Raw genomic sequence first — 139,479 nt, 5'->3', positions numbered from 1 at the left:
ACACATATGCAGGTTAAGCTATGGTACTATGCATCTTTGGGTCAATTGGACTCCATCTCGGAGCTGTGAGTCATGTGAAGTTGAATAGTTATAAAATGAAAGGCCTATCTACCCCTTTCCCGCCAACAGCTGTTGGTAGGTTCACCTCACACTATTCCTGTTCAGGAAGGGTAATTCTCATTATTTACAGTTATCTGTGGCCCAGCTCCCTTTGGACCCAGGGAGGAAAGAGAGAAAATCTACCTGTTATTTACAAAGGCAACTAGTGCAGCAGGATGCTTAAATTTATCCCTAAAAGCTATCCCTGTGGTGGGCAATCATTAAAGGATTATCATCTTCAGTGTTCATCTTCAGTTGAGTGAACAATCGCTTTGTCTGCAATAAAAATAATATTCACACGATAAACCCACCTCCAGGGATAGTTTTTCCAATGCAAAATACAAGTTTCAGCAATAAGAATCTAGATAACGATTGTCAGAATGGAAATCAGAAAGACTTCGACAAGTACTTTTGTTCAAGGCAAATATGAGACCATTTAGATTCAATACCTAAAATATCCTCATTAGCATTCTTAGCATAGTAAAAAAAACATGTTGGATTTAAGGGAGAAGAAAAGATTTAGAATCAGGACAAAGGGATGGGAGATACAAAGGGGGATTTGGTAATAGCTATGAATCCTTTATACCTCAGACAGGAAGGAGGTCCTGGCAGTTCTGTCATGCAACATTCAGTCTAAATACTGTTGTATGAGTCAGGAAGCTCAGGCCGACACACTCAAATGAGTTGTGTCTGGTGCTTTATTATATGTTGAGTTTCAGTGGTTAGTCATCAATGTTTGCTATATTTAGCTAAAGTCCATTTTTTCACTAGGCCATAACTTGGCTAATGTTCAAGATGCTTCCAACTGGTTAAAATAAACAATAGTTTTATGTAAAACAATTCACTTACAAAATCCTGAATAAATTCTAGTATTTAGGCCAATAAATTGTTCAAAAAGCGGCACCGTTTGCCATGAAGTGAAGTCTGAAGTGCTGGCAATGCATCACATTGCAAGAGATGAATTGTATTGCAAATATTCTAACTGTGCTCTTTTGCAATCATCTTAATCTTTGAAGAGAAGTTGTATTATCAAGAGTGTTCACTGACATGACAATATTCCTCCCTGTTACCACTCTGTATGGGACTGTGACACGGTATAATAACTTAACCAACCCATCTTTTAACATCTCACTGAATGTTTAAAGGGTTCATTTATATTTCCTCATTCTTTGACATGTCTGATAGAGGGGTCAGAAAGCAAGCCTTTTCCAACACTCCTGTTTATCCGGCTCTAGGAGTGGTGCAATGTGCAAAAGCAGCCCATGGTGCTGTCCACATTTTTAGACCACATATCTAAAGTGGTATTCCACCTCTTCATGGCACAGCACATTAATGTCACTTTTAAAAGATATTTAATTGTATCATTCTTAAATAAGGAGAACAAACATGATTTTTTTACCTTGTACCTGCAACTGAAACTTTGAACAAACTCTGGATTTGATGAGAAACTGACATCAATGATTGAAATTGAAGCTGCATATGCAACACATAATCATCCACGCTTGTCTGGAGTCCACTAATATTTTCAATACCATACCATGATATAAAAATAATTCCCAGCAAAAATATATGGGTTAAATGACAAGACAGTAATTCAATTGAATGATTTGAATGATCTCAGAAACCTCAGGAACAAAGCAGGTCACAAAGCTTAAACCTCAAGACAGAGCAGTTCACATTCATCGGCAAAACTCACAATTAAATTGCTGCTTTGGCCTAATTACCATCTGTGTTATATGTGTTTGTTTTCAAAAAACACATGTTTTTGGAGGCATTTTATTTTTCTCTCTTGCCTCTCTCTGGTTTGATCATGCAACATTCACGCAACATTCATGGCACTGGAACTATACAACCAAGTACGAGGAGGTCAACAAGAGCCTTAAGTTTGATCTAAGTCTCTCTCACTTTCTTTCTTAAAACTTCTGACTTCTGTCTGTTGCCTCACCTCTACAGACAGGATAACAGCAATCACCGCTCAGGAAATCATAGGTTTAAACCCATCTCCAACCAACCTGAAGTATGGCACATTTTAGCCTTTGTGCATGGCTTTCTGCTCCCCTGGATGTTTATAAAACAGTATATTTATTTTAATTTATAATTAACAGTGGCACATGTTTAGACAGTGCATTATTGTTTTAAGCATTGGGAATTTGTTAAGGTTCCAGTGTTCTTATCACCAGCTATATCACCAGACTATCCTTTGTTGAAAATCAGATCTGGGAAAGGAATTCCCAAGAACTCCCAATCTCCTGAATTCCCCAGGACTTTGAGCACAAAGGAAACACTGCAAAATTCTTAGACTACATGCTTATACAAAGGTTAAAATGTGAAAAGAATGAGAGGGAATAAGACAGCCAGAGGGAGAGAGAATGTAAAGATACATATGAACAAAATTAAAAAGTGCAGCAATGGTAAGGAGAATACAAACAGGATAGGAACTAAAGAGCACATTACAAATATCACATGAGATTTTTTAAATTAAAATCAAATACAAAGGAGAATTTATCCAAATTAATTGGTATATGAAAAAAATCTTAGTATCGTCACACTTAAGTAGACAGGATAACAGACAGTGGAAAGTGTGATACACAGGAAAAATATAATCAGAATATAAGCGTTTGTTCTTAAGCTATTGTATTAAGACATACGCACTGCATTAAAATAGTCAGAATACCCTGGATCTCTTAATTCTGTCTTTTAATTTCTCAAGGTGAAAATCAGAATTTTTGAGTGTTTGTCTCTTTAAGATGCCTTTCTTATTGATTTTACTGCCTGTTATGAAACAGTAAACCATCTGGCATGTTGCTCAGCATCAACAATATCATATTGTCTGCTGCATGTCCATGCCTGCCTGGCTAGAACTGCAAGCAATGTAAACAAAGAGGTTGTCACTGTTGAAATAGCCTTGTCTCTTTAATCGTCCTGTCCTGTACTGTAGATTTGTGAGCATTGAATGGTTATAATCCTCAGCCCACAAGTAGCAAAGAAGCAGATTTCCATGGCTATGGATGATGAGCAAGAGAAGGGTAGAAAAAGGTTTGGAGATCAAGCACAAATTCCAACATATGATAATGAGTTTGGGGGCACTGTGAAATGGCGTTTAGTTCCTCTTAACCATTAAAACTAGTGAACTTCAAAAATGCCTCAGTGAAACAAAAACAGAGATCGCTAGGAACACTCAGCAGGTCAGGCAGCAACTATATTAGAATGCCTCAGTGAGAAGGTGACTTAGCCCAACTGAGTTCTCAGAGAACTCAGTGTCTTATTCACTTGGTCACAATTTACAAGCAACTTAGTATAAATTATTAGTACTGTCTACATTCACCGTACATTTTGCTTATTGTAGAAATCAGTAGCTAAATTATAACGACTTGAAAAGAAATTCTTCACTTTACAAACTACATCTACAAGACTTTCAGAAGAATCTGCACAAAGCTTTAACAGGATAAAAGGAAAACTATCTCTCAATCTAATGTCAGAGTGTTAATACTGTGCATACAATGAAATGTGTTAACCTTGTGATATTAAGCATCTGCTGCTACACTGTTCCTGTTTTCACAGAATATAAAAAGAAATCCTTGACCCTTTGAATACCCTCAAGACTACTGGCGCCATTTATGCCTTCTTCCCTTTGTGAAATGAGTGGGTTGGAAGGCACTGACTTTCATCGTAACTATGTGAACTGAGCGAGGCAGACAGCAGTGGGTGGAGAGACTCAGCTATTCCTTTTCTGTGGCTCAAAACTCCTAAAAACAGCTCAAATGATAGTGCCAAACAGCTCCCACATAACACTTCAGCCCACCTATAAACGTGCAACCAAAAAAAGGCTTAGCTATGTGATATGAATTAAGTTTCACGGTTTCAGATCATATCAGAAGTACTGACTCCTTACAAAGAGGTGGGAAACATTAGTGAACTGGTAGTACATTATATTTAACTCTCCTTGGGTTCCAACTTATTGCATAAACAAACCAGCGAACCATGTGAAGCATTTTGATCAGTACAGGAACTTTGTATCAAAAATCATAAGGAAAGTCTCCTCAGGTTAGATTCCTTGTGCCCTGGCAAACAGTCCTTCAGAATAATTGACCTCATTTTTTGTGGGGACATATTGGCTGCCACTTAACAATAATTACTATAAAGCACTTTGAGATGTTTTAATATTTTAGGGGCCATAAAATACAAGTTCTATCTTTTTGTGAAGCAAAGTAAAATAAAATAAAACTTAATAATATTAATTATAGAATAGAGGATTTAACAAGTTACTCAACACATTATGTTTTTAATTAAAAGGATGAGTTGCCACAATCTACAATCCGCAGTGAATACTCTGGTCTGAAAAGGCATGTCATAGCTCCCTTGTAATTACATTTTTGCTACAGATTTCCAAACAATCCTTTGAAACAAGAAACCATTAGAGGGAAAAAGTGGCAAGTTGAAGGGATTTGTTTTTAGAAAACTGACATAGGCAGAATGAGGTGAACACTTGACGTTACTTTAAAATATAATTTACAACGTGGCACATAGGCAACTTGGTATTCTATTCAGTTACTAGAAAGAGAAGTATCCACTTCACGGGACTCACCTTTTGAACAATGTCCATTAAAAACAATTAAGCTTTTCCACTATATCCCAAATGGTAATGGAAAAGCTGATATTTGAAAATGGGCATTTCCTTCTGGGTAAGTATTTAGCGGAGTGTGGCCAAGAAGGCCAATTATAATCCACAATTTATCCTTTCCCTAAGTGTCCATCACAATTATATAAAAAAATGTGTATTAGCATTACGCTGCAATACATACAGTCTTGAAAAACACAAACGACTCTAAATGTCCACTACATCAGTCGGCATTTATCCTCTACTTATGAGTGAATTATCCATCAACTTCTTAAAGGAACACCTTCATGAAAGGAATACTGCAAACTTTTCCATGTGTGCACAAATGTGCTAGTGTATAAATAATATCTAACCATCTCACATTGATGAAAATGACATATGCCTTTTCTTCTTGAATTACCTCAAAACATTGCCAAAAACATGTTTCAGGAAATTACTAATGTAAACCTTTCAAAACATTACATTTCATGCCTCAGGAGCAGAATTATCAATGGTTCACAGTATCTTCCTCAAATAGATCTTTGGTTCCAGAGAGCTTACTTTTCAGTGAGTTTTTAATTTTTCTTACCACCACCATTGGCTCAGACTGAGATAGAACCAGCTCTTCTACTTACTGGCAGAGTTACAGTGTATATGAATACAATGAGTCTTGAGATGAACAAAATACGATCAGCTTGACTATCATTTAAACAATCTTGCTTAAAGCAGATGCACCAATAAAAATCCTATCCTTGGAAGAATTATTCCTGAATAGAAGATAATGGGAACTGGATCGGTGCCCACATTTTTCTCCTTTTACTGTCCTTATTGAAGGGTTGAAAATGAGATAACAACACCAACTTGCATTTATATAGCACCCCTCAAGCAGGATAGCTTCCCAGAGCACTTGATATTGGCAAATATTGGAGATATTGGCAAACCATATGCAATCTACACTTTGTAGTTTAATTTGCTACATTTGTTGATTGAATCCCAATCGTTTTTTTAGAGCCAATAGTACTTTAGGGCATAGAAAACTCCCAAAAGTTAAAAAGAAAAACATCAAAAGTTAACTTTTACAATGTGAGCTTCACCTCCACTGGGAATCATTTGGGACACACAAGCAAACTGTTTAAAGTTAGCTTTTTAAGAAGAAAAGGTTAAAATGCAGTATATTAGTTGAAAATGAAGTAAAATGTATTTAAGTATTAAAGACAAAAAAAAGAGTAAATGCAGGGAAAGCTCAGCAAAAAGTAGCGTTTCTGGCCACTAGGAAGCCTATCAAGCCATGTGTTTTGCCCTGTGTGTGATTGCCCATGATTTTATCTAGTGAGGAGAAAGCAGCTTGAGATGCACGCTTGTGGAGGGAGGATCTCACTGGATCCAATGCAAAAAATGCTGGGAGGGTCTCTCTGAACACAATGCAGAATGATGCATTTCCTGACTAGGCAAAGAAGTCCATTGTTCAGTTTCCTGCTGATCACAAGACATCCTCACAATGAACCAGCAAAACAGAACAATGTACAAGTGTGTTTGTTACTTGCTACATAGCATCCAGCACAGTTTTCAAAGAAAGGTTCCATCTGCGGTTGGTTCCTGAAAAATGTCCAGGTGCGTGTATTTGTCTAAACATCCCTCCAGCAAACAGATGCCTTGAGGATTCCATCATGTAATTTATGCTGTGTACATTTGGATTTTTGTTTTAAAGTTTGTTATGTTAATTTGATAAATCATATCATATTTTCAAAAGCATGCTTATTTATTTATTTGCATCTTTTCTCCTTTAGACCAATATGTTGGTGCACTCATTTACCTGTTATGGGATGCGGGTTTGTAACCATGACTCCATACACATCGTTTGTATTTTGCACTGGAAGAAATGAAATAAATTCTTTAATTGCTGACCAGCAAAAGATTCCAAAGCCAGCTTCACGTGGTAGTGAGATGTGTCAGTGTTGAAAAGCCCTATGAAATTGGACGTCGATTCGCACCAGCGATTGTCACGTGTAACAGCACCAGGTCCCTTTCCACGAGGAGCAAGGAATAATTCCAGCTCACAAGAGACCAGGCAATTTGACAATAGCAAACTAGAGTTGACTCACTTACCCTCCTAACACCTGGACCAAGAACAGCATTGACCTAAGTGTACACGTAGGTCGTCTATCTCACTTTCCTGACCAGGGAACTGAGTGTCTTAGGTAGAACTGGAAAATAGAGGGAAGAGAAACAAAATAATTTACAGTACAACCCTCGCTTTTGTAATTAAGAAAGTTCCTTTGTTGATTGCCATTTGATACAGATCACAACCAACCTGATGATATAATTCACACCATGAAAATAATAATAATCCTTGCATTTGATATAGAGCCTTATCTCGTCTTCAAGATATCTCAAAGCGCTTCACAGAATATATTGTAAAGTGAATTGACTGTATATTTTGTGGGTGAATGCGGCAGCTAATTGCGCATGGCAGTGTCCCACAAACAGTCATGGATTGAGTGAGCAAATTATTATTATTATTTTTTTACCAAAAAGTCCTTATTAGATTACTTCCACATGACATAATCAGAATTCTTTCAGATACGTTCTTTTCCTAAAGATAGAAAATACCCTTAAAAATGAGGAAGAGATAGTATCATTTACAAAGGACTATTTTGTATTGTACGGTACTCTAATTTTAGCCCGGTATCTGATTCTGTGTGAAGTTAGTAAGGCCTTGCTCCATTTCATAATTGCTATTCCACATATTAAAGCACTGACCATAATGATCACATTAAATGTACATTAGCAGCTCGTTTTGCATTACCGTTGGAGAGATTTCAGACAGGTTCTGGAAACTGCCAGGAACAAGCTGTTCTGAAACTCTCCTGCAGAGTCACCAATTTAACAAATGCTGTAGTACAAACATTTTTCACCCCTTGTTTTAATTATGTCTCCGATTACTTTTTCCACCCATTTTCCTCACTCTTTAAGGTGATGGATTATGTTGTAGAGCAGGTGCACAGATGCCAGCATCCCTCCAATACCTTCCTCGAGTAACTAGTTTCATGTTTGAGCCTCGATCTTTTTGACTGGAGTAAGTAAAACTTTTCGACTGGAGAGAATCACAGCCAAGTGCAATTCTACGTTCGTCCCAGGCCCAAACATGCACTTAACAGAAGAAATACCTACCTATCAATCAAGAAGGAGAACGTTGGCCAACTTTTTTTCCAACACGTTATTTTTATTCTACCCCAGTGAATGCAAGTCTAATTGTAATACCCCTGTCACCCCATTGTGCATAATCTGTTCAACTCAATACCGCACTGAGTTTTCCCGTCAAATACTGGAAAAATAAACTTTACACAATATATAATTGCGTAACTTAGCTTTAACAGTTATTATTCAAAGAATATTATTTACAAATTAGATTATCTCTTCATCAAAGATCAGGTACCTAAAATAATAATAGAATTTAGTGAATATATTGTACCTTACAGTGAAATTAAAGTAGTTTGAAAATATACACCTGAGAAGAAAACGCAGATGTCATCCGATGTTCAAAGATACTCCTATTTAATTAAGTTAATCTAGCCAGTCAATCTTACTGAAGGTTTAATGTACCTATACTAGCCTATACTAACACTGTAGTTAATTTCTACTACTGTCTAACAAAATAAATATTTATTTTATCACCAAAACTTTATTTTAATATTATTAACTTTTGTCACATAATTTAAAAATAATACCTATTTTACTTCACTGTGATGTTGATTGGATTTAGTGGGAAATTGCCTTGAAGATCAGATTTTGAAATACTCCAGATGAAATGAGAAGATTAAACACACACATATTAAATATTATAATCATTAAGGTTTGATGATTATTGGTAGGTAGGGAAGAACACAGCTGTTCCAAACTCCTACTGATGACCTGGAAATCTCCATTAACTTTGCTAAACAATAAAAAATGGTGCTGAAATCTACTCCTCTGCATTCTGGTAATCATGCTTACAGTGTTGTCCCTGATCATGTCAATGACCAATATCAGACCTCTTAGCCAGTAAGTGATGACACAGCCAATGAGGTAAGGAAGGGATTAGCAAGAGTGGATAATTAAATTGATATCTGTGCTTTATAAAGAAACTGATCATCAGAATACACACAGGATTGCACAGAAATCCACAAAAGGAAACTGCTTAAGCAGCAAGGGTACCATTTGTTGTTATGATGTACTTTATAAATGGCTTTTTCTTTAGGTCCCTTGTTGCCTTGTCTGGCTAAGACACTTTCCCCTGTAGCGAGAATAATGGACAGCCCGGACGCAAGCCCTCTCTATGACCATGGTTCTGGCAGGTTTTTCTCCTTTTTATGATGGATGTTCTCCACTGCTTTGTGCAGTGCTCCATCTAGTGACCCACACAAGAACCAGATAGGTTCACCCAAAGTGGCCAAGAAACCTCAAATGCTAAAAGCTGCTGGGAATGGAACTCATTTAAGACTCTTAACTGCTGGAGCTGCAGGACTACTGCTGTGAACAGTTCTCTGCCAACTAGTGTTTCCACATCTCTTTCTCTTTCTACCACTACCTCTATATTCTTCCCCAGCCCACTCGACACAGCGGTTTTCAATCATGAAGGCAGGTGGACAGTCTGTGCTCAAAACTCTGCTGCCGCTGCTCTTTAATGAGGTAGGCATGTCAATCAGGAAAGGGATTTAGGGGGTTGCTGTGTGGATATCATTCAAATGGTCCAATACGTCTTAGTGAAACAGGGCTGACAGTATCTTATACAGTAGAAAGTGAAGAAGTAGAAAATTCAGCCCAAAATATTTCACACTGCAGGTTTTTAAAAGTTAAATCTTTTATCACAGGGCTATTATTTGGTTCAATTTTATCCTCTTCTACTGTTTTTACTATGGAATTTAGCCCTTATTGCAGATGAATCAGTAAAAATGTGTAGGTTGGTGAACATATGTAAAATGTTATCTTGAAGGAAATACTATAAATGTGTTCAAATGAACAATGTTGTTTGTGTATGTGTGTCCCCCTCCGCGCCCCCCCGAATAGCCACATAACCTTCCAAGACTCAATGTCTAGGCTAATATGTGAAGGACAGCCATTTGCACAAGGTACTGGAGGACATCTGGAACCCATAGAATTGTATCCCAGTAGCAGTTACTGCTTTCAGAAATGGTTGGGAAAAAAATTGGGAGAAAAAAAATTGCTATTATTTCTTTAACCCTCAATTTGGGTGACTGTCATAAATGTGCAGTCTGCTCCAGGTTTCTGCTAATACTAGACGTAATTGGCTCCTAGGTATTGACAGAGCTCATCCTTGAATGATTTGGCTGTTGAATATTTTCCCTGCCTATGGAGAGGTAACTGGCTTCTGCTCAACAGTGTCTGCCAGTCCAGGCACTGGAAATTTGACATATTGGAAATACGGCTGCATATGTTATTGTATCACTCAAAAGAACACTGCTTTGAAATTTGGCTTCGGAACAGCATTGATTTTACTGTAAAAGAGTGTATTGCAGGAAATTTACACATTTGGTTTAGTCATTGTACATTTTAGTTCGCACTTGGTTTGCTGGAGCATGTATTGCGATATTAAAGCAGTTGCTCATATTTAAACAATGACACTACACCAGGAGGAATAAGTTCCACTTACCTCATTCATCAATGTTACCGAAATCTAGATGGAATACCACTGACAGTTGGAATGTGTGGGGGTCTGGATAAAATGATATTACGGTTCGGTTCTCATCTATAAGACGTCATTTGGGAGGCCCTGATGTAAGATATCCATTCTTAAGCTTAATGCTATGGTTTATTTTCTTCCTGTTCACCTACTTTTTTCTGATGGTTAGATTCCTGCTCTTATACTGTTGCTTCCATCCCCTTCTTCTCACTATGATCCATTCCTTAAATGAACTTCACATTCTCTGCTCCCTTTGACCCTCCTGTTTGAAACTGTTAATGAATCTCTTTTCTCCCTGCTCTGGCCATTTCCTCCTTACGTGAGCCCCTCTTAATTCCTACTGTCCATAATTACTCTCAGTCACTCTTACACTCAGCCCTCTTTCTCTGCCCACCTATGTCCATCTGAACCCCACCCTCCCTTGCCCACTCCATCCTCTCCTTGTTTATATCCATTCCTCCTTCTTAGCACTATGACTCTCCTTACTCATTATTCACAACTAGTTCATCCTCTTTGTCTTTGGGAAACTTAAATGTTTGCAGGCATTTTCTCATACCAGCATGACCCCCATCTCATTGGCATGGAAACAGCTATGGCAAACTGTAAGGTAGAAACTCCATCTTAGCTGACAACACACCTACCGATTGGAACCCTCTCACAAAATATTACCCATTTTAACCAACTGGAGCACAGTGCATGAGCATGCAACTATTTACGAAAGGCTGTACTCTATGCATACAAGATAATAACAATAATAATAATCCTTGCATCTGATATAGGGCCTTACCACGTCGTTGAAAAGTCTCAAAGCTATTTTAGAGATATTTAAAATAAAACTAAAATATTTGTTTTAAAGATTTGAAAGATCTGCCATTTAGCAACAACTGCACCACACGTAGAATGATTCTAGGCAGTTTTGTTTTGGAAGAAGCTGTTTTGGGGCTCAAGCAGGTGTGAGTGGGGGTCTATAGGAAGGCAGAGGCACATTGTGCATTTACCACAGGTCTAACCGCAGCCAGTTGTGGGTTTTTGCTCTGAGCAGCTTAAGATCTAGATCAAAATCAATGGTTTTCCATCTATAATACAAATATTTAAAAAATAAATTGTGTGTAATAATTGACTGTATATTTTATAAAATTTTGTGCAACTACAACAACTTACGCTTCTATAACTCTTTCACATAGGATCAACATATCAATGTGCTTTCACGTGTTATGATGATAAAACAGACTTCTGATTGCCATTGAACTATTGAAGAACTCAGAGCACACAAGTTAGTTAGTTTCTTTGCTCCGTAGCAGGGCTCTTGTTCCCAAAAGCAAGAGAATAATCAGACTAAAAAAAGGTTTGGAAGTAAACATTAAACATACACAATTCAATAGCAGCAATGAACTGAACACTGTCTCAGTTGTAGTGCACCAATATCTATCTCATCACTTTTTTAAAAACTTTTTGCCAATACAGTCTGTGGTATGTTCAAACCCACAATTATAACATACACCTTCTTGTTCTGGCTGACCTAATTCAGCAATCGTGGGCCTTGATGTATTTTGAATTGTGCACCTTTTTAATGCATCTGTGGTATTTTCTACATTTCATTGTTTGGCATTTTGTTTGATTTAGCAATTATGCCAATGAGGATTTGTTTTGTTGAAGAACACAATTCTACTCACGAGAGCTGAGTCTTCAAGTTCCCAATTTTATTGTCTTTATTCCACTACACAGCAGCGGGCTTAAATTGTTGATTTTTCTAAATAGTTATCTGTTTCTGTGCCTTTTTTGTGGGAAACTGTTGTAATACACAGAGGCTTAATTTCTTCCTTATATAGTATATTCAGGTTGGGGGTTTGTGGGGGGTGGGGGGGAGCATCATTGTTATGTACAACTAGGTTTGCTCCACAAATGGGCTGTACAGTTTTGAATTGATCAATCAATTCATAAGTTAAGTGACCGTTAATTGCCATGTTAAAATTACCATTTATTATAGTTCAGCATTTGCTGTGTTATGTGGTTTTCACAACACTGCTCTGAGTCCAGAACAGAATGCAGTAACCTTAATGACATAATCAAAGAAAATACAGGGTAGACAACAACTACCATTTGTTAAGTTTACAAATGTTTTGTTATCATAAATGTTAACTTTTAAATGAGTCATCCTTCCAGAGTAATCAAGAACTATCACTTACAGAAAAGCACAGTCACTACACTTTATAATATATCCTGTGGAGATCTTTGAGATAACCTCCTGATGTGAAAGGTGTATTATCAAATGTAATGCTTTCTATTCATTATTTCTGCAAGATGTTTCACTGCTGAACTGTATAATCTAAACTGGAGCAGTTGCAGGAATATTAAAATTGGCTGCAGGCTAGGGTGAAGAATATCAGACAGATAGCCATTACTGAGGACTGAGATTTTGTGGGTAATTCATGTACTGTGGGTGCTCTCTGTTGCAACATTAACAATATCAGCCTCAAGTGGGATTTTCCTCATTATAACTGTGAATCACCAAGGTCCCTACGCAGAATGGCAAATGGAACTTTAATTCTCTGATCATTATTCAGTGACCCCTGCTGGAAGCCCAAATGCACTGAGAAATGTTAGTGCACTCAATCAGCAGAGATGAGGGAGGTAAACCCTGTTACCATCATGGTCTGTGTGGCTCAGTGGGGGTATTATTTTTGATATTGCCCGCAACAGTGACAAAATCTACATTCCATGAATGGATTGGTGAAATGGATTGGCATACACAGAGGTGATATACTTTCATCAAATTATTTTTCACATTAGGTTTGTATTGGAAATGGTAGCATATTGTCACACAGAACCTAAATGACTCCAAAATACACTATGCTCTCCAGCTTTAAATCTGAAGATGTAAGACAGCCCAAGAAGGAACACCTAGTGACTCAGGGCAAATACATATGTTGGCAAGTAGGTGACAAGCGCATAAAATTTCATGCCAAATGCTTAAGAAAAATTGACTGTAACTGATATTAACTGGAGTATTGACTGAAATGAAAAGAGTTTCAGAAGCCAAAACTATAGTCTCTGTAGAATGGAAGCTGAGCCTCTGGTTAAAGTATGTAATAGTTCTAGCAGACATATTAAGACTGGCTATTACTTCAACCAGTGACATCTGTAATGCATAACATGGCATACAGAAATGTTCAGGAAATAATTTATGTATAGAATTTTGAATTTTTATTAATATTCAAGACAACATTATAGTGTTAATCCACAGAGGAAGGATTTAGCCACATGACCGCAAAGGCCATTAATTATTGATTAGTTTCACACATGGGCTAGTAAGTACCAAAGAAGCACAACTCGGAGAGTAACCCTTGAGACAGCTCAGCACTGGAGCGCAACAACACACATCGTAATCCAAAAGGCCAAGGCTAAATATTGAAGTACTGAAACAGTAGTCAAAATCTCAAATACGCCAACCATGGAAGAGATGAACTTGATCAAGCCTAAGATATGATACTTGGTGGAGCTCACAATAGTACAAAAAAATAAAAATAATAATAATTTGGTCACTCAATCCACGACTGTTTGTGGGACACAGCTGTACGCAATTAGCTGCTGCGTTTTGCCCCCAAATATAGAATCAATTCACTTTACATATATTCGGTGTAGAGCTTTGAGACATCTAGAAGACATGAAAAGCACTATATCAAATGCAAGGATTATTATTATATTATTACAAATCAATGGGCAGCACAAGTAGTATTTTTATACAGCACAATTTCTGAAACCTGTTTCGTGTCCCTAAACCATCCTATACTTGCATCAACGCTTCTATTTTAACAGAACAACTGTGTCTTTCCATAGCCATTTCCCTCATTTAAAAAAAACTATTCTCTAAAGGAAAATTGCAATACAGTAATAGCATTCTTCAATTTTCCAGTGTTGGGGCTGTGTTCAAAAGTAATTTTATTACATGAGACAAGTTGAAAGCCTTTAAAGGGCACTGTCTTCAAAGAAGAAGTATTTGCCAAATACTGTATGTATTTAGGGGAGAAAAGAGACATATCATTCATATCACATTACTTGTTAATAATATAATATATTTGAATATGATTTACATCACTGCAAATAAATGTCATGATTGCTCCCTGTGTACACATTCTACAGTTTATGGTTAACGTATGTTATTCATTGTGAGCTTTCATTCTAAGGTAGAATTAGAAAGCTCTGGCTCTGAGATCAACTGCATACACGTGCATTGTAGTGATGTCAAACTCCTGTGTTACTTAATGTTGGATCCTTTCGATTGAATTTTTAAATAATGTCAAGCTTCCCCAATGGCCATAGTTAAACAGATTGCCTAGCGTATAACTGAGCAGTACAGATCAAGAACAACAACAAACAAACAACTAATTGTGTATTAGTTAATGGCATATTCATGGAGTTACAGTCTGTTTCGCAAGGTTTCAGTTCTATATAATAATAATCCTTGTATTTGATATAGCACTTTTCACGTCTTCTAGATGTCTTAAAGCACTTCACAGAATATACTGTAAAGTGAATTGACTGTATATTTTGTGGGCGAAATGCGGCAGCCAATTGCACACAGAGGTGTCCCACAAGCAACTGTGGATTGAGTGACCAAATTATTATTGTTTTTTTTTCTTGAGGGATTATTATCAGGCGTGTGGAGTAAGGAAACTTGCCCAAGGTTTTGCCCTGCTGGGCATTGAACCCAGTTCTTTCGCTCGCTCTTGTTCTTGCTGCACTCCAGTTCCCTTTTTGTCTCCTAGAGCATCGACTGTTTTTATTTCAATGCGTTTTACCTCAGAGCAACCCCAATCCAGCACTAAATATGTAATATTGTTAAACAACTTCCAGTGAATTATTTTGAACATTTACAAGAGTATGATTTTTTAAAGTTTAATACGAAGTAACTCAGTAGCATTAGTGGGCACACAGTAGCAGCTGCTGATTTGACAGCACTACAGTGCACGTGTATGCAGTTGACCTCAGAGACACAGCTTTGTTTTTGGCACGTAGCAGGATACTGGTCAGATCACATGCATATGGAAGTGAAAGTATCAAGAGGCAGCTGCAGGGAATTACAGAAAATGAGACAGAGTGACAACAGGGCAATGTAAATAGGCCTCAGAGATACCGGTCTCACGATGGAAGGGCATTGGGCCAACTCACTTGCGACAGTTCACAGACGTTGATATGGGTTTAACCCTTTCTCTGCCACCTCCCCTTTGAAAATTGAGTGCTTTGGCTCATTTGTTAGAGCACTTACGTCGCAAGTTTCCTTACTCCCCACGCCTCTGTTTACCAAGCAGCAAGTAGGAACGTGGTTGTTAGTCGATTGGCAGATCACTTTTCTGGGGGTAATAATTCCCTCAGAAAAATAATAATAATAAATTGGTCACTTATCCCACGACTGTTTGTGGGACACTGCTGTGCACAATTGGTTGCCATGTTTCCCCACAAAATGTACAGTCAATTCACCTTACGGCATATTCTATGAAGCGCTTTGAGATGGCTCGAAGATGTGATAAGGCGCTATATCAAATGCAAGGATTATTATTATTATTATTAAAATAACCTCGGACCCACATAAGTTAAACGTCCATCCCTGACAGGCTTAAAGCTGGTTCCATAGGTTGTTTTCTTCAGCAATCAGGAAAATTAATTTTGTGTCTTGACTTTGTCACATCCGTTGAATGACCACAGCAAATTATAAGATTTCCAGGCTTTGAAATTTGCCCAAGTATCCAATGAGATAAGTCACCAGCAGTTAAATTAACCAATTTAACATTGGTACCTGGACATTTACTATTCGCTCTTACCAGTACCTATTCCTGTATTAATAATTTCATTCTATGACATTAAAAGCAAGACAATAAACAATTTATAATCTGCACCTACCTTTGAGGCTTCAGGAAATTAGAAGGGTTATTATAATCTCCGTAGAACTCTTTTGCATTAGAGAAGGCAGTTGTTTGCTTCCATGTCCAAGCCAAAATTACAGAGGTGATTGTAACTCAAGAACAACATCACATCTCTCACTAATTTTACAGGCGAGCTAGCTACAAGCAGCTCTCTTCTGGCAGTTAGTTTTTGGTGTAATAAAAATTAAGTAGACGTCAATGGCATCTGGAATTTCAACAAAATAACTACAAAAGGGTGATTTGTGAGCATTGCAGCCACCTCGTTAAACATTTGTTTTTCTCTCAGCAACCTGCAACACTCGCTGGTTATAAATGTAATTGCAATTACAAGAGTGTAACTTTTTACATTTAGACTTTCTTCAATTCTTCACCTGGTCAGAGTTCCCACTGCGACATTTCCTCTTTCGAGTGAGAGGGCAGAAATGGACCTCTTCACGTTTGCCAACAAAATTGCAAAGCAATCAGGGAACCTTGGTGGGGAAGGTGCTATTTGTGGACAGTGCTCCTCACAGGCATCAGAATCAAAATCACTGAGGAGCCTAAATAACTGAACAATCATGCCTCAATTGAAACTCAAAAGCTTGTGAGCCAAACACTATAGACTGACCTAACACAGCACTGCTTTTGTCCAAGGGGGGTGGGGTGAGAGGGGATATGAACAGTTTAATCATAGATTTCAACCAAGTTCTAACCCATTTTTCTGAATGAATAGGAGTGTTTGTAACGTGTCTTTGACCTTGCGAAGCTGCAATGATGCAGTGGGTATTACGTGGACTCTTTCAATTATGTGTCATTCATGAGCTATCAATAGATTCTGTGATATCCCTATTGTGAACAATTAATTTCCTCTCATGTGCCTGCGAAGTGTGTCACTCAAGCTCTTTCTATCAAGAGAGTCTGGTACCTCTGCAGCAGGAAACTCCTGTTGTTCTACTTTCAGATTTGACTCTGCTCACTAGTGATTTGCATAAATTAGTATTCTGTGTAGAATGCTTGCCAGTGGCAAACTGCTAATAAACAAAATCCCATTCACATAGAAACAGATAAGGAAACTTATAACAGGAATACTAACGCCAGAGGTCATTTCTGACAAGAGCTCTTTTTCATGACGTATTCAGTTTCAAGCCTCTGAGGCAGTAAACCTCGAAGCAACAAGGTTTTTGCTGCTTTATACAGCAGCGCTTTTATAGTCACTTTGAACGTGTTACTGGCATTGACAAGTCTAATACAAGTTTTGCAATGAGCTTTGTCTTAAAGGCTCAGCTGTCATAACAGTTACTGCAGATCATAAGAAGGCTGTGCAATTTCAATTGCCCCAAAACATGGTTTTATAATTAAAAGCAACCCCATTGTCATGTTTGAAATGATTGTACTTGCTGCTCTGTGAGCAGCCGACAACCCTCATCCTCGGTGTTTACTTTGATAGAACCAATATTTTTATCTAATTGGCTGAATTTATGGTTATCTTTTAGCAACATCATTTCAGGGTCACATGCACTGGCTAGTATTGTGAGGTACATTAGAGACGCCATATGCATCTTGATAAATATCTTCATGTGAACACTTCTGAGGGCATGAATTCCTGCCACTTCTACAGATCAAAGACCAAAATCCAAAATGAAGTGAAAGTGGCTTTTAACATTGCCACAAATATGGTTCCGCTTTGGGCTTTGAGATCTCAGTGAACAGTACAATCTTCTCTAATAAGTGCATACCTATTTAGGTTAGCTAAACACTCTTATAGTGTGACTTGTAATTGTAGCTAAACTGTTAATAATTGATTTTACATAGTATTAAGAGCACTATGAGTGCTGTCTGGATAATTATTTGCTGTGATTTGAGACAACCTCCTTCAGATGTAAATTGTGTTGTATTGGGGTCCAGCCTGGCTCAATTGATAACATTCTTACCTCTGAGTCAGAGGATTGTGGGTGCTTTCAGCTCATATTCTGGTTGTCATTATATTTTTAGGTACTATCCCCAATGATAAGATTTTGTTCTCTTAATAAACATTCTGCTTCATACAATTCACAAAATTTTGTCTGTATTTCTGGCTTGCAGCCAACATCGCCTACAGATTAAACTGCGCAGTTTAAAATGTTCGGTTGAGACCAGCAAAGAAACTCCCTTCTTCAAGGCAGAATTATACCTATGTGACTCAACAACAACAACAACAAAATTACATTTATAGAGTGCCTTTCATGTCGGGAGGACGTCCAAGGCGCTGAGTCAACAACAGCACCTCGGGTTTATATAGCACCTCTTACGCAGAGTCATGTCTCAGAGTGCTTGGTCAGTAAATTGGAAACTTTGGGTTTGCTTTTAATTATAAAATTGGAAAACATTGTCCAGAAAGGCACTTGTGTCAACTGACTCCAACAGTATTCCAATTGTTGAGATCGGGCTAATCGATCTGGTACAGTTTCACTGGTGGTCACAAACATTGATTTCTGACTTTCCATCATGCATCTCATTACATAATGCTTTGAGATGTGCAATCACATGGCTCCAGCTCAGTGTCATACAAACTCTCAAGACCAAATTACCAGTCTGTAGAACACTAATGTGATTCAGTGGTTGTAGCTGTCACTTGTTTTCCTTTTGTAAGTCAAACGAGCAGTGGGAGGAAGCTTTACAACTGAATGTGCAAACAACCAACTGTGTGTAACATGTAAATCTTAATCAAATTCTCAGTTCCAGCAGTGTTATGACCTTTGAACTACTGTAGGAAAATACTTGGCAGCTAAACAGTGATGCGCTTGGCTACATATTGGAGCTGAGCTCAGACTTCATTGGTTCTGGATATGGTTGTATTTGCCCTCCATAGCATCGTGCCTGGTCAGCTTAATCCTTCAGTTCCAAGACTTGCCTAGAGGTAAATACAGCAATTCTTAGTTCCAAATATAAAAAGGAGCAAAAATATTAAAGAAAGGCAAAATAATCAGAGGGCTAACTGGAAAGTAAACAGGAAGATATTCTAGAAAATAAACTATATTTGAAAAAAATAACCAGGGATCTCATTAATGTGGAAATACAGTAATAATACTGTAGCAGGCTTTTAAATATTTCAGGACTCTTGATCATTTTCAAATGAGTTGAAGAATATTTATCAATTTGTATTCATTATTTCTAAAAATGAAACATGCTGAAGAATTTATTTTTAATGTTTGTATGTCAATACACTAGAAGCTGTAACGAAGAGGAAGGAAGTGGAGTGACTCAGTTTCCCTATGTAGATCTGGGGCACATTTTACTTTGTTGCATTGAGCAACATATTTCTCCTTTTTTAAATCTATAAACTGGACAAACTACGATTATCAATCTAAATACTGAGCAGTAACCCTGCATCACACAACTAAATATTGCAAGCTTACCATTTAGATAATGTGGTTATGGAATAAATGGGTTAAAACACACAATTAGCAACTTTTTAAATATTACTGCAATAGTTTCCATATTACGCACTGCATGAAGGAAAAACTTAAAAGTGTTATGGAACTGAAATCTAAAACTATTGACAATAACATCAGCAGAATCCACCCCAATAAGGAAGATACTCTTAACTGTGTGTTTCCACTCAAAGACCTAAGTAAATTGTAGCGTAAGATCATAGAAAATGTTCTAATTTGTTTTACATAATATTGCTAAAGTTTCTGCCAAATTATTTTGGATAAATAAACAAGAGAATGCTATACATAACAAAAATAGTTATTTGGACTTCCAAGCAAGAATCAAAAAGCAGATATGTTTTAATTACCTATCAAAATAAAATGGGATTTTGCGGTGTGGTCATTATTTCATTGACATATTATACCAATGAGTGGTAGACTGTGAGTGAGGTGATCGCCCACACATTACATTACCATCCTCGGCCTGTCTGTCAGGTAGGCCTCAATTGGGAAGCAAAGGATTTCCCTAAGGAGTATATGAAAAATTATAGGAGGGTGTGGCTGCTGAATTAATTCAAATTTTCAAGACTGATGTTGATAGATTTTTGTTAGGTATGGATATCAAGGGATATGGAGCAAAGGCGGGTAAATGGACTGAATTAAACAGATCAGCTTGAATCTAATAGAATGGCAGAATAGGCTTGAGGAGCTGAATGCTTACTCCTGTCCCTATGTTCCATACAAGACATTAAATGGGATTGAGAAAGTAAACCCCCAAAATGCTTTCAGATACACCAAGAGGGCACAAGTTTAGGGTTGCAAAAGATTATCTCAGGGCGGATCTCATGAAGTATTTCTTTATCCAGAGGGTAATTAATAATTGGAGCAAGGTTAGCAGGAAGGATCTTTAACGCCAGAATGCGGGATTCATTTAAGAAATAGTTTGGTGCTGTAAAAGGATTTCAGGAGGGTGTATTGTGGGAGGGTGTTGGACACACAGAATGCTTCTCCCTATATTGTATTCAAAAGAGGAAGTAGACATTTCACACAGTGGATTTGAATCTGCTTTCAGCTTGTCACTATTACGCAGAGTGTTGCATTTGTAACGGAATTATTTTGAACTTGGCATAAAAAATTCTTTCTTGAAGGAAGTGTGGTGGCACCACTGAGTGGCAGGACATGGGTTTGCATCTATTTAATCTCAACCGTGGAAAGCAGCAAAGATGTGACGAGTGCTTTTCACAGTATGGGAAAACTGATGGGAGACACACCTCAAATTGCTCTTGCGCACACATGAGGAGCCAGTTTCAGATCATCTTTAGTGTAAGAGTCAGGGTGGGATGGTACATTGCACAGGGAAATACCGGAAAGAGGTAGCAGAGAAAATACCTTCAAGAAGGCCTCTGATTTCCTGCCCCCACCCATGGCTCAATGGGGAAGTGAATTGTGTGCATTTATGGTTATCCAGATCAGGAGGGTCCCAGTCAGTAATCCTGTTCTCATCTGAGTAGGCTGATCTCAACCAAAACAGAGAACTAATGCAACTAGTCTTTGTGTGAAGCTACTAGGTTAATGGTTATTTTGGAATGTATTGGCACCTTGTATTTTTATCCTTTTAGGAAAACCTCATTCAATTTTGTTTCAGTCTTTCAAACTGAAAAACATTTCCAAGGAGGAATTAGTTTGATTCAAATCCAATCTCACTATAGCACAATATCAGGTATGTTTCCTGTTATGTAATTTCTTCCATTCCAGATACAGTTTAATTGTAAACTATACTGGCAATTTGTTTCATACTTTATAAGTTCTTCTGCAAAATTTGCATTCAAATGTTTTTCCACTGAAACGTTTTCTGCTCTGTTCACTAATCTGACAAGGAGGATATTTAGTAAACCTTCCTGACGGAATTCTCTGATGCCCTAGTGAATAAAAGCACCACTTAATGCAACACCAAGCCATGCACCTCAGAAATTTGCACATTTGATTCACGATGTGTGCTGATTAGCTTATCTCAGATGCGATGTTGTAATTGGCATTAGTGCTCCCTCATTTGGCGAGGGGGGAGAGAGGGGAGGGATTGTGACATCTCAGCAAAAGTCAGCAGTTTTAGGAGAGTAGGGGAAAATTATCAACCAAAAAAATGCCCTGAAAACTATTGGAGCAAAGAAGTTATTCACTTAAGAGCAGTCAATTGTATAAAATTGATAAAATCCAGACACTGAATTCTGTCTCTAAACTATGTGTTGTTTAGTTAGACATTCCAGCTGAGAACTGGAAATAACTTGATTGCTTCATAAATAAATTAAAATATTTCACTGCAACAAAAATATATCATTTGATATTGAATTATCCACACAAGAGATCAGCAAAGACAAAGATTTTATGTCAATTTATTTTTTAAAGCCTTATCTGTAATCTATTCATGTAGTTTGCCTGTAAAATACAGTCACTGCACTCCGCAGTAAATCTTGTGAAGCACTTTGAGACGTCCTGCCAACATGAAAGATGCTATAACAAATGCAAGGATTATTATTATTGTTGGGAAAGTGTTTTTTTTTTAAAAAGGGTAAAAATAAACTTGTCTTAATCACAAGCACTTTTGTATGAGAAAATTGCTTTGACTTTTGTTTCTCTATTTTCAGTTTCACTATTACACCATGAAACTGGTGCAATTGTATCATAATTCTGCCAAAGATTTTAATTTAACATCTAGGTAATTTCCCTACAAAGTACCCACATGCTACCGAAACGTGTGCCATAAACTTCTGTCAATGCTTAAACCACTTGAAGGTCTCTAAAGACCTGTTGCACACAGCAGCATAATTAAAACATTGATAGTTTCCTAATGAACTAAATACTGGGCCTTAAGGAGATTGCAGTATCATTTGTCTGCAACTCGTATTCATAAAAACAATCTAGATTAAATTAATAAATTTATTAATCTAAATGTATGGTTAGATCTATATGCACTCCAGAAACAATCATGTGAAATCACACATTTAATGTTACAATATTTTTTAGACGTTCACGTGGATTGTGCCTTGTAGAACATGCACTACTTGAACATAAAAATGCTATTTTGATGTTTATTTTTCTGCATTGAAATAATTCATACATAAATTCTCCCACCTGAACTAAAATATGCAACAGAAAAACTTTCATATAGAAACCAAAATATTGAAATAAAAGTCTAAGCCAGGCGATTATTTACAATTTATTGAAATCGTGACAAGTGCTCAAATAAATTTGCCTTGACAGCAGTTTTACAGTATTTAAATTGTCAGATCATTTGTTTTTATTGACAGGTTCTACTGCATACTGTACACAAATCAAATTTGTAGCACTGGAAACTTACCTTTATAATTGGGTTGGGGCAGATTCAGGAGAGAAGGGACAACATTGCAATGTGAGCAAAAGACCGCAATGACTGTCTTTCCATTTAATTTTGTCTCAAAATGAATGTACAAAGTGAAACAATTACAGAACTATATATAATAAGTGCAAGTGATTCAGTCACTCCAGGGCCCACCAAGTTATGAAGGCCCTACCCATTGGCAGTAGAACCATTCGTGTTCTCTCAATCCCTATTTCAGTACATCCGTATCACATGTGCACTTTGCCAGGGAGAGAGAAAACACAGTGGGACAGAGATGGTAACAGTAAGCTCCTAGCCTATCCTTGTTCCATCACTGAAAGGAAAATATCTTTTATGGGCACATTTTTTTAAAACGCAAATATATTTAATTGACATTTGTAAAAATTACACTTCTCTCTTTTGGACTCTCTAAATGTCGAGCTTTTTCTCTTCTCCCAGGTAATTCAGCACTTCTCTCGGATCTGTTTGTCTTCTAATAAATGGTTTCCATGTTAAAACTTAACTGGTTTGTTGATCGTTGTGAGTCCAGCCCAATCGTGGCGGAAACTCACAACAGGTGCTCTCCTGTTTAGGTTAATTCCCACAAACACAAGGCAAGGAGGTGGTCAGTTAAAACTAATATCCATGTGGCAAATGCAGTACACAAAATTTAAACATAATGTGTGTAGGAGCAATAGGTGGGCCATGATACATTTTGCAATGGCCACCAGTAACTTCCAAGGAATGATAGATAATGCACCAGTTCTAGTTTTGAAAACCTGACTTTTTTGTTGTGATAATAATTAAGTTCCAGGGAGCTGAAGTATCCAAAATATCCAAGTGGCAAATATTTTTGTTTACAAACTAATGGGACAAAGTGTTGCGTAAAGGATAATTTGAAACTCCAGTGGCTTGATGCATTGTTTGATGTGGTAGTGAGCCATACACACTGAGAAAGACCTGGACCTATGTTTGATATCCTATCCCAGGCTAGTGGTGGGACCGTCTAATAGGCCTCAGTGTCCCAGACTAGGGAAAAGGGGAAAAATCATAATCCTTGCATTTGATATCGCACCTTATCACTTCTTTGAGAAGTTTCAAAGTGCTTCACAGAATATGCTGTTAAGTGAATTGACTGCATATTTTGTGGGTGAACAGATACAGTCTGAATCTTGATCACTAATCAGTGCTCCTTGCTATGGGTCATCAAGCGAGACCAGCATTCAGCTTGGTTGTACTGCCCATCAGGAATGCACAGCTTGCCAACACCTACAGTGGAAGAAGAGCTATTTGGGCGTGGTACCAAAAGACTCCTTAGGTGACTTGGGAATACTACTCCATCATTGTCCACCCTTTTCAGAGGAAAGATGCAACCAGGGTTGGAAGAGAACCAGTCATTTGTCTTCTTTATTTTTCTACCTCATAAGGCTGCTCCCCACTGATCCTCTCTCCCCCCAGCCCTGTGAGCAGACTTTTGAAGCACTTTCTAATGGCTGCCATCACTGCTGCTGAATGACGAGCCAGTTGACATGGTAAAATCAAAACTAGATGGACAGAGTCTTGTTAGCTTCAATGGATCACCACGTTTTATTGTTTGCTCCTCTCCTCAAGTGGTGGACACTTGCTAAAATATGAATGCATAGACACTGCAAGCTTTGATATCTCACCCAAGTGAGCATGTGTGAACATAGACAGTGAATACTGTCAACCCAGACCTTATCCCTTCCTACATCCACACAAGTGCATTTTCCAGCAAGGTCATCAACCCCTGACCATGAAGATTCTCCTTCTACCTACCCCAGGGGCTCACAGGATGATCACAGTGTCCCATTTGTTTCCCCAGAAGACGTGAGCTCAGTGAACTGTGGATAAGTCAGGGTGTAGCAGATCAGACATGGAACATGCGGACTTAACACCTCAACTGTATCTGGCAAACCTCCTCCATCATTCGACTTTTAGTGAACTGCAGAAAGATCGTATAAAATCAGTAATCGTTTTTCACCAACAATACACGATACCTTACCTAGAAAGTGTGCATATGCACAAGACTGTGCATGATATCATTGAGCCCCTTTCTTTCCCTGCTTATTTTTTTTCAAATAAACTAAACGAAACACTGGATTTTATATAACGAACCTGCATTTGTGGGATCGTGTTGAAGCCGACTCACAGTTATCCCTGAGCCTCGCACTTCCTGGTCAACCTTAAGGACACAAATAATATCATATGTGACACTGGGTATGTACCAAAACTCACCTGAAACCCCTGTACCTGAGCAGACTCCTGATTATTGCCCTTTCTCATATTTTTGACCTGTCACCAACCACACACACACACACACACACACACGTCCGTCTTCTTAAAGACTGTAAACACTCAAAGCAACTGTTTGGTTAGAAACCCACGTTTTATTTTTAGGTTCACGTCCTCCCCCCCCATCCCCCCACAGGATAAGTTTCTCGACTTATGTCAAGATGGTTTGTTCAGATTTTTGCGCGGCCTCTTAGGACGATTGCGAATCCGTTGCATTCATTCTGTCGTCCATATCTTTTTGTTTCATATATACACACACACACATATATATATATATATATATATTGCACACACAAAAGAGAAATCGAACGAATTAAATACATGCAATGTTGTGCTTTTTGTCCCGAAGAGAACTTTTTGTCTTTGTTTTTTTACAGTATTTCAACCCAGACGGAATCTCATCTCATCTCATCATATCCCGAATGGCTGAGTGAATTAGCGATCCTCGGGCAATGTGCAAAAGATGTTCCGGAAAACAATTCATTTATATATAAACATTGCGATCATTTCGTTATATATTCTTCCAACTACATTGAACAACGATTGCTGTCAATCCAAATCATATCATACAGGGCAGGAGGAGAAGACACAACCAATTATGGGTTAAAGGCATTATTCAAAGGCATTTCTCTTTTTTTAAAAAAACATATTATCAACTGCATCTATTCCGCGTTAACAACGAGGCAAATGATAGGCTGAGAGAAAAAAAAACTTTTGCAAGGGGGGCGGGGGGGGTGGGGAGAGATATTTTGGAGGTTTCTTGAATTATCTTGGGTTAAAAGGCGACGCAGATATTTTTAATCTCACGGTCCCTTTGTATTCTGTTATCTGATGGGTACTTGTTAACTGCTAATCGAATAAGAAAACCTGCCCTCCTGTTACAGGTTTTGTTAGTTTTTATGTGAGTGGAGCTGGTGACTTCTGCTGTAAATCAATGATATAGATATGCCACTACAACTGAAAGTATCAGCTTCACTCATAGATGCACAGTTCTGCACTACCCACATCTGACAAAGAGCCTCTTCGGCTTTAGGTTTAGGCGCCTTTTATGTTCAATTTAATTCTGTATTTGTTTTAACCTCGGAATCCCTGCGCGCCACGAATTTATAGCTTGTTGTCTTCTGCACTCAGCTGATGGGCAGATGACCGACACGTCGGAATGGAATTAAATAATTCTGGTGTTTAAATGCTGGTGTTTAATAGTGGTTCTGTGTGGAACAAACCTTGTGCTGAACTGGACAGCTTTACTGTCGGACAAATTAGAGTTTGAGAGGAACCTGGAAATTCAGCATTCATATTTAATAAGCACTTTCCATCGTTGGACCTGATCGTACAGGAGGTGATATTGGCACCAAATGAATAACTATTGATTGCTTTGCATTTGTTTTGTGTGTGTGGTGGGGTGTTGCTGGTGGTTATAACAATCTCTGAACTCTGCAAAACAAGATACCGTAATTCTGGCATCGAGCGAGCGCTCTTGGTGTATTTCCTGGGTGTATCAAAGGTCTAGTAGCTGACACGCTGTTCATTTAATCTTCTGTAAAGTCTCCCTCTTTTGTAGAACATGTGTTCTCTTAACCCCTTGAACAACATTACAGTGTTTACTGCAGTTGTGCAAAACCGCCTCGTAACACGGGAGCAGATAAGGAGTGTAAAGCAGTTCCGAAATGTTGTACACGGTTAAGGGCGAATGCTTGTTTTTCTTTTCAAACCCAACAAGTAACTCTTAAGAGAGTCTGGAAAGAATAGAGGGTGTTTTCGAGTGCAGTTTCCCGGTTTTTATTATTTTGATTTGTAAAGGGTCTGCGGGGAGATAATTGGAATAAATTGCAGAGAGTAAGTAAGTGCACGTAAATAGATACAACACACATCGCTTGGGTGAGCTGCACAACAACGCTGTGGGAAAACTCAAATCTAAATCAAGCAGTTTACATTTATGTACTGAATACGGAAGAGTTAGGCCTGAAGGAGTCAGTTTGAGGAACATCATGTCCAGATATATTACAGCCAACACACAGTGACTTTATAGGGGGTGTTTTTTTTGCCACCCTGTGAAGTTAGTCTGTTTTCACTGTGATGGATGTAATTACATCTTACCAGTTTATACTCAAAGTAGGTGGATGCAGAAACCCGTGCAGCCGAGGGGGTTTGAGGGGTAAGTTTGCAACAGAGAAATCATCCCTATCATATGGACTGGATGCAATGGATACCGCGTAATACAGTATTAGATAATATTGTTTGTGTGGGAAAGTGCACAACGTTATCCGGACCTCAGATCCGCGTCAAGTAAGAAAAAGAAACCCTGGGGCTCAATTCAGGCAGATAGTCCAGTGCTGAACCCACATCTTTTGTACAGTGTAAAGCGGCCGCTGTCGTCCAAAAAAGCTTATCAGACCTGACAGCAACGGAAAACAAGTTGAGTGCTGCATTGAGGAGGTGGGGGGGTGGGTGGGGTCAATGCTATTTCGTGTGTTTTGGTGTTAGCCATTCAGTGCTCACATTTTTAAATTTCAGCAGCTCTCCTGTCTTTCAAATTTCATTTAATTTTGTGTGTGTGTGTGTGTGTGTGTTTGTGGGGAGGGAGGGAGGGATGGGAGGGAGTGGGGGAAGGTTGGATTGGAGAGAAAACAGAAAGAAAACGGGAGAACTTTTTGATCTCTGTGTATATATCATACACACATATGTATATTTTTAAAAAAAGCATCAAACGCCGGAATTTAGTTTTGCAATTCGCAACACAATCCATTGAATGTTTTTTTCTTCAAAATGCATTTCTTTATTTTAATGCCTTCGTTTTTTTTTCCTTTCCCCCCCCCCCCCCACCCCCACCCATTCGCATTTCACGATTAAGTCACAAGGTGCGTCGGGGATATGTGTGTGTGTGTGTGTGTGTTTGGTGGCGATGGGGTGCATTGAATGCATCGTTGCATTTTTTTGAATTAATTGCACCAAATTAGTAGGATAACGACGGACAAACAAACAGTGTGTGTGTGTGAGTGAGTGTGTGTGTTAAAAAAAAAGCTCTCAGGCCTTTTTCTTCTCCCCTCTCAGCTCTCGCTCTGCGCAGCTCCACGTTAGGCCTGGGTTCAAGTTAAGCTGCGACGCACCAGTGCAAGGGGAGAGGGTGGGTGGATGGGTGGGGAGTGGGGAGAGGATGGGTGGTGTGGGTGGGGAGAGGAGGCGGAGGGCGGGAGGATGAGAGTAGGTGCAATGCAAGTCGCTGGTAAAGAGAGTGAGACCAGGAGACCAGAGACCAGAGGGGAAGAAAAGATTTGCAACATAAAAGAATACAGTAACTCAGTCCCTGTAGCGCCACGTGGAAGCGATCGCTGAATCCATCCTGTGGGGACTCTCTCTCTCTCTCACTCACTCACTCACTCACTCTCTTTCTCTTTCACTGTCTGTCTGTCTGTCTGTCTGTCAATCTCTCCTTCCCTTCCCGGTACCGACATGGCTTAGAAAACGGGACGGGCAAGAGGTGCAACAGATAATAGAGAGAGGGAGGGAGCGAAGGAGGGGATGGATAGAGGGAAAGGGTCGGCGGCGAACGCGGCGTTGCAAAGCGCAGCTCTCAGCGGGAGCGGAGCTCTCTGCCCGGCGGCGGCTCTGCAACAAACCAACAACAGCCGCCGCCACCCCCCACCTCCCCTTCCCCACCTCCCCTTCCCCACCTCCCACTTCCCACCTCCCCTTCCCCACCTCCCACCTCTCTCTCTACTCTTCCCCACCTCCACTCTTCCCCTTCCCTACCACCCTCTCCCCTTCCCCATCTTCCCTTCCCCACCTCCCCTCTTCCTCTTTCCCACCTCCCTCTTTCCCACCTCCACTCTTCCCCTTCCCCACCAGCACCCTCTCCCCTTCCCCACCTCCCCCCTTCCCCACCTCCCCCCTCTCCCCCCTTCCCCACCTCCCTCTTCCCCACCTCCCTCGTCCCCACCTCCCCTCTTCCTCTTCCCCACCTCCCTCTTCCCCATCTCCCTCTCCCCCCACCTCCCTCTCCCCTCTTCCCCCCACCCACCCACCCACCCAGTCTGTCTCCCTCATCTCATCTCATCTCTCTCTCTTTTTCTTCCAAAAAAATAATAAATAAATGAAATTATTTTTCAAAAAAAAAGAACAGAGCAAATGGGGTGCAAATAAAAAAAAAGAACCCAAAAGCCCCCAATAACATCCCAAAACTCAAAAGGATTTTCACTGCTCAGCCTGAAGCACAAACCCTCCCTCCCTCTCTCTCTCACACACACACACACACACTCTCTCTCTCTCTCTGCTTTTTTTTCCCTCCCATTTGCTACAAACATTTTTTGTTACTGGCAGTGATACCCACAAGTCCTTGCAGTCACAATGAATTTAAGTAGAGTTTCAGTTTTCGGCGCCATTTTCGATTGGGTTGAGGTGAGTTAGGCATTTTTGGGGGAATTATTTTTTTTGCAGGATTTTTTTTTGGGGGGGGGAGTGGGGGGGCTTACTTTTTCCCCCCCCACCCCACCACTCCTTCCTTCCCTCCCTCCCTCCCTCCCTTCTCTCTCTCTTTAACACACACACACTCACTCTCTCTCTCTCTCTCTCTATGTGTGTGTGTGTGTACCCCTCCCTCTCCCTTCTCCCTCCCTCCTGGGTTTTGCATTAATGATGGTGGTGTATGTATGTGTGTGTGTGTGTGTATGTATGTATGTATGTGTGTGTGTGTGGTGCCTTATATACATACACACACACACACATATATATATATATATATAATTTGTGTGTATGTGCGTTAAAAAAAAATTACCCCCCGACGATGTGTTTTGGGTGAGAGATTTTTTTTGTGTGTGTGTTGTGTGTGTTGTGTGTGTGCGCCAAAGGGGCTGCGTTACAAACAGTTGCGCCCTCGGTGCGAAGTGAGCGGCTCCGAGCGCCTCTCGGATGGGTTTGTGCAATTAGGTGCGGCAGCAAAAAAAAAAATGAAGAGAGCGAGAGTGAAAGAGAGAGGGATAGATAGAGAGAGAGAGAGAGAGGGAGAGGAGAGATAGAAAGAAAATAAAAGAGAGAGTGAGAGGAGAAATGCATCACGTTATTTTTTTCGATACAAGGTTAATAAGGAAGTATCAATCAGGAGGCAATTTATCCCAGTGGCAAGTTGTCGAAAGCAGCGCGTATTCTCTCTCTCTCCCTCTCTTCCCTCCCTCCTTCCCTCCCTCCCTCTCTCTTCTCCTTCTTCCATTCCCTCCCTCCCTCCTCTTCCTCTCCCTCCCCTTTTTTTTTTCGATTGCAACTGCGAATCGATTTCTTTTGCAAACAAAATCGTTAGGGTGGGGGAGAGGGGTTTGAGGGGAGGAGGGGGGTGTGGGGAGGGGAGGGGGAGAAGAGAAAGAGAGAGACAGAAAGGAGGGTAGAGAGAGAGAGAGAGAGAAACATTCAGGATGAATTTGTTTTCGTGGAAAAGTGACTTGAAAGTGACAAGGAGTATTGAGTTTTTTTCTCTCTCTTTCTCCCCCCACACCCCCCCTCCAACCACTCTTTTTTTTCTGTCTCTTTTTTTCCTCTCTCCTTCCCTCCCTCCCTCCCTCTCTCTTTTTCTCTTGCTTGTGTGGGGTGTGTGTCGAACCCTGATCCTTTAAACTTTCCCACTCCTTTTTGCAATCAAAAGTCCCAAATTGCAATTGAAGAAAAAAAAACATCAAAATGTATTATTATTATTATTATTTTTTTTAAAAAATGCCCCCCCCTCCTCCTCTTCTCTCTCTCTCCCTCTCTCTCTCTCTTCTCTTCCCCCCTTCTCTCTCTCTCTCTCTTCTCTCTTTTTCTCCCTCCCTCTCACTCACACTCACTCCCCCTCTCTCATTCTCTCCTCTCCCCCTCCCTCCCTCCCTCAATCTCTTTCCCCGCCGTCACCAGCACCCCTGAAAATCTAGTCGGTTGTGTGTGTGTGTGTGTGTTTTTTGCCCGAGGGTCGCCCTGGTTTATTTCGTAAAAAAAAATTGTTTTGCAAAAAAGTTTTTTTTTGGGGGGTGGTGGGGGTGGGGTTTTTTTTGGGGGGGGGTTGTTTTGTTATTTACGATTGCGATCTGCTGGAAATAAATGACGCAGTGTGTGTGTGTGAGTGAGTGAGTGAGTGTGTGAGTGTAAGTGTAAGTGAGTGTGTGTGTGTGACTGTGACTAAAAGATTCTGTTACCTTTTGTTTGGTGGTGTGTGTGTGTGTGTGTGTGTGTCCCCCAAACCCCCCACACCCCACCCCCAACCCCCCCCCAAAAAAAAAGACGACGAATTGTTTATTTGGAGAAGGAGAAGGATTTTGAAGATGTCGCCGTTTGTTTAGTGGGTGATTTTTTTTTGGTTGTTTTTTTTATATATATATACAGAGAGAGAGAGAGAGAGAGAGAGAAAAAACAAGCCACCGTCTGCACACACTGGCCTGCGCTTAACGAGGTAATTTTCTTTCTCATCCAAAACCGAAGTCCTGGCAGTTGACATGATCAGGTTAGGATTTTCGTGTTGTTTTTTTTTCAGGACGATGGCAAAAAAAAAAAAGGGAGAGAGAAACGAAGTGTGGGGTAAAAAAATAATTGTGATTTTTTTTGGCTGCACAGTACTTTTCGATCGCATTTACGTCTTCAGATACCTGTGTTGGCCAAAGTGAAGTGTTTCCTCCTCCCCCCCCCCCCCAACCCCACACCCTCTTCCTTTTTTTTTGGGTGGGGTGGGGGGGGGGGAAGTTAAGACAGTTTGTCAAATCGTTTCTATCTTTTCTGTTGTCCCAGGAGTTGATAGAGGAGGGAGGGGTGGGGGGGGGGGGGGGGGGAGAGTGAAGGAAGCAAACTCCACCAACCTGGTTATATTAGGCTGAAGCAAGGAAAACCTTGAGTTCAAATCTGTTTTCAGTCTTGGAAAGGGATCCAACCAAATTAGATGTCGAGTTATGTTGTGCTTTGTGTCGGTTTTAAGTCAGCAAAATAAAAAAAAAGTTACTGTACAAAGCTTACAGAAACTAGTTTGAGAAGTCCAGGCACAAGGCAGAAATGTAGCTGTAAGCAATAAAGTGCTGTACATGCAACAAAGGGTTAAATTACTTTTTAATTTAGTTTCTATTTTTTAAATGTTGTGAACGTGTCATTATTTTGTCATTACAAATTAAGAGAGTTATCGATAATGGATGTACTTTCACTTGTCTTTTTTTTAAAAAAATCATAAACCTTACAAATGTTGCCTTTTCTAACTACTGTATTTTAAATGAATCAATTGCACCTCTATCTTTCGATACTTCAAATATGCGGCAAAAGCTGTTGACTATCTTAAAATCTCAATCCCATGTGTTAAATAATGTTGTTCTACTGGATCATATTTTATCCAGGAATTCTACTGGAGTATTTTCTAACCAGGTGTGTTGTATACTCGGTTGACCTTAATTTCACGTGGATTTTGGCGGGCAGGGAAAACCGAGATCTGAAATATGTGTACATGTATTTTAAATGCATTGAATATCCCAAAAGTTGATGAAACGTAACTCAGGGGCTCAATAAAATTTAATTCAAGAGATGAAGCGTTTTACCATGCTTTATTCATAAAACCTATTGAAATGAAACGAATTCTCAGAAGACTAAACCGTAAACCGACGTTATGATCGAGTCGGGGCAGTAAAATGGCCTCATTTGTTACATTTCCCTCCCTACCTGTTAAATTTACATGTCAGTTTATGTAGAGTGATGAAGTAGGAATAAATGCATCATCTACACCTCCTTTTTTGTAATTGTGCAGTGTCAGAGCTTCGATAGCCAAGCACAAGTTTCACTTTACAAAACCGTATATTTAATGTGCAAACTTTCACCAGTGTTAAAATTAGCACTTTAGGCCCAAGTAACTGCAGGCCTAAAGATAATAGATAATGCTGTCAAAAAAGGCTAAATATTAACATGTATTTGAGAATAAAGTGTTTCAATTATATTTCATTGAGTGTGGACTGCTGCATGTTCATGTTAATTTTAACTAATAGTTCAGTCATGAAGGGTTGCAAATCTAATTTTGGTTGGTAAGTTCAGTTTGATATCAACTTCTACCGGGAATCGTTTTTAAGGCCACAGTTTCAGTATTAAAATACTCATTCTAAATAGTTTCACAAGCCAACCTATTAAAAAGCTTCTGCTGAACCCCAATAACACTGCTTTGATTAGTGACTAGTTGGTTTGGAGGTTGTGAAAATAATAAGGAAGTTGAATTTAAAATATGGAGGTGACACGTAACGGTTTCCTTAAAGAAGCGAACGATTTGGGGACTGAAATTTTAATATTTAACAAATTATTTTGTATTTTGAGTCAAAAGTTCTGTCTTAAACTGCTTGAAACTTGTCACCTTTTTGGTTGCTATTTTTTCCTCTAACATTGTAGGCGTTAGATATTTTTTAAAACATATGCAAGAATTAAAATATTCTGCTTTTTTCAGTGCCGTCAGGTGGGAATAATGAAGGAACAACAATCACCCTGTAAGCAGTCACCTTCTTCCAGACAGGTATGGGCCTTCCTTTCTTCCCCTCCCCCTCCCCCGCCCCCACACATAATCTAACAAAAGATACAGTACATGCCATACTTTCCATTAAACCTGGTAGTTTTAATCGTACCTTTTTTTNAACATTTGAATAAGTGTATTTAATTTTTTTCAAAGTGAATCAGAAATATCTATTTGCAAATTTCACCTTACTTCCTGGACATTTAGCCAAATAATCATTTTTTTCCGAGAATGACGTTTGGCTTCAATGCGATTTGTTCTTATAACATTTATAACATGGTAAAATTTTGGACTCAATATCCATATCACTCCATTAAGAAGGTCATTTGCAGCATTGGGTCTTTGTCACTGCCCCCTCGTCCCAAGTGCAATGGAGTGAAAAGCACTGGTTTTATCAGTTTTTCTTTAATAGTTTTTGGGGGATTATCTTAACACCAACACATCAAACCCCCTTTGGCTTGAATCGGATCAAGTAGTTACTTTGGCTAACTATTATATTTGGGTAAGATTAACATTTTCTAACCACTGACACAACATATGAAACAAGGAGTGGGGAGAAATTTCAAAAAGACACTTGTTTTTTAACGCAGTTCTCACCCTCTGCTCAAGGGGGCAAGTAAGAGCCTGGGAAGGCTACTGTGTGTGGTGGGCCAGACCCAATCCTTTCTTACCCCAGTTCCACATAAGATCATTTTCCAGCAGGGGTCAGTGGACAGCCGTCAGAAACAGGAAATGTTGCACAGTGTTCAGTAGCCACATTTATCATGTATGTATGTGTGTATATATGTATATTTATAAAACATGCAAATAAGTCGAGAGAGTCGCATTACAGTGAGTGAGTGCGGAAGATCAGGAAGAGCCTTCCCTCGTTGACCGAGGATTCCCCTCCAGGTGTGAATGCGCCAAAGCCAGACTCCGGTTGAGAGGAGCACAGGTCGCACCTCTGGGGGTGGGGTTGGGTTTTGCCGGTGGAGTCCAGGCGGAGGAACCAACACTAATAATACGTGAGGTGGGTGATGGCCGCAACGCTGGAGCCCCCAAAAAGAGACTTGCCAGCATGGCAACTCGGGAAGGGTTGGACATGCTTTCCATAAACTAGACCTCTGACCAGGTAGTTTTGCTTTGCGCCTGTTGTTGTACTCGAATCAACAGTCTCTGGCGACCAACTGCTGCGCGCAGTGGTGGTGTGTATCTGTCGGGGTTCGGGAGGACTTGGAACTCGAAACTTGGGAGCAGCTGTTTCTGGATTTGGCGTTTAAATTCGTTCGTGTCATATCAAGAAAGAAACGCGAGGATTGTTTGACGCCGACGGCCATCCGCCCAGCCCGAGGTCAGCCTGGAAAGGGGATGCGTTGTTGTGGGTTTCCATCTTGGCGCTGAGAAGCGTTTGCACACCTCTGCTGTGTCTGTGTGTGTGTGTGTGTGTAGGTGTGTGTGTGTGTGTGTGTGTGTGACCATCTCTTTCAACTTCCTGGCAATCCCGACGCGACTGCAAAAAGAAACGAGGGAGAATTCTCTTGGAATTGTTTCACTCCCAACTTGCGGGGAGGAGGGGAGATCCGCATGGTTCCGCAATTACGCATTGAAATGGCAACGAACCCCCCCCCCCCCCCATCCCCCTCCCCCCCCTCCCGTTGATGTGAGTCCCCGCACCTGAAACGCGACTTCCATCGCCAGGGTCGAAAGAGAACTGTAAATCGGGTCCGAATCGATGCGGTGTGAGTTGGTTCGGTTTGGTTTGTTCGTGTGGGGGGGAAAAAAAACACTAATTGGGTTGGCTGTGAGTCTCTCGGGGTCGGGGGGTGTCTGCGCTTTGCGAAGCGCCGCGATCGCGAGTTGGAGCTGCGATGGGGTCATTTTTTTCCCACTCACTTTCCATCAGTTGTCGGTTCCGCCCGACATAACGCAACTGAAGTTGGGTCCCACCCAAATGCAGTGATGTCGAAAACGGGACGAGGTATCGATAGATGCGACCAGAAAAAAGCAATTGAGAAAAAGAAAACCAAATCCCTCTCCGCCCCCTCCCCAAATGCCTGAATTACCTGCCACCCCCCCCCCCACCACCTCCCCACCCACTCCCCTTCTCATACCCAGGTGATCGCGCTTTTTCTTTCCACCCCTTCCAGAAAACCATATCATTTGGGTGTCCAAAGCGTCCGAGTATTTTCCGGAGAATATTGAGCTTTCTTTCTCCTTTTGAAGCTCAGTTTCCCCCACACGCCGTCGGTCTGAATGTGAAACCCCTCTACACTTGTTCACATGTTCCACCATTTAAAAGGCACCTATTGAAGCCGTAACATACTGAAAGTTTCTCTCCCCCCCCCAGTTTCTATTAAAAGAAAACCTCTGCTGGGAGTTTATTTGTTAAATGGATCAAAAATATAAGGGCAAGTAATCTGTTCCCCGACCCCAATACTTCCAAATCAGGCATTTGGGCTGCAGTGAAAAATCTACTTTTTCACAACTCATTTTGAGTTTGATTCTTCTCCTTCTGAAGAAGAAGCCGAAGAAGAAGAAGGACGTGGGTGTAAAGATGCGAAAAAAGAGAAACGGCTCCGTTTGCATTCATCCATCCGCAGAATTAACGTGTTCGCAAAAATTCCGGGAATAGACGTCAAACCGAAGATGCTCCGGACCATTTGTGCGGAGCCGTTACCACACACACAAAAAAAAAGTCTCGCTTGGAGGTGATGTAGCAGCACATCATGGTTTGTAGGTATACTGGAAGATAACAGACCATACTGAGCTGCCGCATGACTGCTAAAGGTGTTCAAGCCGACCCAGACGGAAGAGTGTCGGGAATAACAGAATAACGAGCGCCCCCGCACTGCGCAGCGGAGATTCCTGCGGTCGCTCTGTCGGCAACGCTTTAGCAGCACGTAAATACTGGAGTTGAGATCCCTGTGTCTCCAGTATTGCCAATGCTGCTCTAGTGAGGCCGACGCTCATCTCCAGCACCTCCCAGACCAGGGGGACACGTCATTGCTGATATAAATCACAGGGGCTCATTCTTCCAGCCCGACATTGTGGTAAACTGATTGCGGAAAATCCCCCAGTCCACGCTATTGTGTCGCCTCATATTGGGCGGTTCCTGTTGGGTGGGGGGGGGGGGGGGTGGTCAAAGACCTCCGTAAATTACTCACAAGCCTCGTACAACGAGTGAAGGATGTCTACTCTGCTGTAAGTCCCATTATCATCATCATCATCATCATCACGAGGACTGCAAAGGGATTGCGATAACATTCATGATGCCTTGCGATCTAACTCAAGGTCTCTCTCACGGTCGGGCCCGTTACAACCTCAGTATCTCAGGCAGGAACAAAAAGGTGCAAAAGCAAAGCCCAGTAACCAGGATTCGCTCGGAGGACAGAGCAAAAGCAGCATAAATATTCAATGAATTAAAAAAAAGGAACGATGCTGTAAAGAGAGAGGTAGGTTGGTTTCAGTGTACAGAGGGCCAGTGGAGTCCCATCTACTGTCTACAAACCGTCAAACACTTCCGATGGGTTCTCTCAAAAACCTAAGCAAGGAATACGTTGATGTAGTGTGTGTTCGCCTTGTCTCACACTTCGACCCGACAAAGGGAAGAAGGAAGCCAAGTTCAGGCACTTGTCACGTAGTCGTGGTAAATGGCCAAGCAACTTCGAAAGTAAAGTGTGAACATCCTGATAGTCACAAGAAAAAAAGGTGCAGCCTTTTGGGGGGGAAGAGTCACTCAGTCATCAGTATAACATCAGCCTCTGGTAGTAGCGAGGACATGGGCCAGTGTGAGATGACACGGATTTTTTTTTTTTTTGGGGGGGGGGGGTGGGGAATGGGCTGCAATGTGAAAAAAAATGGGTTGCAGATCTCCCATTTCGCGGTGTTACATTGGTACACAGCTACAGCAAATCACCGTTCGAATTGTAAACAAAACGCAAAATACTGCAGATGCTGGAAATCTGAAAACAAAAGCAGAAGTCGCTGGGAAGACTCAGCAGATCAGGCAGCATCTGTGGAGGAACAAAGTGAGTCAACGTTTCGGGTCCACCGCCCTTCGTCAGAACTGGGACGTGCTTCCTTCCCAACGTGCTTCCCAACGCGGACCCCAAACGTTGACTCACTTTCCTTTCTCCCAACAGATGCTGCCGGACCTGCTGAGTGAGCATTCCCAGCGACTTCTGTTTTTGTTCTCACCCTTCTAATTGTGGTCTTTTATAATTTGTAGGTGTGCCCGTTTCAGATCTTCCAGAGCCCCACACGGAGAGCCGGTATGGCGGAAAGTAAGACCGCAAATGGTTTAAAACGGGGAGAGCAAGATTCGGAGGAAAATTACTACGTTGGTAAATCAGATCTCTGGATTCGATCTCTCCCTTTTACCGGTTGGATTTTCCCCACTGTTGCTTTGCTTGAGAACAAGCAAAGATTAGGTCCAGGCTGGAACTTAAAAAGAAGTACAGTATTTTAAATTTACATAGTAGACTCGAGAATAGACAAAAAAAATGCACAAAATAAATGTTTGGGAGAAATGTATGCTTTTTTTAAAAAGAGTCAACGATCGACATTGACAGTGGCAATGGTGTCACGTTCCGGTCGATTAACAGGTAGGATTGTTTAATTGGTAAATTGTAATCACTTCCATTCAAACACAAAAGCAAATCAAAGTGGATCTAATGGGAAGTATTTCGCCATGGTATACAGGAACAGCCAATCCCTACTAGATTCTTCTGTCTATTCTTTAAGAGACCCAACAAACTGGTAGATTGGCCACCAATCGAGCCAAATACTTATCACTTCCTCTCATGCTCCTTAAAATGCCAGACCAATCCAACGGGAGTTGTTTCCTCCAGTCACCAAATCAATTTGAGGGAGATAGACAAGCCCTCGTGAGATCGAAGCAAACAGCGTGATCCTTAGGTTCAAATCCTCAGTTAATACATCCCACTTCAGATCAACTATTATTTTACCAAGGTAAGATTTCGTTTAGAATTTGATGTGCGCACATTATTTTGATATAACCCTTGGATAAAATACCTTGCGTGGTTCAGTCCAGTCCAAGCGAGTGTGAGAGAGAGAAGTCGGGAAATGTCTGAACATGAATCAGATCCGTTCCCACACTAAAATGTGCAGCACAAGTTGTTGCTGCAGATTGGTCTCCTGTTTCTCAAGGGACTGAGTCTGTACATAGGTAAGGAAGGGTTCACGGGCGCTGGCTGGGGGTGTGAGCCTTAATAGCAATGTGGGCAGGATATTCAGTCCTGAAGAGCATAGTGGAGTAGCACAGCCCGATCCTAACCTCAACACGTCCATGTCCACCCCAGCAGTTTCTAAAAAAGGGGTTCACTGGCTAAAAGGCGAGTAAGTGGGAGTGTGAATCCTGTGTAATTCTTGTCACCCAGCCCAGAAAGCGCTGAACGCAGTTGTTAGCGACGCTTCGATCGTTTCCCCCGCAAGAGCCATTTATCAGCAGGTCATTGGGCAGTGATCAGGAGAAGATAACCACATGATAATCCAGCACTAGCACTGCGTGTGTGAAAGTCACTGGACAGGAGACTTTCCAATTGTGCCAGAGAGAGAGAGAGAGAGAGAGAGAGAGAAAAAATGTGCTGTAAAAGTTGCTAGGTAGAAACCCCGCTAAACGGGTTGGTTTCTGTAATAAATCTCTCTCGCTGGAGTATGGATACCTAACCGGGCTCTTTACTCTAGAAACGGGATTTCAGAAATGAGTTAAAAAGCATTCGGAAGCGGCCAGTGTGGAGGTTTGTGACTATTGTAGGGACCACAACGTCTGGTCGAGTTGTGGCCGGATCCGTGAAGGAATAGACCAGTTTTAAGACCTGGAACTGCTGGGAGAGAGACGGCATAGCTTTTCTCTCTTTTTTTAAAAAAAAAGTTCTGTACTTCAATACAGCTGTCCAGACGCTTCTCGGTGCTGTCTGCCATAAAGGCGTAATTACGCCTGCGTGACAAATGTGCTATAATTGCTGCCTAATAATGTGTAATATTTAGCCACGAATGCAGGCAGGGCAGGATAAGAGCTGTTTTACCTGATGATTCACGTTTGAAAACTTACAAACCATAGGGCGCAGGCAGCACTGGTAATAAAGTACAGCCCCGAGATGTTGTTGATGCCGAAATAATAGACACCCAGATACCAGCCTCACAGAGGATCGCGCTGACTTCAGAAAGCTAAACGCCAAGGTATGTATTTGCGTTTCAAAATAACTCGCCTTATGTGAGTCACACAGACCAAGATCCGATCTCTTTTTTTTTGCTTGGATGGTATTTTTGAGGCCAGTTTCCAGGGCTCCTTCCCCAACCACGAATTTTCAGCACAAATGCTAACCCTGATACAATAGGGTAACTAATACTCCTAATGTCTATCCTAGCACAACTAGGTATAACTAAATGTAACTAATACTACAAATGCAGCACACATCAGCAAAATGAAACGGCAAAAAAACACCAGCGGTACCAGATGCGCCTAAGCGTTCAAGGGACATGTAATAAAAATGAAATGGACCGATTTGTAAATTGAATTTCAAAGATGCAATAAAAGTGGAATAACTCTAGAAAATAATGGCCTCGTCTTTTCAGTCATCGATAGCCAAACGAGACGATATATTTTAGGTGTTACAGCTATGGAGTTTTTTTTTACATAACCGGGTATATTTTTTTTAAAAATCGAATGTAACCACGAATAAACTAGTTAGTCCCCCCCCACCCCCCTCCCCGCCCCGATAGACTGAAGTGCTCATTTGAAGTCATTTCAAATGGCTGTGATGTGAGTAACCAATTGCTCCATGTGGGTCATGATAACGTGAGGCGTTGTTCTATTTTTCCTGGTGAATAGCAAGTCTAACCTGTCAGCGACACCGAGAGACGAGTGTAGGAAACGATGCCTTGATAAACGCCAGGGACACAGGTTGGATCTCAATCACCGCAGTTATCACGAACCTGGCTGACCGATTGCAATGTGACCATCACGATCAACACGTTCATTATTTGCACACAGTTAGCCTTAGACCGCAAGATGCGTTTTTTTCTCTCTCTCCCAAAGTATGGGACGCTTACTTTAAACAGCAGAGACAAGAAATAGAGATAAACTGAGCAATCAATCTGCCAGGGAGGCTGGTACTGATAGTGATATCAGTAAAGCTTCCAAATAATCCTGTGGAGTAAGGTTAGTGCTGAATTTAAACTCATTAGCGAATTTAAAGGGCGTCTCTGGATTGTTAATATCATTGTCTGATGGCGATGTGATTACCAATGTAGGTGACAGAAAACACCTTCACTGCGAATTAATCCAAGCTTTTATTTCAATTTAATGTTATTTTGACTCATGCCGAAAGGGTTATACTATCTTGCAATAAGGAAGCGGGTATTACAGGAAGAAAACATTTAAAAAAAAAGAACCAACCGACAACCGACTGCAAATAGAGTACAGAGAAGAGACCGTGTATTTTAGTTTTTTGAGACACATTTGCTTCAGGTCTGAAATAGGTTACTTTATTGTACTCGCAATGTCCTGCTTTGCTCAAACCAGGTTAAGGGATGTGCACCCATTAGTACTATTAGAAAGCGTGCCATGTAAAAGGCAGATACAAGAGGAATTGATTGCACAAGTACAGTAATACAAGGTTTGTGTCTAACGGGACAAGATTCCCGAGGAATTCCTCTTTCCTCTTTATCTGAATTAGATACTTCGATTAACGCTGGATTCGCATTTCTTGAATCATTTCGAAGGATTTCTACACCTTTCTCCGAAAAAGGACCAGAACCTTTGCGTCTGCATCAATCGTGTCGTTTTGTGAACGGAATTTGTCACATTCGTCCAGAAGTCATTTGTGCGAATTAAAAACCGAGGGAAGAAAGACATTGAAGACATTTGGGTTTCACAAAGAGAGAGAGAGAGAGAGAACGAGAGAGAGAGAAAGACAGAGAGAGAGAGAGAGAAGGTTAAGCATCCAATCATCTTAGCAATGATGCTGCCGAACCCCACACACTAATAGCTCGGTACGTGTGCGAGTGAGATGTTTGGGTAAGACATGAATCTTGGGAGTGGCAGTAGGACTGGACCGTGTGGCATGCAACACACTCCAGTCGAACAATTGGGGGTTCAGTTCTGTGAATTTGCTTATCTAAACTACAGCAAATATAATGTAAACGTTCGTCTCGATGCTGGAGAAGGAATGCGGGTGAGATAAGATAAAGCAACTGTAGGAAATAGATGAAGATAGCCAGGCGGTACACTTGGACCGCTGGTGTCCTGACATCCAGGAGGCGAGCCCTGCCCTGATTTGTGCACGAAAAAGGAGACGAAACGACACAAAACTATTTGCGATCACAACTTAATATTCTTTCAGTGAGCCAACGCAATAATAACCCTTAAATTTGACACGGAGCCTATCAAATCTGGAGGGTCAGCGCTTCACAGGATGTACTGTGAAGTCCAGTGACTATGTTGTCAGCGACCGCCAATTTGAGCACAACGCTGATTGTTTCCCAATATCAGATGTGAGTGTCAAAAAAAATAAATCAAGTTTCTAACTTGGCACGATTTCCAAAATCAAATAGCTGGTTTGTAGATGGCAATGGAGTGATCAGGCGAGGCCGAAAGCTTCACTGCTGAAGGTGAAATAAGAGAGTTGTCCTTTTTAAAGTTTACTTTAATAATAATAATCCTTGCATTTTGATACAGCATCTTATCACGTCTTCGAGACGTCTCAAAGTGCTTCACATGATACACTGTACAGTGAATGGACTGTATAGTTTGTGGGCGAAACGTTCAGTAAGTTACTTTGAAGGAACCAGTTATGAAACACGTTTTCTTTTTAAAAAAAACTACGTAGTATCAACCTATATTTAAATATTGTCCCGTTAGACACAAACTTTTTATTACTGTACTTGTGCAATCAGTTCCTTTTGTATCTGCCTCAAGTACCTAAACCACGAGATGTGCAAAAACAACACGTTTTGTCCTTTGGTCATGAATTTACAGCTGAATACGACTTGCTCATTCCTGTCGTTTCGAAAGAACCGAACTACGTTGTATTATTAACAACACTAAAGTAAATCTCTATTCAAGACCTAGTTATCACTTTCTGTTTGAACAGGTAAGGATTTTGACATATCTTTAATGATCAGAGTCCATGAATTTGCTCTGACTGAGGCGTATGTTTTGGGTTGGAAAGGTGGCTGTTCAAACCGAATTAAATGCAACGCAACGATGCATATAACGTGTACTGTATAAACTTTCAGGAACACATACACACAACTTTGAATCTATTGCAGTCCTTTAACCAGAAGGTTAGTTTGAGGTCCGCACGGACCATATCTGAAACATTTACATTACGCAGGAAGTTTCCCTTTCTTACGTTCAGTAATTTAACCAATTTGAGATATATTTTGCAAATTTTTGCCGCCATTGACATTAATTGCAAGTGCAGTGACACAGAATGCATGGTATAACAGACAGCTAGCTATGCTTTGTTTTCGGAAAATGAGATTGCTAGATTATTTTGGACCAAAATGGACGTTTTTATTGGTGTGAAATCAGCAGAGGCAGAAGGCAAGGATGAGTTCCACTGGGAAGGTTCTAACAATGTGATGTTATCTGGTAAAATGGAATCGCTTTGCTGCAAATCTCTAAAAGCTGGAAAGAAATCTCGCGGAGAAATCAGTTAACGGTAGGTATATATTTCTGTCCTGCAGATGTGTTGTTTGTTAGCGAAGTGGTAACAGCTTTAAACAATCAGCTGAGCAGAACAGAAGTGCTCCGCCCAGTTTCCCTTTAAACTACAGACGACCACATGTTAATGTCATGTACATCTGAGATATTATTCTGCTTTTGTAGTCAATGTGAAATAATCTGTAGACCAAGCTAAATTCCCCGATAATTCATTCATTTAGAAGGACCCAAGTATACAATCAAATGTCATAATCAGAATTGAAATGCCATCAATTAAATTTCTAGAAATACTGATCACTTTCATTACGCGTGTTGCTATTTTGGGATGGAGCCGAGACTAACGCCTGGCGATTTAAGGTCATTTGTTTTGTGCGCATATTGCTTCTTGCTTTGAGTAGGTTATTTAAACTGTACATTAATTCACTGGAAAGATAACACTGCGGAACTGGCTTATTGTCAGTATAAAACCGTGTGTGGTTAGCAGGTTTTGGGAGGTGGAATGTGTGTCAATTTTTCAACGTGGTTTTCCAATGAAGGAATCACAACACAGTAAGAGGGTCAAAAGGCGTCTGAAGTACCTGAACCACGAGACGTGCAAAAACAACAGGTTTTGTCGCTTGGTCATGAATTTACAGCTGAATATGACTAGCTCATCCCTGTCGTTTCCAAAGACCCGATCTACGTTGTATCAACTAAAGTAAATCTCTACTCAAGACCTAGTTTACCAGATGGATCGAATGCACAGTTCACGAAACCTGAACAGCCTTTCAGTTTCTCGCTATTGCGATATAAATAGTACAAAACACTTTCATTTGAAGTATTGCATAGCTCTGACAGCCCGTTTGCAAACAGCTAATACGGCTAAAGAACTTTCAAAGTAACCACAAGATTGCCTGTATACCAGTTAATCATTTATGCTCGAATAATACAAAAGACATGCGTTTTAACATGCGTCTAATTCTAGCTCACGAACACGCTGGTAAACCGCGCTGTGCAGGCAAACTAAAGCTATCCTCCTTCTAGTGGCTGCTTGCAATTTTTACACTTTAATCATAAATATATAAATCATAAAATGGGCGCTCTAGCGATTGTATTAAAGTAAAGACCAGAAAGATTGAAGTGAAGAAAACTGGATTGAGGAAATAAATCTCTTGTTAAAAACGAATACCTGGATCCGATCTCCCTGTTACCTGTGAGAAACGCTTGAGCACAAGTACTCTGGAAACCCCCAAAAATGGACATGCCCTTTATCTTTAATTCTAATTAAGTCATAGAAACGCATACTACTTTTACACATTTGAAAATGTATTGCTTTCAAGAGAAAAGTCATTCAATACGGAGTAAGTACTCTGTAAATCACTGAAATATACAGTCAATTAGATAGTGCTGGAATAAAGATTGCCACAGAACTTATTTTACACTACGAGTTTATCATCTGGTCACGGAAAGAATGCTTGCCACAAGAGGGAGAAGACTGCAAGAAAACTAAGCCAACTTGTTATGGTTTATAACGATGTCATGTTATGTCTGTATGATCGATGCCGACAAAAAGAGCGCAAAAAAAAAACTCGGCAATGTTTTAACGCATTCAATCTTAACGTGCAAATTCCCTTTTTTCAAAAAAAAATGGCCATAACATAATCAGGATATTTGCAAAGAGAAAGCATTATACTATCTTCACCGAAGCTGATGGATCACAGTCAAAAGTCCAGAAAAATATTGAAAATTGATGGAATTTTGGTTGTGACAGACGATTAAGTACTCTACGAGGCAGATGATAATTGCTTAAAAATGGACCTCTGTTTTAAAAGTGCAAATTAATCCAGGCATCCTTCTTCAAGAAGCATATCTTCTGCACCAAAACCGCGTCTCTTCAGGGGGTGAAAGGACCAGAATGCTATGGAAGGAATACTTAAGGCCCCTTCTCTGAAAAAAANTGTTCCTCGAGGATCAAGGGTTTGGCATTGTTTGAAGTGGAAGGTATATAGTGTTCTCACAGCTGGGATTACGTTCTCTGCATTTCACTTGGCAAGAGTTCTACAAGCGATTGTAGTTAGTTTGTTAGTGGCGAGTTACTGCTCGGAAACTCTGGACCCACAGATGTGCCTCCGATTTGTTGAACTGAATGAGGATCTTTACCTCGTCAATATAGGAAAGTGTCTTGTGCAGATAAACACATTGTGTTCCAGCAGGAAAGCAGCATCTAATAATTTGCAGATTACAGTATGAAACGATGAGAGGACTATCTCGTCCCTAAATTTGTGGTAGTGTCTGAATCCGCAAGTAAAGAAAGGTTGACTACTAGCGGTGGGAGATTAATTCGCTATTTTGTCGAGACCAAACCCACTAGAAAGCCGAGATTGAAAAATAGATATTTTCCCTTCGAGGAACCACAGACTCTTCAGGGAAAATTGTAAGCGCTTGGAGAAAACGTGGTTCGTCTCTCATAGGGAAGGAGCATGTGTATAAGGTGTTCTGACGCTCAAGGTTTCCTTTAGAATTATTGCCGGATGCACAGCTACTGCCTATATTCAAAGTAAATGGGCTTTATTCCAGATCCTCTCTGACTAAAACCACAGGGATACTTCTCAAAATTGGACTCACTCCCACAAATAATCTAAAGCAGAGCACACGCCTCTGAATATTGTTATATTAAAAAAAAATCAAAACATGCTGAAGGCTTCATTGCACCACAGTTAAGTACCTATATCAACGCGTCTTGCCAGTACTGGACTTTTAATTTGATCTAACGTTAATAACCAAGTCACCCGACTGAAATTGGAGGAGGCTTTGTTCTGGCCAACCCCTTCCAACAAGAGGCAGTGAGGAGAATGATTGATATTTATGCTAAGTAGTTGGAGCAATGCATAAAGGAAAGCTTTATAACTGACTAAGACTCGCCTTTGCAATCTTCATTAAGAGATCTACGATTTCGCAAGCTGATACCCAACCAGCCAAGACCATGACTTACTTCCTGGTGTAGCCACTGAACCAAAACATTTATCTCCAGTCTGCACATGTTGCCACTAATCTGCTGAACAAACCAATTGTCTCAGACGCATGTCAGTCCCATCCCTAAAATTACAAATTTAGTATAAGCGGAAAAGGGGCGATTTCGATTAAGTTGGATCCAACAACATGCAATGTCACCTTGGGTCCACCACTGGAATGTCCCAAGGAGACGGTTGTCCACCTTAATTTGATGCCATCAGTGGAGGACGCCAGCAAGTGAAAATGCTTCGAAGAAACAGAACAAAAATTGACCGCTCACATCCCTAGTTCAATGGGCAATGAAACATGATTAGCGGGAGGACAGCACCATATTTAATTTGGTTTAACTTTTATCACTAATGATCAAGATAATAATACCTGGCTGATATCGAATGATCAAGTTCATACAAATGCTTTTGTTTTCTGGTTTATTCCAGACTTCAAATTTGTACATTTATCAAAATGCTCTTCTTTTTTTAATAAACACGGATGCATTAAAGCTTTCAGAAAAAAAAATGGCATGTGTTGACAGTATACATTCATATTGACCAGCGGTGTAAATATAATAGGATAGAACTGAGACGATTTGCCTTGAAGTAGCAATGCTTCTTTAATTAATTTGGTCTCACAAATGAACCATTTAATCTGACAAATAAACTTATATTCCATGACACTCAGTGGATCTTATATCGATTTTTGTATTTCAACATTGGATTGACAACACTTTCCACAGACAATGTTGAGACACCATATTCAGTGAAACGGTGGTAATGTTAAGTGCAAGAAGAGCACACATCCTATTATAACAAACTTCCGAGTCTCTCACATTCACGAAAAACGTTTTGTTTAGACAGTAATATACGTTTAGCAATAAATGACATTGTCAGACGTGACAAAACAATCTGATGTTTATATACAATAACATCAACAAGATTACATTTGTATGTAATCCTTTCACGTCGGGAGGACGTCCCAAGGCGCTGGACAGTGGATAAAATAAAATAAAATAAAATGGATGTCACAGCTGCACAATATAAACAATAAGATAACTCGAACCAGCACGAGTATTAAGGTTATAGGTGACAACAGGTTTTTCATCAAAGTATAAACTATTCGCCACCATCCGTGTAAACAGACGTTGTCAGGGCTATATGTGGTCAAGGCCAAACATCATGCAGAGGGCAGGAGGGAGGAAAATCATCGAGTTCTCATTTACTTTACGACGGATCAAAATAAGATGAAAATGTTAATAGGAAATGTTTTACACACAAACATGTAAGTGGAAATTTGGGTTTTGATTTACAAAAAATCTCTCTCTCTACCTTTTAGAAATCTCCTTAAAATCACTTAAAACAACAACGCATTGTCTGATGCAAATCTATTGCGAATCAAACATTCTGTGCGTTGGAGTGAATGTCACACCTGACGTCCAGAAACCCAAACCCATCAGACCCACAACACAGAGAGACCGAGAGCCAATATTACCAGGTGAAGCAGAATGCATTAATACAACATAAACAAATAAGCCTTTGACAACAATCCAATCCTAAATCAGACAAATACTTTTCAGGTGATAAGCCCTCAAAACTAGTTCAATATTTAAGAAAGAAACATTTGCATTCATTATATTTTAGTTTTCATGTCCAAAATGTTCCAATATTTAATGGGGGGCACAGATCACACTCGCTTTGTGCACAGAAGCCTAAAGCATTCCGAAACCCTATTTATATAGGGCGCTATATAAATACAAGTTGTTGTTGTTGTCTATAGTTGACCCTCTTAGATATGCCCTTTAATATATCTGCTTATTCACAAACCTAACTCTAATGGATAGAATTCGCTAAACCCTGATGGTTTGAGTTATTGAAAACAGATGAGTTTGATAACGGGATTGTGTTGCCATGAAACGTATGGTCTATCACAGTGTTTTGCATCACTTCTTGGGTGCTTTGTTTTATGTTTCGGAACTGAGAATGAGAGGTGCACATTTTGGGCCAAATGATGCCTCTTGTACCATTACCAAGGTCCTCCCATTGGCCATTATCAATCCCCACCCAGTGATAACTCGACAGAGATTGTGGATGTAATTCTCAGTCATGACAGTGGTTGGGACATAATGTCACTGGAGAGCACGTTCAACATTTTCTAGCTGTTGATTCTCTTATCTAAAGTATTTAATGGAGGCAGCAATAGCTATCTGAGGCAACTTATTATAGAGGAGTCTCTGTTTTTTTAACATTTAACATTTGATGTTGCCTAGAAGATCTCAGTTCTAAGGTGTGCCTTTAGGATGAAGTACATGTGCCACAACTCAACTGAGCATCATTATTAGATTGTCAAAAAGATAAAACAATATATTTAAAATAAAAATGGTATTATACCTGCTATCATATATATATATGCAGTTCTAGCAAGTCTAATTATTAATTTAAATGTAGTTATTTTGCCATTGTTAAACACCCTGAATTAAGATCTGATCTTAATATATATTTTTGCGCCACGAAAACAAAGTGATTGCAAATAAATGTTTTTTTGGTTAACCATGGAATCCAAATTAGCAAACCAATTCCCACGCAGTGTTCTTGATTTGAGTTTAACATTTTAAAAGGAAGAGATACTTAATGGTAATGGTTTCGTTGCAAAGTATTTCCAGTCTACATTTCATTGCCTTAATTCACAATTAAAAAAAATCCTACATGTTAGGAAAAATCTTTCTTGTCTTGCCAAGAGCCTCGGTCATTCCAGAGAGACTAGAAGAAACGATAATTCTGGGAATACTCTCATAAAATTAGTTTTCTACATCCCACTTGAATGCTTTTAAAATTACACAAAAATATTTGGCTAGAAGCAGATTAATACTCTGTTTTCAGGGAGGGTCATGCCTCAAATTAGCAGCCGGTCAGATGATATCAGCTATTATTCCTTAAAAAGTATAATTATATAATAGCAGTGATCGGGAAGGGACTATCGCAAAGAGAGAACCTTTGGAAAAATAAAGTAAAATCTTGTCCAGTTTAGAGTTTATTTGGGCTTATTTATAAGGGAGGAGAGGAAAAAGTACTTAATATTGAAAGTATTTTCCCATACTTTATTTTTCCTTAAATAACAGTATCGCCCTGTAAACGTAAGTACTGAAGTAAAGTATTAAGTACAGTAGTTGACTGCTTTGGATTGTTACCCAGCAAAAAAAANGCAGGATATGGCATTCTGGTCGCTGCTAAATGAACAGAGGCATTCCTGAATTCATAAGTCCACGACTGACATCAACTGAGCACATGTTGAGAACCTCCACTTAACCTGAAACCTCGGGATATTTTCCTAACAAGGAAAATCGCTCCCGACATCTTAACAACAAAACTTGGGAGGTGGCAAGTTAGCTCCGAGGAAGTACAGTTCCCCTGGAAGTGCTAACTCGATTCGAAGTGTCGTCCCAAGTAGAATAAAAGGCAAACTGGGAATTCTTCAGAATTTAATTCCAACTAAAACACACACACACACACACACACATTTACTATGGTGCTTGTGGATTAAACATTCTAGTAATGTAATGCCTTACTGTGTCCGTAAATAGCATTGGAGCAGTGAATGCCACACCACCCGACTTTCTCTGTTCTGCTGTCAACGTGAGCTCTTCGGAACCGTTACACATCAAACTCCCGAACCCCCTGTGGACGTGTCAGTCGTCGTTTTCGTCAAAGCTAAAGCCGTTGAATGGAGATTACTCTGTCAGACCGAGGGTGCAGTGGGCGCAGTGATTCGTTGACATCTTTTATTCGAGCCATTTAACGCTTGTCCGGACCAACAATAGTTTCTGAGAGAGAGAGAGAGAGAGAGACGCCCACTTCACCTTCACGGTTTCCTTCAGAAGTCACAGGAGTCCTACAGTCAGACGTCAAAGATTTGGGTAACACAACCCATTCAAATACACATCTTTAATGTTACCACCACCCCCCCCCCCCCCCCCCCCCCGCCCCCCACATACACACACACACACTCCGTTTAGGTCTCTCCCCATTTTCTTCTCGTTTCAGCGCAACGTCGAGATAAGTTTATTTTAGTTCCACTTTCCCCCCCAAAAAATCAGCCCTTTTTGAGTTATTTTCTTGAGCTTTTTAAACGGCGAGCGGTGCGCTCAGTGCTGCCCCAAATAGAGGTCGTATTCTTGTCACGACGTCTTGTGACGAGCGAGTGATCTCTCGACTTGAATGGTCGGGTTATATGGTTTCTCTTTTTTTTTTATCTGTACGATTCAAGAACTGTTGCATCAGCACTTTTGGGGAGAGAATTTACATATCTATATGTGTATATGTGGACAGACATACGCATGGTACATCTTTGCGCAGACACACGGTCCTATTACAGTCCTGAACATTATTTTGAGTTGCTGTAAATTAGAAACATTAAAAAAAAAGCTGGAAAAAAAAGTGCAAAAGTGTGAAAGTCGCCACCAGTTACAGGCACAAAAAGTGGCCCGGGATCTTGCCGTGGCTCTTTGCCAATTAATTGCTTTCTACAAAGGGGGATGTTCGTGGAATCTGTTTCTGGTGCGCAGCAGAACGCATTTTTAGATTAGAGACACATTCCAGTGAAACAGATTTATTTGTAGATAACTCTGGTGCGGTTTATCGTTGTTATTTGTTTTCGAAATCTGCATTGTAAATAGTATTTACAGCATGTGTCCCTTCAATCGACAGATTTGTTATGCCCTGCTGATTTGTTATACACTGCTATATTTGTTATACACATTTGTGATACACTGCTGCAAGCAAAACGATATTTCAGCGCCTTGGGACCTTCTCCCGACATGAAAAGTGCTCTATAGTTTGTTGTATGGTTTTCAGCAGTAACTTGTACAAATGTCAATTTATACTGTACTTTCCTGCTCCTGGTCACATTGGCTGGGTCTAAGGAAAGTGCATGTGTAACTAGACAATTCATCGTAACGTAAATGGGATTAGATGTTATGGTACCAAATATCACAAGTGCAAAACTGCCTTTTAAAGATTAAAACTAAACAATTAAGACCATTCCCCGATTTTATTGTACCAAACAAAGCACAGAGAAAATACTTTGTTCACTGTTCGTATTTAAACCAAGGAATAAAATTTATATTTTTAGATGATTTACCAGGATCATTCTATACTTTTGAGATTATACATTCATTTTGCTTATTGGTCATTGACATAAATGTAAATAATCCTTTGGTGGGTTTCTAATAATGGTTATTTAAATCAAGCCACGTTTTTACATTTAGAAATTTCAGCCTAGGCAACCATTGGCCTCCTGTCTGTACCAGTCCTATTTTAAGTCACCTTTTTTATTATTCCTACATTCTCGCTCTTTCCTCATCTCTTAACGTTTGGATTTTCAGTTTTTATCCAATTCTTTTGATTGACTCACGCACTTGTAGTTACAAATCCTACACCCTAAAAATCCTGTGAAGAAATTCCTTGTATCTCACTTCTGATTCGAACAATTCTGAAGCGCTGCCTCATCACCAATTTCCCTGAGGAAATGGTTTTACCCTATTTACCGTGTTGTGCCTCTTCACAATTTTAAATGCCAATCATGTCAGCTGGCTCAGTTGGTACCACTCTTGTCAGAAGGTTGTGGGTTCAAGCCTCAAGTCAGTACTTGGCATCCATACGGTCTATGCTGAAACTCCTAATAGTCCTAGGGTTGTGTTGCATTATTTAGCACATCTCTCACTTATTCAAAATCTCCACATTTTATGGCAATACTTCCTTTGAAAATAATAATGCTTGCATTTGATATAGAGCTTTATCACGTCTTCGAGACATCTCAAAGCGCTTCACGGAATATACTGTAACGTGGATTGACTGTGTATTTTGCAGGCGAAATGCGGCAGCCAATTGCGCACAGAGGTTCAATAATTGGAGACCAGATTCAGTGTCAAACACAGCAGTCAAATAATCACACTTGCCACTGAAACTTGTATCGTCCGAACTGGATGATCTCACGAGTTGGCCTGAGTTGAGAAAAACTGCTGTGAAATCTCACTATAAAACTTCTGAACATCACCCAGTAAGTGGGCGACATTGTTGTGGCAATTTCTACCACTGTCAAGTCATACCTTGCCTTGAACAGGGTAACATGTATTTATGATCAAACAAGACATTTATTTTGTCTGAATAGGAGGAAATGAATAAATGCAAAAAATGTATTGACACAAAGTGAACCACTAAAAACAAGTTTCAACAATTTTATTTTCAATGATCTGCAACTTGATTCTAATGAAAATGTAAGAAAGTGGATTTTTGGAACAGATAACATGGTATCCAGCTTTTTGCAAACCTAAAATCTAAGGAGCCAACTTTAGGAGAAAACTAAAAATACTTTTTATAAAACCCATATTGATACCATCTTATGATCCGTTGTTTAGATTGTACCCTGCATTTTGTTCCCCTCTTCCCCAGTGAATTCTGTGCTGATCAAAATGAGGAATGCTAGCACTGCATACCAAGAGTCAGCATCAAGCATCTCAGATCAGATACAGCACAATTAGATGCATAGAAATGCTCCTTTTCAGCCCCAACCGCAAATCACTTACTAGTGTGCCATTTTGCATACCAGATAATGCCAATTTATTGTTGAATTGGGAGCAATTTTGTGCTGCATGGTCATGCCCGTTAGGAATTGGGTTGAGATTGCTCAAATTTATTTCACATAGTCAAAAGACAGAGAAGCCTTTCATCCCATCAGTCTAGGTGGATGTTGAGCCATATTTCAAAGAAGGTAAATTTGCTACCTGATTTAGCTTAGATCACAGTGATCTGAACTGAATATAGTCTTGCAAGATTTAAACCTATCTCTCCTGCAGCTATAGTTGTTTTTTTGATGGGGAGGGAAATAACTGAGAAACAAATGTGACTAGGGATTCAACTGAGACACTTACACCAGCGTGATTTAGTCCATACAATTTCAAAAACATACAGCAGTTGAAAGTTCCTCAGCAATTTAACACACATGCTAATGAGACTTCAAGACATGAAATTTATTTGAATTCTTTTTTATGCAGGTTTAAAGCTGCATCATAGTATGTTCATTTTGAATCTCATACCACTACACAATACCGGTCGTTTCCATTCCTGTCCAAGCTGCTGTGATTTGCACTCAACTTTATATTGGCATCAGGAAGTGGGAGTTTTAAACTCCAAGCTAAGATCAACTGACTGCACAGTTTACACTTGCCTATTTCTTACAAGTCAGCTTTGAATCAAATAAGCAATGTCCAACAACTGAAGAAATCTGACATCTAAATAAGAGCTAAAGACACCCACCTATTAAAAGTTATCATCCTAGCACCAATCACGTTTAAAATATTCACGCTTAGGAGTGGAGAGCAATTTCAGGAATGTGCGGTTTGTGTACTCACGTTGCTGATCCTCACTCTTTGACCGTGGGTTCTTGCCAATATCAGACCAAGAAACCAGGGGCGAAGAACAGAAACCTGTGGCATGAAATCCTAATGTTGATTTTTACTGGAAAAGTTTGAATTAACAGAGCTGGGCACATTACTTTGAAAATATGGGTTGACATCTCTATCTTCTAACTGAACACTAGGATACCGCAAGTTAAACACTAAACTTAAATTTACAGCTGTGGTGTAAATGTGGCTCATGTATATCTCCTTTTATGCTTGTGTAAGTGTGAAAATCTCAACAAAATATTGACAAAAAAATTACTGCTCAAAGGTAAAACACTCTGAACTCTTTAAAGTGGCTAAAATAAAAGTGGCAAACTGCAGTGATACGTTTAATTTACTTTTTTGCTGAAAAACTTAATTTAGTTTCATATTGCCAAGCAAAACATTAACTGAATTTTAAACTGCTTCCTTTTATATTGCGTGGAAATACAAAAATCCAACCACATTAATCTGACTTTTCAAACCATAACTATGTGGCAGCAGCTAACCCCCCATTTTTGCAGATAAATGTTGATGACAACCTTTAATTATTAAAAGTGAATTTAGGCATCTCATATAAAAAATGTTATACTGTATGTGGGTAGTTCTTTATATATGCCATCAATTTCATGCAGCAACACATCTAAGCTCAAAATGGCTGTGGACAGTTTTCAGTGGTGCTGTTTGCACCTGTCTAAACATATTGCTAAAATGTACACCAGCAGAAAAGTTACTTATAAATACCATAGTGCATTTCAGTCAGTGGCAAAATGTGTTATGAAGGGAGTCTTATTAGCAGTAGTTTGAACATACTGAATTTCTAGGAAATGGTAGTTTCATGTCTGAATATTAATGCAGCTCACATTTCATTTATATTATTTTTGCTATCTTCAAAACAATTTCCAAAAATCATAACTTCAAATTCTTACTGTAGTTTTGTTGACCATCTAAAGTAACTCTGAATCCTCAGAGGTGCATGGTCACCGAAAACACTTGTTTCAGCAACTTTAAGATAAAGTGGAATAAATTGTGCACAGTTATGTTCATGAAGAACTTCCAAAGATGTTAAAATTATTAGCATAGTGGTCACAGAAAATGCTAAGAGTAGTGTGATACTGTGGATTAATCTGGACCAACTCCTCAGAAAACAAATAATTCCAGCCTCCTATGACTATATACAGTCACAAAACCAACATGGTATTAGGCTTTTTCTCAAGGTAGTTTTGCCAGTCTCAGTAATAGAGACATAGGTTAAGACACAGGAGCTACATAGTATGTACTATGGCTTTCACTACAATAAATTTACAAGAAAAGAAAAATGATGGGACTGTAAATTTTCTGCACTAGCAATACCCCTGTTTCATCTTCAAAAAAAACATCAAGGTATAGCTTCACTTTGAAAAAAATGGCAGCCGGAAAATTTTCAGCATAAGGTTTTGGATATGCCACAGTAATTGCACCACAGCAGTTAATGAAGAAAAAAAACACAGCAAAGGACAGCAAATCTTCTGTTGGTAACCTGTGATATAAAGCAGCTTTTTTTCTTTCCAACTGGAAGATCAATCTGGCGTGCACACATTGGCACTCATTTTTTTGTAAGTCAGTATTCTACGTCTTCTTTACATTTTTACAAAAACATTAATTTGATTTATACAAGGCGACCAATAACCCTCTGCTTTGTTATACCTTCAAAGTGAATGTGCATAAGACTTATATTTAAAAGTTAAACTCCTTTGTCTGAAGGTCTGCAGTTGGATCAAAGTTGAAAGTTCCACTTGGCGTGGTTTCAGGAATAAGACTGGGATCTTCATCAATCTATTACAACACAAGAAAAGCAGAATTGCAGTTTTAACAACAAAAACAAGTTAACAAAAAGACAGAAAAGGAATATTTTCAAACAATACTAGTTCTTCATCTGCTGACACTGCATATAATCCTTCAAAATGTAACTTCAAAGAATTATGATTGACTGTTACATCTTTTTATTTCTGTCAGTTGATTTTCCTCTAAATTTTTTGTCGAAGTAGTGTCCACATTGCATCAAATTGGCTTAATCACCATTAGTATATGGCAAGATATTGAAGTGGAACATCACCAGTCAATTATTGAAGGGATTTCATTCATGTATGTGAATTCACTATCAGACGCTGTATTTCAAGGATGTAGACCTAATGACGTGATGGGCACTCAAAATATTTTTAAACAAAATACAGAATTACAGAAGTAAAGATTGCAAGTTGAAAATTGTTTAGTATTTTTTTAAAAATTAAAACATTGTCACAGACTTTATAAAAGGCATTCAGCTTTATGTAAACAAGTATTCCTACTATGCAAAATTTAGTTCTGCTCACAATTAAAAAATACCAAAACAGCAATAACAGTATTGCTCGAATTAATATTTATAAAGTAGAAAATATGAACCTTGCACATATAATTTCTCATCAACACTGAAGTTAACATTAACTTTCAATAAATACTGTTATTTAGAGCTCTAAATATAGAGGAGCAACTTGAATCGCAGCATCACTTAGCAGGGTGGTCCAACTGGCAGCCTGCAGTCCCATTTCATTTGCTCCCCCGCTAACCCCCATTCTCTAATAGGGCATCTGGCCCTTAGCAGCCACATTTTTTACCGAGGTGGTAATTGTGAAATCGGGTAATGACTTATTCAGAAATACAACTTTTCCACAAGATCTTGCTTAAGGGTTTTGATAAATATTCTTACCTCATCTCCGCAAAAATAATGGTCTATAATCTCATATGCTAATTTGTAGATATCCTCATTTTCATGTTGTTGTAGGGCTTCAATTTTTTCAAGACCTGGAAAATTCAATAGTGTTAAGTCATAATGTTAGAGATGCCAACAAAAGGTAAACTAAACTTCTTCAGAAACAATGCAAAAAACTTCCATTTCTTACCTCCACATTCCTCTATCATTTCAACTAATGTATTTGTGTCAGAGCCAGCCACTTTTAAAATGTTATTGAGGCCATCAAGAACAACTTGAATGACCTGAGGATCCTTCACACCAAGCAGTTTACAGAAAGGAGGGATAACATTCTGCTGTACAAGATATTCAACCTGAAAGAGAAAGGACAATACAATGTCACTTTTAATGATAAACTATATTTATGTATTATGGTATCAATTTAATTTGAATCATTTTTATTCTAATTCAATTCACTATTTATTGTATTTAACAATTTACAATATAACCAAGTTGATGAGATAAATCAGCACAATATGCTGACAAATTGTACATGAATATTTGACAACATTCAAACATGAATTTTTCAATTCAAAGTTTGCTTTACCTTGTAATCCGAAACTATTCTAAATCCAAATTTATAAACAAGTGTTAAAAGATTTCCATACTTTCAAGAGCTTTAATTTAGGTGATCCAATGGCATTACGTACTGATGCACAAAATAACTGGCCATGAATTTATACCTATGATTTCTCAAAATACAAATTCCCAATCTCAGCTTGGGGGAAGTTCTAATACGTAGACAGCAAAATCTCAGTAGGAAGAAGGAAAACTCACAGGACAAGTTTTATCCTGAACTGCTGTTGTGCATCAGTTAAAGAACCATTGACTGAGATCTTAGTACTTATCTTTCAAGACTGTTCAGTCAGGGAATGGAACATAAGAGCTTAAGAGATGAAGCAATCATTTAATGGGATATTCAACAAAAATGATCAATATATTTGATTTGGAAATAATGGAAAATAACATGCATATACATACAAACATTGGTTGCCAATTGATTTCAAACTTCTCAATAAGTGACTTTTAGAACCTTTATTTACCTGTTCTTTTTTCCCACTGATAGTCAAGTTACTGATAGCCCAAGCAGCTTCCTTCTGCGTCCCAAAATCTCCCTGAAAGATCATTCAAAAATTGAACAAGTTAGGTTATTAGTATCCAGTTATTATAGTTTAGCTTCTCATTATTGTACAGTTAAACAAACATCACTTTATACACATTACATACACAATTTGCCCTCAGGGGGCAGTTTGCAAAGGAGGATACTTGTTTCCTGGTAAAATAGTGTCAATGATTGACCCAGTCACGCCTATAACACAGACCTCTCATTGACGACCTTAGGTTTTCATTTGCTGCATCAAAGCTGGTATTGAGCAAACAAGAATCACTTTTAGAGAGTTACTTTTAAGTGCTAAATTCAGAGCTATAAAAATGTAGGAAACATTTTAAAACCCAGCAGTGGGCTAAAAGCTAATATTTCTTAACATTCCAAACCAAACAATAGATTAAATAAATAATAGATTGACAGAAGACTATCAATTTCCATGATGGTGTTTCCTGTGCATAATGGAGCTATAAGAATGTAGAAACCTAGAAATTGGTAGAAAATGAAAATAGAAAGATGGACAATATAAATATCACGACTGAGCAGATAAACTTTTAAAATGTTTTGTTCACAAGTTTGTTTATGTGTTGTTGTAGTTAAGGACTATTATACTACGGTTTCAACAACAACATATTGGGGTTATTTTTGCAGTGGGACAAGAGCTGTAAAACACAGAGAACAGTCAATCTCCAAAAACAGGACTCTTCAGAGATATATTGCAGTCTAAGAATTAATTTGATAATGAATATTCATCAAATGCAATTGAAATTATAATAAAAGTGAATCAGTAAATAGCTTAGATGCAGCTTTATTCTGGTTTCCACCATCCTAACTTTAACAGAGCAGAGCACCAATTTAAAAAGAAAACTTAATGCAACATTTGTTGAAAGTAAAAACTATGTGACAATCAATACTTTTTATGCAATTAACTGTTTTACAGAAAGTACATATTGTACTTACTTTGGTGAGATGATGGACAATCATTGGAATGAGACCAGCATCTATTACAGATTGTACCTGCTGCTGGTTTCCAGCTGTGACATTTGAAAGGAACCACACTGCCTCCTACAGAATACATTGAAGAAGACAGATGTATTTGTCAGCTGCTTTTATATTTGATCCATAGTCAATATTCACTTTACCACTAGTAGATTTAACCAGATTTACTTAGAATATCAGAAAGGAACAATTATAGAAATTAAATTAAAGTACAATTATCAAGTACTGTGCATTTAAAGGCCAGTTATATGTAGTTTATTGGTATAAGTTGCAATATAAATAGGTAAACTATTTTAAAACGCATTCAGGGAGAAAGAATCAATACAGGAATATCATCAGAACAAAAGAATCAATACATTAAAACCTGAAAATTCTATTAAAAAAAGCTACCTTGTTTATCTTTTCCTTTGGGTGGGTTAGTAGATTTGGAAAGTGGGAGAGCACATCACAGTTTAATATAATTTGTGTTTGTTCATCAGTACCAGTTACTATATTACCCACAGCTCTCAGTGCAGCCGTCTGTGAAAGAATTAAAATTAAGATATTTCATACAAATTGAATTGCTTCAGCCTTTGAAAATATTGAATTGTTTTATTACCCGAGTTATTGTTTCATTAAGGTAGAGGAATTGAATTCAGAGTTAACACCATGCCGTGGTTAAAAAAANTCAAGTCAGATTACTTCTCACCTTAAACCAAGTTTAATATTATAAGCAATCTCAAATCAAGTTTCAGGAGACTAAATTAATTGCAATTTAACCTGATGAGGCAGTACAACCACAGAAATCAAGGACTCAAAATATCTAAAATAAACATAACATTGTTTCTATTGGAAGCCTTAATATGAAATGTGAAATTTTGAATTGTCTGATTTCAGGCAATTTATTCTTTTCTGACAGCAATGATGAAACTTATTTTTGTAGACACAAGTTATCAGCCAATCACGCAAACCAGATGATACTATTATGTGCAGCAAATTATCCATTGTATTATTAAAACTTGGTAGAAGTTAATACTATCTTATACAAAGCACCAGTAATCTCAACTGACTACCTTCTGTTGTAATGGTTTACACCGTTATTTTTTCTCACCTGAACTTTGACCTCTTGGCAACTCAGAAGAGGAATTAGATGAGGTACTACACCAGAATCTATCACCATCTGTATTTGTTCATTACCTCCATCGGTCAAATACGACAGTGCCCAGACTGTATCAACTAGAATCTGAGAGAACATGTAGTTGTAAAATATTTAGATGCAGAAAGCATATTTAGATTTGAAAAGAGTGAATTTTATGTGTACTTACATTTGTATCATTGTGTTGTATTAGTACACCCAAAGCTGGCAACAGCTGCATAAGAAACAAAGTCATCTTGTTATAGGTTTTGTAGTAAAACAAAATGCAGATTAATTTGCCTCAAACAGAAACATAAATCATTAAATAATGCCATGATTTAGATCGACAGTGTGGAATGCGAATATCTAGCCCAGCATATGATATCCTACTGATGATGGTAGAAATGTAATTATGCCATAGCATCTGTGTACAAGTCATCATGCAGAGCTCATATTTAGCAAACTGAATTCTCTCCATATAGCTAATTTTCCTCTTTTCAGTTGGTCTAAGCTTTGCTATCTTCTAGTTTGCAAGACATTGAATTTGAAGACTTTCTAGACTAGGTTGATCTGTAACCATTTGTGGAGTTGTTTTTATTAACTACTCGGTAAATCATCTTCAGATTTACTGTGAAATAGAATGTGAGTTGTGAGCATGGGCCAGCAGCACACTGGTACACCATACACATCCCAACAAGATGATTTCAGTCTACACATTAACATGCTCACAACAATTACACTATAGTAATTATTTACAAGTAGGAGCTTCACAAGTAGAATGCCGAAGTATTCCAACATCATATGGAAGAAAAATGGAGGTGTTCCATCACATTTATGCTTTATTGTAATTATGAAGTCCTTGTTTACTATTCTCTGCTGTACTAGACAAAAATAGGCTTTGTAAAAGTGGCATCTGCAGTGGAAAGGCAGAAGAAGCAAAAAAACAATTTGAACCAATGTTAACGATATTAAGTCTGCTTCCAAGATAAAAGAATGTTCTGTTCTCAATGTAATTTTCACGCTCCTATAGCAAAATAACTCTGTTAGAAAGTTCAGATATTAAAGCAAACATACCTCTTGAATAGTTTCTGCTGGTGGAGGAGGATCTTTATTTCGGCAGAGATTGACAATTACCCATGTGACATTCCTTAAAAAGCTGATTGGAATAGAAGGATTAATAAAGGAGAGGAGAGGTTTTATGACTCCTAGACTAATGACATAGTCTCTACACTGGGGACCATCACCTGAAGGGAGAGAAAGAAATAAGGGGAATGTTTTGTTAGGAGCAAATATAGTTGTAGTAGTATATTGTTGATTTGCACCACATGACAAGGTATAGTCAGACCCAATGATTGATTTGCAATATTTACTTCCCCGAGTCATACTGCAACTACTTCAGAGTTCTCATGTATTAAATCTACCAGATCTTCAGTCACTTCCTGAATATAGAAGAATCCATATTGATCGTTGAAGGAAAACAACTATATATTCTTTATCAATAGTTAATAAAACTATTAAATGATTATGGTGCTACACTTAATACATCACCCTTCCTTCGTTTTAAAATGTTCTTATAATAGTTCTTCAAAGCACACAAGACACTTCATATTAGCCCCAATTCTGTTAGCACCCAACACAAGTTGCAGAAAAACAATTGCATAAATAAAATTGATGTTCGGATACACACCTATTATGTTTCCAAGGGCCCAAACTGCTTGTTCACAGACATTTTGATGCGGTGAGTGCAACAACCTTAGGAAATAAGGCACAGCATCTGTAATGAAAGAGAGAAAAATGCCACCTTTACTTCACAATGAAAAAAAGATGAAAGTAAACACCCGGGCAATAATATATTAAGAATCTGAAATCTAGAATTGCTGTGGGTTACAATAGCACAAATCTAAAGAAACTGTTTCCTATCCAAGGATGTCAAAAAGACTTCAGAATTCACCAGCTGTCCAGGATACAGAGGATACCAAGTTCGCAATGTATCACTGTGTCAATGTCATGAATGCACAACACATTTTGTTCTGAGTTTTACTGTGTGCAAACATGGAAGAACCTGGCCCCACAGTAAAGTCACCTATGGTAAATCTGCTTCACTGCTGTAAATCATAATAAGCTATTTGCTTAACATAATATTTTATTTTCTTAACCTTTAGATCACTAGCAGGTTTCGGAGATTCTGGTTTGGTTGCCAACTGGCCCAGCATGTTTCCAACTCACGCACTGTGATGCTGAAAAAAACATTTATAGTAATAAAGATACTCAAACATCTGGTATAGCTTTAATACTGTAATATTAATCCTAACCCACTAACACAAAAAGACTTCAAGTGGCGCAAATGGGGACAGCAAACACAAATGTATACCTATGGCACTGAGAGAAAGATGACGCTCTGACCTAAATACATGCCTGGCTGTTTCTTCTCCCTAGCTCAGGAAGCCTTGAATCCAATTGCAATTCCCCAACTACTGCCTCAGCTGAGATCAACTAACACAGGTCTGTTTTGAGTTCAACTATGATAATCCATCAACACTCACTTTCCAGGCTCACATGTGACAAATGGCAACCTGGATGAGGCACCCTAGACCTATGGGACGACTGGAAGCATTAATCAAGCACCTTAACATGAGAACATCGAAAGGGGGAGAAATCAACTCTACTGGTTCTGTCACATTAAGGCATAAAGGAGATTGTGTCCACCTCTTCACATATGGCCTGGAGCATCATAAAATGAGGAACAGGAAGAACACCCACATTCCCAGCTGGAAATGGGGTGAGCTGTGTGGCCATAAAGAGAAGAAATTAAAATCTGAAATTGTTGGAACCTGTGTTCCACAATACTCCTCATATTATTGAATAGCGACTGTTTAATGTTCAGCAGAGTCCTCAAGAGAAACAGCAGGATTGCACATGTTCCAAGAACATTAAAATTGTTACCGTACTATTTATATAGGAAATAGGTCAGCATTTCTTACCAACTAACTGCACATATTGCAAAAGGTATAAAACAGTCCACTCAAAAATCGAACCAAAATAAATGGAAACACAGGAAACAAAACAATTCACTTTGACTTATGAAAGCAACAAAAATAACATTTCCAATTTCTGACTTAATTTGAAACTCGTCAACATTTAATAAAAATAACACATTTTATCTTAACAATTTTCAGGATAAAAAAGTAGAGGAAATTTTAGAAATAGGACATATCTATAAACTTTGAAATGTTTAAGCATGAATATATACCCTATAATGTTTTGGAGAACGTGTACACATATATTGTTTTGTTTCAATTTTACAATTAATATTATCTTCGGTTCAGAAGTTAAAACAAGATTTTTAATGATGGTTAATATTTTAAAAAGGGAACATTATTCCATTTGGTGGGTTCAATAAATTCAACAGAAAGTACTGTACAGTATATAACTTCACATTTTTCAGAATTTTCTAAATCCAGAGTGACCATTCTTTCAGTCAATTTTTCTAAATCCTAGAAATTCCCGTGAAACCCAGATTTACTTCAGATTTTACCTGCAATAATAGGCAAGAGATCTAAAAACGATATTCACCTACAACTGCCCTCATCGGAGGTTTTTAATCCAAATGATATATGGAATGCCACATTAAGGCCAAAGTATGCAACAATCCAAATGTCAAAAAATCAAATAAAGTAAATGCACAAATCTAACACAAAACGGTAACCAGTGATAATAATAACTTGCATTTATATAAACAAACATCTCAACGCACTTTATTTCTAATGAATTATATTCTGTAAGTGAATGTATAGGCACACATAACAGCTCATCTACACCCATCAATTTTCCATAAATCGCCATTAATTTGAATTTGAGGTAAATTTGGATTACAAAGGGATTAAAATTGGTTAATTAGGTGTGAATCCATGTTTCTTTGAAATAGCAACTAAGATCTGGCATTCTCATGGTCAGATAATTTAGATTCTACTACATTATAAAACTACAAAGCAACAATTAAGAGCAATAAGCTCTTCTAATGATCTTTTAGGTAAAGACAGCAATAAACTGACCAGACCAATAGGGTTAGGTCTGAAACTTGGTTTGTGCTATGCTGCTAACTCAGCTGGAGCAGCAATTGGGGCACTGCAATTGGCTTCAATGTGTTATGAAGCAACTCTTGAATTCTATCCACTGACTTCTGTTGGAAAGTACATTTACATGGACGTTGGGTGAGATCAGAATCACATCACTGTACTGTATTCCAAAGTCGAAAACCCTAACAAGAAAAATAGCCATTTGGGCGAAGTACCTATCGGTAGCTAGTGACTGTGTCTTCAGCAAAAATGTACTCCAGCAGTTTCAGAAGAGTAGAGAAAATTACAGATAATTTGATGACTTACTAGCTTTGACGACAGCTTGTGTTTGTGCAGATGTTCCTGATGCTATATTCGTCAATGCCCATGCTGCTTCAAACTGGATGGAAGGACTGTACAAGAGAACAGAAAGGAATGTCAACAACTATATTAAAAATTACCTTATGCAAATATTCCTCACTTTGAATTAAAATTTATAATCTTTATCATTTTATAAGCTGTGTAATTTGACAGAAATTGATAAGTTTTGGCAATAGCAATCCCAAACAGGTATTCCCATTTTGATATCATTACAACCACAGTACATACCTTTCATCTCTTTCAAGGCATTGAACAAGGATTGGCAAGATTCCCGAATTGATCAAGTCATCAATGGGGGGATTTCTGTCACTTGACAGCAACTTTCTGAAATAAAAGTACAGAAGAGAATGAATAGATTTGTAACATTAAAACAGGGGGACCCTATTATAGTTCTCTCTATTTGAACGAGGCCTCGCTTAAAGCACGGGATTCAATGACTAGCTTGTTTCCCACACTTAAGAAAAAAATAACTTATTCTGTATTAAGGCATATGCACTATGCACAGATGGCTTTGGTATCAATTCCAGTAGTGATGGGAAGTGATGTCAGTGCTCAGGAACTGACATCACTGGAGACTTGGAGCTTTACTTATGAGCTGCTCGATTGGGTCCCCTTTCAATGAATCTGTATCAGAATCGATTCTGAAAACATTTTTCTTGACCTAGTCATTATTGGTACCCTGGATCCCATTACATACGCTCTATTTGCAAACGTGGCTCCAAAGAAATTTTGATTATATATTTGGATTTCCCATTACTACAACAAAACTACACATAGTATGAAAATCCTGGCATTACCACTCTCAAAACATTACTTCCCAATTTGGTATCTGGCACTGGATTAGCACTGTGTTGGTTTCCGTGCAGCATAAGGAACTGAACAGAGGCATGCTAACAAGACACACCATGAGATGCATCAATTCTACCAGCTATACTGATTTAATTAGTCCTATTTCTCAGACCGATAAACCAAGTTAACTTTCAAAACACTGAAAACCGCTGTATTTAGGTTCGTTTTTCCTTATCTCCACCGTTTGTAAATACTGGGGTACTTGTTTTAAAAGGGCATAGCACTATAAAAAGGACTTTATAATTAGGAGGTTCTCCACTAGTAAAGACTTAAGCAACAGATAATATATCAAAGATTATGATATATTAGTCGACCAATAGCTGTGGCTATATGTAGGCTCATCCTCATGATTTAGCAATTTAGTAAATCTCTGGATTTGGGAGGTTAGAGGTGGACGCCAAAATAGAGGTGAGACACTTCACCATGTGGGAGGAGAAAATAAATTGTACAAGATGCACAAGATATTTAATTTACTCTCATACTGTAGATATTCCAAAAAAGGTATACCAGGAAACAGAGTCATTACCTGGCAGCTTGAACTGCACTGAGCTGTATCATTGGATTGTCACTGGAAGCACCCTACACAAATACATAAAATGCATCTTAAAACTTAAAAATAACTAATGAAGCAAAAAGGAATTTAAATGTACCTCAAAAGATCTACAAGGAATTTTTNAAAATATTTTTGCTAAAGCAAAGCAGATCATAGAAAAACATAATAAAATGTTGCATGACAAAAGCAGTTGAAACTAGAACTAGTAATTTAGACAATTAGAATAATTTAGCAATAGCTAGGGCAAGATTTTCCACTGGTTGGTAAAATCACCAGTCTTGATGACACGTGCTTATAATGGAAAATTGTATGTTTCAAAGTTAGCAAATTTACTAATGAAATATATTCTTATGTTCAGTAAGCACATACCTGAACAATCCCCGACAGTGTGATCGATTGCTACAAGAGAATAGAAAACACACTTATATTTCTGTTCTAGCAAATACAGTTAAGAAAAAAAGAAAGTTTTTCCAAATAAAATAAATTCCCTTTTTCAACACAAGGTAAGATTATTATATAATTACTTTCCTTTAACTTAATATATTCCATCACAACTAATTCCTGGATTTCCTATTAGTGTAATCAGTTTTAATAACAAGGAGAAATTATTTTACTATTATTCAACACATGGTGCACATATTATTACATTTTTAGAATTTAAATTCTTGGTTACTTATTTCCTGTTTATTCCTCTGCAAAACAATCCTCCTATTTTTGTTTTCTTCAGATGGAAGACAGGACTACATGATTTTTTTTATCCCAATGTATCTCAGCTATCAAAATAATTGCCTAATATTGTAGGCAGAAATTATGTAGCTATACAAACCCACAGAATGCAACACGTGAAAATTTAAAAGTGCTAATCATTGCCTGATCAGTTTCAGTTAAGAAAACAAATACAATTCTCTTTTTGCAGTTGGTGGAAGACATTCAGGTCTGAAAAGCAGATATCTTGATTTCCTTCTTAACAGACGTTCTCCTCTGGTTTTACACCAGATAAAAGATTCATGAATTTCATTATTTTCAGGGGAAAAGATATGAATATCTGCAGCTGGACCTGAGAAATCCTCATTTGTGATCCCAAACTATCAAACTGTTCAAATAGTGGCCAGCTGAAAATGGCAAATGTTACAGCTCTGTTATAAAATGTTATTGGCTACGATTGTTAACAAGACTGTTAACAAGACCAATAAATCTAGATAGTGAGTACTGCAAGCCAATTTCAAATCAACCAAATTTCGACCTCGTACATCCATTTGTTCATATAATTCTAACGTGGACTCTGAATATCTGAGGTACTCACCACTCTGTAATCGCCATCAATATCAGAGTCATCAAATCCTTCCTCTTGTGGCACATTTCTTTTCTTTAGCAAATGTTCATCTCTCTTATTCTAGAATTAAAAAAAAATCTTAAAAANCATAATTTTAATACTGAAATGTTTTATCAGCACATCAATAAATGACCAATACATGACATAAAAATTATACTAGTCCACACCACTTTCATTTTGTTGTACATGGGAAAGTGAAGTAGGCTGGTGATTGTTAGCAAAGAGACAGGCTAAGGCAGAATGTTATAGAAGATACAAGAGGAAAGGTGGGAGGCCATGAAAGTTTTTGAAAATGAGGAAAAAAAATTGATCCTCTAGGGCTGGGGAACCGATGGACTAATGGTGATTGGTACAGGAGAGACACAGGGTGAAGATTCCGGATGGTGCTCAGCTTATATAAGGAAGAGCTGGGGAGACAGTAGGACATTAGAGTATTGAGCCTGGAGGTGATGAAGGCATAGATGAAAGTCTCAGCGTGCAGGGAGAGATAGTGGAAAAGGTGGTGGCGAGGCAAAGCAGAGCAATGAGCCCAATGTAGAATATGAAGAATAGTTGGGAATCGAACAAGACAAGGTTCTGCACAGGCTCCATGAAGTTAAACAAATATTAAATAATAAAATGAAGCATACTAGGAAATCACGAACAGTCAAGCATAATGATACAGAGAGAAATAATAATAATAATAATCCTTGCATTTGATATAGCGCTTTTCACGTCTTCTAGACGTCCCAAAGCGCTTCACAGAATATACTGTAAAGTGAATTGACTGTATATTTGTGGGCGAATGCGGCAGCCAATTGCGCACAGCAATGTCCCACAAACAGTCATGGATTGAAAATGATCAATTTATTATTGTTTTGTTTTTTGGAGGGATTATTATAGTACAGGAGCGATTAATTAAAGGAAAAGAAAAGTGTGCATTTTTACCCCATCTTCCTGTTGAATTATGAGAAAACAGTTAACATCTCTTACTCTTATAGGAGAAATGTCAAGCTTTAGACTTGTTATATTGAGTCTCCCTATATTGACATTTTTTCATGTGATCATCTTCAATTGATCAACTGATATCTAATTGCTTCAGCTTATCCAGCTTTGGATATACTATATTTTAAAGCGTGTAATAGTAATGTCATTGCACAAAGTCACATCGTTTTGAACTTCTACCTCATTCAATCCACAATTTGAAAGCATACATCTCCTACAATTAACCTCAATGCCCCTGGGCAAGGAAGGATGGAAACAAATCAGACAAGTTTTCTTTCTACGAATTCCTGCTGGAAAATGTGTGCCTGTAGAATAGATCTGGCTCAACTGCATTGCCATCACAGTCAATTAGTCTGGTCATGGTTTAGGGTCACACATAAACAGCTACTTGACTGAGGAAAGCTGGCATTTGTGGAACCATACTCAAGCAGAGTCAACACCTTCAGGAGAGGAAGAGGAGAGAAAATTGACAAAACAAATGACGGCAATAACGTTCAATAACTGCAGTTTTCAGCGAAAATGCTCTCTAAAATAAGACATATTTTTCCTAAAGTCTCTCTGTGTGGTTCCTATCCATTTCTGCTGAGTAAAGGTACAATATATTATGCAGCCATGTAAACCAGAGAAGCATAAGTTCAACTGGTTGTCGAAAAGGGGCGATCAAGAGAAAATATCAGGGAGATATACAAAATATTAAATATCACTGATATAGCAAATTTGGAATATTTTGTCGAGTAGGATAAGGGAATATAAACTTAAAGTTGTTTTAACATGGATGTTAAATTTTTTTTTAACTTAGAACTACTAACTATGTTTTAAATAATAATTTTAATTGTATGAGGGAGGTTATTGCACTCTTAATTCAGGAAGTATAGCTCTGCACTTTCACTTCAGTCAAGTCAAAACAAATCACAACAGTAGGAATATCTTTATCTCTCTTTTTAAAATAATGGTGGAAAATGCAACACACTTTTATACGTGTGTAAATTACAACTAAACATTGTTACGGTTTTATGTATGTAATATTAAACATCCTACCACTGGCCAATTGTAGCACCACCATTCTATGCATTTAAATTATTATGTCTAGTTCAAGAATGTATTCTGAACATATAGAAACAAAATATTTTCAATATTTGTCAATTTACAAACTTTTACTGACTGGAAAATGGTATCCAGACTTCTGCTCAACTTCCAGACGAGTGCCTATCAGAAGCTAACCACAAATATTGGGTGGTACATTGTGAACATTCCTAAGTAATTTATTTACTTTATGTTCTCAATTTTTTATATCAAGGAACAGGTGCACTTCTCAGTTATTTTTATTATTTATTATTTTAAGTTTAGATATTGAATCTCATTTTGGATCAAATTTGTATTCATTCTCTTCACTTTTTTCCAGTTTACTTTTCACCACTAAGCACCATTTCCTGTATCCCAAAACTAACATATATGCCTTCTGTCACACACATGCAGGGAAAAATGCACATTTACTTTTGCCAAGCTTGCCTTCCTGATAGTGTTTGTAATGAAAACATCTATCTAAAGGATCGGGAAATAAAATTCAGCTTTGAACAAGTAGCCATTTCCTTTAAATAAAAATGGCAATATTTATTTTTGTTGCACACATTATTAGTGAATAGTTAACTGGAATTTAAGTATACCTAATCCTTTCGTAACTGAAGCCTTCATTTCTAGGTTGACAAAACGATTAGTATGAAATATGGAACTCACAAATACAATTTACTGAATGCATAGTAAAAAGTAACTTAATTAGAATTCTATCCTATTTAAATGAATCCTACTAAATTGCCTAAACCATTTTTTTCTTTCAAATGAAAAGTATAACTTCATCCTTCTCCCAACCAAAAAGATTACTTGACAAGCAAACTAAAAGTAGACAACTGTAAACCAAAACTGTTTTAAAAAAAGTACATCCTTAATCAAAATTCTGCAGCAATAAATGTGCACATTCATACTGCTGTCTGGAAAACATGAATAGCAGGATTACTATATAAGGATTACTTAGGCAACACTATTGTCTATAAATACTGTTAAAAGCTACCACTTTTATGATTATCTTCAAAGCAATCTTGTTAAAGAATGTGATCCAAACAGAACTTCAACATTAATACTGAAAGCACTCAAATAACTTTGCTATTTTACCTGGAGGGAAATTTATTATGATTTTTAAGGAACGAAAAACTGCACTTTGAACAGTTTTAAATCATTTCTTTTTAGGATTTAATTTGTCTTTGAAAGTGTTTCAGGTTGTCTTGATCCAATCCTGCATGGGCACTCTCACTCACAAAAAAAAATAAAGGTTTACCCTATAATCCAATTAATCGTATAGCTTCCATCAGCATAATCCAAACTGAATGCAATATACCCATGTTTACATTTAATTGGTGCCTAAAATCAGGTTCGATTGTGCATGTAGTTAATCATAGAATGCATAATATTATGTGGTACTGCACTAATGTCCAGAGAGGTAAGGGCAATGCAAAGCTTTGCTTGCTTATATGAGACAACAGATTTATTATTTATTTATCCTCCACTTCTTTTGGGGTCCTTGTTCTCTAATCTCTGCCAATTCAGCTCTGTAGCCAGCTCTAGGAGATGAGTGTGGGTTCCCTTGGCCTCTAAATTTTTTTCACTCCTTTAAGGAAGCACCTGGTATCCTCTTGGCACATCACTAGGTAGTTCAGTCAATACAGTACCTAGAACGTGTAGAAATTTATAAGCACAAACCCACATCCTACCAACCATGAAGCAGCCATCAGGTCGACCATAAAGAAACAACATTAATCATTTATATTAGACAAGTGGTACTACAATATTTACCTGTCATTCCACAAAAAGGAAATGGAAGCAAACATATTTGATGTTATTTGCTGTTTCTCAATCCTCTAGAACGTACAGTACTATTTAATTAATAATGATTTGCTTGAGGCTCTTGAATGTTTCTCTGTGTAACTTACTTATAATCCTTGGGACTCTGAAGTAATATAACAAAACCTTACTTCAAGGTACTTGCCTTAAAAATGTATCATCAATATTTTTCACCAGCCCAATATTATCTCCATATTCATACTTGGAAATGTATGCTTAAATGAGTTGTACATATCAAATTAAGTAACATACCTTTACTAAAATGGAAAAAGCAAGCATTGTGACTACTTGAAAATGAAGGGTTGTGAACCAAGAGTTTGGGCTGTTGCAAATACGGGCATAAACAAAAACTGTTCTGTGATAATCCAACAATGGGTGGGAAAGAATTTGGTGGCATTGTTAATCATTCACTGATGGTTTCCAGTCAATGTGAAGCAGCTGTCCACAAAGCTAATCAAATGTTTGGTTACAGATTGATGGTATTTGAATACAAGTCAAAATAAATGATTATAATCTTGTACAGATTACTTGTAACACTTTGTACCGTTGTGGACATCCTAACTTTAAAAGATCATCAACGCACTGGAGTGGTTCAGAGGAGTTCAAATTGGATAACTACAAGATTCAACAGTCTAGGTTATGAAGACGCTTGGAAACCCAACTTCACAGAAAGACAATTTAGAGAGAAATGATCCAGATCTTTAAAATAAAGGTATATGAATGACTATTTGATGTAGATTATGAGAGCAGAACTGGAGGGTGCAGGTTTGAAAATGCCTCCAGCGTCATTATATTAGAATTTTTCCCTTCTTCCCAAATACATGGAACAGATTCCCAAACAAAAGTAATTCATGCTACACCAAATAAACAAGATGGACAAGTATTGTTCTATATTCTGGAAATATTGATTTTTTGGCTTGAAAAACTTTGAAGTTTAAAAAGTATATTAATGGATTTTTAAGACAGATTTAGAATTAAAGTAACTTTTAGAACTACAAAACATTTTCAATTGAAAATATTGTTTCAATAAACTATATGTAACTCCAGTCCATAAACCTTTTAATATCAAAGGGAACATAACATCAACATAGGGGAACAGAACAATGAGGTCCTGATGCACTGATCCATTAAGTGGCAGGATATAAATTTGTCGCTAAAATCTTGTATACAATTGAAATCTGGGTCTCAGCTAAGAACTTGAAGTAGGCCACTCTTCTGCTCAGCCAGAATGCTGTAAGGAAAACACAGAACTAAGCAACGTCTATATGTGACTATTCCAGCCTGAATACACACATGTGTACAGACAAAACCGCTTACCTTTCGCAATTCAATTGTAATTTCATTTCTCTGTTTCCTCATAGTCTGCAACATGAAAGGACAGATGCAATGTTATTAATTTTTCATAATTGGAGCAATGACAAAACTTTTTCAAAAAAGGCCAATTTATGTCTAAATGTGCATTCAGTACCTTAAAACAGTAACAAGTTGATGTACCAAATGAACTCTTGCCCCTTCAAATTACAGTAGATTTTTCATGTATACTGCATTACCCACCCAGACTGAAAACGTATTTCAAAATTTTATTAGAAACAATATCCATAACTTTCTATGAGGAAGACCAGACACTATTGCACAATGCCCAAACAGTCAACAGTACGAGATCCTTCAAATGTCAGATGTAATGTACGATGATTATCTAACAGACCTCTTGCAATTACTGTATGGAAAACATTTCAAAATTTCTCCATTTTCTAGGACATTTAATGCCTATAGAGAAAACCCAATAGCATTTAAACATCTAATGAAATTAGGATTTTAAAGTCAACCTTCACCAGTTTTAACTGGTGCAGTTTTAACATATGCACTGTAATCTATATTATGGCTTGAATGATAAAGAAATGCAAATTTTCTTTTCTTAGGACTCTGTTAAGCAATCCCTCGAATACCAATTCATTACCTATATAGTCTACAGAAGTCAATCAATGCAAATAACTGAATGAATAGTAAATAACATTCACACAGTATAATAGGCACCACTCCTGTTTGTTGTGAAATTTGTTATAACCAACAATAACATTACATTTGTATAGTGCCTTTCATGTCGGGAAGACGTCCCAACGCGCTGGACAATCAATACTTCGGACCCGAGCTGGGGGTTGGGTTTGGGGAGGGTGGAGGGCAGAGGGGGGAAGGAGGGTGACCAAAGGCACCGTCGAAGAGAAGGGCCTTGAGACAGGTCCTGAAGGAAGGGGGTGAGGCGGAGGGACTGCGGTATGGAGTTCCAGTGGGTGGGGCAGGCGAGTCGAGGGACGTGAAGCAGGTCGGAGCCTGCTGAGAGGAGGGAGCAGGCAGGTTGGTAGGGGGTTAAATGGAGGTCACGGAGGTAGAGGGGAACAAGACCATGGAGTGCTTTTAAAGTGAGGACCAGGATCTTGAACTATATCCTCTGTGTGATGAGAAGCCAGTGGAGTCAGACGAGGATGGGGTTGATAGGGTCGCGGAACATGGTGCAGGAGAGGTCACAGGCTACAGAGTTCTGGATGATCTGCAGAACCAATGGTAGTTGCTAATTTTTTGCTCAAACTAAGTGCCAGTTATTACTAAAGTTCCGGTTAAGAAGCTATAAAAGGTAGAAACACTGTAGTACATTCAAGCCCCCAACGAAGAATCAATCTACATTGATTACAAATAATCAGTCTGGCACCTCTGAATGTGGGTTAAGAACTAAACACTGACCTTAACATATTAATTGTAATGCAGTAAACATCACATATTCAATGCTATCAGAATGAAAATATGGATAAATAAAAACATTAGTGTTACATTTACAATAGTGGATGAATATCGTAAATATTATAAAAGAGCTGCATAGCCATTATAAGTTTTTTTAAAATCCTTAAAAAGAAACAATTCTAACCATTGTTACCAAGGATATCAAAAACTAGTAGCCAATTCTCTGAAGAACTAAGCTCAAAGATCCTAAGTTTGACCAACATGTCCTAAGTTTGCTGATGTCAATCTGGGTGGCATTTGAATTTAACCTGCCAGGTTAGGGGAAAAAAAGTCAGCGAGATTTCCCACTCCTGATTACTACCCAGTGACCCCTGGCAGAGATGCACATGTCGATGTAAATATCTGAAGGCAGCCCTTGATAACTTAGTGTAGAAAGTGAGGAAAGCATCAGGAGTAATTGGCTTGTACAAACCACAAAATATAGGATGCTTTACTGATTACACTGTACAGTATTTTGTACAGTATCTAACAGTACAAAAGAGGTGACAGTTTCAAAATACAACCAAATATTACAGCAGCCCTTTTTTTTGTGGGTCTCCTCTTGAATATCCAAGGGAGCGTCAATTCCGAAAGCAAAAATGGCACAGGATGGTTTAGGTCAGAACTATAATTTGTAGGGCATTGTGTGCTGGGAGACGGATGGTTTGATTCACTTGGGTCGCTTGAGAGCACTGGCGTCGCACTGTACAATCGAAAACGTTTTTTTAAGACGGGGTCTTTTTTGTGTGGTGGTGGGGGGGGGGGGGAAGAAGACAAATGAAGGAGAAGTAATTTAAAAAACACAGGACTGTGCTTCCGGACGCGACCGACTTTGCAACCAAAAATCGACTGAATGATTCCATGTTCCTGCGCACTAGGAATTCAGCATTTTTAGATTCCAGTTTCAAAAGGAGGACTCAACCACCATCAGCAGAACCTCATTCCATCAACGTGTGTGTGTGTGTGTGTGGGGGGGGGGGGGGGACGTGGACGGACGGACGGACGACGTGATCGTTTCGCGTTGAGCCGGTTACCAGCAAAAAAAAAGGAAGTAAAATAAATGACGAGATGGTGTGTGTGTGTTGGGGTGGAGGGGGTTCGCTGAGCTGCCGACCACCCCCCGGCTCAGACAGGCCGAGGTTTCATACGGTATTTTCTATTTTTTCCCCCCCCCCGCCGCACCGCCTCCACAGCCAAATTTTTTAAATATATTTTATATATAGTAATAAAAAAATCGAGGCGGCGGCTTCCCTCCCAACCTCCCTCTCCCCCCTCCCCCCACCCCACCCCACACACAAACAAACCAACCGCTTCTTCCCGCATTAAAACCAAACAGCGACCCGCCCTCTCCCGCTCGCCAAGGGCCTCGCAAACAACGAGCACCAAGCCGGCTGGTTAACCGACAGCGGGGGAGGAAGGGGCGGCCGGCGACCCGGGCTTCGAGGCCGAGGCCTGAATAGGCCTCACGTTCGAGGAGGAGGAGGAGGGAGGAGGAGGGGGGGAGGAGGTAAAGAGGGATCCGTCCCTCGATTTTACATCAAACCGAGCCGGTTTTCTTGCAGCGTTTTAAAAAATAACGACACCCCCACACCACCACCACCACCAACAACAACAACAAAAAAAAAGAAGGGGGGAGTTACGGTACCTCCACATCGCGGCCCTTGTTTTTGAAGTTTTTTATTCTGTGATTTTCTAATCGGTCGGGTTCGGACATTATGTGGACGGACGTTGGGATATATATATATATATATATTATTTTTTTTTGGTGGAAATTTCTCCCCTCTCTCTCTCTGTCTGTCTCTCTCTCTCCCTCTCCTTGGCAGACTGTCAGAAAAATAAAAAAAAAAGGAACGGATGGAAAACAAACCGCGCGCGACCCGCTGACGGTTAGTGCTTCCCGGTAACTGACTGACTGACGCTCGCTCGCTCGCACGGCGGCTGCGCGGCCCGGGCCTGCGTGCGGCGCGTACCTCCCTGCGTGCGTGCGTGCGTACGTGCGTAACGTGACGTTCCTGCCCGTATCCGCGCACGCGCGCGCGCGCAGACAGACCACCCCAGGCCGGGTCTCTTGTAAGGGGGTGTGTCCAGTCCGGTTCCTGAGCCGGTGGTACCCTCCAATGCTCCAGCACAGGCACAGCCTGGCCCGTGGGAGGGACCTGGAAGGGCAGACCATCACTGGCGGTGGGGGGGCGGTGGGTGGGTGGCATCCCACTCCGCTCCTGTTAACCCTGCAAGCCGAAGCCCTAGCGGGTGGGCTGGCCCGGGCTGGCCCGGGCTGGTCCAGGCTGGCCCGGGCCGGCCCAGCAGCGGGAAAGCTGGCCAGACGGCGATATCAATGGCGAGCTGCTACGCAGTTTTAGCGAGTTAAGACTCCCAGCGGTTACCCCAACGCACGCGCTCTCTTGAGGTCCCCCCCCCCCCCCCAAGCCTCGGCTCCTGCCGACCTGCGCCTAAATACCTTCTGGAGTTAGGTGAGCGGGATGCATCCCTCCAGGGAGAAAGTGTGCGTTCCATTCCAATAGTTTTATCTCTGGAATTTCCAGGTGTATGCGGGATGCATGGAACCCTGGTTTGGACACTCTTAAGCATGGCAATGTGTCGAGACACAACCCGGGCCAGCGTCAAAAAAGTACAGAACACCCCATATACAGTACTTTCTCTCCCTGAGCGAGCGAGCAGTCAGCCAGCAACTGTTGCCATACGACGCTAGGTACCATGTTGAATTGCATTATTTTGAACAAAACACACTGGCTTGCAAAGCCTCGGTGTCAGTGGCATTAATCGCTTCAGTCATCTTGAAGCCAAGCACTGCCGTTGGCTAATAATGGCTTCTTTGCCACTCTCCATGTATTGTATTTAAGATTAGATCAGCTTGCTGGCTCTGCTGTAAAATGGTGTATAGTCGACTGGTCACACTTTCAAACCTTTCCCCCTACTTCCAGTGGACATTACTCATTTAGGATTGGATGCCTGAACACACGCCAACAAAGTCACTGTTATCAGATAAAGGAAAGTAGAATATGTTGATCAAAATTGCACAACCAGTCTGAGGCCAAACTGGGGTATACTGAAAGAGCAGGTAAATGGGATTGAATCGATTGTTCTTTCAAAGATCCAGCACGAGCACCAGGGCTGAATGCCCTTCAGTAATGTGTTTCAAAAACATGTTTTGCCTGTCACAACCCTCGAATACAGACTTGCTAGATACTGAAACTACTGCTACCAAATGACATTCAATGAGTTTAAAAAAAAACGTTGTGTCAAGTTGGGCAGGTGTAATTGTCTTCTTTCGCCCTTTGCATTTGGACAGTTCAAATCTCCAATGATTTATTAAATTAAATTATTACTAATTTTCTCACCTCCCAATGAGAAAGCCCATTCTCAGATTGTATGCAAAATGATTCACTCTGATTTTCCATTCATCAATCCTGGAAAACCAATTAAAATTTTCCTTTCTTGCACATCAATTTACATTTTAAAAATATAGCTTTTGTCATGTTGGCAATATTTTTCATTGTGTGGTGGTGGAGACAGTGGTAGTGAATTCATCAAGGGAAACGATTGTGGGAGGGGGTTAAAGAAATGCAACATGAAATGTCTCTGTCGTGTGTATTTCTTTTGGGAAAAAATTGGCAATGATTTGTGGCAATGGCTATGGTCATCTGCTGGTGATTTATTGCTGTCAAAAATAAACACACAAATTAAAAAGCAGTTTAACATGCAGGATTAACTCAAATCCTTTTTAAATATGGCTCTCATGTCTAAGTTGTTGATGTAATTAAATTATTTATTAATTCACATCAATGCCATTCTGTATCTGACTCGATTTTACATAGGGTATCTAAGCTAATGTAAAACAAACATAATTTTCTAATACGTGTCTGAGGCAGAGCTTTGGTAAACTTAAAACCAGTAAAATGATGGTGCAAATATTATTATGCTGCCCATTTGCATAATTTATTGGATCAAGATCAAAGCTCTATGAATGAAACACTTTCTCACTCTGATGTGTAAATTGTGTAATAATCCCTCCAAAAAAAAAAACAATAATAAATTGGTCATTTTCAATCCACGACTGCTGTGCGCAATTGGCTGCCGCGTTCGCCCACAAATATACAGTCAATTCACTTTACAGTGTGTTCTGTGAAGCGCTTTGGGACGTCCTCCCGACGTGAAAAGCGCTATATCAAATGCAAGGATTATTATTATTATTATTTTAAATTGAATAAGATTGAACATCCAGACTTCAAATAAAGAGGATCTCATGGTTTCAATTTTAAAATGAAAGGGCATTTACAAATTATGCCTAACTCTGCTGGTTCCTTTGAAAAAACAGATTGTGATTTTTTGTAAGCACAAAACTGATTTATATAATGCAGTATATAACAGTTCCCCAAAACAGAAGAAATCATCAACTCATTCATTCAGTAAAGTAAATTTCATTTTAGCAGCATCATTAGCTTTCAATACTTGCTCAAACATTTTTACACAGAAAAATAAAAATGTTAGCCAGCACAAGCACAGATTGATTTACATTACAAATACAGCTTACAAAGCAATCCTAAGGAGCAACACAATAAAAGTATTTGATTTCACTTTTGATAAACTAGATTACAATCAATTGATATCCATATCCATGTCATAAATAAGTCATAAAATCAATATAAATATTCTGATAGCAATAATAGAAACGCTTTATAAAGAATTTAACATTTATCAATATTCTTTTGATCAACTTGTTTCAAAGGTTCTCTCATCTCACCCCGCATCACACCACCATTGATTGGCTTTCAGCCATTCTGTAGATCATGATCCTAGAGTCCCTCAGACTCTCTCCCTCCCCTCATTCAAGGCATGTACCTCTTTGACCTCACTTTGCATTTATGAAAGGTGCAAAACAAATTGCAATAGTTGAAATATTCAAAGCAGATTTCATTGGCATCAACCTGAGCTTGATTCAGATGCAAATATTAATAACTAAAATTTAAAAAACCATCATCTTGATTCAGTTGTTTTTATGGAACATAGATCTCACTGCTTTGAACTGTTCTATTACAATGTTAAAATAAATTTCAGGTGGTGTTTTATAAGCTGCAATGATGATTGCTAAAATAATTTAAATAACAGCTTGTGATACATTGAAAGCGTGTTAAGAGAAAAATAAGAGTGAATATTGTAATGCCTTATAATCATTACATATGATGTGGATGGACTTTGATGCACATATAATGTGGAAGTGTTGGGAAAAGATGTTGAATCACGATGGATTCATATGGCGCTAAGCTCCCAAGAATACAATGGAATTGAAACCTTTCCTCACTGATTTGCAATTGGTTTTGTAGATGGAAGTTGAATGAAGGTAAAACAAAAGTTTCTTTGTTATGGTGAAAAAGGGAGGGATTATCAATGGCCATTGGATGGGACCCACTTACTTCTTCGACCAGAAAATACAAGGATTTTTGTAGTTTAAGTGAAGAATGTCACATCAATTGCATCATAAGATCCCATTCTGGAGGTAAATTATATAATTATCTAGAAACTGGTTATTAAGGGTAGTCAAGGGGGTTATTTGGTCCATTATTCGATAATTTGAGATTTTTGTCATCAACTATATCAAATAAGGGGGAAAAAAGCAAAATTTGTGAAAACAATTTGAATAGTGAGTGACCTGGATTACTGAGGTATCTGCAGGGTGAGGTTCTACCAATAATTAAAATACGACTGTCTCATGGACTTGATTTTGAAATAAGCACCCATCAGATACTTTAAATATGGAGTTTGTGGGTTCCCATACTGGACTGCAAATCTGTTCCCTTTGATATTACACACCTTTTGAAAAGTAGATAATAAATCTCCTACAGTAACAACTTATAGATTACAATTATCTTTGACATGACAGCTCCTTGATTTTTCTCCACCATCCTGATTTTACCCTATAGTCTCTACCAAAGCTGAAGTCACCCGTGCTGAGGTAGATGGGTAAGTATACTACTCCTAACACTGACAATGCCATTCTTAAACAAGGCAATGGACTGAGGAATGAGCTAATATTTTATTTTTTCACCCTAGCCCCATAGAAAGCAATTGGCTTTCAATTTTCCCCACAATTCAGATATCGTACCAGTTAATGGTTACAGCATATTTGCAGAAATCCACATAATCACCTCAGTCTTTCTCATATAATTTAGTTTGAAAACGTCAGAATTTGCATCATAAATTATTAGTTCAATGTTAAGCATCTCTAGACTGTGTGGAAAAGATGACAAATTCATTTGTTTCTTATTCTTTCTTAGATAATTTTGCTATAGTTCCACAAATGTTAAGAAAATTTTAAGAAAAAAAGAAAATTAACAAGATGTGCCATGTTCAGATAGACCTGGTAAAAGTGTTAAATTCAAAGTGGCATTGCCTATATTTTCTAGCATTATAATTACTTGATATTTCAGAATTCTTCTTTAGTAAGTGTATTCATTTTCAGATTCCTACCAAAACAAAGTTCACTGAATTTGAGTAATAACTTCACAATTAAATGCAATGATAGAATTGAATAGATGCAATTTTTATGTTTAACAGTACAAAAATAAAGTGTCTTAAGCACGATCATGATGGACCCTTTAAAATCTAAATTCATAAACTGCAATGAGCACACAGCAAGATGAGATTGACAGTAACTTCCTGTCAAATGAAGGAGCTTGTAAACAATCTGTAGCTCCTTTGGTCAGGGAGTAGTCTTTAGGCTTTGTATTTCCTTTTTCCACCTTCACTAATCACACAAATATGCTGAAAGAGAAAATAAACAAGATATGAACAAGATAAATGTACTGATAATATTTACTAACATCTTTTACGTTATGTTATTGAACACTTCACTCCTGACAAAGTAGCATATAAGCTTTGCTATACAAGTTTAAAAACATGCAACTATGAATCTTTAAAATAAAACTTACTGAATTATCAGAATGATACCAATTTTTCTCAAATGGGATAAATATAATGGTCTCTTCTACATAAAAAATACAAAAGGCATTGTTCCTCCATAGAAGCCCAGAGAACATATTCCCAGATCTCTATGTAGCTCTTATAATAAGCACAGAGTATTGGATGGGTTAAAGCAGCACAGATTCTATATGCTTCAGTGGGAGACAAAGCTTGAAGTTTTAGCTTCAATATTCCATGGTTCAACATACTCACTACTGCAGCTGTTATGTGTCAGAAACATGTTAAAGAATTCCTATGGAGGAAGTCAGCAAGGCAGCAGTAAAATCAAACACAGCACTGAACTAAAAAAAATCAGTAGAGCAATATTTTATTCATGCAATTAAAGAAAATCCATCATCAAGTAATATTCACAAACTTGCAGTCTATGTATTTGAAGATTCACTTTATTTTAAAAGGTACTTACATTTAAGTCTCTAAAGTATTCATTATAATCCAGGGCATATCCCACCACAAACTTATCAGGGACTTCAAAGCCTATGACTGATTAAAGGTCATCTTGGTTAGCAAAGAATACAAATTTGTTATTGCAAATGCTAAAAAGAAAATGGTAAACTACAAGACCCCACTGCGTTTCTCAAAATTCAACAGAAGATGGAATAGGTTCTCTGAAGTACAAAACTCCAGACAGACAGACTTTCTCTTCTGTCCAACACAATTCTTAAAACAAAAGGCTCACTTAGCTCCTAGAAGCAAGACGTGGGCCACCAAGTAAGAAAGTTCTGGAAGGAGCCATAAAATTTGATCTTCACAATACATGTGTATAACACCTTTCATGTCAGGAGGATGCCCCAAGGCGCTGGACAATCAGGAATTTGGAACCGAGCGAGTGGTTGCAATCAAGAAGGGTTGAGAGTAGGGAGGGTAGGAGAGTGGCCGTAGGCGCGGTCAAAGAGGATGGTCTCGAGACGTGCCTTGAATGAGGCAAGGGGAGCGAGGCACATCAAATGCAGTCAAAACACCAATGACCAAGAGCTCCACCCTTTTTCAACCATCAGCTTGATTTAAACGAAACTGCAACAACAGTGCTCCAAAATAATAGACTATACAATCCCATCAATTATACTAAATTACAAGTGAAAGAAACTCGATAACCATTTATAAATCTTTAAACAATTTAGAAAACTTTTGTTTTAAATGTTACACTTACAATCTGGTCGATAACCTACACTCCGTGGTGTTCTTTTAACCAGCAAACTGAAAATAAAAACACAACGATAGTGAAAATTATGACCTTATTCTAATTAGTAAAAGATAACTAATAAAATTATGAGTACAATCCATAGTGCTGGCTTTCAACCAGAACTCAACTTCCTAACATTATCAGCGCCATCTCCAAAAGGGTGGAGATAGCTGAAAATCTAACTTAAATGACAGGGCAGAACCACGCAGTTTTTTAAAACAATTCTGTAGTGTTTATTTAAGACTCAACACAATGCTAGCCAACCTTAACACTAAACACAATGCTAAAAAATTTCATTTTAAAACAAAAATGATTGGCTAGTACTCACAGCAAGCACAATCTTACCTCACTACTTTAACCATGTTGGGTTTGTAATCCTTCAACATATTGAGAAGGGTTTGCATAGTTTTGCCAGTGTCAATAATGTCCTGAAAATAAAATAAATAAGCCTTAATGAATGCATGATTTGAACAGAAAATTATTTCAACACAAATATAGCTGTTAATTCTAGTTTCCATTATTGCTTACAAGTGTAAGAAAAACCTTCCTGAAGTATAATAGTGGGGGGTGGGTAAGGAAGAGCATAATTGGCTGGCACGTTTGCCCACAAATATACAGTCAATTCACTTTACAGTATATTCTGTAAAGTGCTTTGGGACGTCGAGAAGACGTGAAAAGGGCTATATCAAATGCAAGGATTATTATTATTATTATTAAAATGGTCCTGCAGTTGGGCCTTTGAGCTCAGAGTCTAGGCAGGGGCGCTGCATTGTTACAGGTAATGTCCTTTGGATGAGATAAAGCTAATTTAAGAAATGTGGTGCACCAGTACTTGAATGATCTTGAGCTACTATTCCAATTTGAGGAGACAGCAGTCTCTGTTGTAAAGTTACTTTGATTCTGAAAGACAGTTTTAACAGTCAAGTAATGCATTGCCAAAGTTGTACCTTTTTCTCCATAAAAACTGCACTGGGATTGATCAGATTTAGATAAATAAATTCTTAAGTACTTAGAAAGCAGTTGCCTAAAAAATGAGTGCTTCTACAAATAAGTTAGAAATCCTATAAAATTGAAAATCTGTACTTTATACGCTGGAAATATTGTAAAACTATCACAATTATAACATGTACAGTTAATTTAATAAAATATTGTGAACTTACCTCAACTATCAAGACATTCTGTATCATAGAAGAAGAGAAAATGTTAAATATTTAATATTTTTCAAATGCCACATTTTATCAGTGAACAGTTAAGATTTCCTCACTTTCATGAATATTAAACTGTTTAGGCCATTGTCATAAGTACATTGACTTCCCAGCTAAAAATGTCAATAGGATTATGAGAAATTCAAAAGCTTTTGTGTAATTATCTAACTGCAGTGAAACATTGTGTATTATAATCCAACTCGCTTTGTCTCTGATATGCTACCAACCTCAGGAATCTAAACAGTCTCAAACATTTAACAATTAAATTTAATTATCAAACTGCAAATGCAAAGATTATTAACAATGTCTGATCCATCCAAACTATTGTACTTAAAATGCACATGGATAGCACATATAACCAATCTTAGCAGTTAAAAAACTTGCTCCAACTCATGTGATAAACTGAATAATATATTCCTTATACACTACTTCAGTGATGATGAGTTACCGAACATTTATGAGATCAAAAACTATGAATTATTAGGAAAATTACTGGTGGCATTTCCAATGTACACCACCATCTGAGACAAACGGAATCTCTTCCATCCCAAAGCTAGAGATTTTCTATTCACATGATGTGATGTTTTGGTTACTTATTCAAATCAGAAACAAACTCAAGAAAAAAGTGTACATTTACGTACCTTTCCAGTTAATGTAGAAAGATCATCTCCACCGATTACTTTTATATCACCGGTTGACTGATCATTCTGCAATTTAAAAATGATATTTTTTGTGACATTTACATTCAATTCAACAATACTTGATAAAGATTAATGCAATATTGAATCACTATAAAGTGGATGTTGCATGCACCCCTTCACAGTAAAAACAGCATTATGGTAGTCCATCACACCTTGTTGCAATATCCTATAGGACTATGGTAACCACTTTAAGTAGATTTTGGGGGGGGGGGCAGAAGGACAGAAAAGAAAAAGAGAAGACGTATATAGCCAGAGTTTCCAAGCCAATGATTCCAAGCTGCTTGTTAGTTTTAAGATAACAGGAAACGTCTTTAGAAGTCACATGTACATTCAATATGTAAAACAAGATCAAAATTAAGTTACAATAAAATATGAAATGTACTCAATTGATAACAATACGCTGTTTCCAAATATGATTTTGGTTAGCTCCAATGAAACAATCAAACAGTTTATGTTACAGAGAAATAGAATGAATTCTCACAATAAATGTGAATCTCTCTAGTGCAGACAATTTGTCTGGTTTCATATACTGAGTTTATAACATGATCTAGTGCACTTGAAAATATGAAGGGGAATAATGAACTGTTTTAACAGCTGTATATTCTAATCAATTAAGGTTGCAGTACATGGTAAAAAAATGCTTACGCAGTAACTCTTCAGTCTGATGAAGTCTACTGTCATTGGGATAGATCGGTCACTGTTCCGATTCAGTGCTTTGATGTAGTCTAAAAGATCAGCAAAAAATTTATAGCCACCCTTGAGTACACAGAGGGCTACAATGTGGTGATCTCCCATAGCTTTCATTATATCTCTGGCCAAACGTTCAGTCCTGTGAATAAAGATAAACTAATTTGTATCGGCTTGCATTCATATCTTTTTTGTATACACTTAAAAACTAGTTGATATAAAAGCAATCAAAATTTTAAATGAATACAGAACCAGCTTTCTTTTTTGAATTAATGCACAGTTTCTCACAGCAAATTACTTCTTGAGCAAATTTTTGAAGAAAATCAAAAGAACCCAATTGCCAAAAATCACCATGTACAGGTTGTTTTGGCAGCACATTGGAGCTGATTCAGGATCTGCTCAAATAGTTCAACAGTTCTCAAGTGGTCCAAAAATGTAAAAGATATAATTAAGCGTTATTGAAAAAGGTTGGTCGTGTGACTGTTTCTCTGACAACATTAAAATACTAACACCAATTTCTCAAAGTTCTATGCATTTACATAATAACATTTGTATGTAACAATCCTCAGCCGTGGCCAAAGTGATAAGTAGCAAAAAGTATATGAAATCAGGCTTGGCTACTTCAAATTAATTTACTGCTTGAAGCAATACTTCTTTGGTGCCAGCAGTAGAAACACATGTATAAACATGGTGAACAACTCGTCCAAGTGACCATGTGTGAGCTTGCAACTTTTTCAATTAAGTCTATAACATTTGGAATCTTAAAAACTATTGAAGATAGCACTGCGACAAGATGGTAAAGTTCCATTGAGAAACTGTTCTCTTTGTTTTTGTTCAGCAAAACATCTGACGTATAAAAGCAAACCTTGAATTTTGAAACATTAGCAGAAGAAATGATAAAGGATACAATGTGTCCCTTGCATATTGGAAAGCAACTTATTTTGTTTCTCCTGTTAAATTTTATCTTAATTCAAAGAATGAGCTGACCATGAATTGAACACAGAATTTTTCCATCTGTGAAACTTCCCACAAAATGCCCTCAAATTTGTAGACCAGTACTAGATCAGTGAGCCAACCTCATTTAAGTCTGTTCACATGGAGGCTTCATGGTAACTTCCTATACTTACAAAGCAAATGGGTTAAAATGCGTAGTAATGGCTGAGATTATACTCTGACCAAATCGAAAAATGAGCCAAATGCAGTGTCAAATTATTTAATTATTTTGCTTTTATAAAAAAACTAACATTTTAAATAACATAAGTATGCTCTGAGTAGCTCAAAAATACTTGCTAAAGCCATTCCCAAGAGTGAAAGTCGTAAAACCCCAGAAAGTTTTAGGTTTGACCCCCTGGTCTTTGCTAAATTGGTTAATGTTAGCTACAGCAGGTCTATTGACATTAGTCTCTTGGATTACAGGGGCACACATGCACACAAAATAAATCAAGCTAGGAATATTGCTGGAAAGTGGATGTGTTAGTTGTGATGCTCTCATGGTCAATTAGCTTACTGACTCATCAAGCTTACTGCCATTTCGATGGAGAATCAGAAGGGAGTTGTGAGTTAATATGGCTCCACTCCCTACATGAGATGAGCCAGTTCTTTCTAGCTCCACATGGTCCTCATTAAATGTCTGTCTCAACCCCAATTCACAGCAAGTGCAATCCAGCCCGACTGAAAACCAGTGCTCTCACACAAAGTCTATAAGGATGGAATGGAAAATGTCACTATTGCAATACTGTTCTGGCACTAATGTGAACACAATTTTGCTGAGGTAAAGGGAGCTTCAGATTACATGGAATGGGGATGTTCGGTACTTGGTTTCTGCAGTGGAAAATCTTTGTATTCCCACCAGTGCTATACCTCATCTTTATCAACACAAATATTCACTCAAAAGCATCTTCACAATGATATAACATTTCTAATTATACAATATACCTTGTCTTCAAATTGACAATGGCTGACAATATGTAATGATATTACGGGAAAGCATATTCACTTTTTTAAACAATTTGCTCAAAAAACTAACAAAATGTGTTTTTCTAGATTTGTACAAAAAGTGTTACATTTTGAGACAGATTTAAATAAAAGTTACTTTTCTTCCTCTTTTTGTTCAATGGAATATATTATTTAAATTTTAAAAAAGACTATCAGGATATTCAAAATACAATGAAGATTACTAACCTGTCCATGATTAGCCCATGAGGAATATAGACTCTTTCTAAATCATCGGAATAATGTTTAGGGATACAAAACTTATCTAAGTCATATCCCTCTTCTTGATCGGTTATCTGTAAAAATAAAAACAAACTTGAAATCAAACTCAAATCATAATCTGAGAAGTTTCCAAATATTGTTGTTCTGATACTGATACTTCTAAAGATTTGAAATATTTCAAAAGTTGGTCTAGCAGCTTATAATTTAAGCATAAGTAATTATAATGATTGCACCTGAAACAGTACCTTTCATGTCAGAATGTCTCAAAGTTATTCACAGAATTTACAAATAAATAGTGAGTTAAATGAAACAAAGAGCCATCCTCCTATAAATCATGAACTGCTTATAAACCACTGAATCTTACCACAATTCTTAAGCATGATTTGCATGAAAGAAGCATGATTTGTATGTTACATGAAATATATATGCTTTGCAGAAGAATAGAAACTGATGACTTCAGGCATAAAGCTATTAATGTCTGTCTGTTCAAACTTTCTTTATTCCATGTGCTTATATCTATAGAAAACAAGATCATAACTATAGTTATAGCAAACCACAATTTGTGTGGGATGGAAGAATGAGTTTAAACCCTTATGTAAACATCCATTTGAAGTCAAATTTTAAACTGTTGGAAGATTTATCTGGAACTTTTCAACTGCATTTGATAATAAGAAGACAATGTCCATACCATAGGGTGATATACTCTGCTTAGTGGGTATTCAAATAAGAATCTGCATGACTGAACCAGAATTGTAGCAGTCAGTTTCATTCCAAAATCAAAAAGGACTGCATTTAATCACAAATTCACAAATCTATTTCTCTGAACAATTACTAACAGTCTGCCAGGCAACTCCCAATAAGTACACAAAGTCTCTTTGTACTGTAAAAGCATTAAAATCTAATTTTAAAATAACTTCATTTTTTTAATTCTATATTTACTTAAAGCCCATTTCACGACTCAATGGAAATTGAAAGAAGCAAATAATGTAATGACATTTACTAAAACTATTAGCAATGGCAATTTTGAGTAGTTTACATACAAATGTTAGATCAAATTACAGTAGCAAGAAGACATCGGTTAATCCATCAGAATAATTCGGCAACATCAACTATTACCAGCAGATAAGAGCCAAGACAATCATTGATTCCAATGTTGTAAGTATTCCGTTTCAAGCAAAAAATAAAAAAAAACTTTATTTGTAAAAGATTAAGATAACCCAACAAGCCAAGTGGAGTCCTGTAGCTCAGTGGTTAGAGCACTCGCTTTGCAAGTGAGAGACCTGAGTTCAATTCCAGGCAGGGCGAAACCTTGGGCAAGTTTCCTTACTTCACACGCCTAATAATAATCCCTCCAAAAAAAAACAATAATAAATTGGTCATTTTCAATCCATGACTGTCTGTGGGACATTGCTGTGCGCAATTGGCTGCCGCGTTCGCCCATATATACAGTCAATTCACTTTACAGTATATTCTGTGAAGCGCTTTGGGACGTCTAGAAGATGTGAAAAGCGCTATATCAAATGCAAGGATTATTATTATTATTAAAGTGCTAAAGGTCAAGCAGCATGAAGTTTAGAAGTATTCTGCACAGTTTAACTGGCAAAATGGTCAGTGCAGATGGTCAGGTCCCAAGCCTTGTTCGGGTCATGACCCAACTGTGCAGCGCCTTGGGACGTCCTCCTGACGTGAAAGGCGCTCTATAAATGGAATCTTGTTGTTGTTGTTGTTGTTGTTTCTTGCTTTCATTTAAATTCTCTGGAATTAGGTAAGCAGATGCATTCCTCTGGGTACAAACTCCATACTAAACAAATAATCCTTGCATTTGGTAATAATCAGTTTCACACTGGGAGGAAGTCTTAAAGCGCTTCACAGGATTTACTGCTGAATGAGGTGACTGAATTTGCAGGGGAACACGTTAACATAGCTGAACATCCCACAAAAAAGCTGTGGAATTATTGGCCAGGGTACCGGAAGAATTACTACTGGGGGATGGGGACTGAGGTCTGCTGAATCTTGATAGAGCTAAACTGGTTCTTACCACCTGTTAACCATGCAAGCTAAAGTCATTGCCAGTAGGGTGACCCTCCATGGAGAACCAACAGGAAAAGCTTGTCCGAGGTTGCATAGAATGGAAAGCCATGAAGTTTTTGCCAGTTGAACTCCAGCAGTATCCCAATACACACTCTGAGATCCTCAAGCCGGAGCTCTTGCAAACCTGTACCTAAGGCTTTAAATTCATTCTTGAATCACCAAGCAAAATTGTGGTTTGTTAAAACTATAGTTATGATCTTGTGCTTTTTTTTGGCAGACAATAAGCACGAGGAATAAAGAACGATTGAGCAGGCATAAAAGCCTTATGCCTGAAATCACCAGTTTCCCCTTCCTGTCAAGCGCGATTCTTTCATGTTATGAGCAAACAGTTATGAGCAAATAATTATTATTATTCTAAGAAGAAAAATAGTGGTCAGATTCAGTAGTTTATAAGCAGTGCATGATGTACAGCAGGAGGTTTCTTTATTTCATTTAAGATGCACCCATCACAAAATGCAAGCGCTTGCTCTCCGATACGTTCTGTGAAGGGCGGCGGTTTCGGAAGCAAGGAGTTTTTTTTTCCACGCCAATCATTTACAGTCCACACCAAAAAAAGTATCTTAAGCGACCAGACCAATTTCCCAGACGTTTCGAGGTAATAATAATAATAATCCTTGCATTTGATATAGCGCTTTTCACGTCTTCTGGACGTCCTCCTTCAAGGCCGGTCTCAAGACCTTTCTCTTTGACCGTGCCTTCAGCTCCCCTCTCGACTCTCTACCCCCTCCTCGCTCCCTCCCTTCCCTCCCCTCACCCTGACCATTTCCCCCCTTCTCGGGTCCTGACCCAACTGTACAGCGCCTTGGGACGTCCTCCCGACGTGAAAGGCGCTCAATAAGTGGAATCTTGTTGTTGTAGTTGTTGTCCCAAAGCGCTTCACAGAATAGACTGTAAAATGAATTGACCGTACACGTATGGGCGAACGCGGCAGCCAATTGCGCACAGCAGTGTCCCACAGACAGTCGCGGATTGAAAATGACCAATTTATTATTGTTTTTTGGTTTGTTTGGGGAGGGATTACTATTAGGCGCGTGGAGTATGGAAACTTGCCCAAGGTTTGGCCCTGTCTGGAACTGAACTCAGGTCTCTCGCTTGAGGGAACAGTATTTTTTGTTTTGGGGTGAAGGAGGAGGGAGGGGGGGAGGGGGAGGAGGGGGGGGAGGGGGGAGAGAGAGAGAGAAAAGTCAGCACGTTGACGAAAACGCGCGGCACGCGATGAGACTGCGAATCCATTCGGGGTCCGGGCTGCCGCACGTAATAAATGTGGGCTTCGGAATCCCAAAGCGCAAAATGACAAACGGCCATTAAACCCCCCCCCCCCGACCCCCCCTCTTTCCTTCCTTCCTTCCCTCCCTCCCTCCCTCCGTCCTTCCTCGGTGACTGGGCAGGTGCTGCTCCCCTCTCTCTCTCTCTCTCTCTGTCTCTGTCTCTCTCCCCCCACCACTCGCTTTGCCTTTTCTTTATTGCCCAAAGCCTTTGCATCAGTCAAGTCAGTCAGTCACAATGTGCTCGAGCTGCTGTCAGGCGCACGCGGCGGCGGCGCCTCGTATAGACGCTCACCGCAACACCCCCTGTCCCCCCCCCACCCCCCCACCCCCCGCCCGCCCCACAAGCCCTCAGCGCCAAGGTGTCGGCTCGGCTTTTCCCTCGGCCAGAACACCACCAGCACCACCACACGCTGCAGCCGCCGCCGCCCCCCCTTCACGTCCTTAAGAGTCAACAGCCGCTCTCCTGGATACCGGAGACCGAGAAGGAGACAGACAGACACAGAGAGAGAGAGAGAGAGAGAGAGTGGCGGCGGTGGCGGCGGATCAGTCGACCTCAAGGCCCCGGTTACAATTCACCTCAAAAGGGGGAGCGACAGGTAACGCGGCACCGGTGAACCTCTCCCCCCACACCCCCCACCTCAAGGAATTCTTATTTATCGCGGTCGCCATGACACCCTCATCTCCCTCCCCCCCCCCCCCCTCCTTGTGGCTCAGCTCACTCACCACCACGCAGTCGGACACGTTCGCCATGTCTCCTCCGGGCCTCGGGGCTCGACGGAAAAAAAAATATAACGCGGCGACGCTGGGAAGGGGACACGCTCCTCGGTCTCTCGCTCCCGCCACTCACACCCCCTCTCTCTCTCTACCCCCCCCCCCCACCACCCAACACCCGCCTCCTTCCCTCACTCCTCACCGCCCCTCCCCTCCCCTCCCCCCCCACGACTTGTCCACCGCACGCCGGGCACCAATCACAGCGCGACAACCCATCCTGAGTCACGCCCTGCCCCACCCAAACAGCCAATCGCAGCCCCCGGGTGCCGACTCCGCCCACCACCACCACATGGCGTGGCCACGCCCTCCCATCAATCAAACTCCCCCCTCCCCCCCCCCCCGTCCTCTCCTCCCCGCCCCCTTTCCTCCGCGCGCGGCGAGCGGACAAGGTGATGCTGCGCTGCGGGGGGCGGGGCTGGGGGCGGGGCTGGGGAAATTTGTGAATGAACTGGTGTGGGAAAACGTATACATTTCTACGAGCGTTTCTGCTGACTAACGTGGGTTCGCCAGTCAGCACACCCCCCCCCCCCCCCCCCCCCCCCACCACCCCCACACCCCCGAGCTCTGTCCGCGCGGGGTTTATCAATACTTAAGCGGAAACAGATCGATAACCATCGAGATCCATAAGATCCGCCATGTGATTTAAGACTTTTAAAACCACCCCAATTTTTTTTTATTTTTAAAAAAAATCTTTCCTCATCAAATTTTCGAATGAACATGTTCTTTATAGCCAATATTCCTGAAAGTTAAAACAGTCAGTAAGTGTCTCTTTCGGGCAAAATAATTCATTTATTGGTTTTTTTAAAAAATATCTTGTGAGTTATTTGTAGAAACTGTTTACAATTCAGTGAAAATGTTGCTTTCTTAACCAGCAGATATAAACTTTCGCCAATCACAATCGACTGGATAAATGTTGGCACATTTAGCCTTTCATTTAACTTAACACATTCATATACTGCACTATAATGGTAGGATTGAAGTGTGCTTTATGATCTTTCAAAGATGATATTCTCATTTGTAGAATACATTTAGGCCAGTAATGCTCATTGAGTCTTCTAATTACATTCTACTCTCATACCCCTCCTCTTCATTGTGAGCTGCAGCGCAACCAAAATTTAAACATGAACACAGGGGAAAATAAAAGGTTTGAATACGGTGTGTATGAAAATTGGCATTAATGCACTGGGCCATCAAGGAAGCCCCTGTTCAATTTAAACAGAAAGTATTACATTGTCCAATCATATACACTATTGCAAACTTTAAATTAAATTACCTTTTTTATTTATCGAAATTCTACTTCCGTGATGTATTTCAGCTATACTGTAACCCAGAGCAGATTTTTGGCAAAAGGTCATTGGTCTGAAGTAAACGCCACTTAATTTAACAAGCAAACTAGGTACTTTTAGATCTAAGGCAGATATACTTTTATTTAAAACATTCAAATGACTAAATGATCCAAGTAGAAACTAAGGCCATGACAGCACAATGTAGCAAGTATTAAATACATAAAGATGAAACAAAACATGGGAATGTGATCATTTATTTTGCTGGCATTAAGTACCATGAAGTCAATTGTGTATTTCCACATGGTTTCAAAGCTGCAATACTTTACAGCAAAAACAATTTAGATTTTCAGTCCTCAAATTCCATCAATGCATGCAAGCAAAATCACTACTGGTTAAAATGCTTAGTGCACGGAAATTCTTATAAACGTTTCCGACTCTCCTTAAATAATCTACAGCAAATACTGTAGATGCTTCTCAGCATTTTCTGTGGAAATACAGAGGTAATCCATTTACCAAAATAAACTGACTTTTCACAAAACCTCAAGCATAAATTCAGAGATAGTCTTTTATAAAAACATAGGATTGGTTTGTCGAGGTCAGGTCTCACACAGTATAAAGATTAAATCCAATATTTATACTCACATGTGTAAAAACAGTTTCTTATTAAGTACAGCACTCCAGCCTGAAACCAATGATACACTGTAGTTGTAGGGAAGTTACTCCAAAGCCATTCTTCAGCACAAAAATGGTTAACTGTGTTGTCTGGTGTCAAACCTGCTGTGGTGGTTTCAGGAATGGATTGGACCAATACTCTGCAGTGACAGGTGACATTCATAAGCACTGATACAACAATGTCCATGTAGATTTGTTCCTTTCCAATTTAGATCTCACCGTTTTCGCTCCCCCCCCCCACCCCAAAAAATAAACCTAGTAAGACTTCAATAATCAGGATGGCACTTATCACCAATATGGTTTTAGAAATGAGTAATGTTGAACCAGAGGCCTAAGTATTTCAGATGTTTTCCTATGATTAAAGGCTAGGAAATCTTTGGCCTTCAGGGCAATGAAAATATTTATTGTCATTTTAATTGTAATAAATCTATGCAGCAATTGCAGGGAAATTGTTTCTGTTCAACTGGTCTGGAAAGTTACCATATTCCAGACATTCAACCAAGCAATTGCTAAATAATTGGTAAATGATTGCCCCCTCCCCCTAAAAGGAATGACTCAATTACATCAGAGAATTTGACCGCTACATAAAAAACACCTCCTTATATATTTAAGGCACTTACAATACGTCCATTAAATATAAAGCTTGGATTTGTAGCAAAAAAAAGACCAAGGAAAGCTATTTATTACTGTAAAATGTTGAGCGTAAATTACAATTACTTCTGACAAAATCAGTATGTAAAGTTCCAATAAAAATGAAAGATATGGTAGAACAAATACATTCACAATATCCCCTAATACTTTATGAAATGCACTTTTTTTATACTAGTTAATTTTGCTGGAGAACAGTTACATTTTTCTAATGTATCCTGGATAGATCTAAGATCTGGGGAGTATAATTTTATGAATAAAAATCAAAGCAAGTCATACAGTGTCAGGATGTCAAGACTGCTACTTTGTGTAGGTAGAAAAATGATGCCATATCCACTACCTTACTAGGCTTGCTGTCCAAGGCGATGGGGCATGACACAAATAAAGCAGCATAATAGATGGTGCTACAAGGCTGAAAACCATGTCATGAAGTGGAAATTTGGGCCACAACAGCCACACTTGTTTACAGGTTAAATTAACTGCTTATGGGGAAGGAAGGATGCCTTACAAATTCAAAAAGTAGTTATGCTAACAGGAAATTCACATTTCCTTCAAGTCTCCATGTCACAGTTTCCAACATCCTAGTGATGCCAACTGGATACTTGTCACACGTTTGCTATTTAATACTTATGCCCTTCTGTTCTTTTCAGCAGTTCCCTTCCATTCGTCAAACATTTCAGTTGATACCGTTAACATTAGTAACACACCATGTAGCCATGCAAAGTATTGCTACAGAAACATAAATCAGCCATTGCCATGCAGGTTCCGCAATGGCTCAATCAGTAAAGCCTTTCCATACAGTAGATGTCTGGGTTATAGTCTTGAAAGAATAAAAAGGTTGATTGAGGTTAAGTCATTCTCTCCCATCCCTTCCCTCAAAAAGACTGTATATTTGAATACATTTCTCATGGATTTAATTTGGAATTCCAACTCAAGTTTCACAGAAGCACTCCATAAATATTACATAAAATAAATCATTTTTTAAACAAAGTGGGGAAAAGCCTCACTCTGAAAGTTGGTGACATGATTGCTTACCATTTCTGCATGTCAGGAAAAAGATATTAAAAGAGAATTACAAATTCTAAGGCTGCATGTCTGCATTGTTAGAGAATAGTGAATAAGCAAGTGTGATCAAAGGTTCAGATCACAGTATGAGTCACACCATTGGGTGGCAAAATCCAAAAGGAACAGCAACAATGTACAGCATCAAGCCTTGTTCACTACAGTGGGGCAGACGGGTGATGGCAAGTTTAGACTGCACCCCAGAGCCTGCAGGGCAAAACTGAGAGTTACCAACAATATGCAAAGTCCCTACTTTACACCATAAGTGCTGCCACCTACAATAAGCTTTTACATATGCCTGGAGGCAGCCCAGTGTTGTCACTGCAAATGTCCAAAATACAAGCCAATCACTCAATCGTTCAACAGAGTTGTACCATATCTTCATTCGTGGCATAAATAAGGCCAGCAAAGAAAACATCAATCCAATTTTTAAAAGGTTTTCAGTGAATTAATGATTTAAAAATACTTCATCTGATCAATTATGACAGAGCTTCAAAAGGTAGCCATGAGCATCCTTGTTTCACCTCCCCCTCCCGTAAAACTTGCATCTTCAGCAATTTTCTTTTATAGATTGTTCACCAAAAATTAGAAAGGCAATATCTGTTATACAATCTGTTATAATCAGATGCATTTTTAAACACTGTATGCAGAAGACTCACTGCATTATGCAGTATTTATGCATTTTAAAATTACAACATTGGATTTATTTTGAATACAGTGGCATTTTTGACTGAATAGTTAACAGAAAATGGAAATACAATTGTTTTTTCAACAGTGTACAACTGTTCTAGCAAAAAAAACCACAGAACAAGTCAGAAAGTAGGTGGATATTGCCTTTTCAAAGTGTTGCCTAATACAAGCAAGCTGAGTAAACTTAAAGCATTTGATAGGATGTACAGCAAATTCAGACAAGTTTATGATCCGAAATACAGAATCAGAAAACCTGTAAAAGCATGACTTGATTAAGCAAGCTACAGGGCATTATGAAAATGTGTGATGCGAGATTATATATACTTAAGCATCATAAACAATACAACTGAATAGATTTTTTTAAAAAAGTGAATACCTTGCATAACACATGATAAATGCTGGTCATTCAAACATAGAAAACAAAGAAAAAACCTGGAGTAATGTAGATCCACAGGTGACATTACTTTCTGGCCTTAAATTCTTCATGTTTTCCTTAAGGCAGCTACTTCTAACATCAAAGTTGGCGAGGCATGAATAAGAAACCAGACTATGAACAACATTTCATTCTAATTAGAAATACACTAATCCTAAACATTTTATTCTTAGGCCCTCATTCGCATGATCAGTGAAAGGCTGAATTTAAAATAAAAAAATCACTATCACTTGAAGGAAAAAAATGGAAATAATACATCTTACAAATACTGACATAGATCTAGCAGAAGTCAAAAAACTATCCCCAAACTTCCATTAAACATTGAATACATAGAATTTAGCATCAAAACCAGTTCACAATTTTCTTTTCTTATTATTGTTCTTTTTCTGAAATGAAAGCACAAAGTACCCTTGGCAACAGACTGGGACAGAATCATATGACCTATGTAGACTTCTTTTGCGTGGGGTGGGGAAATTAAATGAGCAAGGACAGTCACTCACAGATTATAGTCTTCACAGTAACGTGCACGTGAGAAAAACAGATAGCTTCCTAGTCTATTTGTGTTGTGGCTCAAATAAAAATTGGGCGAGTTTTGTGCTCCAAAAGTGAGAGACAATACTTCCAACCCAACATTACTTTTCTGCACCCAGTGTTTGCATCAAATACTCCCAATCATGTATAGTTTGGGTTTAACCCAGACAAAATCTCTCAGCTACTCAGCCAACTCATGTACCTCACTCATATACCTTGGTGGACTTTCCACTTCTTGTACTAGCTAACGTTATGGTTTCACTGAATGAGATTTCCTCAATTATTGCCTTGTGCAGTTTCATACCTTGAACTCAAACCACAGAAAACTGGGTGAAGACTGCACAACTCCCATTTCACCTGGGTCCTGTAACAATCGGCAAAATAAAAGTCTTCACCAAGTCTTTTCAGGCTTTATTTCAATCCAGATGCCAGTGGTTAACAGATCAGAGTCTAGTCACTATGTATAAGATTTTAATTTTAAGAGACTGAATTTCAATTTGAACATTCATCATTTGATGCTGACCTCATCAACAGTCTCAGAGAACGCATTGAAAATGCAGACACTGCAATGTGCAGAAAGTATTTTTTGTCCTCTCCTATTATACAAAGGAGCGCAGGCAGGTCAACATGCATCATCTAATTGTGACTTAAACTACTAATTCTTCCCTTTTATTACAGCCTTCTCAGTCAAAAGTGTTATCAAATGCTCATTATCGAGACCTTCAATCAGAAAAAACAGGTATATTTGCATTGCTATTTAAAGTGGGTATTCCTTCCTTCGTGGGTTTGAATGTTTATAGAACATAAAGATTATTTCAATGATCTTTGGATATTTTCCAGGGTTTTTATAACCCCAAAGTTAGCAGTTTGAGCACAATATACCAGCCTCTTCAAGTCCTTAGGCATTTTCTTGGCATTTCTTTTCTTCTTTATCCAAGCCTCAATATTTCTGTTCAACAGAAAGAAAAAACAAAAACAGTTGGCTCATACTGTTTACATTGCAATCTGTATGACAACCCATACAACATGCAATATTACCTCTAGGGTTTCAGGTATCCATTAAATCAGAAGGAATTTGAATGCATTTTCTATACCTCTTCTAAGACCTAATGAACAAACACAAATAATGGCTCATTTAGAATGTAGTTTTTAAAGCTAAATTGAGCTGCTAACATCAGTATGGTTAGATATGAACGCAGTCTTTTATATCCCCCTCCAAATCCTGACAGCTCCATGAATGACATCCCTACATTCTCCACCCTTTTCTTTTCCTCCCCCACCCACTAACCACCAACTTCACCCAAGCAGTTAGATAGCAAACACTAGGGAAGATATTTAACCCGAGGTGTTTCACATCTTAACAAACTACACATGTAACTTCAATCTGGAAGTCAGCGGACAGGATTTTAGGAGCAGAAATGGTGGCCAATTGTTCTTCTCTCTGGTGCAGAGAAGATCGAGATCAAATGCATCACTCCCACCACTGCCCCGGTTGAAATCAGCTAATTCAAATAACTAGAAAATAAGTTAGGTCTTTGCGGTTTTGTATCGCTCTATACAATAAGTCACCATTGGAAGTTCATAAATACCCTCTAAAGCAGTACAGTGAATGTGATGGTTCAGTCTTCTCTCAAAACAAATATACAAAATTCAATCAAGACTGTTATTGAGTTACTAATACTAGATTATGGCCTCACAAACGTTCCAATAAAAAGGCAAAACACTGCCAGTTTGTTAACATTACACTATTCTGTGGCAACTTGACACATGCACTTAAGTTGTTTATAAAGCCCACGACTTACCTTAACTGGAAATAATCTTCTCCCTTAAACTACTAGCCATACATTGCTGCTGAAATGCATGCTTAGAATATTAAGCCATTGCAATTCGACTCATTTTTATAACCGATTCATTATTCTGAGCCTCTATTTACCTCTCGGCCAGTTGTGCCAGCGCGATCAGCATCTCTTTCTCTCCCACAACGTGAAATACTTTCTCTTTCTTCGTCCTCCTCATCTCTGTCATCATTCCCACTGTGGTTTTTACAGTATAATCTGTCAAACAAAACTATACTAATAACTGTGACATACTCAATTTCATGGATAATTCTCTTGAGCAAAATCACTGAAAACCTCAGATTAGATCTTGGAATACTGTGACACAAGTCTCATTCACCATCTTAAGATCATTTCAACAAAATGGTTAGCACTGAAATTATTTATTTTAGAAATTGTTAATGAATCACAAATGTAACATTAAGCTAAAAACAGCTAAACTTGAGAAACTTTTCCATCCCCTTTCTCTTATAAAGCAAAGATGCAGATTAAAATCAAAACATTTTGAAATACAATGGAAAAGGAATTAAGGTCATTCTCATTTAAACTTAACCAAAACAAACAATATCCATTCATCATATTTTACAATTAGAAAATAAACACTTTGCAAATTCTCCTCAGTCTCAACATTTCTTCAGATACATGCAGTCAATCCCCTTTACAATATATTATGTGAAGCGCTTTGAGACATCTCAATGATGTGAAAAGGGGCTATATCAAATGGAAGTATTATTATCTTATTATATGTGCACGAACTTCAGACTTTGCAAACAGGATTCAAATGGAGAAAGACAAATCTGTAGTGTCATTTGTTCAGTTCAATACCTGTAAATTCCTCGATCAAGATTCTCAATGAATTTCGCTCTATCTTCCACCGCACAGTGGTAGTGGTAAGTCTTGATACAGGCCTTGATCTCACAACCTATGGTTGCACCTATTTGACTGCACAAAGTACATTTCTGAAATTGGACAAAAAAAAAATCTCGATTCAGAAAAAGCTTGGGGTAGTTCCAGAAAGGAGCTCAATGCCCCAGTTCTAGGATTCACATTAATCTTTTCTTCCATTCTTATTTTTACAACATGTCCAAATGTTCTCATTAAGTGGCAAACCATTTTCCTAAATATCAAGTGAGGACACTTAAAATACAGGAATCACCATTTGCTTGTAAAATAAATTCTTCATCGAGGCAAACTAAATGACTTAAGTTACTGGAGCCTAAAGTTACTGAAAAAAATAAGATCTTAGGTTTGAAAAAGATAAAATATTCAAAAGATCTTTGTTCTGTAGCGATTAGATAGGTACAAACCATTCGTTTGCCTCTCTTTATTTCTTGAATGACTGTTTTAATATCAAAGTCACCAAAATCTTCTCTCGATGAAGCTGTGAGCTGGACGGTACCGGAAGAGAACAGCTGGAGAGAAAAAACAGTTTGTTGAAATTTGCAATAAATGAATGATCTTCTGATGAACCAAAAAGGGACACACCGTTTAGTCAGCATTAAGTAACACAGACCAGAAGGTCACAGGATCAAAGTCCACCCTTTGCTTATCTGGCTGGGATCTTACAATCAATCTCAGCCTCAGCAGCACTGGGTTAGGGCTTTCTGCCTTTGTGCTGATATTGGGTGACAAGAGGATCAGATTCTAGCTCAGCTGCAATGCCAATCAATACTCACGGTCAAGATCCACATGAATGTGCCTCAATAATTAATTAAATAAATAATAATTTGGTCACTCAATGCACGACTATTTATGGGACACTGTTGTGCAATTGGCTGCCCCATTTCACCTACAAAATATACAGTCAATTCAGTTTGCAATATACTCTGTGAAGCGCTTTAAAGCCTCCAGAATATATGAAAAGCGCTATATCAAATGCAAGGATTATTCTAGAAGACACGATAAGACGCTATATCAAATGCAACCATTATTATTATTACCCAGGAACTATATCCCAGATTAGGGGAGAGGGAGAAGAGAAGGGAATTGGATTTTACTTCAGAGAGGGAAACAAAATGGGCCGAAAAAACACTGAAGTGGACCATTTTTATGTTAAAATCCACATCCATGAGCACCAGCAGGCAGTTCCACACATCAGCATCTGGAGCAGCAGCTCTGAACGCTGGTCAGGAATAGTCAGATGCAGCACAGTAGCAAGACCAGAAATAGCACAAGAGACTTAAAAAGTACGAGTGTACAGGCAAGATTCATCACGCGGATTGGAGTGCGCTGGAAAGATTGAAAGTAATCCCTCCCCTCTTTTTTGAAGCATCCTGGGACATGACTCAAAAAATATTAGATGTTCTACAAATGCAGAATAATTGCTAAATGGAAATCCTTGAGTTAGAAAGTCAGAATTTGGTTGAATATGCTAAATGTAATGGGGAGAAAACATTTAAGCCATGGAAAGCGATAATTTAAAGTCCGCCCTCTCAAAAAAATACAGCAGCAATCTGAAATACCACGGGCTTGTCTCTCCCTTACCATGCATTTATAATGTGCTGCAACTTTTTTTGGATTTGATGTGTGCAGCTTTCCTCTGGTGGCATTCTCTTCTTCTCCAGCGTGACAAAACCCACACTTGGGCCCTGTATTGGTGGGACTATTACGATGAGGAGACCGCTCCCTCTAGAAAAAGGGATACAAAAAAATGATCATTCGGAATAAGTTTCAAAAAACACAGGACAAAAAACAAATACAACAAACAACAACTTGCACTTATATAGCGCCCTCCACGAAGGGTAGCATCTCAGAGCGCATAACAGTGGTGGAACCTGACTCCAAGCCGTGGGGAGGTGGGAGGTGGCTGTAAGCATGGTTGAGGAGGAAAGTTTTTAGGCAGGACTTGAAAGAGGGGAACATATACAAGAAATCATCTGCAAGGCTATCCAAATGAAAGAGTTAAATGATGGCTTTTAACTTCGATCACATACAACTTTAGCATGTATGGATTTAAACCACGTTTTAAAACTTATTAAAACAACAAGAAACAAATTAACCCATGGATAATGGATAAGCAGCGAGAGGTACCCCCCCTTAAAAAAAGAAACTATTGATTCAACTATCTTACATAGGAGCTGCAACTCGTTTCATCCCTTCCTTGAGAGGATGTAGATGTAGCATCGTCCGATTCATCCCTAGAGTTGGGAGTTCTTCGTCTTCCTCTGTGCCCTCTGCCAGCACCTCTTCGAGGACCCGTGGAATGTTCGTTCAAGTCTTCCTGTAACCCATCTGAAACAAAGACACATCTTGGTTGACTAGTTTACTCAAGATTTAAAAATAAAAAATTAAATAAACTAAAAGCTTCAATTGGACTCGTAATCTTTGCCCTAAGATCCCGTCTCCTCCCCACCACAAGATACCAGATGCCACTCCATCAAGATGGTGGTCAATGCAACCTCTGCCAAAAGTACTCTTGTAATAAGCGACAGAGTTGAGCTCGATTATTATTCTCGATCTTTTCTTCCTCTATCAAGTGTCTGTCATCCTTCATGTAAAGATCATGAAAATAGTTTTCACTATGGTGCTGTTTAATGTTACTCACTGTATGCGCACTGGCACGCTACCCTGCATGAGGGACTCTATATCAATGCAAGTTGTTGTTGTATGGTGCTATTCAGGTCATTAGGCCTTAATACCCAGCTACTTGTATTGTAGTTTCGCGACACACATCAGTAAACTTTTGATGTTCAACAATATTGACAATAAACCAACAGTATTTTACTTCAGCAAAATAATAGAGCCCTCATTTCTCTCTTGCCCTTCCACTAATAATTAGGCACAAGAGAAATTTCACTGAGGACAGACACCACATTGACCTACATCTCACACAAACTATTTTGAAAATCAACAAACATGTGTGTCCATAAAACTATTAGTAAGAGATCAGTAATATTAAAATATTTTAGGGAAAGCTGCAAAAGTTTCAATTAAGACAATGGCTGGCCCTATTAAAAGTTGTTTCAACTTTAATTTAACATGGATATTATGTGAAAAACCTACAAAAAAATCCAACTCGTAAAAGCACAGATTTTAGTTGCCTAAAGCCTCTTTTTTTTAATCATCTCTTTAATTTTCAACTTGAATTACAAACCAGTTACCTTCACTGGAATCCTGTGCTCCTTCTTTGTGTTTCTGGCAGAGAACCCTGTCGAGGATATACAGATAAACATGACTGAATTCCTTTCCATGCCACATCAGTTAAACAATGAGAAATTAAGAGTATAGAAATACATTAGAAAGAAAACCAAGAGTAAACCATTTTATTTACAGGTATATGCCCTGTGCTGGGTCTTCTTTTATCTGAGATTTATCCAGTTTTGCACAATAATAATGGTAAGTCCTACGACACGTTTTTACATCACATCCAATAGTTGCTCCGGGGCGATGACAGTGAGAACAGCTCTGCAGAAAGAAAGAAAATACATTAGATTCTGGATCAGGCTACTACTGGCCTGCAACGGTAAAAATCAAACACAACATGTTTAAGAAGATAGATACACTACAAAGGCCAAAGGTGGCACATCACTGCAGTTAAAAAAAATATTCATGAAGAATCCCTTTCGTACCACTAGGAATTGTTTCAAGAAATGGTGAATTTGCAGATTAACCTACCTAAGAGAGGTGGCATGGTCAGATTGTAACAGCAAATTCAAGAGTGAAGAAATTAATTGAGGAGTCTATGAAACAGTAAGGTAAGATTTTTTTTGCCCTCTTTGGGACCAACCAGATGGACCAAAAATGGGGTCTTTCTGGTCTTATACTCTCTGATGTGAACATCAGAAACAAAACTAAAACAACACGAGTTTTTCCAACAAGAGTTTCAGAGATGCATGACTGAAAGTAAGTATTCTTTTAAAAACATTTTTTTAACAGTGATTAAAAACGTGTCGATCCAGGCCAGATCTAGATCATTAATAGTTTCCTTAAAATTAGCCACTTTGACTCAAATGACAGCTAATATTTTAGTTAATATTTTAGTTTAAACAGTAAGATTGAATTAATCAAGGGAAGTTAATTAGCATGGCCATTCACCAAAACAAATAAAACCCCTTCTACATACGTTTGCTACAATATGGCAAGCAACTGCAGCAGTGTCTTAGAGATTTATCAACCAGTATGTAACCTGCACACAGAAGAGGTCAAACCACCCCTTTGCCAGAAACATTTTAGGTAAATCTAAAGTAGTATTTTACAAGAACCCAAATAAAAGTATATGCATCCCATTAGATACAAGTCCCCTAAATCCACTGTTCAGTTTCACAAAACTTAAGTCACTTACCAGCTTATTTCCCCTTTTTATTTCCTTCTTGATATCTTCGACCGAGAAGCCTCCAAGAGTCTCATTCTCGGAATGAGAGGTCACAAGAGCAGACGAAAATAACTAGAACCAGCAAATAAAGAGCAGCATTAGTCTCCAGCGACGGAATCTGCACGCGGACATCATACACGCAAATTCTCATATTAGGTTCAAAACAATGAAAATTCAAGTTTAATGCTATTTAGTTAAACTGAAGCATTGAACAGGTGATTTATATAGGAACAAATTCATAATTTTTTTCCAAGTTCTCAGAATACACAGCGGACTTAAGAGTAGCAGGTGAGGGTTCCTGCCCCTTGTGACTGCAAGTGAACATGCAATAACAAAATTGGTTGCATTGACTCCCACAGTAAGATGCTCCGTTTACAGTTTATATCGCATCTTTAACGTCAGGGGGGCATGACATCATCACATCTGGGCTCGACTATGCCAACTCCCCGCTTGTCAGCCTTCCCAACTCTTCCCTCCACAAGCTGCAGATCATCAAAACTTTGCAGCTCGTGTCCTCTCCCTCAACAGGCTCTGTGACTCCAACCCTCGCCTGGCTCCACTGGCTCCCCATCCCCCAGCAGATAGAGTTCAAAATCCTCACTTCCAAAGCCCTCTATGGCCTTGCTCCCTACCTCTGCGACCTGCTGACCCCATATCAACCTGTCCGCTCCCTGGCTCAGCAGACTCTGGCCTGCTCCACATTCCCCGCCTGTCCCACTCCCTATTGAACTCCATCCCACATTCCCTTTGCCTGGCTCCCTCGTCTCTTTCAAGGCGCGTCTCAAACCCCTCCTCTACGACCGAGCCTTCGGCCACTCTCCTACCCTCCCCGATCCCTCCCCCTAGCTCGGCTCCACATCCTTGACTGACCAGAGCCTTGAGACGTCCTCCCGATGTGAAAGGCGCTATACAAATGTAATATCTCAAAGTGCTTCACACAGTTAGTTGGGTACTTGGGTGATACCAACCCCAATGAAAACATACTCCAAGATCAGTTGCCAAGTTCAGGAGAAATGCAGTAAAAAGAGAAAACGGGATGAGCAAAAACGGCTTTACTGCTGACAAAGACTCCTGAGGATGCGTGGTCAATGGTTGTTGGTTCTCTTTACTTACCATACATTTGTGATGTGCTGCCATCTTCTGGTTTTGTGCTGTTAACAACTGTCCACAATATTCCTCTTTATTTAGTTTACAAAAAGCACATTTTGGCTGTCTAGTACCCCTTTTCTTCCCCTTAGAATCAGCTGCCATCATTCAAATTCTTGTCAGCAATCAGGAATCTTATTTATCTAAAAAAAATAAACATGAATGTAAAGTCAACTGAATTGTTTCAACACATTGCTCTTGATTATATTTAGTGTTTTGGAGGCAATTAGCTGGTAAAAACAACTCAATTTTAGTAGATCTTGCACAAATTCCTGCAATCTAAAATACAAAAAAATGATGTAAAGCCTTTGTGACTAATACACCCATTATACTGCATTATACTGTGTAGAATGGAAACCTTCTACACAAATCAAACCAAAAGCATTTTTCAAACTTTTAGACCAGACAACTGTTCTACATTGGGGATTGTCAATCCCTATTAAATCAATCAGAAAATGCACCAAAATAAACATCAGCATTAAGGTAATTGAACAACTGGCAGCCTCACCTCTCAGATGCACATCAAGCAGCGAGAGATGTTGAAAAAAAACTTCCTTCATTGTTAGTTTCCTACTTACCCACAATATTGCCACTAGCCCCACAGTTTCAACACCGAATTTTACAGTGAAATAAACACTGCCTTTAACATCAGAACTGAAGTCATGAACTTAAAATTTTATGAGAATGGAATTTAAACAACTGTTTTATTATTATTATTGAGGGTCCTGAAAGCAGCATCGATCTAATGAACTCAACAGCAACATAAAAGGCTGACAAATTTATGGCACAAAATTGGTATGTCACTCGGCCACTGGATGAGACTTGGAAATAGCGGTCTAATTGGTGAAGTAGGATGATGTTTGTTTGTGTGTGTTTAGAACAAAAAAAATCTCTTCTTGGATGTCGTACAGCAATAAAAAGTGTAAGAAAGAACAGTGGCATATCTGATCAATAATATTCCTGACGTTGGTAGTTGCACTTTCTATACCGCTAAACTCTGGAACATTTTTCCTCTATCCCTCCGCCTTGCCCCTTCCTTCCCCACCTTCAGGTCACATCTGAAGACCTTCCTATTCGACAGTGCCTATGGTCACCCCCCCCCCCCCCCCCCCCCGGCTCAGCGTCGTGTTCCACCACTAGCAAGTGTTCTGGAATCTACCCTGCGTGAGGGACGCTATATAAATGCAAGTTGTTATTATTGATATAGCTACCTGTAACAATGCTGGAAAATTTTGCCTGCTCATCTTCCCGTAGATGGAACAAATGATTTGACCCAAGTTGTGGCCATATCTGGCTTCAATTGAATTCCAATCAATTAGACATACTGGTGTTGGCTTTTAAAAGAAATCTCCTACAGTGAATTCCTGATAACATGTCACTCCATGGGAAAGGGCTATCCAGAGTTATACAGAGTGGAGAGTTAGGCAGATGTACAAATACATAAATAAATGCGTCTATGATATTGATAGCATGATGCCTTAAGTGATAATAACAAGTTAAGATGGGTTGAGTTATCAGGAGTTTACTGTATTAAGTTAAAAAAAAGTTTCCAGCTTTTTTTTTTGTATTTCGCATTTCCTCAAACCAATCAATGAAAATGTTAAATTCCAGACAATATTGGTTACAATTTGCTGTTAGCTCAGTGAGAACGCGCTGGTCTGGCAGAAACAGAGCGTTGTCTCGACACTCCAGGTACTACAGGATGAAAAAGAAAAGAAAAACAAACTATTGTAATCTTATAATCAAGTCAATTTGTGATCCCGTTAAACTTGCATGTGAACATTGGGCTGGATTCAAGCCCCCAGAGTCCTAGTCACATAAGTAAAGGGAGAGTCCCACTGCATCACCCAGATTCACCAACACAGTCCAATATCTTCCCCCTCTCCCGAAGGCACTGATTTTCAAAGAAAGACTGAATGTACCAAAATGCACAGTGGAGCAGATAATGCGAAGAACAATGAAACTCTGCATTGATATTTGAACCTTGTATTAAGGAAGTACTCATCACATTGAGACCTTCTCCCACTGAGCTTTGCTATCCAGAAAAAAATACCCAGAAACCAATAATTTAATTGAATGGAACGGCTGGCTTGCAATCATGAAACTCCTCCATTGTTCACAGAAGAAGCAGCAGTTATAGTGCACATTCTCATAAATGTCATTTCAGAACTATTCCTTCTGGTTAAGTAACTGGAAACAAAGTATACAATTGGGTTCAGGTTAGATTCTCAATCCGGTGCGTGCAACACCTTGAGAGATGTTGTTTATGCCAATTCCTAGTGCAGTAACATGAAACTGCAAACAAAGCCAAGTGGGTGTGTTAGTACAGCTGCTCTGATCAAAACCCTGTACCTAACAAAAAAAATGCACATTGCATAGACATCCATAAAGCAAGGCGTTTTGCACCACGTATAGAATTCCATATTCATTTGAAAAAAAATTAGCACTTTTAATATTTTTTCTGTACTTTGTACAGTTCAAACATTAACACTGGCATCCGCGTATCAATTTCTGAGAGGACACTGTATTCACATAATCATGGATGGAAACCTTCAACCAGACTGGACTTCATTTATAACCAATTTCTTCTAATTAAATATATTCACCTCATTACTAGTGAAAAGCCTCATGTGAAACAGAAGGATTAGTTGCTTCTAGGTAACAAATAGCTTGTACCAAGAGTTACAAGACGTGTAGAATATTCAGAATTCAAACACCCCAACAGTTTTGGACTTAACCAGAAATCTAAGCTTTTCCGAAAACCTAGAGAGTGCAGTACTGAGCCACACACACCGGAGAGTTGTAAGTTCAAATCCTGATCTGTGCTGGTCTACCTGATACCCTAAACAAATAATAGGATAAATGAGTCAAAAGCCTTGAGAAAAAGAAGCCGATTATGCATTTTCCTTGCTCAGATGAGTTATGTACTGTTATACTACTAACTTCAGGATCACAATACACATCAATTGTGTTTTGAAAGGTACCGTAACGAATCCCTCCCCTCAAAACCTCTCTTCTTGGGTCTCCCATTCCCAAATCTTTTGTTCATCTTGCACCTGTATTAAGAATAGTCAAATCCTATTTCACACAAACCCTTTGAACTGTGGAGAAAAGAAGATTTGTTTCATCGGAGTTGCATAAACCAAATCATGTCTCCAACCAAGTCCACTGCAGTCATTTTAATCATGTGTAAAATGTATGCAGCATTGTGTAAAGGTGAATTAACTGTTCATTATTTGATAGAAAACAGAAATAGAAATTCACACCCAATTAATTGCAGGCTACTGGATAAATTCTCCACTTCATGCTACTTATTACAAAATTGAATTAAATCAGAGGTCACTTTCGATTGTACTCGAATGAGGAGGTCAGAAAATACACATGGGATGATTCCAGTCAGGCTATACAGTAGTATTATCTTCCTCCACATCACTATCTATTTTTGACCATTTATGCTTCCCATTATATTCCTGAGCTTGACGTTTATGTAGAACATAAAACACATCACTGTCAAAACTTACACTTGCATAATTTACTACTGCAACACATCATATAATAATATATAATACGTACAATTGATATATGTCATTGAGACATCTCAAAACACTTCACAGAATATATTGTAAAGTGGATTAACAGTGTATTTTGTGGGTGAAATGCTCATCATACCTGTAGATTTTCACCTATTATATTACTTTACTATACTGCCCCTGTCTGCAGATCAGTACAAATGGGGAGATGTACTGTCATATAAACTGCATCACTGAATCACTGAGATTTAGAAGCGGCATACAGCTTCATGTTTGTTTGCAAACAGCCTTCTTCGACCGCTATCAGTTTTCCATAATATGAAAAAAAATTGAAGTTAACTCTTCAAATTGAATAGCAGTACACAGATTCCTGGGTTGTTTTACAACTTACGTAAAAGTCCAATATAATTGGCTTTGCTGTCTATGTTGGGCCAGGAAGGGAGCCAACGTCAGCCAATATTAGTTACTAGTAACCACCCTGTTTTGTGGATGTCAAGCAAGAAAAAGAATGAGATTAGCTTCCCTTCACAGTCAAACTGCATGCTGGCCACTCACCTGCTTAAGGTCTTGAATGAAGAACCAATGGACTGCTAAGCCTGAAGAAGAAAAACAAAGGAATCACAAATTAAACAACTCTTTTTATAAGCAACCTGTCAAAAATCGTGACCTTTGCAACACCTCGCTAACACCTGAAGTTTGTGTGCCATTACCGCCTCTCAAACGTTTCAGTCCCTCAACGATAATCGATAACATAAAGCAAAAAGTCGAATTCTTAAATCTTTTCCGATCGATAGATGAATAATTGTAGAGGCAATCACACTAAATACAACCATGTAAAACACACATGTGTTGTGTAAAACCAGCCTTGGAATATTCGGTTAACTTGAACATATCTTCCAGCTGAGGGCAAGTAGACAGCCAAAGCTTCCTAATGTTATTATGTAACTCTGTGTTAAAAGATGCAGAAGGACTCACTGGGTTGACTCATGATCAGAATTTTCTTCCTTCCAATGCATCACCCGAATTGAAGGAAGTCAATTCATTTGAGTTAAATAATAACACAAAAAGCACAAATTGTTCTTCGTAGCTTATTCTTTATTTAAATTAAATACACAAAGCTATTGTTGCGGATGTTTACAGCCTTTATTTTTTTCCTGTCCATAACAGTTTACCATCGTGCATTTAAAAAGGTTTACGTGAGGAAGGGTTTTAAGTTTTACAACAAGTCGGTTTGAATATTTTTTTTTGGTGGGGGGGGGGAAAAAAACAAAACACCTTTGCTGGAAAAAATACTGAAACACCAGATGAGAGCCCAACTCGCTCTGGACTTCATGAAAGATAATAAAGACTGACCACTACTCTTTCGAAAAAAAAGGGATACGATACACAGTAAAACCCATCTGCACAGAAACAGATGGAATTGACCCTCAAAGACAGTCAGTAACAAGTAAAACGTTTGCTTTTCCTTTCCCAAAAGTAGGCCTGCAAATTTTTTTTAACCCCCCCCCCCCAAAAAAAAATGAAAGCGATCATGCTCACAGCGATAAAAATGGATGGCAAACATGCTATTTTTTTTTGCACACCCCCCCACCCCACCACCACCACCACCCCCCGGGAAGGCAGAGGCTGTGGATTCAATGTGCTGAACGGTCCATGTTGCACTTTGGGCCACAACAAGAGAACAATCGCCGGAGCCGCGCACACACTGCGGACTGAACGACGAGGAAGGAATCCGAGCGATTTCCGCAAAAAGTCAGTCCTCGTCCTTTCCCTCCTTCCCTCCCTCCTCTCTCTCTCTCTCTCTCAACCCCCTCCACCACCCCCTTTTCCTCCCTCCCTCTCTCTCTCTCTCTCTCTCTCGCGCGCGCGTCCTCCATCCGCACACACACACACACAGTGTGCAAGCACCGCAATGGGCAGTGGTGGTGGAGGGAGGGAGGGAGGGAGGGAGGGAGGATGAGGGCGTTGAGGACGCTGCAAGAGGCTGTGACACTTTAAATGGGAGTAAAGCGGGAGCTTCCCCCGCTGTTAAGGGATCGAGCCACACAGAGAGAGGCACTTACTTACCCGCCCGCTGGAGCCTGTGCACAGACAGAGACAGACAGACAGACAGACAGGAGGGGGGGAAGAGCGCTGCAGCGGCCGCGACTCAGACTCGCACTCTCTCTCTCTCTCCTCTCTCTCTCCCCCTTCCCCCCCCCACACCCCCCACCACCACCACCAACGCCGCCAACACCTCCCCGTCTCCGAACGCCGCGCGTCACCACGTTCCAACGGGACGGGTGGCAACAAATCGCGGCGTTCCACCCGCCACCGCGCAGCCGCCGCCGCCGCCCTCCCATTGGCTGCTCCTCGCGTCGCTCACCGCCCCGCTCCCGCACCCGGGCCCCGCCCACCCGCTGATCCCTTTGCTGTCACGTCACTCACCGCCCCGCCCCCTCCTCCCCCCCCCTCCTCCCTCTGGGGATCCTTTGGCTGTGCGTTTGGGCACAAGTTTTCGAGGAGACTCTTAACCTTCTGGGATCGGCACTGTGTGAGTGTTGAGTAAAACGCATCGCTCTGATTTTTTTTGTGTGTGTGTGTGTCGTATGTTGAGGGAGGGAGGGAGGGAGGTCAGTGGGTGGGGGTGGGTGTCTGTGCAATAACACCACAATAACATCCTGATCGTGTTGTCTTGTGTAGCTGCTGAGATTTGCTATAACTCGTTGCCAACCAGAGAGAGAGAGAGGGGGTGTGGGGGGGTAAGTGTGTCCTGGTATCCAGTGTCGTTGGTTGACTCGTCTGTGTGGCAGTGAGTGAGTGAGTGAGTGAGTGGGTGAGTGAGTGACTGGTGGTGGTGGAGGGCTGCGGCCAATGTCAAGCTCAAGGCAACAGTGTTGCTAACCTGCAGCCGGTGTATCAGTATTGTGTAAACCTGTGTGGGAAATGGGAATTATTATTATTATTTTTTGGGGTGGTGGGGGCGGTGGTGGGGGCGGTGGGGGGGGGGGGTTTGGTTTGCTTTGCCCATGTCGAGACGTTCCAAGTGCAACTGTTCCGGTTGAGAGCGTGAAGTCTCTCGACCCGAACGGAATGAATCGAATTCGATTGAATTGAATTAATTCCGAGGTTGAAATGAGTTGAGAGAAGAGCCTCACTCACAGTTGGGGCTGCGCGATAGGTGGCGCTACAGTCGGCCTGGATGGGGTGGGGTGGGGGGTAAGATCAGGCCGGGTTCCCTGTCTTGGTGTCCAGTCACCCCCCACACCCCCCCCCCCACCCCTCTGGGAAAATTGTGCATTTATGTGGATGTTGTGGGATGTGGTTTCGATGCCGATCTTCTCACGTTTGAGAAGAGACACTTGGGTGAGGCATCGCAGTGCTGTCCCGAGGCTGGTGGTGTAATTACTGCCTGAGTCAGAGAGAGAGAGAGGGGGGGGACAGGGAAACTGCAACCCTGCTGTCTGACTGGAGAATAATGTCGTTTCACATCCAAAGTCCACCAGGTGGAGCACTGGGTAAATAATACAGAACCACTGCCTTCGTGAGAAAATGGCTTTTTGCAAAAAGCTTTTTTTAATACATAATAATAATAATAATAATAATAATCCTTGCATTTGATATAGCGCTTTTCACGTCAGGAGGACGTCCCAAAGCGCTTCACAGAACACACTGTAAAGTGAATTGACTGTATATAGAGAAAACGTGACCCCCCCCCCCCCCCCCCCGGTGCTGCTTACATTATGCATTGGATGGAATGGGTCAGAAATCTCATGATGTGTCCGTAAGGATGGCCTGAATTCCAGAGGCAATGGACTTAAGCTCTCGTCTGCCCGGACTGCAAACAAGGCTGAGATTCAAGCTATTTCTGTCGGCTCTGAGAGGTTATTTCTATAAATAGCTCCGAGTGTGGTGAAAACGAAGCTAATTTTAGGGTCTGCATTTTATTTTAATCTTTATTTTAATACAATGCAAATTATTATTGCGTAGGACCGTTCATTGTTGGAGCATATTGGAAAATTAATATCAAAATATGGGTGGGTGGGAAGACAGAAAACAGGGGATAGAATCATTCTGTTGTGTTGTGTTGTGCTTTCAATTCTGTTTACAAGAACAGTGTTTGCTTTGTTTCTCCAGGTGAGGAATCCAGCAAGAGAAGATCCAATATTAATCATGCCGCTTCATTTCAAATCTCACAAAAGTCCTGCAGAAATTGTGAGGAATGTGAAGGAGAACATGGCTGGTCTAGAAAAACAAGAAACTTCAGAGAATAAGAAGAAGGAAAGGGTAGGCAGTAATATATTTGCTAAGTCAATTTGATGACTTTGAGGGTGTTATTTAAATTCATAATTAGGCCATAGTGGCAAATTTGCTCCCTGTAAGCTTGGCTAAGCAGCAAACTTGGCTCTGCAGTTCCAGTTTTTAAACATCTTTTCTTATTTTTTTATATATGTCTCATCAGAGAAATGATCTATATATTATGTAAAAAAAAATTACTGTTTCCTCCTACTCTCTGCTTTGCCCCCTTCATTCTATTTTGCTCTCGTGAATTGCGGTGATTGTTCTCCACAAATGCAGTTGAGGACCTTTCTCCTCTTCAATCCATTATCAAAGGCTGGACTGAGGTATCAGGTCCAGAGGTGAAAGTGCAGTGTACTGAACCACTGTGCCACCCATCCCTTATTTGTATTCAGTAAGAGCATTGCTCTTTTTCCTTTTATATTCTTCTGATCTGAATCCTCTGCACTTTCTCGTTAATATACTGTCACTTTATCTTCACTTAGTAATTCTTGATTTGTTGTGTTTTGCCTGTCATTTCTTTTCTGTCTGATCATGCTCTGTGATTTAAATGTATTTCTCAGCCTATAGTTTTTTTCTATATGACCAGTGTTGTTTCTACACATGACTGTATTCTTTATTTTAAAAAGGAAGATAAAGAACTTGCCTAGCACATAGAACTTGTGCCTTATCATAGCAAAACATTGAGAAGCACTTCCTAACTAATTAATAATAATAATAATAATAATCCTTGCATTTGATATAGCGCTTTTCACGTCGGGAGGACGTCCCAAAGCGCTTCACGGAACACATTGTAAAGTGAATTGACTGTATATTTGTGGGTGAACGCGGCAGCCAATTGCCCACAAACAGTCGTAGATTGAAAATGACCTATTTATTATTGTTTTTGGTTTTGGAGAGATTATTATTAGGCGCGTGGAGTAAGGAAACTTGCCCAAGGTTTCGCCCCGCCTGGAATATTTATTAAGTATAGTGAATGCAAATTATATTGATAACCACCAAAATAAATGTGCAAATAATGCAAAATATGGGGAACAAACTAAAGCAAACATTCAAGCCATATAATATACAATGCATGAAATCTACAATATGGTTTGCTTTTAATTTCAGACCATAAGAAATAATGTTTTAAAAGAATTGCTATAACAAGCATTTTCCCAACAATCTTTCTTGTTAATTGGATACAATAATAATAATAATCCTTTCATTTGATATAAAACCCTTTTAATGTCTTCTAGACGTCTCATATTGCTTCACAGAATATACCATAAAGTGAATTGACTATATTTTATGGGCGATATAATCCTCATTTTGTTCTTTTTCTATTGTATCCGCTTTCTTTCCTTCTATTTTCATTCCGTTCTCTCTTCTTTCAAGTTGTTCTGAATATCGCTATCTTCCTTGGGATGAGTCTGTAACTCCCGCAGTTGTAAGTCTTTATCTTTCATTTTTTATTACTTGATGAATGTAATAAGTTAAATGATCTGTTTATTTTACTAACACAGCTTTCTGGTGCATCAGATATTGTTCACTTCCACTAGTAATTTCCAGTAAGCTTTGGCTGCATATTTGAAAATGAATAGAGTATAATTCTAGGTAGAATAATCCTGCTTATTAGGAAACTAAATGGAATTTATATTGTTTTATTTAGGGCACAGAAGTGTCAAAAGGCTTGATATCTATGAAGGAGATTCTGTGTGGCACAAATGAAAAGGTGGCGCAAACAGAATCGGTGGTCCAACTGGCTCAAGAGCTTTACGACTCCAACCTGCTGGCCATTTTGATAGCAAACCTTCGCCTAATAGATTTTGAGGTACAGTGAAGAGAAAACAAATGGTTAGATAATTAGTTCTGATTTATAGAAGACTATATTGTTAAATGTAATGTTTTTTAAAATTTAAAATGCATGTGTGCCTTCTTTATACTGTATTTTGAATACTTTCTAAAGTAAATTAAGAATTAAACTTTTTAAATAAATTTGGTCTTTCACTTCATGGCTGTTTGTGGGACATTGCTTTGCACAAATTGGTTGCTGAGTTTGCTCACAAATACACAGTCACTCCACTTCCCAGTAAATCCTGTGAAGCTGGGATGTCCCTCCAATGTGAAAGGCAGTATACCAAATATAAGGATTATTATTTTGTTGTTGTTTTTCCGACTTTAGGGTAAGAAGGATGTAGTACAAATCTTCAACAATATGCTTCGTAGACAAATTGGTTCAAGGTTTCCAACGGTGGAATACATATCCTCACACAAGCAGATCATTTTCATGTTGCTGAAAGGGTGAGGATAATGAGATTCAGCAATTCATCAATCCTTCCTGTACATATTTTTTATTGTGCTGTATCTCCTTGAATCTATATCTGTATCAACTGGACATTCATGTCAGATTTTTTTCTCCGTAATTTGGCATAGAACATCAATTTTTGCACTATTGGCATGGCTCCTCAATAGTTACATTCTATTCTAGACAATGAGTTAGTTACCTCTTAGTCACCTACTCTGTGTACACTGAATAAGTGATTGTTTGGCCTTATTTTAGATTAAATAAACGTGTTCATTGTAAACAATTAGAAATCAAAGCATGAATGGTTACCCACATGTTTGATCCTCTGGCATTTGCTTGTGCGTTGTTTTTGCTTCTCCAGTCATAAATTCATCGTTCGATATGATCACAAAGACTACAGTACTCTTTATCAAAGAGAATTTGGTTACATTTTCCACTTCTTTGCATCCTGAAGTTTTGTGGCAAGTCATCCTTTGTAGTATTTTTGCAGCATTTGAAGTTCCCCTCCCTTGCCTCCTTCAAAACCCACCCCAAGACCCTCCTTTTCAACCGTGCTTTCGATCACACTGCTTCCTCCCGCCACCCTCCCCGATCCCGATCCCTAACTTGGGTCCGAAACTCTGACTATTCAGCGCCTTGGGACGTCCTCCCGATGTGAAAGGCGCTATACAAACGTAATTTTGTTGTTGTTGATCTTGGTGCATGTGTATAGCTAAATGTAAATTGCAGGCAGTCACATACAGTATCTGAATTGACTGAAATTACCTAGCAGTAATTATCTGACAGTGCTACTTCTGCTATTGTTCCAAAGTAAATCTGGAATTAAAGAATTATTGAAACTGTTGAATAAGCTTAAAAAAAATTATCAATAATTAAATGTAATTGTTTTCTTGGAATAGATATGAGACACCAGAAATTGCACTAAATTGTGGCATTATGTTGCGAGAATGCATTCGCCACGAGCCTTTGGCCAATTTAATCCTCTACTCAGAACAATTCTATGATTTCTTCAAATATGTACAACTGTCCACTTTTGACATATCCTCAGATGCCTTTGCTTCATTTAAGGTAAAATGTTCTTCAGTATCACCTTTGTAGATTGCTCTATTGTTTCATTTGTGGAATCCTATAGCTCAGTGGTTAGAGCACTCGCTTCACAAGCAAGAGACCTGGGTTCGATTCCTGGCGGGGCAAAATGTTGGGCAAGTTTCCTAATCCACACGCCTCTGTTTACCTAGCAGTAAGTGGGAACCCGGTTGTTAGTCGATTGGCGGATCGCTTTTCCGGGGGTAATAATCCCTTCACAACAAAATAATAATAATTGATCACTTAAATCCACAACTGTTTGTAGGACACTGCTGTGCGCAATTGGCTGTCGCATTTTGCCCACAAAATATACAGTCAATTCACTTTACAATATATTCTGTGAAGAGCTTTGAGACGTCTCGAAGACACGATAAGGCGTTACATCAAATGCAAGATTATTATTATTTACTTTTCACGTTTTCAGGATTTGCTCACCACGCACAAAACTGGTTGTGCAGAATTTTTAGACAAGAATTATGATATAGTAAGTTTATTTCATATTCATGTTTTGTTTGTATTAAAGATTAAGTCATGCTCTAATATTTAAAATGTATTGAATGTGCACATTTTGTTTTTTATAGATATTTGTTGAATATGAAAAGTTGCTGTTGACAGAAAATTATGTGACAAAGCGTCAGTCTCTTAAGGTTTGTTAAAATGCATTAACTTAAAGGTGCATTTTTGATATTGACATTGAAAAGGCATCTGCCATCTTGAGCATTGTGAAATAATGGATATTTATTTTTAAAATCCTGCATCATATGCATGGAATAAAAATTACATTTGTATTTTAAAACTAAAGTCACTTTATGCATATTTAGCATTGCCATTTGTTGAAAGTGATTTCATTCTTCTATTTATAAAGCTCTTGGGAGAGTTGATGCTGGATAGACATAATTTCAACGTAATGATCAAATACATCAGCAAGCCAGAACATCTGAAACTCATGATGAATTTGCTGAAAGATGAAAGCCGGAATATCCAATTTGAGGCCTTTCACGTGTTCAAGGTAGAGTGTAAAATTTCAACCTAATCCATCATTGACTTGATAAAATCTTAAGATTGTTCTGATGAAGAAGGCTCTTTGGCCCATTTGATATCATCTTTCCAAAATACACAATGCCATTGGCTTTTCAATTTTTCTACGTTTGAGAACTCAGACCCCCACTAAAAAAAACATTTGAAAGAGGACTCTTTCCCCCGTCTTCCCTCCCTCCCTTTGTTGTTCAGCCTGTTTCTCAGTGAGTATTTGAGCTATATAGACTGGAAAAGTCCTGGCTTTAATTTCTGATCTGTGCTGTTCGATTATCTTAGCCAATGCAACAGCTGTACTAAAATTGGTCTCAGTATCTGCGAGGAGTCTGAGAGCTAATTATCGTACTCTCGGGCTACAGTTGAGAGCATGCTATAACTATTGGAAATAGCTGTTCTAATGGAAATAGCTGTTCTAATGGAAACTGGTTATTTATCTGACTAACTTTTACTTTTCTACCTATTGCTATGTGTTGCAAATGGGTGTATTGTGGAATTTTGCAGGTAGCATCTTTCAGATAAAAAGATCTTCTATTAAGATATCATGACAGGGTGATTGTACATAATTTGGAAGGATATGTTTAATTGAAAGTCACTTTCAATGATTTATGTTGAATTTATTTATTCATTTATTGAATTTTTTTTTCTGACAGATTTTTGTGGCAAATTCTAAAAAACCTCAACCAATTTTGGATATCCTATTGAAGAATCAAAGTAAATTGATTGATTTCCTGAATACATTTCAGACTGATCGAGCAGATGACGACCAGTTCCGTGATGAAAAGACGTACCTGATCAAGCACATACGAGATTTAAAAAGACCAGAACCAACAGAGACTTAACGTTTGTTTGAACCTGAAAATGCTGTAAATGCTGTACTATCATGATTGAATCTAATGAAACCAGAAGTGCATAAAACTGATCCTTGTATCTTTATAATTTTGCAGTAGTTGGTACTAAAGTGATAAATCCTAATTTCACAATTTTGTGTTGGTGAATTGTAGTTTTGATACAGTGTATTTGTTTTCAGCAATTTTTCTGTAGCATCAGAACAGTCACGTATTTATTCAGGCTTTAATTTGCATAATCTGAAACACTTTTATTTGTTTATTCAGCTCCACAACCAATGTAAAATGATGATTACTTTTGTATTTGTAACATTGTTACTCTGGTAAAGGGAAATCTTCAATTGTGTACATACTTTAAATTGTTTATTATGTAATAGTAGTTTGATAAACAATCCATTAAGAATCACAAAATAACAGAAATTTAACTGAAATCTATTTTGGTGGATGTTAAAAATGTTTCATTTGGGAAAGACCAGTCTCAGGACTTCAGTTGCGAAATACAAATAAAAGTAAATAATCTTTTCTTTAGAATTTGTGGACTTAACAAACATTGTGATCTACATTTTTTAAAATGTATTTGAGACTTCCAATTATAGACTGTTATTGCGCTGAATGCCAGCTCCAATTCTTTTCCCACAGAAACTTATGTTTGAATATTCAGTAACACTAACTGTAAATAGTTCAAGTATTTTCACCTTTCATTGCATTTTATCTAAAGATTTGCCCACAGGATCATTGCAATCTCATGTGTATCCATAGTTAACGCATGACATTAGAAATGGTCCGGATATTTATAATAGTGAAACCATCTCCAAGTTAGATGTGTTTCTCTGTGAAATTGCTATAAAATCAAGGCATCAAATCATTTCTTTTGCAGCATTAATAACAATTACATATGAACTAATTATTTCTTAATCAATTTTGCTTTTGAACCAAAAACAAGTCATCGATCAATTTAACTTCTACAGGAATTGTACTTTAAATTCTTCAACCGAATTGTAAGGTAAACTTGAAAAATGTTTCCGTAGGTGCTCCAAAGCCTTCACATTTCTTGCATGTTGAAATTTCTCTTTCTTCAGTTCATTCTTCATTGCATCTAGTTCCATTTGTAGCTTCTTTAACTCAATGCCACCCTGCTCTTTCGCCTTCTCCACCAAGTTATATTTTTCAACCTCATGTTGCATTGTTAGCTTTTCCAGATCTATTAACAAATCCTTATTTTTTAATTTAAGGTCTTGAACTTCCAGTCTGGTCTGTTGCAGTTCTTTGCTTAAGCTGCTCACAGTGGTTCTCTTATCTTTTAAATCCTTTTCAAGAGCTTGAAGCTGAGAATCTTTTTTAAAGCTCTCTTGTATGATCTGTTTTAAATGTATGGTCCTAATTTGTAATTCTTGCTTGGCATTAAAGAGTGCAGTCTCTCTCATATCAACATGTTCTGTAAGTTTCTTGCTATTTTTCCTTAGTTCTTCCATCTCTGAATTTAGAATTGACATTTGTGCTTTTGTCTTGTTGTGTTCAGTCTCTTTTCTATGCATTCCTTGACGTAAAACAGCCAGTTCTTGAGCATTCCAAATACACTGGTCTTCGATTTCCTGAATGCCTTTTTCAATGGTCTTATCTGACCTGTTATATACAGAATTGTTACTTTGAGCATCCTTCTTTGATTGAATGCCTTTTACCTGTTGAACTGAAGGAACAGGTTTGGAGTCATATTCTCGCACAATAAGTACTGAAGTTTTGGATTTTCTTTTACGTTTCTGTTCTTCTTGAAACTTCACGATTCCTTGTTGATAAATCTCTTCAATTCTCTTGGCCCTAGTTGCAGCAAACTGCTCTGAAACTAATATCGGTTGTGGGTGAACACTTGGAGCAAGAAGATCTTGGGCGGTAAAATGTGGAGGAAATAACTCCTCCACCCAGTGTTGCTCCTTTCGTTGTTCCATTTTATTTTAAAGCTGTCCAAAAGGCCCAGATACCTAATCGTATCTTCACAACCTTAAAATAAGGAACACAGAAAAGATAATGTGAAGCCAAATATTCAAATGAACTAAAGAATTAAATGAAAAAAAATGGATCGAGTGTAATCAGCAGTCTGCAATTATGCACCTTCCACTGCTGAGGTCTGAAAGCAGACTATCCTGCTTCTCAGCACTGTACTGCAGGATGAAATCACGTCTATCTTTCAAACAAACCAGCAGCGATTCAGCCCTAATGGCCTATCGGATCATGAGTTTACAGATGCATTTGCAAGGACTTGTGAAGAGATAAGGAATGGGATCATGAGCAGCCATATCTCAAAATGTTCACACCACTCTAGAAAGAGACCTCTCTGGACCCTCAGACACAATGAGATACTGCACGTGAAGGAACATTGCAAGCCACAATGCTTGCACGTGCCATGGTACCTTTAGATAGTACCAATTTTTCAAGGGGAGCAAATTGCAGTGAAATAAATAGTCTCAAGTTTTTGTGCTTTTCAGTGAATACAAACCTTGAGCCCATCTCCATGTTTTAATGAATGTCCCTTCCCTGGGTTGCCCTGGTTACTCAGTGGCCACTCCAACGGCACAGAAAGTTCTTGCATTGAAATACTGGATCCTTATGCCGTTAGATAACATTACAAGAATATAATAATAATCCTTGCATTTGATACAGCGCCTTATCATGTCTTCGAGACAGTACACTGTAAAGCAAATTGACTGGATAATTTGTGGGCGAAACACAGCAGCCAATTGCGCACAACAGTGTCCCACAAAGAGTCAAGGTTTGAGCGACCAAATCCCTCACATTATTTTAACGGGAAAAGCGATCCGGCAACCGACTAAACAACCAAGTTCCTACCCAACGCTACGCTAAACAGAGGCGTGTGGCGTAAAGAAACTTGCCCGGGTTTCGCCCTGCCGGGAATCGAACCCGGGTCCTCTCGCTCGCTCGCTCGCTCGGCCAGCGCTCCGACCAATACGTTCCCAGTGGACCTGCTTAACATTTCCCCCACCGTCCTGCTCGCCCCGCCCTCGGCGGTCCGGCTTTTAGCGGATCCGACCCCAGTCTCCGGAAACTCACATCCCTGGAATCCATTCGGCTGCCCCTCCCCCTCCCCCCCCTCTCCCTCCCCCCCCCCTCAACCCAACCACCACCACCACCGCCTCCTTCAAGGCCCGTTTCAAGATGATCCGCTTCCAGTCCCCATTCCTCCCAAATCCCCGTCCTCAGCTCAGGGACAAACTCTGGACCGTCCAGCGCCCCCGGGCCTGGCCCTCCCCTCCCCCTCCCTCCCTCTCCCTCTGTGTAGAGTTCGTCGTTGTTGTCGTCGTCGTCGTTGAAGCGGCCGTTAAACTCACTCTCACGGTCTCTCCTGCGCCCGGTGACAAAACGCCGGTTCTCTCCCTCTCGACTTGAAAGACCATTATTTCTTTTTTTTATATATATATATAACAAATTAATAATAATATATATTTTTAAAGAAGATGAATTTCCTCCCCCCACCACCACCGCGAAAAAAAACTCTCCCGCGCTTCCGACCCACCGCCGTCGTCGCCGCCGCCACCGCCGCCGCCGGGTACACACGAACCAGTGACGTGCGAGCGCCGTCAGAGCGCACCCAGCTCGGTGACGCGTGGGCGGCGGTGCGCAAGAAGCGGTGACGTTCGCGCGAGGAGCGGTGACGTTGCGTTTGGAGACTCCTCCCTCACCTGCTCTTCCATCCCCGGAGGGAGGGGAGGGAAAAGCTTTTCGACCACGTGCTTCATTCAATGCTGTTCTTGTTCCCTCTCTCCCCCCCCCCCCCCCCCCAATCCAAAAAAAAAACCCCAAAGGAAACCAAACCAATTGATAAAAGTGGCATTTTGATCAAACCAAATTAAGCCAAAAAAGAGAGCAGTGGGTCACAAAGAGGACCTCGATGAAGACAGGAGGGCGAGAGAGCGAACCATCGCGTGAACTCAGAGAAAGCGATTGTTTGGGGGTTTTTTTGTAAAAAAAATGTAAACGTCTTATTTTTTTCCCCCCCTCCCCCGCAGGCAAACAACCATCGTGGAAAATCGATTCGCGACCTCGCCGTCGGGTGGGCGCCTCGCGACACCTCCCGTCGGAGGAGGAGGAGGAGGAGGAGGAGGAGTCCCGCAATCTCTCCGTTACGCGTTCGTTGGTCACCCCCGGGGGGGGAGGGAGATGGCGTCCCGATTCCGAAAAACAAGTGGCTGGGAACCCTCAGCAGGTCAGGCAGCGCCCGTGGAGAGAGGAAAAGGGAGTCAACGTTCCGGGTCCGCGGCCCTTGGCCAGAGCTGGGGCACGTCGGGAGGGAGAGGAGGGGGGGAGGGCCAGGGAGGCAAAGGAGATAATGGGGTAGAGGACGGGGGATGATGGGCGAGATGTTAATGATGCAAAACAAAGGGTCGTGGTCCCGAACATTGACTCGCTTTCCTTTCTCCATAGATGCTGCCGGACCTGCTGAGCGCTCCCAGTGACTGACTCTCTTTTTTTTTGTTTCAGATTTCCAGCGTCTACCGGATTTTGCGCGATGGCATCTGACTGTTGCACTGCACCGCTTTGCGTGTATATTTGAAATCTATAAAGTTTTTTTTAAAAAAAAGTTAAAGTAAAACTACAATAACATTTGGTCTAAATGCATATGAAACATGAAAGAGATAGTTTAACTTGTACCTTTTTCAAGCGAGAAGATGGTTAAATGATGTGTTAGAACTCCTTTCCACATTGTCATTGATATGGAGACTATATTATCATTCATGATAGGCTTACTGCCTATCTCAAGACCTTTCTCTTTGACCGTGCCTTCAGCTCCCCTCTCGACTCTCTACCCCCTCCTCGCTCCCTCCCTTCCCTCCCCTCACCCTGACCATTTCCCCCCTCCTCGCTCCCTCCCTTCCCTCCCCTCACCCTGACCATTTCCCCCCTGCTCGGGTCCTGACCCAACTGTCCAGCGCCTTGGGACGTCCTCCCGACGTGAAAGGCGCTCTATAAATGAAATCTTGTTGTTGTTGTTGTTGTACTGGTTCACGACATTTAAATATTTAAATCATTTAGAAATTGAATAAAGTGGGTCATTTACTTCATGGCTATTTGTGGGATATTCCTGGGTGCAAATTACTGCTGCAATCGCCTCCAAAGTAGTCATTACACTTTACATTAAATCCTGTGAAGTGCTTTGCGACATCCTCTCAACATGAAAGGTGCTACATCAAAGGCATGGATTATTATATTTCATTACTTTAGCATAATCACAGAAAACTACAGTATTCCAGCGCATTCTCATCTATGATTGACAGCCAGTGTATTAAACCCAATATGAACAAATAGTAAGTGATATTATTTAAGTATACATTGAATAACAACTTACTGTTGACTTAGCATTAGAAGCATGAAAAATATGTAGAATTTGATGCATTGGTAGAGAAAGGTTTAATAAAGGAGTTCAAAATTATGAGGGGTTTTGATAGATCAGTAGATAGGGAGAAACTGTTTCCTCTAGCGGGTGACACAGATTTAAGATAATTGGCAAAAGAACCAGAGGGGAGACGAGGAGAACTTTTCAATTGACTCAAATATTGTTCAAATTGTGACTTCTGACCATCAAACTCCCATGTGATAGAGCCCTGATCAAAAATCAGGAAGCAAGCATTTTACGAACAAGGTTTGGTATTGATTCTGTTTTTCTGTTGTTACCTATATTCAATAGGTTTAATAAACCTATAATAATAATAAACCTATAATAAATGTAGCTTTCAAATAAATGGATATTAGTAGGAGTGCTCTGATGCATTTCAGCGAAGCATACATAAACAATTTGTTGATAGTTTTTTTGTTCTGATTCAAACTTGTACTAACCTAACATTAGACCTCCTCAGGCTTCATTTAAAAACACAATTTAATTTCACATTTTTCCACTTTAAGTCCCTGTGTCTTTGTTCTGCAAGTTAACTTATTTTTTTAAAATTTTGCATTTGAAAATCTGTTTTTTTTCTAAAGTTTAAGTGTCATTTATTGTTATGTTCAACTATTGCAAATTCCAACAAATACATTTTTTTAAAAAATGGAAGCACAAAGCATCTTCAATTCGCAAACAGTGGCACGATCATGTTTCACACTGAACACATAATCTTTTGGGAATGGGGTCAAGCTGAAAGGGCAGGACATCCTGCTGAACATGCAGATGAAGCAGATTCAGAGTCCTGACTGTGGATTCAAAATGGTGGTGGCAGCAAAGAAGGAGGATATTTCTATTGTGTATGTTGCTCATGACAGGATCATTATATTAACAATGTGTACTGCTAACAAGAAATAGGTTCCAAGTATGGAAACGTAAAATGGTTACTGTAGTAATATACCACAGAGAAAACAAAAGCTGAACAAAAGCTAAACATGATTTGGAAGATATTGTACCAAATAAAACAGGAATGAGTGTTAAAAGAGTGGTCGATATCGAGTGAATAATAATTGAAAAAACTATTATATTGATCAGTGTCAACATAAAACTTTTTACCTGCAATTAATGTTAATATGTTTGCTTAGACTACCATTTAAGAATCAAATTTGAGTTGTAACAAAACAGTATTAAGGATCAGATTTTATACCTTGTTTTTATTAATACTGTAGTTGTATTGACAAGATGGAATTGTAATAGATTCAGACTGTGGGGACACATGTTTACTAAGCCATGTTAGAACTTTTCTGCTTTAAGGAGATCAAATTTAGTCCAATGCAACAGAATACAATTTGTACTTATTTGAACATCTTAATAATTAGAGCTCCTTCCTCAGAAAGCTTTTAAGAGCAGGGGATAATCCCTGAATCTTGGAAAATGTTATTAAATGGGAACAAACCAGAATGATGATGTGCTTTTTACGAATTAACTTTATCAGATTGCTTAATGCAATTATAAATATAGCTGTAGTTCATTTGCATAGCTGTCCCAGGATTTTCTAACTGATAATGCAGCAAATAGAGTAATTCTGCAGAGTTAGTTAACCATTACCATCTAATATATTGACTATCTAAGATTCAGCAATGGAAACAGAATAATTATCTGGTGTCACACATGCTAATCCCTTCTCTACTTATATCCCTCCCCCCACCCATCACTGCTCAATCTCTGTACATTCAGTTTTTGATTTGTATGTAAATGATGTTAAAGAAAGTTCACTATGGAAACTTCATTGCCTGTTTCAGAATGCTTACAATTGTGTCAACACTTCAAACAGTCAATGGGCTAACATAAATAGATTGGTTTTAAAATCATAACAATTGGGAAAAATTGGTGTAACTACTTCTTTGCTTCTATTGCAATAGACAGTATACCAAACATGAGTGTATTTTTAAAAAAACAAATGAAGACATCAGAGGCTATGGGAGAAAGAAAACATTTGCGGTTGGATTTTAAGATGCTTACAAATTAATTAATAAACAAGAGCTCTGTTGTCTAAAGTAGCATATCTACCTTTTGTTTGCTTACCTCATATTCATTAGATAAAGAAATAAGTGTAGGAAATACTAGAAGCACATCCTGGATGAAGCAAATTGAAGCCATTTAACACCATATTATCTTATGTAACTCAAACTGAAGTGATGATAAGAACTTGTATTTAGACATTCACAGTATATCAGTGTTTGTTCACTTTCTGAAAACATAATAACTGATGGCAAAATAGAGAACTGGAGAACAACTGGCAATTGTGGAGCATTGTTCTTGTGACTTAACCGGTTGTTCCTCCTGGTGAGATAAAAGCAGTGTAGCAAAAGTCATCATTGAATACTCTGGTTATACCCTCAGCATCATTAAAATGAAAAATGCAATTTTAGAATTGCTTTTGATTTGATTGTAATTGTTTAGAATGGATTGGAGCTCACGTTAGTCATGTGAGAATTGTCCCTTACGACTCAAGTTGTTTATTACTGTGCTTCCACAACACAGTGTGTTGTGATTTTGTTTCCACTGCCAGAAATCTATGTATATAAACACTATCACTGACAATGCATTACAGAGATTCATTTAATAAGGAAAAAACCTGGACTTTTGATATACGAGTCATTTGAACTAGTGAACAATCTGTTACAGAAAATACTACTACAATAGACAATAAATATTAGAATTTGTAAAAACCCTTTTTTAAAAAAAAATCCTCCAGTTCCTATCAGCATAAGTTTTATTAAGGGTAGTCCATCATTACATTTACTCGTTTCATCCAGTAATAAAAATGATAGTGGTGACAACTGGTTCACAAAAACATTTTGATATTTTGAAGATCCAATGGATGTTGTTTTCTAATTCAGTAGAACATTGTTAGAAGCAGGAAAATCAGTATCAAAAGCAGTTAAAAGGCAAACAAGGGTTATAACAAACTGAGAATTACTGTGAGGATTTTGCAATAAGGTAAATCGAAGCTAATTTAATCATTTGAAATTATTTAAATATTCCCAATTTTACATTGGTTTCATATTGTGGAGACATTGTGCAGTTTGGTTACAGAGTATTTGTGAGGGCACATATTTATAAGATTGCTGTGCACACTTTATCCATCAAGATTGAGGAGCAGAGTCTTTGAATGTTTTTTTTAACTTTCCAGCATCATTTTCTGAGCAGTGTCTTTGTAATAAACGTTAAAGAAAGTTTTTTTTTCAACATTGTCACAGCACAATTCCTAAACAAAGTTTCCAAATCTTATCCCTATGAATCAATTTCACCTTACGCTCCTTGCATGACGTTAAGAGTGGAATTTATTTGGTGACACTACAAAGTCAGTGGTGAGAATTACTCAGTGTAAAAATCCAAATACTTTTTTTTTGCACCTCACTTTCCAGCAGCTTTTGTTTTAAAAAAAAGTTGTGCTCACACGATTTCTGAGTCACTTCCACCATCGCCACCACAACTCACTGTAACACTTTCACATCATGTGCAAATGACATTTTTTTTTGGGGGGGGGGGGGGAAGAAAAAAAGGATTGTGTATGAACAGCCCCTTTGGGTAATGAAACGATCAAAGTTCGTTGAGAGGGGCCCCAATGTGAGGCGTTGTGTGCATGAGAGGGAAATCCCATCAGAACTGGGGGGAGAGAGAAAAAAAGAGAGTGAGAGAGAGAGAGAAAGCTCCAGAGAGAGAGAGAGAGAGAGAGCAACAAAATAACATTTGCAATTGCACACACAAGTCTCTGGCTTTGTCCTTTACCTTTTTCTTACCGCCACGTGCTCTGTTTCAGGTGTCCAATCTTAATGCCAAATGTACATTTTAATCATTGACAAAACACAACCGAACAATCAGAGGAGTAAGTTTTTTTTTAGCACCAACATGTGTCGAGGGAATGTGTGTGTGTGTGTACGTTTGTTTGTCCTTTCTGATGACTTTTGTGGAGATGTGCACAAATGCCACTGGGAGTGAGTGCAACTGATGCAAACCGACTTGCAAAGGGATGACTTCTTGGGCCTCAGGTGCTGAAGGATTTTTCCTGGGAACTGATCTGGATGTCACTTATAACTTTCCGATCGAAATGCACCTCATAGAAAAAAAAATGCCTTTTGATTGCCACAGTTTGGGGAACAGGTTTCCAGTGATCATAAAAGTTTGCTCAGTCTCCTCCTCCCTCCTCCTCCCCCACCACCACCACCCCCACGCCTCCCCCTCTTGAACATATCAAGATGCAAGGATTATTTATTATTATTATTATTATTATTATTATTTATTCTTAATCTTATTATTAGGACACGATTTAAATTCTTGCCACTTTTTTTTGGGGGGGGAAAAAAAAGTTTCCTAACGGTGAAGTGGCCTCGTTTCGTGTATTTTTTTTTGAAATTGGGGGAAGGGGTTGCAATTTTCTCCCTTTTCGTTAAAAAGCTAATTTTTTGGGGGTTGTTTTTTTTTGGTTGGGTTGTGTTGTGTTGGGGGGTGGGGGTGGGGGGGGGGGAAGCATCTTTTGTTGCTTCTGCGCGGAATTGAGGGAAGTCAATAAAAAGTGTGTGTGGGGGTGTGTGTGTGTGGGGGGGGGGGGGGGGGGGGGTGGAGGGAGGGAGGGAGGGAAGGTTGGTGATGGTTTTAAAAAAAAGACATGATCAATGACTTGCACTGCTGAGCTCTTCAAAGGTTGCAATGTGCCTATTTCTTTATGCATCAATATGTTGGAGCGTAACAGAAGGATGCAATCAATTAACTATGCTAATCCGGTGGGAGTGGGAGGGTTTTTTTTTCTGAACCTTTTTTCTGGTTGGAGGGGAGGGGGGGGGGGAAAGGGAGAGAGAGAGAGAAAAAGAAAGGAGACGCCCTGGAGGATCACATGATTTTGTCTTCGCGCCACTTTCGTAAAACCTTATTCAGCTTTTCATTCTTTGCTGTGCAAAAGGTAACGTGGGATTTCTTTGTTGGGCGGCGGTGGGTCCGCGGAACCGCGTTCGTTGATTGCATTTGTGTTGGTTGTGTGTGTTTTTTTTTCTCCCCCCCCCCCCACCACCTCTTTTCTTCCCATCTTATGATTGCAGGCGGACCCGAAACGACCCCCCCCTCTCCACTCCACCCCACATCACCACCACCACCACCACCTCCTCCTCCTCCACCCCAGGCTCAGTTGATCTGCAAACGTGCGAGTTGCTTGAAAACGTGGTGGTGCTTATGTATGTGTGTGTGTGTGTGTCTGTGTGTAACTGTGCACAAGCTCTGCTACTTTTACTACCGCGTTATATTGAGGGGGACACACACACACACAGAGTGAGTGAGTGGGTGGGTGGGGGACACACAGAGAGAGAGAGGGGGGACACAGAGAGAGTGAGTGGGAGGCACACACAGAGAGAGTGAAGGGGGGGGGGGAACACACACAGAGTGAGTGGGGGACACACACAGAGTGAGTGGGGGGCACACACACAGAGAGTGAGTGGGGGGGCAGTGAGTGGGGGGAGAGAGAAGGAAAGAGGTAATCATTAGTACTTATGTAAGTAAACACGACCGCCTCAAGCGCTCGCTTCGTGCGTGGGGTTTTGTGTGTGTGTGTGTGTTTGTGTTTTATAGAGAGAAAAAGGACAAAACCACCTGTTTTTCCCCCCAAAAAAGAAGAGGTTTGTTTTATTTTAACTGCGGGATATTTTAAGACTCGGGGGAGAAGGGGGGAAAAAATGTCTTGATTGTACCCCCTTTTTTCTCTCTCTTCCCCCCCCCCCCCCACTTCACCCCTCCCCCTCCTCCCCCACCGTGTGTGTGTTTGTGTATCTTATCAAAATGGGGATTTAATTGCTGGTGCGCGGAGTGTTGCAGCAGTTTTGCAAATCACATGGCGCTCATGACTGTTACAGCGCTTTCGTTTCTGTTCGGTCTCTTCCCCCTCCTCCTCCCTTTCCCCCTCTTTCTTTCTCTCTCTCTCTCTCTCTCTCTGCTCAGGGTTTTCCCCCCTCTTTTAACTATCTGCAAAAAAAATCGGGAAAGCTTCCTTCTCTCTCTCTCTCTCTCTCCCTTCTCCCTCCTTCCTCGGAATCTCGCAGTTTATTTTCCTCGCTGCTGTCTGTCTGTGTGTGTGTGAGAGTGAGTGAGTGAGTGAAGGAGAGTGGGAGAGAGAGAGTGAGAAAGAGAGAGAGAGAGAGAGGGGGGAGTTGGAAGGTGTTTTTTTTTGTTTGCGAGTTTGCTTTTGCTGTGGGGCAGAGCAGAGAGAGAGGGAAGGGAGGGAGGGAGAGAGAGAGGGAAGGGAGGGAGAGAGAGAGAGGGAAGGAAGGAGGGAGGGAGGGAGGGAGAGAGAGAGAGAGAGAGGGGGAGCACATGGCGCCATAGTAAAGGCTCGGATACTGTAGGCCTGGAAATGTATCCAAAAAAAAAGGCGGAGGGGGCGGCAGTGCGCGTGCGCCGACTCTGCTCTGGGACCTGGAGTTTCATTCAAGAAAAAAAAACGTGGAGTTTTGTTTCAAACCACTTCTCAAAGTCTCTCTCTCTCTCCACTCTCTCACACACTCACACTCTCTCCCCCTTCTCCAGCCAACAAAACAGTTCATCTGGGGTTGGGTTTAAGGTTCAGACTCTTTAAAACTTTTCTCTCCTCTCCTTCCTCTTCTTCTCTCTTCTCCCCCCCTCCCATCCTCCTCCCTCCCTCCCATCCTCCTCCTCCTCCTCCCCCCATCCTCCTCCTGCTCCTCCTCCCTCCATCCTTGCGAAAAAAAAACGTGCTCTTGTTCTGAAGTCTTATCTCATCTCGTAGCAGTCACCTCTAGGATTTTTTTTTGCTTTTTTTTTCTCTCTCTCCTTTTACCTTTCTTCCCCCCCTCCAAAAAAAAAGTTTGCAAACAATTCACCAGGTACTGTACTCTCAACTGGTTTTGACTGTTCCTTCCCAGCGTCCAGCAAGTTTTGCAGCTTTATTCGGGGTTGAGTTGCGTTCAGGATTTTCTGTGTTTTGTCGTAAACCTTTATTGCAATTGATTTTGTTTTATAAAAGATATATATATATATATGTGTAACGTAGTGTGACCGAGACTCAAAAGTGTGGGGTTTTATCGATGGAAACGACGTGGGAAATCGTGTGACAACATGGGAGCATTGATCAGAGTAACCTTTGCTGGGATTTCCAGGGTGGGGGGGGGGGGGGGGATAGGGTTACAAGTGCGGTTTTGTTTAATTAATTTAAAATGAATGTGGGTTCTGAACTCTTGGCTGTGCATTTAAACCCCACCCCCACCACCCCCCTCGCGAAGGGACACGGATTTGGGGGGAGGGGGGGTGGGGGAAACGTGGTCCGTGTGGGGATGGACGGCAGTTTAGGGTTGAATCCACTTTCCTCTCTTTTAAGTCGCTGTGGTATATTAACACGTGATGATCTTATTGCAATAAACAAACGCACGTTTGCTCGGGAGGAAGGAATCTTCAGCCAAATCTTTACAACTATTTTTTTTTCTTTCTTCCCCCCCACCCACCCACCCACCTCCCCCGACCATGTGCTCCATTGCAACTTGCAAAGCCCTTTTCAGAACGATTTTTTTCGTAACATTTTTTTAAAACCCCAACCCCCAACCCAAAGGGGCAGTGTTACTATGGATTGCATTTTTTTAAAAAAATATATAAAGTTCACGACAGCTCTCCTTTTTTTTCCCCCCTCTCTCTCTCTCTCTTTCTCTCCAAATGTGAATTTGCCTGTGTGTGTGTGTGTGGGGGGGGGGGGGGGTTGCAATTGTAATAGTTCTTGGTGATGGATTGGAATAGACTGGGGGTGGGTGGGTGGTGGTGGTGGGAGGAGAGGAGGAGGTGTGTGTGTGTGTGGGGGGGGGGGTTTAGCAGAGAAAAGCAGGGTCTCTGATTGAATCGCTTTCGAGATGACTTCGCGCTCTTTTTTTTCTTCTCCCCCCCCCCCCCTTTTTTTTAAAAAAAATTTTAAAAAGAAAAAGGATGGGTTTGCGCAGGAATTTAAAACTACAAGTCCCAGAGTGCCCTCTCCCCCCGGATTGCATTGCAGTGTAGTGTGTGTGTAGTCTCTCTCTCTCTCTCTCTCTCTCTCACACGTGGGGGGGATGGGGCCCTGAGCGCGTGTTGTTGCCCTTCTCTCTCTCTCTCTCTCTCACTCTCTCTCTCTCTCTCAATGTATCCAAACGGCGCTCCTCCTCACAACGTTCTGAGATGTATCGGTCCTTCTCCTTCGCGGCCGCGAAAACCTGTGGATATTGGGGTTAAATCCGGTAAAAAAAAATATCTCTATATATCTATGTAACACCCTCTTTTATTTGTTTTTTTTCCCCCTCTTTCTCTCCTCCTCCTCCTCCTCCTCCTCTGTGCCTCACCTTTTTTTATTGTTAATGTTTCCGAGGACGTGCTTTTTTTTTGCGCTTCTCTCTTTCTCTCTCTCTCTACCCCTCTACCTCTCCTCTCTTCACCTCCCTCCCTCCCTCCCTCCGATTGATTGTCTTCTCACCCCCCCCCCACCCCCACCCCCACTCCCATCGCCTTCCATCCGAAAGAGAGAGAGAACTGTGTGTGTGTGGGGGGGGAGAGGGGGAAGGAAAAAAAGGTTTGGATTTAGGGTGTTTTTTTTAAAAAAAATAAAGCAGCGTAAACTTTTTTTTTCTCTCCCTCCTCCCTCCCCCCCCCCCCCCCCCCCAAAAAAAAAAAGTGTGTTTAGCACAAATGTGTTGCAAGTGCTGTTATGGCTAACGTGGGACTTTTTCCCCCCCTAAAAAAAAGTTTATGGTTATTGTTCGGCAGTTTTAGATGTGGTAAAGTTCAGCTCCTGAGAATAATCCTAATGATTAGTAACGTTTCCCCCCCACACCCCCACCCCCCCCCCCCCCACCCCCCCAACGTAACGTTAGGTTCACTTTCCAGGTAATTGTTTGCTACGATAGCTGGAGGCGAGACTGCGAGACGATCCTCACTACTATCAAGTCTCTACATTAACTCGTGGATGGAATTCTTTTACTACTTTTTTTTTAATCTCTATATATCCACATTAAAAATAGCCCTTTGGAGTGTTGGCGTAGACGACTCTGTGGAGACAATGGATCTGAACAGCCCATCTCAAACTTAATAGCCTTTTTTGGTTGTGTTAACCCCCCCCACCCCACCAGACTGGCTGATCAGCATTCGTGCATTTTTCAGCAGGGTAAGGGCTAATCTGCAACAAAGCTGAAATCTTATCAAGTCTTTATATATATTTTTTTTAAAAAATCGAGAATTTGTAATGTGATCATAACGTGGTGGTGGAATCTCCTCTTCCCCCCCTCCCTCCCCCTCCACCCCCAACCCCCTCCCTCCCCCCAACCCCCTCCCTTCCTCACTGCAGGAATCTTGAGTGTCTTTTCAATTTCACTTAAGTTCCCGCAAACCCCAGTCCCATTGTCGTGGTGGTGGGTTTCTGTGTGAACAAGAAAATGGGCGGGAAACCTTTAAATTTTTATGCAATTGGAATGCTTTTAAGTCACGAGTGAACCACATTTTTTATGGACCTTAAGTAATGGGTTGAGACTAATTGAAAATGTCCAGATAGTTTTTTTTCAAAAAACACAGTCCCCAGATATACAGTTTTTTTAAAAAAAATAGCATCCAAACCAGAACATTTGGAAAGACGGACCCTCCCACGTTATTTGCTTTGAGCTGTGTAACCCTCCATGGAGGGAATGCATCAAAATTTAAACTTTTTTGGTGCATGTTTTAAGCAAACCAAACTATTGCAGATGAGTTCAGAGTTTCGTGCAGATTTTAGGATTCTAGAGTTATTCATCAATAGTTTGCAGTGAGATTTGTCAAATTTCATCCCATTGGATGGGTCTTTGTGCAGAAATTAAAGATTGTCTCTTAGGTGGGGCTGGAGGTATAATTTTATATTTGCTTTGTTTTTTTTAAAAAAGAATTGAATTAGTGGTGGCTCCTGCTGACCATTAAGGGCCCAAGATTGACAAGTCACAAATTCTACAACCCATATCCTCCTGCCATCTGCTTTGTGCCTTATTTAATAATGTGTTTTCTTCATGCGTGGTTAATTCATGCATAGCAAGTTGACCCAAGTTATTAAATTTATATTTCGGAGGGATTTCTTACCATGTAATATACAGTATTTCAGCTTCAGAGATTCAGCAGGGGGTTAATGTAAGATGTGAGTGATGAATGCAGTTAATCCATTAGGGGAATTCCATGCTTTGTAATTGCATTCAACCTCTGATGTATTGTTTTGACACCAAACGGTACTGATGATTTCTGATTCACCCCAGCAGGTGTACATCTATGAGGACGTCACTTTGAAGTGCTCTAGTGAATGAGAACCCACAAACCAGAAGCTTGAATTGTGGATTTGGCCAAGTTGTGCAAAAGTGCTTACAGTGCAGGTAGCAGTCAACATCTACTGCAGTGCAAGCACTTCTCGCATTACCTTGGCAGATATTTTAATGATAACTAGTCCAAGCCTAACACATTTTCCCGAGCTTCTGCATTCTTTGCTTTCTAAGTTTTCTAATGTACTCCTTGTGTTAAGGTGCATCTAGTGCAGTTAGTGAAGTAGCTTAGAATCTACTGCCCTAAGTGTTCCTTCTGGCACAAGCTGTTACACCGACAACTCAGGAATTGGACTTTATTGCATTGCAAATTTCTTACATGTACAATGTAATAACGTACATTTGTAGATGCTATTTTCATTGTTATTTGTTAACTTGTGTTTACAAAGTTAAGTTGTGTAGTAATTAACCCAAACAATTTGCATTATATTGAGTGGAGCAGTGTAACTATGTTACTTCAGTAGTGTGAGTTTTGAGCTTACATGTGAATGAGTATATTAACTATTGTCAACACAATCTTTGTAGCATGCTTGGATGCAACAGAAAATCCAGGTAAGAGTTAGTGAAAAAAAGCTCAATTTAATACCACAATACTCACCATTATTTTTTTTAAAGACCTGCTTATTCTTTAATATTGTTTTAATGTATTCTTTAATGGCATGGACTCTTGCAACTCTCTGCCAGTTTTGCAGTTTTGTACTACAGGAAGAAGTGACCTGTGCAAATCTATGCAAAACTGGTAGGGAACTGTACTACTGCTCATTTTTATGGCTGCTGTCCTTTAATATGCTTTAACCGTCCGCTTTGAAGTGCTTGGCTTTTATAAGTGTTTTGAAATCTACAGGAACATAAGACTGTCAGTGCAGTACCAAAGTGCTCATAGTGCAGGTAGTAGCAATGAAATCTACTGTAATGTGAGCACTTACAGTAATGCCAGACACAAAGCACAGAAAACAGTTCTCATACAAGTCCTGTAAAACATGCTTATGTTGGTTACTGTTTCTAGTTAGTTTTGCAGGTTTGCATTCAGCTGTCAAAGTACAAGTGCTGTGCAAATCCATGCAAAACTGACTGTAGCAGTTAGTAGCGTGATTAGCATTTAATGATGGAAGATATGAATGTTTCCTCAATAGGAGTCAAGTGCCTTGAGTGAAGAAGGCTGATTTCTGCATGGGTGGGGATTTGTTGCATTACTGGATATTACCGTGACAGTATTGCACTTGTCCCGGCCTGTGGAGGAAAAAAGGATTCAACAACAAATAGCATAAACAGCCAATCCGTCAAAAGATCTTATTGTTTTATTAGTCTTGCTGTTGTCGGGTGGATCACGATGCAATTTTGATTCTTTTTGCTGTAAAATTGCACGGTATCCATCTGTAATCCGCAGGACATTCGTCGCTTGATGGGGCTCACCTGCATTCCATTAACTTTATTCTGGCTATTTGCAACTTGTACACATTTTGTATTTAATATGCCTTTTTACCAAATAAATATGTTGCCAATGTCTTATTGCAGGTATTAACTGGAGTTTTGTCTTTCATTTGTTGATCCCTAAATCACTTTGTGGGAAGGGTGAAGAGCTCAGGGAGCATTTAGGGACGTCTTGGAAGGTATCTTCAGAATTAAAAACGTTCGTACGTATTCTGGAAACAGCAGCATTCCATAAGAAGATTTAAATATGATTTTCTCAAATGGGTGGATTAGAGTAGGTAATTCTCAGATGTTTTAAGGAATGTGCACTTCTGTATCTGCATTTCGGGGTACCTTAGAAGGATCTTACTTGGTTTTCTTTGGAGATATTTGGATCAATTACACTTAATTTTCTGCCCTGCACTAATTGACAATCGGACAGTACTTTTCTGCTTCGAATTGATATTGTTTGTAAGCACTAAATTTCAATGATTGAACTGAAGTTGTAATTGGAAGGCTTGAAATTTACGATTCTATTTGGTCATTGACACATATCGGCGCAAGCCAGCTATCTGTCCCATTGAGAAATTTTAGTTTTTATGACAATCACTTTGAGTCCATTAAGGGGACTGATCTAACATTTATAGGAATTCAATTGATGTGATCGACCTTTCCCATTTAGTTTTCCTTCATTTAGGAATAAAGATTTGTGCATTGCTGTTGATTTTCAGAGAGAGAGGTCTTCAGAAATAACTTACCCGTTAAATGTTCTGGTAATATCCATACAATTTTCACTGATTGAGCTTTTAATATAAATACTTCAATAATAAGTGGGTCAAAATGCTATGTGAGACACTACCTTGTAAATATAGAAACTTCACGTGTAGAATTACTTGTAATTCAATCTCAGGAAATTACACATGTCACTTGTAAAGATGATTGCGGGAAGCTCTTCATAAGCAAATTGACCCATCTTAAATTTGAATTAATAAACAAGTGACTTTAAAAAATATAGAATCTGAGATCGCTTAGGTCTGAAAAGACTTTGTGAGGTGTGCTGCCTTTTTATAGCCCCATCAGTGAATAGTTAGGAGTTGTGACTTGAGTCCTTAGCTAAGATGCACTGAAGGTGATTCAGTACAGATCAGAAAAAGATTATAGCTGTTAATTTTTGTATTGCTTTAAAGTTTTTGAACTTCCTTCGAGTGGAACTTAAAATTGGCTCGGTTTTCATGGTCAAGCGATCTGACCGCGTGCATTTTGTGAATGTTGTGTGCCATTCCTTTATAATCTGAATTCTGGCAAAATGGTGTTAAGTTTTGAAGCTATACTAACTCAGTATGACTTGAGGGAATCAAAACCTGAATTTTTAACCGTTCAGGGCGCATACTTTTAAGGGCAAATATTCAACCAAATATTTGATCTAGGTGTGTTGCTTTAGAGCAGAGATGCACAATTAACCAGTAAAGGACCACTGAATAGAAACGGGGAAGGTAGGGGATCTTCAGGTGTGCATTACTTCCTTAGTGTTTTTTCCTTGCAAATGCAGACAGTAGGAAACTTTCCGCAATGCATATACTGACACTAATCCAACAGTGGAGGGGCTGCATTATCGGAGGTACAGTCCTTTGGATGAGATGTCAAAATTGAAGTCCTGAATAAACAACCATGCAGCACCCAGGAGAATTATTTTCGGGGCATTGTGTGCCAACCACAGATTGAGGGGAGTGAAATCTTTGTTAGAAGTCAGACAGGTGCCATATCTGCACAATACAGTCAACACCCTGTGTTTGGCAAAGGTATCGAGCAATGTAATATCTTTGCTATGCAGTCAACGTTTTTTATACTTTTGAGAAATTAATATGCCAACCCTTTGAGACTGTATTTTATCACCTGCCAAATCTAGATGAACATGATGCCTTGAGCATGCCAGTTCATATGTGTTGTATCAAATGCGAGGATTATGTTAATCTGGTCCAGATACTTGAAAAGAGAAAGTAATGCCAAAAAGTAGCAAATGGCTGCTGTGACGAACAGATGATCACTAATACCCTTCAGTTATGCAGCTCGTGTTAATAATATGCTCATTAATCTAAACTTGTATACTGCTCAGATAATGTTTGATAGCATCTTTCTGTTGTGATGCAAGTGGTTTAAATATTTGGAAATATTACCCTAATTATATTGAAACTCATTTATTTTAATTTCGCAGCAGTAAGTGCTTTTTACTGGATAGTATTGGAAACTAATGGAAAGTGCAAAGTAATTAAAAGTATACTCAGCAGCAAAAAGAATCTACTTCAAACCTCAGCATTAACCAGAAGCAAAATATTGAGGGACTGAATATGAAGTTATAATTTGTATTGAAGTTTGTCTGGAACTCTGGTTGAGTGGAATACGCTTTTAATATTCCCATAGTAGTCTTGATTGATTCCAAGTCTTGAGAGGATCCCTTATTTTAAGATTATGGAAATTTCGTAAATGTGATAGTTCATGGGGTGAAGACTTCTCCAAAATTGTGTCCATTGGATACATCAGTATGATTTTATGTTTCGGGCTCTGGGTCCTAGGTCTGTTCATGGCAAATATTCCAACATCAAATACCTTTGGTTGCTTATGGTTTTGTCCATCCACAGTATAGGATCAAAGGTGACATACCTCCAGCATGTCCCGGAGATGAATTCATTCACCCATGAGGCAGAGATTGGTTATGATAAGCGAGAGAGGGGCTGAATTTACAACGTGTTGTGACTGTCTCTTTTAAGAGGACCATATAGAAGCCACCTAGAATTTTTACAAGTCTTGTGCAAGGGAAAGTCTGCTTTGGTCCCCTTTTGGCAATTTAAATGTGGCAGCTGTCAGTCTCGAGCCTATCGCCTGATATAAATTTGCTGAGGTAGTTTTTGATGTGGTTGAATTGATCCTTTTAACAGGCACATTCTTGCTGTCTAAAGAATGCCACTCGTAAAAGCTGCCACTGAAGCAATACAAACTGATTTTTAAAAAAAGTTTTCGCATGTGTTTAATGCAGAATTAATTCAAATATTAACCTTGTTATATATCTGATAAAATCCAAGGATTATTATTATATTGTTAGGGTTTGTAAAGCTGAATTGCCACGATATGTCATACCACATTGTAGTCATTTGCAGCTGAGAAATGTGTTGCAGTCAAAGCAATTTATGTAGATTACGATGCAACCTCTTTCAAATAACTGGTCAGGCAATTTCAGTAGTAAAGTAAGTGGGTTTGGAGTAGGTTTTAATAAATAGGATTTATGGAGTTAGGTATTTGGGAAGGATCTTAAAAGGTGTTGTAAATTGCTATTTTTGTTAGAATGTTTCCCAGCCTAGTAATGGCTGTACAAGAGGACCTTACTTGTCTAATGTCAGAAATATTGGCTATGGAGTAATTTTATCCACTGACCAGTGATACTTTGGGCATTATTGCTGCTACTCCTGATGTAGACACTAATCTCCACACATCAATTCGTATTCCTTCACAGCAATCCTACAGCGAAGGCAAAGTATCAGCAACCAGCAGGGGTCCCTATCACTCCAGATCAAATTGTCGACTTGTTCCCAGTGGCAGAATTTTTAAAAAAGGAATCACATACAGTTGATATTCTGGATCGCTATGGCGTTCCACCCAATAAATTAATACTGTAACCTTTATTAAAGCAGCCTTGAAGGCGCATTACCTGTTCTCTATCTAAAAAAAAATCCTTAAATTGTTTTCTGCATCTTATTCTCCTAAGTATATATTTTTTAATGCATCATTTCCTTGCTGAGGAGGTAGGCAAGTAACTGGCTGCCAGGATCCTCTGCCTGCTGTGTAACTGACAACTGGGAGGTTCACAAGAGAAGCTCAGCTTGACTCCATCTGTTTTTTCCCTTTTCTAATGGCCCAGCTGAGATAAGAAACGCTGCATGTGGGTTGCAGTGTGAACTTGTCGTTTTCCAAGGATTTAGAGCATGTGAATATGCCAAATGCACTTTGCTGGTAGGGTGCATTACAATCTAAACAGCAATGCATGTGTAAAGTGCATTTTAATTAAATTATGGGTTTAGGGAGCTGTGGAGAATATAGAATTAAAAACTTCTGATGAGCAGGTTAGGATTAACTAGTAATTTTGAAAAGTAGGTAAATGTTTTAAGAGACTGACAACAGGTTTGACATTCTTTACCATATTCAGTGCAGTATCAAGTTCCAAGTATTTGATTTTGATAAAATATTCACTTAAGATAACTTAATATACTTGGTATAGACAGAGTGGTTCTCGCGATTTATACTCTTACTCCTAGCTGTAAGGCGACACATGATGTTCTGAGCTGGAGGTGTCCTGAATAATCACAGTAATTGTTTTTCTAAACTTGATGGCTCAATGAAGATGACTGAAGAGGTTGGAATCGAACATAACGTCACTTAGCTAATTGATGTACGTGGAAGCCTGATGCTTAAATCATACTCTGTAAATACATGTCACCTACCCATGGAAAAATGATCACCTGAAGAAAATGAGTGCTATATTTATATTATAATTACCTCTCACTGGCATTTAAATTTAAAGAACAATAAATATACAATTCTGACTCATGACTGCTACTAAACAGACTCGAACACGATATTGGTGTGAGTCTTCAGCATAGGTGAGGGGCCATAGTACCAGCAATCCATATACATTTGTACAGAATATCCTTTAGGGGGCATCTATTAGGAAGCCTTAGACCGCTTTAAAAAAAAGTTCAATTTATTCTTTGCCATTATCTCAAATTGGGAGAGGTGGATAAAATGTACATTTAAAAGATACCGTTTCCACATAATT

The 139,479-nt window shown here is 39.2% G+C and overlaps 5 protein-coding genes across 15 annotated transcripts; 1 reads left to right on the top strand and 4 right to left on the bottom strand.

Moving 5' to 3' along the window:
• Nucleotides 1-52,701: 52,701 nt before the first annotated feature.
• LOC103178041 (importin subunit alpha-4-like) lies at nt 52,702-75,504 on the bottom strand. Of its 2 annotated transcripts, none has more exons than XM_007892528.2 (17): nt 75,370-75,504; nt 72,270-72,314; nt 67,047-67,136; nt 66,113-66,142; nt 65,717-65,769; nt 64,570-64,665; nt 64,288-64,373; nt 61,593-61,679; nt 60,980-61,149; nt 60,096-60,140; nt 59,882-60,013; nt 59,182-59,310; nt 58,753-58,857; nt 57,731-57,802; nt 56,839-57,001; nt 56,646-56,740; nt 52,702-55,735 (listed from the first exon to the last, which is right to left on the bottom strand). In XM_007892528.2, exons 1-17 carry the CDS (start codon nt 75,436-75,438, stop codon nt 55,637-55,639), a joined length of 1,566 nt encoding a protein of 521 aa, XP_007890719.1. In that variant the 5' UTR covers nt 75,439-75,504; the 3' UTR covers nt 52,702-55,636. The 2 variants fall into 2 exon arrangements, with proteins under 2 accessions (XP_007890719.1, XP_007890728.1); XM_007892537.2 differs by lacking the exon at nt 75,370-75,504 and adding an exon at nt 75,033-75,088.
• A 2,414-nt stretch (nt 75,505-77,918) lies between these two features.
• hprt1 (hypoxanthine phosphoribosyltransferase 1) lies at nt 77,919-90,937 on the bottom strand. Its single transcript, XM_042340727.1, has 9 exons — nt 90,793-90,937; nt 86,678-86,784; nt 84,455-84,638; nt 83,750-83,815; nt 83,064-83,081; nt 82,249-82,331; nt 81,871-81,917; nt 81,127-81,203; nt 77,919-80,504 (listed from the first exon to the last, which is right to left on the bottom strand). The coding sequence occupies exons 1-9, from the start codon at nt 90,817-90,819 to the stop codon at nt 80,457-80,459; spliced, it is 657 nt and encodes a 218-aa protein (XP_042196661.1). The 5' UTR covers nt 90,820-90,937; the 3' UTR covers nt 77,919-80,456.
• Nucleotides 90,938-91,841: 904 nt separating this feature from the next.
• Nucleotides 91,842-110,183, bottom strand: phf6 (PHD finger protein 6). 3 transcript variants are annotated; one of them, XR_006085499.1, is made up of 13 exons: nt 110,052-110,183; nt 108,540-108,580; nt 104,422-104,597; nt 103,279-103,380; nt 102,268-102,401; nt 102,098-102,144; nt 101,068-101,228; nt 100,482-100,625; nt 99,305-99,409; nt 98,823-98,956; nt 98,096-98,216; nt 97,201-97,268; nt 91,842-97,111 (listed from the first exon to the last, which is right to left on the bottom strand). XR_006085499.1 is itself a non-coding variant. In XM_042340718.1 (12 exons), the coding sequence occupies exons 3-12, from the start codon at nt 104,560-104,562 to the stop codon at nt 97,103-97,105; spliced, it is 1,098 nt and encodes a 365-aa protein (XP_042196652.1). In that variant the 5' UTR covers nt 104,563-104,597; nt 108,540-108,580; nt 110,052-110,183; the 3' UTR covers nt 91,842-97,102. The 3 variants fall into 3 exon arrangements, 1 of the variants encoding a protein (XP_042196652.1); XR_006085500.1 differs by lacking the exon at nt 110,052-110,183 and adding an exon at nt 109,524-109,580; XM_042340718.1 differs by lacking the exon at nt 97,201-97,268.
• A 255-nt stretch (nt 110,184-110,438) lies between these two features.
• Nucleotides 110,439-118,046, top strand: cab39l1 (calcium binding protein 39, like 1). Of its 6 annotated transcripts, none has more exons than XM_007892513.2 (9): nt 110,439-110,517; nt 112,101-112,250; nt 113,914-114,075; nt 114,427-114,545; nt 115,449-115,617; nt 116,060-116,119; nt 116,217-116,282; nt 116,501-116,644; nt 117,321-118,046. In XM_007892513.2, the coding sequence occupies exons 2-9, from the start codon at nt 112,137-112,139 to the stop codon at nt 117,507-117,509; spliced, it is 1,023 nt and encodes a 340-aa protein (XP_007890704.1). In that variant the 5' UTR covers nt 110,439-110,517; nt 112,101-112,136; the 3' UTR covers nt 117,510-118,046. The 6 variants fall into 6 exon arrangements, with proteins under 6 accessions (XP_007890704.1, XP_007890703.1, XP_007890702.1 ...); XM_007892512.2 differs by lacking the exon at nt 110,439-110,517 and adding an exon at nt 111,265-111,329 and having other exon boundaries at nt 117,414-118,046; XM_007892511.2 differs by lacking the exon at nt 110,439-110,517 and adding an exon at nt 111,265-111,329.
• Nucleotides 117,750-121,093, bottom strand: ccdc160 (coiled-coil domain containing 160). 3 transcript variants are annotated; one of them, XM_042340719.1, is made up of 3 exons: nt 120,857-120,944; nt 120,007-120,198; nt 117,750-119,510 (listed from the first exon to the last, which is right to left on the bottom strand). In XM_042340719.1, exon 3 carries the CDS (start codon nt 119,456-119,458, stop codon nt 118,478-118,480), a length of 981 nt encoding a protein of 326 aa, XP_042196653.1. In that variant the 5' UTR covers nt 119,459-119,510; nt 120,007-120,198; nt 120,857-120,944; the 3' UTR covers nt 117,750-118,477. The 3 variants fall into 3 exon arrangements, with proteins under 3 accessions (XP_042196653.1, XP_007890709.1, XP_007890711.1); XM_007892518.2 differs by lacking the exons at nt 120,007-120,198; nt 120,857-120,944 and adding an exon at nt 121,042-121,093; XM_007892520.2 differs by lacking the exon at nt 120,007-120,198 and having other exon boundaries at nt 120,857-120,945.
• Nucleotides 121,094-139,479: the final 18,386 nt, after the last annotated feature.

The sequence above is a fragment of the Callorhinchus milii genome, unplaced genomic scaffold (assembly GCF_018977255.1).
Source record: "Callorhinchus milii isolate IMCB2004 unplaced genomic scaffold, IMCB_Cmil_1.0 Scaffold15, whole genome shotgun sequence".
Taxonomy (NCBI): Eukaryota; Metazoa; Chordata; class Chondrichthyes; order Chimaeriformes; family Callorhinchidae; genus Callorhinchus; species Callorhinchus milii.
Note: the sequence above shows the minus strand (reverse complement) of the source record. Positions and strands in the feature narration are given on the sequence as shown.

Bases quoted from the DNA above. Each gene is read 5' to 3' on its own strand.
- LOC103178041 (XM_007892528.2), bottom strand. From the start codon at position 75,438: ATGTCCGAACCCGACCGATTAGAAAATCACAGAATAAAAAACTTCAAA. The intron at 64,666-65,716 runs GTAATGACTCTG...CTTTTATTTCAG, and splicing joins AGTGCAGTTCAAGCTGCCAG to AAAGTTGCTGTCAAGTGACA. The intron at 58,858-59,181 runs GTAGCTTTTTTT...TGTATTCTGTAG, and splicing joins CAAAGGAAAAGATAAACAAG to GAGGCAGTGTGGTTCCTTTC.
- hprt1 (XM_042340727.1), bottom strand. From the start codon at position 90,819: ATGGCGAACGTGTCCGACTGCGTGGTG. The intron at 86,785-90,792 runs GTGAGTGAGCTG...TTATTTTTACAG, and splicing joins ACGTGTCCGACTGCGTGGTG to ATAACCGATCAAGAAGAGGG. The intron at 81,204-81,870 runs GTAAGTGTAACA...ACCTTTAATCAG, and splicing joins TGTAGGTTATCGACCAGATT to TCATAGGCTTTGAAGTCCCT.
- phf6 (XM_042340718.1), bottom strand. From the start codon at position 104,562: ATGATGGCAGCTGATTCTAAGGGGAAGAAAAGGGGTACTAGACAGCCA. The intron at 100,626-101,067 runs GTAAGATAGTTG...CCCTTTTTCTAG, and splicing joins AAACGAGTTGCAGCTCCTAT to AGGGAGCGGTCTCCTCATCG. The intron at 99,410-100,481 runs GTAAGGGAGAGA...TTTTCTCTCCAG, and splicing joins CAGCACATTATAAATGCATG to CTGTTCTCTTCCGGTACCGT.
- cab39l1 (XM_007892511.2), top strand. From the start codon at position 111,267: ATGTGGATGTTGTGGGATGTGGTTTCGATGCCGATCTTCTCACGTTTG. The intron at 114,076-114,426 runs GTACAGTGAAGA...TTCCGACTTTAG, and splicing joins TTCGCCTAATAGATTTTGAG to GGTAAGAAGGATGTAGTACA. The intron at 114,546-115,448 runs GTGAGGATAATG...TTCTTGGAATAG, and splicing joins ATTTTCATGTTGCTGAAAGG to ATATGAGACACCAGAAATTG.
- ccdc160 (XM_007892518.2), bottom strand. From the start codon at position 119,458: ATGGAACAACGAAAGGAGCAACACTGGGTGGAGGAGTTATTTCCTCCA.